This window comes from Phalacrocorax carbo, chromosome Z, assembly GCF_963921805.1.
Source record: "Phalacrocorax carbo chromosome Z, bPhaCar2.1, whole genome shotgun sequence".
NCBI classification, from domain to species: domain Eukaryota; kingdom Metazoa; phylum Chordata; class Aves; order Suliformes; family Phalacrocoracidae; genus Phalacrocorax; species Phalacrocorax carbo.
Window position 1 is genome coordinate 56,587,158 of NC_087548.1, and position 132,274 is coordinate 56,719,431.

At 39.7% G+C, this 132,274-nt stretch overlaps 2 protein-coding genes across 3 annotated transcripts; one reads left to right on the forward strand and one right to left on the reverse strand.

Annotated features, from left to right (window-relative positions):
* Positions 1–17,634: 17,634 nt before the first annotated feature.
* On the forward strand, positions 17,635–79,177 carry LNPEP (leucyl and cystinyl aminopeptidase). 2 transcript variants are annotated; one of them, XM_064437912.1, is made up of 19 exons: positions 17,752–17,987; positions 39,362–39,468; positions 42,290–43,130; positions 46,956–47,094; positions 52,707–52,838; positions 55,103–55,223; positions 55,909–56,063; positions 56,419–56,532; positions 58,589–58,720; positions 59,968–60,099; positions 63,835–63,995; positions 66,991–67,079; positions 68,845–69,025; positions 69,762–69,918; positions 71,296–71,480; positions 72,134–72,295; positions 74,479–74,619; positions 75,603–75,684; positions 76,657–79,177. In XM_064437912.1, exons 3-19 carry the CDS (start codon positions 42,313–42,315, stop codon positions 76,786–76,788), a joined length of 3,033 nt encoding a protein of 1,010 aa, XP_064293982.1. In that variant the 5' UTR covers positions 17,752–17,987; positions 39,362–39,468; positions 42,290–42,312; the 3' UTR covers positions 76,789–79,177. The 2 variants fall into 2 exon arrangements, with proteins under 2 accessions (XP_064293980.1, XP_064293982.1); XM_064437910.1 differs by lacking the exon at positions 39,362–39,468 and having other exon boundaries at positions 17,635–17,987.
* Positions 79,178–113,351: 34,174 nt separating this feature from the next.
* On the reverse strand, positions 113,352–127,044 carry RIOK2 (RIO kinase 2). Its single transcript, XM_064438013.1, has 10 exons — positions 126,849–127,044; positions 125,880–126,018; positions 124,854–124,970; positions 123,737–123,912; positions 122,633–122,721; positions 121,086–121,277; positions 120,582–120,674; positions 119,091–119,627; positions 118,022–118,115; positions 113,352–113,655 (listed from the first exon to the last, which is right to left on the reverse strand). Exons 1-10 carry the CDS (start codon positions 126,912–126,914, stop codon positions 113,494–113,496), a joined length of 1,665 nt encoding a protein of 554 aa, XP_064294083.1. The 5' UTR covers positions 126,915–127,044; the 3' UTR covers positions 113,352–113,493.
* Positions 127,045–132,274: the final 5,230 nt, after the last annotated feature.

Here is a 132,274-nt window from a genome sequence, read left to right on the forward strand (position 1 = left end):
GCAGCTGACCCTAATTTGCGTGATTTCAGTTCAGTCTCGCATTTTTAGGAGAACCAAAGGAATGATTGCACTCTCATATTTGCACAGAGTTGAATCGGGAAAAGTTAAAGCTAATGCAGTGAAATTAAAAAGGACAAGCGCCACTCAACAGGGACTCAACGGACACCAAAGGAGCCAAAGTTGAAGTTTCAAGGTCAACAGTTTTGTGTTGGGCCTCTCACCTGCCCAATGTCTCTTCTGCGTTTGGAATTCAACCTGGAACAACAGCCGTGCACAGACACACACTGACAGAATATAGTCAGCCATTTGATGTAATTGCACAGGGAAGCTCCCTTTAAACAAGCAAGCAAACAGAACCCACCCGCCCACCCAAAACGACTTTCATCACTGTAATTCTTTTTCTCCATCTTGTAAAATTAAACCTGGGAAGAATTATAACAAGAAAAGTAAGACTGCACAGAGTCCCTCTTGAGCAAGACTTTCTCCCTGTCTAGTTCTCCGCCTCCCCAGAATCAGTGGTGTAAATAACCCCCAAAGTTGAACAGATCAAAGACACCAGTTCACTAGAATTGTTCTAGACTAACTGAGGACACACAAAAATATTGTCTCTGTGCTGCCACAAAAATTACGTTAGTTTTCATCAAGCCTTGCCTGCGAACAGGAAGGAAGAACAAGGCAGAGTGGGAGGGATGCTTCTAGCTCCATCTGCATGTTAAAGGTCTATTTCAGTGAAGTGTATTATTCTTTATTGAAATGCGATCACGCATCCAGAAAAAGCACCGCTGCAGGTGACCTCGCTCAGGCCGCAGTTACAGTCCCATAAGTGAGAAGTGAGTTTTTGACGTGGTGAAGTTGACCCGGGTCCAGCTCTAGAATTAGGAGTTACAGCACAGTAGATTCTGTGAGTGCGGATGGGCTCAAACCATGAAACCAGAGGAGGAAAATAGCGGGCAGGAGAAAAAGGAAAATAAAATAGAGAACTGCTGAAGGAGGTAACTGATGATGAGGGCTGCCTGAGGGCTCTCTCTCCTGCTCAGCAGAGCACGCTCACTGCCATCCAATAGCGTGTTGAAACTTGTGGCATATTTTCCTGCCCCCACAGTTGCCTTTTTAGATAAGATTTCCTGTTTTCATGGCTGAAGGCAGCCCTGCTACCCCGCGACAGCAGAGGATTGCAGTGACCAAGATGGAGAACATGCCCAGGCGTGTCATTTCTCTTGCTCTTTCATGCCATTCTTTCTTCCACCTGTGCTACAGCAGCATGTGACGTGTGTCAAGTGTCACTGCTGTGACAAGGAGCAAATTAATAGCAAAACAAGAATATTCTCCTTTTGTGGACACAACAGGCAGAAGGAAAATCTTACATGCAAAACCTTACAGGTAGCAAAAACTATAGTCTCAGAACTTCTGGTTATAAAGTTTGTAAATTGTATCTTGACCAGAAATGTGTTTGGTAAGACACTTAAGTTCAATGTAGTTACAAAGGCGTTCCTTAAGCTTCACACTGGCCACAAGTAGTAGCTAGTGACTGTGGCTGTAGGGCTATGAGGCCTCCTACAGGAAAGACAAGGACTTTCAGATTTTTAACCCCTGTTTTGACAGATTCTGTTTTATGCTCTGACTCCTTTGTTTTGCTACTTTGGTCTATTAAGCTAGAGCTATTGTTTTGGTCTTCTTGCTTTAGTGCACTGCAGAGGAGCGAAAGCATATGTAAGAATCTCATCTAACAGTTGCTCCTCTGTTAAAGTTTGTAATTAGGAGGAAAATATGTTCACCTGGATAAAGCATGAACCTGTAGCTCCTACAGAACATGTCTTTCAGCTTGGCACATTAAAAAGTCTTATAGGCTTGCCTACAGCTCTATAGCCAAGCATGCATAGAGCTATCCCAGTGGAAATATACAAGTGATACGGATGAGGAGGACTGTAATGATGGTATCATGCCCTAAATTCGGAGATCTTTTTAGAAATACCAGAACATGGTAGTGCTACATTATCTTGAGAATATATTATACAGACATTGCTGAGGAAGGGTCCTCATCCTTTTCAGAAAACCTTTGTGTTCTGCTTTAATTTGAGGAGGCATATAACTGTGGTACACAAGATGAAACCAATTCACTTCTCGGTGAAATGGGTTTACATTAATGTTTTTTTTTCTTCAGTGGCTAGTGTAAGAGCAGATAACCACTTTTGGTTTTTTACTGTCCGTATGTTTACTTAAGTATTTCAGGTTTTTTCTTCAGATATTATGGAACTGACTAGAATATTTTAGCAGATAGGAGTGCCCTTTCTGTCTCCACCATCTGTTAGCAGACACTGTCTGTTAAGATAATCTGAAAAGAAACAAAAATTTTGAGTTAAAAAAATGTTTTGTTTTGCATTCTTCTCAGTATCATTATTACCTCAATGAACACTTTTATGTTTCCAAGAAAATGGACACCCGAACTGTCCAGAATGGACTTCCATTGATTATTTTTCAGTAAAATTAGAAGAGAATCAAAATAAGAAAACAATTATTTTTGAAGGGCATTTTACCAGAGTATCCTGGAAGCTGGGCAAATGCAGGGACTTTCTGGTAATGTTCACAAAATGTATTTCAAAAGTTTAAAGCTCATTAAGATTTATTGTTTTGTTCCTGTAAACTTCTTCACTTCCTGTGATATGTTCTTTTGATGTACCACCAGTTTGTTTTATTTTTGTATGTGAGATCTATGTAGAGGGTCAAGGCAGTGCACAAGGGGGATCTGCCTCACCAAGCCTCTGAAGTGTTCTTCCTTCAGACTTGTGAACTCAGGGACTACGGTAGTGGCATGACCCCAGCATGAAGAAAAGGAAGCAGGGGAGGCTTTTCGCAGGGCACATTCTTGAATAAACATAGTTTATTATGATCTTAATGGCAACAATCCACTCCTGTCTGTGCACCATGATATTTTTCACTATGCATAATAAATATTGAGGTGTCATCTTGCCCCTTGTCTTGTAATCTTTGATTAGAATTACATTAACTCTGTAAGAACTTACTAACTACCTAACTAACTAACTTCCTGTTAGTGCAGGGAGGAAAAGCCCTGGATTTAATATGTTATCTCCAGCACGAGAAGAGGAACACAGGCAACGCCTACAAGCTCTGTAAAGCCAGAAATGCCTAGGCTATCTGGAAGTGATCTGTAATGTGACAGAGAGAAGATGTATTTCTCATGTTACAGAAAGCCTCAAAGTTCATATTTAAGCATCAGACATTTAACATTTTATACATGTACTAGCTCATTTGTTTATTTAGTCATTAATGTAGCCTGCATTTGTTTTTACTGATGCTTTGTGGTGACAGCAGATGATCTGCATTTCAGAAAATGTTACTTGTAATAAATACAACAATGTGCTTATGATATATAGAAGGTATAGCAGTACATTTTGCAGTATTTTAAACTAGCGATTGACAAGCAGACCTGGAATGATGAGGGCTCCATTTCCAAATGAATGCTTCATTCTGATCTTCTGGAGCTTGTATGTGACCTTCAGTACCTTCCCTGTATCCAGAAGGCAAGTAAATTTTTCAGCAAGGGAATAGAAAATGGTGCAAAGATAAAGTAAATTATTTATTTGCTTACATTTGCTCACACTTCTTTCTCTCTACCCTGAAATTTGATTTTTAGTATATAGACTTTGGAAGAAAAACTATTTCCTATAAGATATATGGAAAACTTTTCATTACTGGAAATGAAGCAGTATCAGAAAGCTATGTACTCTAGTGTAGATGTATACCCATGTAAAAGTTTGGGAATCTGTGTCACATGAGGCCCAAGCACTAGATGCAAACTCTTTATTTTTAGATCCAGAATGTCTGGCTTTGGTTTTCCATTTCTGACAATCCATGAAGAGATGTTACACTACAGCAGCAAAGTATAAACATGTTCCAGTTGTTTCCTCCTACTGCATTCTTATCATTACCTGAATGCTCATCTTGTTCTTGAACTTGCACACTGTCCTACTTGAAGGATAGAGTGTTACTGACTGAATGATCCTTCGCTGAAATACTGCTTGTCTACAAAGCCCTGTTGCCCTGACAAGAGGCAGTGAGTTTTATCACCATTCCAAGCAATGACATGAAACAATATTTTGTTCACTAATTTCCTATAAAGGTACTTAGTTGTTCATGATAGATGGAACTTTTGCCACCTAAAATGGTGTTTGATATTTTTATTTCCTTCAGTTTTAAGAAGACGTAAACCAATCTTTGAAACAATACTAATTCTGGTATGATTCACTGTGTGAAAGGTTTTCCATACACACAGAAGAAGGTTTACTTGCCTGAGGTAAGTGCAGTGCTGTACTGGGATGGTAGACTCACGTGTCCACACGCGTTCGCTGATTTCAAATGAATGCCGTGGAAGTGGAGCTCTACTTGGACTGCAAGATCAAGGACTTGTTGTTTCTGTGCTTCTTTTTTTCTCTTTTCCCCATTATTTTTCAGTATATGTGATGGATGATTTTAATCTTTTATCTGATCAATGTCTGTCATCTATCAATGGGAAGAGCAAAACTGTTTAATATCCTACCTTGTTCTCTGGGATAGTATGGTTGATATACATCAATGGATGTATTTTGTAATCCTTCCCACATCTGTTGATATCTTATTACTTCTTTATTTGTGTTCCATGTAACGGAAAATATAACTGAGTTCAAAGGTACGTCAGATTGGGCAGAATCATGAATTGGCGCTTGCTGATGGCCACCCACTATATAATGGATGCATATGGAAAACAAGACTGTTTTAAAACAAGAACATCAATGGTATTCAATTTTACAATGCAGGAAATTCTTGTATGTTACAATGCAATAACCACTGCAGAAAGATTCAGTTATTTGTATTTAACATTCTTCCACTGTTGTTCAGCAATCAAAAACACTAGATTGCAACTCCAAATTAAACTTTGTTTCTTTCCTCTTTGTAACACTCCCTTCGATGTCCTTGGAGCTGTGTACTCTGTTGGAGGCAAAACAGCTGCTGGCTGGAGTTTTCTTTGAACAGATATGAGAGTCCAAATCTGTTGCTGAACAGAGAAAGATCTACTAAGCTCTATCAAGAAGAAGAGATGGTAATGAACTAACAAGGTAGGAAATGTTCCCTATGAATTACTATTTAATTCTACCTTTATAATTACCTGACACACTTTTTTTTTTTTTGTGAATACAACCTGACTATTGAGCAGGAAATGAAAAACTCTGACATATTGAATCTTTTTGAAGGATAATGAAAGCCATTCTTCCTCAGGTGAGTTCTTAATTTTCATTTTTTTCTGTAAAATCTAGAAGGGGCAAGGATTTTGTGGAAGAGTTATCCACTCTTTGAATAAATAAAAGTGGTAAAAATAATTTCTTAATTCCAACACATATTTTTGATGGTTTGGTTGGGGTTTTGTGTAGAATTTCATCTTTTTCTCAGTCAATGAGAACACTGAGTACAGATTTTATTTTTAAGAAAAAAAAAATACTGAAATGAAGGAAATGAAGGACTGATCTTAGAACATAATTTCCAGAAGTACAGGAACTGAAACTACAACAGGTAGGGTTTAAAACACAACTTGCCTTACATTCTTTTCAGATGCAGAAACAAAATACTACAGAGTAATAAAACTCAAACAGAGAGCAAGAGTCAGCTCAAAGAGATGCAGCAGCCCCTAAGAACAGGGGAAGTCTTTACTCAGGTTTTCACTTGGAATAGTGTCAGATGAAGTGCTTCTTTCCAGCAAGACAATATGGAGCTAGCCTGCAAAGGGATCATAAATATTAAAACTGATGATGTATGGTACTAGCTTGATGAGAAATAAATCACGTATCCTTGGCAAGTTATCTTTCTTCCACAGCAAATACCTTTCCTTAAAGGTTTTAGTTTCATTTCATTTTAAGAAACCTCAAAATATCTGAAAATATTTTTGTTTGTTCTCTGTTTCCAAGTCAGTCAAAATCACACACAATGACATGTGCCATTTATGTTAAAAACCCTTCTGCATTACATTTTACAAAGCTGTTTCTTGTGGTGCATTTTACCTATAAAAGTACTTAATGTTGATTCATTGGTATATTGATAATGTACAGCTGAGAGTAGATTAACCAGAATTCTGGTCTGAAGGTGGGGATTTGTCATGGAGTAAAATCAAAGGGAGAAAAATAAAGCTTGAGTTTCTTGTACGACCTTCTTTTAGGATGTTGTTCTCATGTAAAGTTAGCACTGTTCTGTTAGAATCGTAGACATGAAGGACAATTCAGGTTGGAAGAAAGCCCAGCAGGTCACTAGTCCTCTTTGAACCCCTGCTTAAAGCAGGATCAGCTGGGAGGTCAAACCAGGCTGCTCTGAATTTTGCTCAGCCTAGTTTTCAAACCCTCCAGTGTTGGAGATTCATTAGAGTGCAATGCTTTCTGACCAGCTTCTTTTAGATTTTCCATGTGTGGAAGGTGTAATGTTTAATATAAAATTTACTTATAGTTGATATTACATGGGATGGTTTTTTATTTAGTAACACAATACAGAATACACTGAAGTCACAATACAAATGTGAGTTACACCACAAAATTTTGCAGCTGCACTACATAGTTCAATCACAATACAAATGTGACTCAGATGATCGGTCTCTCTAATATGCTCACTGCCACAATGCTGGAAATCCACAGTTGTCAGAAAGGCATATGTGGCCTGAAGCCAGCTCAAGTCTCTTGCTCTCTTCAAAGTTCTTTTGTTAGTTGTTCAGTTTTTATACTTTCTGTTGGGCTGAGCCATGTATTCACCCCATGCTGGTCTGGCTTACTCAGGGAGACTTTCACAGAATCACAGAATGGCAGGGGTTGGAAGGGACCTCTGGAGATCATCTTGTCCAACCCCCCTGCCTGAGCAGGGACACTAGAGCAGGGGGCACAGGACCACGTCCAGGTGCGTTTCAAATGTCTCCGGGGAAGGAGACTCCACAGCCTCTCTGGGCAGCCTGTTCCACTGCTCTGGCACCCTCACAGGGAAGAAGTTTTTTCTCATATTGAGGTAGAACTTCCTGTGTTCCAACTTGTGCCCATTGTCACACAGAGCTACTAGTGGCCTATGGTCTGTCATGAGCTATGTTTGGTTTTACAACGTCTGTGCCCAGGTGAAGAGAAAGACCCTGAGGCTATAGGACACTTATCAACTCCTGACTGGCCATGCAAAATTATTGCAGTGTATTTCATTGTGGACTTGCCTGCATTTCAAAGGTGTACAGTGATGTTCACAGTGGTGGACTTGTTTACCAAGGTGGCTATTTTTATTCCACTGAAGAGCCTGCCCACAGCCCCTCAGACAGCATGTTTTATGCTGTAACATGTGTCTCATTGCCGTGGCCTGCAGGACATTTTTGCCTTTTATTGTTTTGGTAACAGAAAAAAAAATGAATGTGATATTGTCTCAACTGGAAGGATGAAGAACACAGAAAATAGCTTCCACAGAGAAGTGACTTGCTACAGAGAAGTAGTCCAGTAGAAAACACATGACCATGGGTCAAAGGATCTTAATTCTACTTTTGGCTCTGTCATTGACCTGCTATACAACTCTAGGTCAAATAATTTCTTCACTGTCTCTCCCCAAGCCCTCCCACCTCCCTTCGTTGAGAAGACTTCACAATGTATTCAAACTTCCTCTTGAAAGCTTTCTCTGCAACAGTGGTCTAAAATGGACTCTCCTTTCAGTGGTAGCCTGAAAAACTCACTAGAATTAATAAAGTTAGAAACCTGGGAGAAGAGTAAACCGGTTTTAGCTCTTTTGCTACACGGCAGGTTCTTAATTCAGCTTTTCCTCTAGCTGAAAGTACAGTGTGTTTCCTCACTTCATTAATCTGGAATTTTCAAAATAGTTAAAACTCTAATAGGTGAGACAAACAGTGTACAATGTCACACCCTGTTTCCCCCTAACCCCATGTCCCCCAGATCCGTAAACCATATGTAATAGCACAAAAAGACAACTGGCTCATTCAAGAACCCATAGCACAGCATTCTAGAGCACTTTCATTGTTATGTTGCCTTAAAGGCATTTAGACAACAGAATACACTATATAAGGCAGTCAATTAGTCAGAAGTTACAAAGCTTTTACTCCTACTTTAAAGATTTCTAGAAATTAGTATATTGAGGCTTTTAACAAAAAGAAATTGCTTTGCTCCTGTGAAACGACACTCTCATGAAGCATACAGCTGCTTCACACAATGGAATGCTAAACATGTGCAGCTAGGTTTTTCAAAAATGGCTAAGGATTTTACATGCTTTATTCTAGTTGCCCAATCTTAAACATCCTTTTGCCCAAGTCACGAGCACTACAGCTCACTCTGGGGTTTCTGGGAGCTGTGAGATGCAGTGTCTCACCTGATCACACTGTTATCTCTAGCTGTTTTTTACATTGTTATGTATGGTTCATCTTTCACAAAAGCTTCGGGTAAATGCTTTCCTTCTTTAAGATCTTGGTTTTGCCACATCCAACACAGAAACAGTGTTCTTTAGAAGTCTTGCAAGTTCATCTGCTTTTAACTTATCTGTGATTTCCAGCATCAGTTAGAAAGCGGTGAGAATCAGCTATCGTTTGGTGGCTGCATGTGATCACAGTCACTCTCCTCTGCTGCAGGAGTGCTGTGCCTCTACAAATAAAGGTAGGTAGCTAGTGCAGAAACTTACAGCCAGTCATTATAGCCAGTACTCATTTGTATGCCCTGGAGAAAGCAAAACGCTAACAAATAAGGACAAGTGAGGAGCTACTTCCTGACAGTATCTGATACCTTGTACTTGCTATGAAGTTCAGAGTCCCAGAGTTTGGGGAAATACTACTATATACAGCAATATTTTTCTTTACATTTAATAAGATGAAAATTTTACAGCCAGTTAAACCTCCTAATAGTCCTCTTCTGAAGGACTAGAAAATATATTACTCTCTGTCTCTACAAATCAGCCTGTTGACAGCTGTTGCTTCTGTTTGGCTGTTGCAAATTTGGTCTGCCAATTCTGAATGAATACTATTGCCCAAGTGCTTAATGCAGCTCAGGTGCCACATAAATGCCACATAAGAGCTGACTGCCTTGAGGAAGCAGTGTGCTCCCACTGCTTCTCAGCCCCAGCCTGACTTGTTTATGATCAGCTCAGATTTCTCTGCATGTAAACGCTTTGCTCTGTGTGGGCATGCCCAGAAGCCTTGGCAATAGAAAGAGCCTGTGTGAGGCAATGCTGTTATTAGATACCAGTGTCCTTTGGGCACACACTCATATCACACAGTTTTTTGTCAGAATATGGAAGCGACACCTTGTCAGCTGCCTACGGACATGTTTTTTTCTTTTAGTAGCCTTCTCATATTAATGCGACTGGTTTTGTTTGTAGTTTGTCTTCTCATTTGGCAGTCTTAAAGCATTACCTATGCTTGAAACATGCTGCTGTGTATCAGTACTAAGTGATCCAAGGCAGTTGTTGAATGTGCAGTTGACTACCCCTGACATTGTTACATAGTGATTATATTACATATTCCTAGTATTATATCACCTCACAGCACACTGATATTTCAAAATAAATACTCTGCATTCCAGCCAGACACCCTACCAACCATTGCTCTGTTCCAATACTGTGTGCATCTGGTGGTAGCCATTAAGTGTTTTGTAAGTTTCCCTCCAGACATGAAAAGTACTCCGAAAGTTTCAGCACAGCATAGTCTTATCAGCCGTCTTTTGGCCTGTAGTTCTGTTTCTTTTAGCCTGAAGTTCTTTTCCTTCAGGAGTGCCATTTTTCAGTGCCCAGACAAGGTAGCACTGGTGAGTGCTGAGGTTCTCATAACAGGGAGAACGAACAGGCTGCTGCACACACAACCAGTGTCACATGAATTCCTCAGGAATAGCATGATGTTATTCACAACCTTGTATTTTATTTTCAATAGATACGTACTTCCTAAGACTGTTGAAGTAATTATAATGTGCCTGGCAACATGCTATTTGGTCATTGTTGTGGCTGATATGTCACTGAAGAAGACTAGAGGTTAGTGTGGAAAGTTCAAAGCTGTATGCTTCAGGTGAGCTGTTTTCCATTCCCCATCTCAGGAGCTTGGTCCAAGGTTTCTGAACTATCCCTTAGGTTGTCTGCCTAGGTTTCCTACACTAATGAAGGTGGTGAGGGTGGAGAGAGTAGGGTAGAAATGATGGCATTTTGATTATGGTGCAGACTGATAAGTGCCAGTCATGCTGTGGGTATTGTGTGAAGCTAGCTAGAATGTTGTAACAGCAGGCTAGTAATTGCATCTGCATACCTGCAGTCAGTTATTCCAGAGAATGAGAGGTTTTTTTCCTTTTTTCCTTTTTTCTTTCTTTCTGGAAACTGAGTTGGAAATATACTGTTGCAGTGGGGTACCCTAGTTCACCAAATCATGACAACTAAAATTCCTGTGAAATGCAGAGCTCTGTTTTGACTCTACCTAGCTGGCAACTGTCATATGTGCTGGAGAGATTTTGTTGCATCATAATGGTGATGATTCTACACTTGGATAGAAATCACCAGTGTGAGAACAGAACATATTCTTGCAATTCGTGTGCAAGTATGTGTGTATCATCTCCATGGTTTCATTTCCAGGGAAGAAAGCAATTATTTTAGTTCTCTATACCAGTCTATGGGAAAACTAGTCTTTGATCTAGAAACTATGGACTTAAATCCTTAGGTTTTGTAACTCATTGTAAAACTATTAAAGTCCAATACAGCTATGTCAGTCTACCCATTCATATCAGCAGTGTGACCAATTAACACAATACATAGGATACAGAGAGTCTTGAAAACTAGGAGCTATTTTAAAAGTTTTCAAAAATTGATGCATTTAAAACATCGCAATAAAGGAATAAAAATAGACAGAACTGGTTTACTCTGAGCCCTTGGGAGGGACAATTTAGGCTATTTGTTTCTCAAATAAGTTATACTTTATTTCTTTCTCTTTGAGTCCTGTGAAAATGTCTTATTTCACTGTATGACTCAGTCTTGAAGGAACTACTACAGTGAAATGGCCCCAGCAAGAGATCTTCAGATAAATCCCCTCAGGGAAGCTGAATCAAAAAAATTACTTGTGTTTTAGTACAAGGGCTTGTCAGTACTTGAAAGCTGTTCCAGATTAAATTTCATTATTCAGTACTAGCTGTTATATACACAAACATTTCTGTGCATTATTGATGCTTTAATAACTGGTAATTGTTCCCTGCCTTTGCAGCCAGAGGTGTGGGGATTATAAATTTCTAATCCATACCAACTTTTCCATCCAACAGTGTTATCCCTCTCATAAGCCATGTTGCTTTTTACCTATTTGGATTGCCTGTTCTCATCTGCACCATCTACTAGGCAAAGCTATCCTGACCAAGTGGCATGCTGATTTTTAAGTAATTTTTCTGTATACCATCCAGAACTATCTTTTACAGTTGCCACCAGCTGCAAAGTTCACATACCTGTGTGTGAACATGTATCTCACCCATCTATTTACTGCACTATTTTGTGACTTAAACTGACTTCCTCTGCAGAAATCTTGTAATTAGACTACTACTTTAATAACAAGAATCACATTAAATCAGTGTTTCTTATAAATGTGGTTGTGGAACAAATGTATGGACAGAGACTTTTCAATGGACAGGATGTAGACTATAATTCTAATACCAGTAATAAATCTATATCTAGTTTCTCACAATACGAGCATAAATAGCGTCAAGCATCAAGCATCAGCATACAAGACCCATTAAGTCTAATCTATTGCTTGGAATCGATAACAGGAATAAAAAGGGGATGAAAACATTAAGTGTTCCTTAAAATAGAGAAAATAAGAGGGGTTATATTAACCTCTGAAATTGTTTTCACTTTTTATTTAAAAACAGAGCAGAGGAATTATAGTGTTTGATTAGAAACAATGATATGTCTCTTCAACATAGTGTTATCATGTTATTTGTTACCTGCCTTTCTTAAAGATTTGTTTTTAAAGGAACACTGCCAATATGTGATGTATGGACTTCCAGTGAAATAAATAGAACACCAGAAAATTCACCACAGGCTAGTGGAACGAACTCTAGATGCTGAATATATACTTAAATCAGAGGTCAAAAACATTGGCAAGACGTTACGCTTTCATGTTGCCTTGCGATACTGTAAATTAGATTACCATGGTTTAAAGGATGCCACTGGCATGTGCATCTTATTTACCATATGCTGTGATCTCTATCCTATCACTATCTGACTGAAGGCTACATTTTCACAGCAAGTAAAAGCTCTACAGCCTTCTACATAATTTAAGACTATGAGAGAGCATTGCTAAAGAACATTATTTCGCTACAGAATTATTATTCCCACTGTTTTCTTATAATCTCCTTTTATAACACTCTTCAGATGATTGCAAGGGGTTCTGCACTCATGAAAGTCTTGTGCAACTGGCATCAAATTAGAGATGTCAACACTGAACATTTCAGAGAAGTATGTGCAATAATACCCATGTGTTCTGTAGCAGTACCCTGACCATTCCACTATGCCTTGTGCTTGCTCCCGCTGTGTGGAAGATGAAGAACACATCAACCAGTATAGCACCCTATAGTATTCTGTGCTCTGTGAACATGCCCATGAGAAGCCAAGTTACCTGCTTTGGATGATTCAGCAGTCTCATAATTCCTAATTCAATACTTCCATGATTCACATCCGTCAACTTTGTGATACTAGCACAAAAATTAATAAGTACATGAGATTAAGAGCCCTGGTGCTAGCTTTGCACTGCTTCTAACAAGTGGCTGATAATTTAAGTTCATAGCTCTTTTGTAGTTTTCCAGTTTTCAAGAGGAGAAAATAATGCTAATCAATTGCCTAATGGGGTACTTCAGAGATGAGCTGTGAGCATGAATGACTTCTTAAATTCCACATGTTATTATGGCTATAAAAAATAGGTTACTTATGCATCCTTTCTATATTAAATAAGCACAGTAGTTGTAGTTGAATTTCTCAAAATGCATTACTTTTGCTGTGGCTTTACTGCTGCTGATGTCATTTAATGTTGACTTCAATATGAAGAAAAGTCCTGTCAACACTAAGTGCTTTTAAAATGCTCAGCATGGATTTATTCTGACCAGATTTTCTATTCTATAAAGCTTCTGCCTTAGTGAATCAGTTTAGTACCATTTTTCCTGATACAAGAACAGTTATTTTCAATCCTATGAAGTCTCAATTAGTGGTAGATAAGAGGAACTGACTGCTTAATGAGCTGAGAATGGAATCACCAGAAAGAGAGGGACAAATCCATATATGTAGAAAGCTGAAGAAAGAAACCCTAAGGGGCAGATTGCCATAGACAGCTCACCACTGGAAACAGAGGAAAATCTTCCTTCTCTTCTTTGCCTCTCACTCTCAGCTGAGGTTGCTTATCTCTGTGTTCATGAGCCCTCCTTTTACTGTTGTTATCCAGATACCCTGCAGATTCTGGTAAAGCTCTGTAACCCAGAATGAAATTATCCACTGTTTTGCTGAATTAGTTTTCTGCCAGATTAGGCAGCTGAAGAGCTGAATCAGCCTGCAGAGGAATATAATAAACATCAGAGCTGGTGCAAGGTAAGTAGTGAAAGCATGAAGCAAGTGTAGGCGGAGAGGAAGAGCTGAGCAGGGAAAAGGACACTGCCATTTTGGCAAGTGGCAAGCTGTTAGATCTGCCTAAATCATGTTGCTTGACTGTATTCTAATTTCACCTGAGGAAAAGTAACTTTTGAATCACGCCCTGTAGCATTCTGACTACAAAAGCTGCAAGTTACTTCTGTGTTACCTGGGGAATATATTAATAGATCATGGTAACTTCTAGCTAGCACATACTTTAAAGAAAAAAAAAAACCAACAAAAAAACCAAACAAAAATTAGATGTGAGTCTTTACAGTCTAGAGGTGAGACAAACATACTAGAAATATTCCAAGGAAAATAGAAAAATACATTTATCTAATTTCAGGACCTGGAAGTCTTTATAGTAGTTTATTTATTTTTATGACTTAAAAATGGCAGAGCAGGAAGAGCGTTTACAGGAAAAGAGTATATACTACAATAAAATTTTCTGATATTCTAACCTTGTCATGACTCTTCCTCCTTAGAAGGCATCTGAGTTTCCTTTTTCATCTGTAATGTAGCATTGTAATCCATCTAGAGGCTCATAGGTCAATATGTTTATTTCTACATAGCTATTTTGACGAGGACTACAACTGGCATCCTGCCAAATCCTTGTTCTAGGCCATAGAAAATAAAAAATTTGCTGGACTCTAAGAAATGACACAGTTAAACAACTAAAGTAAATAATTTTGAGAGCAATGGAGCTAAATGAGGTGTGGTTGTCATTGCATAGCTTAACACATTGCAAATTCTTCATAGAAACTTTTCCTGAATTAGCATCTTAAATGCTCCCTCTCATATTTACCTCTACATGCACAATTATGCTCTTGTTTTAGTTCACGTTGGAAATTTTTTTCTTACTGAGGGACCTACAGAATCATAGAATCATTAAGGTTGGAAAAGACCTCTAGGATCATCAAGTCCAACCGTCAAGCCAACACCACCATGCCTCCTAAACCATATCCTGAAGTCTACATGTTTTGTGAACACCCCCAGGGATGGCGACTCCACCACCGCTCCAGGCAGCCTGTTCCAATGCCTGACCACTCTTTCCGTGTGGAAATTATTCCTAATATCCAACTTAAAACTCCCCTGATGCAGCCTGAGGCCATTTCCTCTCATCCTATCGCTTGGGAGAAGAGACCAGCACCCACCTCGGCACAACCTCCTTTCAGGTAGTTGTAGAGAGTGATATGGTGCCTATCCTCTCAGATCTATTTTCATCTAACTGGTAGAAATTTTATTGCCCTTGAGATGCTTTCCCTAAGACAAATGCAAGTGGTCTTGAAGTCTTCTGACAGAGACACAGAGAGAGGTAATTTAACAGTGTAAACTTAACTACAATCTATTTAAAAAATGAATATAGATCTAGGAAGTATTGCTGAAAGATATGTTGTGTGACAACAGCAAATATATATAAATGACTCTGTGGAGGCAGCTGCTTCTCCTAAGTACGGATACAACTGTAGAAATAGATAAATAGAAACATAGATAGATAGATAGATAGATAGATAGATAGATAGATAGATAGATAGATAGATAGATAGATAGATAAGGATACTTATTTTGTAAACACAGTGCTACAGATTGCTTGTGATGATATTCTGAACAAACAGTGGTTACCAACAGCTGTAGCTCCTGCTGTCAGGGGATGAGGGTGTCAGATTTGTGCAGAGTAGTGTGCACAGCAATGAAACGATTTTAGCTTTAAATACAAAACCTTACATTAAGGAGGAAATTAATATATTAATCAGTAGTATTACCTACCTCTGTCAAGGAATACAGTGAACTTCTCCATTCCTTGTCTCTGCTCAAGCTATAGGCACAAGTATTTGTTGTGGCAATTTTTTATTCTTTTAATGTCATTGGCCACATGGTTCACCAGTCCCACACCTGATTCTCAGCTACCTCTAACATGTTTTAGCAAGGCTGATGAAGTAACTCCCTTGTCTTCAAGCCCCTGGAGTCCTGGCAACTTCTCAATTACAGTGCTCTACATCCTATAGCACTGTAGCTTGTTCTTATGTGCAGACCTGGCTGAAAACAATTGGAGACTTTTCACTGTGCCAAAGGCACCCAAGCGTCTACCTGACAGTTTTAATGTTCATGTGGCCAAATCTCTGTTCCTCTCACCAGAAAAATAAAACAGAACAAAGAAGGTCTGAGTCATGTTCCCTGATATTTTCAAGCTGAAATATCTCTAGCATACTTTAGGAAAAGCAGGTCTTCAAAGATGAGAAAGAGGCAGGCTTGCTAGCAATCATGTTTTACCCCATGGAAATGGTTCATTTAAGATATTGCTGAACAGAGGCTGTCAAACAAAGGTGAAATATAGGTCCTTGCAGATGCTTTAAGGATATATTTAGGGCTTTGGGCAATTAAAGAAATGTTTTATTCTGCACCTTAAAAAAAAAAAAGAAGACATTGTAGTGGTAGTTGACTTAAGGCCTGAAAAAATAACTAATTCAACATTCTTCACTTTTATAAATCACTCATACCACTAAACTATAACTCAAAGCTGTATTTTATAGTGAAAAGGATCTCTAACTTTTGAACACAGATTTTTTTTTAAATCATTTTGTAGAAATTCCAGCTTTTTAAACACTACAGCAAAGCTGGAGCTTCAATTCTGTTCAATTCTGTTCCAAATGATGTTATACAATATTATACTAAAACCCTAATTCTTCTAATGTAAGGCAGATGCAAATAGGTGCTACTGTGAAATGACCTCTGTACCTAACTTAATCTGTATGAATAGTTCCCATTGTATTCTCTTAAAACTTGATTTTAATAGGAAAATCCAGATATGGAAATTTTTGGACATGTAATAGAGCATGATCTTATTTTAGTTCTTCTGCTTCACAGCAATATATCATACTAATTAAGGATTTTGGATTGGTGAAAATGAAGAATGGTGAAAGCAAGTGATGAGGAGCTCAAAAAAAAAGTTATTCAGGCCTCTCTGCATGACACTGTCAGATCCCAACACTGCGGAGTCAGCTATATGGTTATTGATGGGTTTTTAAAAAATATTTTTAAATATAGGCTAGGCAGGTTCAGTGCTTAGAAAAAGAAAGCTTTGAGGACATCTCATGCTATTAAAAGAAACACTTTTCTGATTTAATAATTTAATAACATAAATTTTGCTTTTGAGGGTCGGCTGTTGTCCTACATTGAGGAGTGTCTAAGAATGTGTTGGTGAGTCAATGGGCATTAAAACTCATATAGCTCTGTGCCCAACATTAGGGCTAGCATTAAACTCCAAGTGCTTAGTGTGAAATGTAACTACAACCTAGTTTATGCTACAGAGCTGTCAACGTAACTGTGTGAAACACACTAAGGTGACAAAGTGCACTTCCAGGTTTATTAAAACCGTGAGAACAGGTGCCGGTCTGCGAATAGGGCCTGAGCCCTTGCGCACCTCTGGCCCTGCTTCCTTTCCGTCCCCAAAGAGCAGCTAAACTTTCGTTTCTTTTTTTTTTTTTTTTTTTTGCAAAATGCCTATAGGGCCTTTATATTTTGAGTTCTTCAGGATTAATCAACTCCCATTTTCATCTTTTCCAAAAATCAGCAGTTAAAGATTTCCCACGTCGAAGAAAAAAAAATGGTACCCAAGTCAGTCATGTGATAGCAGAAGGTACTGCTCAGGGAGGAGGGGGCAGGTAAGGCAGTAATAAGGCTAAAAATAAAAATCAAGGGTAAATGGCGACGAACGGAGCGCGGCGGTGAGATGCAGGCCAAGCTGGCCCGGCCCGGCCCGGCCCAGGGTATTGCCACGGCCGCCAGGCACCCCCGGGGCAGCGCCCGGGCCCCACCGCGGCCGATCATTCGTCCGGCATCGGCTGGCGCGCCCGAAGGAGCCCAGGCGACCAGGGGCAGGGGACGGGCACCCCGACACCCGCTACCCCGCGAGTCGGAAAGCCGCGCAGGGGGCCGCTGCTGCCGGTCTGCGCCCGCCTCGGCCCGCCCGGGCGTGAGGCGGGCGGGTCTATGTGAGGAGTAGGCGGTGCAGCGTGGCCCAGGCGGGGGCTGAGGGGGAAGTAGGCGCTGAGGCCCGGGCAGATGTTTGGTGACGGCTCGCTCCTTCCGAAAAGCCGCTGAGCAGGAGCCGCGGGCTGAGCCTGCTGTGACCCCGGCCGCCGGAGGGGCGGTACAGGGCCCGTGGGCAGTGACTGCGGCGAGGGGGGCGCAGCAGCCCGGCGGAGCCCCAGCCAGCGCCCGTCCCGGGAGCATGCGGCGGCAGGAGGGAGAGTGAAGAGTCGTGGTTGTGCCTCCGCGCCGCGTTTCCTCCCCCTCGCCAGGGCTTCGCTCTCTCGGGCCGAGGACGGACTCCGGGAGGAAAATGGAGCCGTTTCCCAGCGGTGAGTACCGCGGCAGCGCCGCGCTGCCAGCGGGCGCGCCCCGAGCCGGCGGCAGCGCCCGGGACGGGGCCCGTGGCCTCCCGCGGCAGGCCTGCCGCCCCCCGGGCAGGGGGCTCCCGGGCGGGCCCCGCGCCGCAGGGCCTGGGCGCAGCTGGGGCTCCCGGCGGGGTCTGCTTGCCTGGAGGAACAGGGGAAGCTTCTCAGTCGTGCGGCCCCCGTGGTCGGCAGCTGGGAAATTCCCTCAGACCTTGTTTTATTTGGGTTAATTAGGCGCACATGCCTTTATCTAGGAAGGTGAGAAGAGACTTCCTTTCTTTTTCGGTACTCTTGCGCTTTTGGTTGCCTGGCCGTGGTCTCACGGTGGCAGATAACGGACGCTACGGAGCCGGGACAACTTGCACTCGCGGGTGTGCTCTCACTATGTATTGCTCCGAGGAAAGAGCCTTATGTGCGCCTGGAGTGCCAAAACCATCACGGCGCTCTGATGGGAAGGAGGAACCAGTCCCTTAGTTTAGCCGTTTTCCTGATCGAGGCACTCTGAACAGTCTCCTCCGACCGAGGGAAAGGAGAAATAAAATATAGGAGGATCTGGGGTGTTTGGAACAATGTTTCAGGGTGTTACGGGAAGCCAGAAAGCTTTCAGAATTGTCCGTGTATTGACAGAAGCGCTTGAAATAACGATGTGGTTGCAGCTTTGAGGTAAGCAAAGAGGAGCGTTTGATGACATCGTGATGCAACATTGTGTGTGCAGCCTGTGCTTGTGACTGACATGAAGCCATGTGCAGTCCATGTTCCTACTGCCTCTGTGTTAGTAACACAGTCTACCCGTCCAGGACAGAGGAAGAAGCTCTCAGATCAAACTGAAACTAAAGTATGTTTGGTTAGACACAAGACCAATGCCAAATATGGAATTAGGGCAAGACACTGGGTAAAACAACAGCCTTCCTGTTGAAAATACAGCACTTCTGTTACAGGTGGGATTTGGTCTGTTAAATGACAAGTATGTTGGGTAGCCATAGCTAAAGCATGAGGTAGTGTTTGCTGCGTTATATTTTAACTCCTCAGTGACCTGACAATTCAGAGTACAAAACTTCTGCCAAATTCAGAAAAATTCCATGCAGCAAAAAGTAAATTTTCTGATCCACCTGAGAATATCTTGTCATTGCTTTATGCTTCCCTCTTCTCAGGTACACTAAAAATTCCCTATCCTTTGTATGCCGCTCTTTTTAGAATCTGAAGGTTATTAGCGCTGGGCATATTTTGTTGGTTTAACTAGCAAGATGGACGTTTTCCTTCCTCTTTTTTTTTTTTTTTTTTTAAATAACTCTTCTATGGAGGTTGTGGGCTTTTTTGTCATGTTAAAATTACAGTGTGTACAAGCAGTTGATGTTTCAGTTTTGTACTTAATCCTGGCATTAATAGAAGATCTTTCAGCTACAGTTTATTACCATCACAGGGTTGTAATCTGCATTCCTGTATGCATGGTAAAAAGACCGTGTCTGTAATAGTAATGCTGCTTTGGGAAGATTTTTTTTAAAAGTCATCTTGCTAAGTCCGTTCCCTTTGAGAGAGACAGCCATCATGTTGCTATCAATTTAAAAGTCTGTTTGACATAATACTGTTACTGCACTGTGCAATAAAATGTAAAAAAAAAATATGTTCTTTATCCATGCAAGTGGAAGAAATGGCAGTGTGTGTCTGAGCACACAGGTTAAAGGTACTTTGTGGTACTGAGCAGTAATATTCATGCACAGAGCTTCCTAATTTTGTTCCCTGAAATGAAAAGCCTGGAGATGATGGTGAGACTGTTTCGAAGAAAATTTGGAGCTGAAGCTGGTCAATGAATTTCCTCTAGAAGGCTGGCTATGCTGGAAGGAGCACTAAAGAGAATGTGTGAATATGAGAGCAGAGATGTTGCTCATTATTTTGATGGTATCGATGCATATTTGGTGCTAATTAGGAGCTGCTAAAATCTGAAGTGAAGAGGGCGCTTTTTTAATAGAGTTTTCATTTCCATGGCTGGTGATCTGGAAGCTTTTGTAGGCATCAAATCTTTCAAATAAACTGGGCTTCAGGTTAACTGAAAGGTTTTTTATTTTGACTTATATAGCTGTAAAGAGTTTTGTTTGTGAGTCTGTATGTTGATTTCCTGTGCAAAGTGCTGTGTAAATTCAGTGGAAAAGATGGCTATCACAGGAACTTACAATATTATATTTGTAGCCCTCTGTGTTCTTTGGGGCTTTTACCCTTATAAAACAGAAGGAACAGACTGAATCTTAGGATTTTCCAAAAGCATTTCATTTGGATTCATAACTCTTATGCCCATTTGTCAAACAGACAAGAAGACAAATTTGTTGTTTTACATTGCTGATACAGAGCTGTTTCAGAAGAGACATGTATCTTGAAATAGTCCTTAAGGCAGCAAATGCATTAAAGTGGATGTGGAAGATCACTGTTTTTCTAATGCAATATTTGGTGGTTTCTCTTTGCTTTAAATTAAAGCAAAAACACAGCCTTAATTGATTTCAAAAGTCAAAGAAACCATCATCCTTTCCTTGAAATGTTAGTGGGTGTACTGAACTCTTTATTGTTTGAATAGAATAGTTTATCCAGTGGAAATACTCAGATAACCTAAATAAAAGTATTTATGAATTCTTTTTTGACTTCACCCTTCCCCCCCCCATCACTGTACTGGAAACTTAGATACAGTCCTCTTTGGAGAGATCTCTGGTATGCCTTCCCTCCTGCCCAGAATTTTAGTTGGAGATAATGTGTGAGGTCTGTAGCTCTGGAAGAACAGTTAATTGCAGATCTATTTTTAGGGCCTGGAATAGCTGAGTTAATCATAGAGTCATAGAATATCTTGAGTTGGAAGAGACCCATAAGGATCATCGAGCCCAGCTTCCTGCTCCTTGCCGGACTACCTGGAACTAAACCATATGAATAAGAGCGTCATCCATACATTCCTTGAACTCTTGACAGGCTTGGTGCAGTGACCACTTCCCTGGGTAGCCTTTTCCAGTGACCAACCACCTTCTCAGTGAAGAACCTTTTCCTTAAGTCCAATCTGAACTTCCCCAGAAATGTGATAAATACTATAAATTAATAAATATTTTAGAAATGGTTACTGGTAAGATTTTATTTTTTTAGACAAATTCCTCTATTTTACCTGACTGTTCTTAATTTGAGACCTTTCCAGAAATAAGAATAATTAAAGCATAGTTAAAAGTGCATGGAAAACTTCCTTGTTGTTGCACATAGTTGGTTGGTTTTTTTTTCCCAAAGTTTTATGATCTAAAATTCCTCTGAACTGGGAACTGCAAATCAGGGAGCAGAACTCATTAATTCTGACTAGTCATTTGTTACCTAAACAGTTTCACTAAAAAAAAAACAAACAACAACAAAACAAACGAAATACTGACTAAAGCGGATATGTTGTAATTTGGGGCATCTCTTTTTTCAAAAATATTACAAACTTTTTTGCAAGCCTTTTGCTTCTATTTTTAGATTTTATGTGTTTCTGAAAGGTCGTTTCACCATTTCCTATTTAATGCATTAAACGTGGAACTTTTCCATTTGAGATGAAAGGGAAAGGTAGCAGTGAGCTATTAGTGTGTTTCTCACTTAAGACAGGTGATGTGCATGAACAAGTAACTGCAGATGGGTTAAATTGTGCTGATCTCCTGAAATGCAAATAACATTAACCTTCACTGACATTCTTGACTCAGTTTTATCCTTTTTTTTTTTTACACAGGAAATGGAAACTTTAAAATTAATTACATAACTAAACAGGTGAACAAAATAAAAAGGGTTTCATTAAAAGAAGGGTTTTTTTGCAGAAGGTAGACATAAACTAAGTTAGGTAATGTCATTTACAAAATGAAAAATGTCATTTGCAAGATATAGCTATTTCAGCTATTTCCTGTCAATTCTGAAATATTTTCTTTCCTTGTGTTAGTTTTGTTCATTATATAAATGTACTGGAGATTGCAGGAGCGTGTTCTGTGTGCATAGCTTACCTCTGTTGGGGGCAACAGGCATACCCTTAACTATCAATATTATATATTGTTGTGTTATGGAGCAGAAGGATTCCTGTTTGTTTTAAACTGTATTATTCAGTCCTAAACAGCAGATGGAGTAATCTGTTCTGGTAAGATGGTAGACAAAAAAAATCTAAGATGTCTGTTGGCAGTGCCTTTTTTCCCTCCCTATCTTTTGCATAATCCCAGCATTTAACTTTAGTCAAATGTTACAGAAAAATGACAGAAAAAATGCTCATGGCATCTGTTTCTAAATGTGAGTTCATGTTGTTCAAGTGTATGTTGCTGGATAATATTTTTCCACAAAGCCATGTTGTAGCATCTGTATCTTGTGTTCCTGTGTCAGCTAAGCTAAACAGGAGCCTGTTTTCTCAATGAGTTGGATATTTATTTGCTTTTACTGCATTTCTGTGAACTCCCTGTCTAGCAATGGATGCTCAGAAATAAACTCAGTAATTTGATGCAGTCTGTGTAGCTGAGAGTGATCATCCCTATCTGGGCTCCATTCATACACATACACAGACTAAGACTTACATGCTTTCTTTTGCTGGCACTTGACAGTGCAAGCTGGGATCTGGGTGTATTAGCAACATATCTGGAGCAGAGTACTCCACCACCTGTTATGAAGTGAAAAGCAATTTAATGATCAGAATAATGAGGGAAGTAGATGAACATACGAAGAGAGAAGAGAGAAGAAACTTAATCTGCTTGAGGTGTTTTCTTTCAGCAAGACCAAACACTGTGAGTTGGAAAGAGACTGAAAATCTCTTTCGCTGTTAAAACAGTGTCTGAAGGTGAGAGTATAGATGTTCACCATGGATTGTTTGTTAGTATTTTTCCACTGAGATAATGGTATTCCACTTGTAGAGTGAATGAAGCCGCTGAGTATCTGTATATCTCATGAGTGAAAAATGTTGAAAGCTTATGTTGACCACAATATCCACACGTAAAAGTATTCCACGACTGTCTTGTCATCTTTTTTGGGAAGATGATGCAAAGTCCAGCAACTGTGTTTTGACATTTGTGAGACTATGTGCACGTGTGCTAGATAAAGCCCCATGATGACTGCCATAGAAAATGCTGAAGACTAATAAAAGCTAGGATAAACCCACTTCTGTTTAACTAATCTAAATATTTTTTTCATATTTGATGGGTATTGGTATAATGACTACCTACGAAGAAGCTGAATTTACCTTTATTTAACGAATGTTTCTGATTTCAGTACTGATGAATTCGGCTGCATTCAGATAATTCAAGTTTTCTTTTTCCTCCTTCACTCAGTGATTTGAGTGAAGGAAGTTCACTGAATTTCCAGCTCTGCTGGACAATTTTTTTTTTTCATTAAGTACAAAAGCAAAGATTTTGTAGAAGAGCAAAAACATTAAGATTTCTTTATGAGTGAGAACAACATTATTCCTTTATCTATCAGAGAATTTTTTATGCATTAGATTGCTTAGGCTTCTGTCCAACACTTCAGATAACATCAAATTAACTTTTAAAATACATCAGCATTTTTTGTGAGCCGGGTTTCAAGTGCCTGTAAGTTTTTTAAAGAGTACATATATATCTTCAAATAGCTGTCTTTTGACTATTTTTGATACCGCTTTAAACAGTGGAAGTATATTAACCTTAAATAGTAAGAATCACAAAAAGATTATGCACCTTGTAGCCAGAAAGAAAGAGGGAGAACAGATGGAGACTCTTGAAGGAAATGGGAAGGAAGAAGGGGAGGGAATAGCTCTGGAAAACTCAACCATTTGGTTAAAGAGACAGGAATTTCAGGGTAATAGGGTGTGTTGGGTTCTGCTCAGTTTGGCTCCCTGGGGCACAGCTGATGTTTTATTCCATCATGAGGGTGGTCTCACAAAATGCAGTCAAAGAAGATCTCAGTGCCCAGTTCCTCTATTGGATGATTCAGGGTGTGTAATAATGTACTGCAGGAGTGGTCATCCTTACTACACCTAGTGAAGACCAGAGAGAGAGGAATCTTGATTCCCCTGAAATGTGAGACACTGCTGGTGTTTCGGTTGTTCCTATGGAAATAAGGTGGTTTTTGATTTTGGGATGTTTTTTCCTACCAAAGCTCCCACGACACTGTTTGGAGGATTCTGTTTCACTGTGCTTTAGTAAGCATAGCTGAGTGCAGAGAGCTTTTCTTGGGTTGTAATCACTCTTTGACATTAAAGGAATGGATTCTGCAAACACTGGAATTCTTGTGTAACAATACTTCCATCACAGTGCTATTGACATTTATGGGGAACCAGCTGTGTTTAAAACTAAGAATGTGCCTAATTTGCCTACTGCTTCAGGGCCTAACTCTGCTTTTTATTTAAGCCTTTCTTTTGTATAAAATCTGACATTTTCTTCTGCAGTAATAATTAATTGTTAACACACTGATAGAGTCACTTTTAACTGTTTTTCATGCATGTGAACGAATTGTTCTGGAAAAAGCCAGGCTTGTATTTGTAGGAGTCCAAAAAGCTTCAGAGTACTTTAGAAGCCTCATTGCTTCTGAGCTGCAAACTGTAGTAAGAGAAGGACAAAGAGCAGGTTTTTCAGAAAATGGAACTGTGAATACAGCATGTATAAACTGTCAGTTTTGTTATCCAAATTTGTGGTTTTTATCACTAATGGGGATAGTAATGAGGCCTCGGCGCCTCTTTTGGCACAACTGAGAATTTCTAAGTGTATGTAAAGTACTATTGTACAAACAACTGGAAAATAATTAAAGGAACCATTACAAAATTTGCACTTCAGCAATTAAAAAGATAAATGAAAAGAAAATAAGAACTAACGATGTTTAAAACCATGCAACCTGTTAAACTTTGAACAAATAAAAAACAAAACCCAAGGAAACAGATTAAATCTTCTTCCATATCTGTCTTCTCTGATTATAATACTGTGAGGCTACTCTGACGGTGGCCGCATTGCAGTGGTAGGAATGCTGTGTTTGTCCTGCATTATGTACACTGATTAGGCTAGCAAGCTCCATCACAGCAACTGGCTTGTTGGCAACTCTCTTGATTGATTTGGCAAAAGTTCAGGCTAGTGCTGTGCTGAGGGATGGTGCCTAGAATAGAAAAGATGACACTAAATGTTAAAATTCAGGAGGGCCTATATCCTTTATACTTAAAAGTTCTTTGTGGTTGTTTTTCTCTCCCTGTCTATGTATACATAAAGCAGTGAAAGCCATTTGTGTGGAGTATGTGGAAGAACAATATGTAGATTCTAAATGTTGTCTTTGTCAAACTTCAGTGCTTTTAACAGAAAGAGTAGGCCATATTGTGGTAACTTTTCACCTGTAAAAGTTATGATTATGGGATTAAGAGCAACGAAGGCAAAAAAACCTCATGTGGAGCAGAATGGAACTGTTATTATGAGGGGTTGTATCATTGGCAGGGCTATGGTCTACAGAAATTCTTCTTTTCTAAATAAAAATTGGTGATTAAAAATACGCTTTGCCTTGAGAGGAACCAAGGTTTTTAATTTTTATTTCTGTTGTATCTGTTCCTCTCATTTTGCTGTTTTCCTTTGTTTTCCTGGTAGCAGCATATGTGTTCTGAAATGTATATATGTTCCAATAACAGTCACATGGCCAAGGATACGAACATTGCTGGGCAAAGCAACCCAGAGTGCGCACAAGATCAAAATAGCTGCCTGTATGCACAGCTTGTTCACTGGAGCTCACTCAGGGTAGGGTCTAGAGTGACCCTGCTGATATTTCTGCAGAAACCTTTCACAAACCCTGTGGGGCATGTTCATCTGCTGCATAGATCCCTCTGATACTCTGTGCAGTCTGCAGCTCTCCCACCTGCTTTTCCTATGGTGAGAATGAGTGAAAGATGATCTCAGGGTACCTTCTGAAAAGTGTCTGGTATCTGAGCTGCCCCCACCCCCATGGTGGTGGCTGTAATGAAGATGATTTCAAAGCTGATATATGATACATGCTAGGGTTTTGGAGCAATTTAGATCTTGGTATTTCTTAAGCTTACGTGCAGACACACTGCCACTTCTTTCTCTATCATAAAGTCCTTTCTCTTGTTATGTTATGAGACTGACAAAAATTTAGGGGGGTGTATTGTTGCCCTATGAAGACCATATAAAATGTACAGTGCTGTGAATCATAGGCAATAACCTTTAGGCATTATTGTTTCTGTGAGCTGAAATATCAGTTCTGAAGCCGTGAACATAAAATACTTGCTTGTGACCTACAAATAGGTTTGCATAGTATTATGACTGGAGCTGTCAAGTGTGTATTAAGTAACAATAGTAATCTGGAAAGCACACTGGGTTTTTTTTTTTTTTTAGACACTTCAAGATGATAGGGTATGGTAGTTTGAATTTATTGCTTTTTTAAAAAAAAAAGACTAAGCAAGCATCAGGTTGTATGCAGTCTGTCATACTGTATGCCTGACAGCCTGTTAGATGTTTTGCAAAGCTCTCTAAAGGTTTTTCCTCAGAACAACTGATACTGGCAGAGAAATCTTTTGTAACTTCAGATGTGATGAGCCTGGTATTTATCAGCCATGAAACTGATGGACAGATATAGTGAAGAAGACAGCAGTCCTGAGTATGGGAGTTCAGTAGCTCAAGAAATCCGAGACACAACTTCCCTCATGTCTCCAAGACTCAGGGCCTTTTCATTAGACCCCTGTGGTTAAACATCTGCTATCATTTTAATTGCAAAACATACCCTTGATCAAACTGGAAACAGGAAATGAAAACACCATGTTTTAAAATTCAAGTTCAGAGCCCTCTCTCCCACCCTGTGTTTTGTTCAACCAGTGGCTGAGGATGGAACACTGGCTAAATGTTGTTGGGACTTGTAGAAGGTTCTCTTTCTCCATAGTCCCCAAAGAGCAAAGTGTGACTTAAAACAATGCCCTTCTCTTCCTGTCCCTCCAACTCGCCCCACCTTTTCACTGTGGAAACCTAACTTGTACCAGATTGAAATTTGAAAACATTTGGTAAGATGTGAACGGTCACGATACTGGATCTGCATTGGATATCAAAATCCAAACTTTTATTGGTTAGCCTTAAATTCTCCAGTTGCCTCCATTGACCTCCAGAAATAGTTGTGAAAAAAAGTATATTTATATTTTTTGCCAGTTGAATAGGTAAAATGTTCTGTAAATGAACCACCCTCTTTTTTCGTCTTCCATGAAGATTTCTTTTTGTTGATGACATGAAAGTAAAGATTTGAAAAGACCTATCGTAATAGTCTGGCTATCTACTTAGAAATGCAGTTGGTAAATGTTGAAATGTAATTGATCCATGTGGTTCTTCAGCCTGAGGTCTTGCCAAAGAAAATGCAATTGTGCTTTCCTTAAAACTCAGGAAGAGACTTTCAGAAAACCTTTTAGGAGCACCCAAGATTAATCAACAGTAGCTTACATGAGATTACACTCTTAGCTCCTGTTTCTTATGGCAACTTAGGATAAGAGTGGGTCTTAAAATACCTAATTATGTATTGTTTTAATTTCCATGATACAGTCCAATTGGCAGAATTTTGCTCCAGTGTATGTGCAGAAGCGCACTATTGCAATATTGCAACTCACATTTATTAAAAAAAAACCCAAACAAGCAGCAAAAGTAGACCTTCCAGTACAGGCTGAAGGAGAGGAAGTAGAGTAGAGAGAGACCCTGCATGGCTTGGAACTTGCATTCCCTTGCTTATTTTGGATTGGAAAGCAGCATTTGTCCTCCTTTGCAATACAAGAAAAACTATTAATTTTCAAGTTAGGATGGTACAATAATTGTGAAAAAAGGGGTTTTTTTCCAAACCGGCATTGTTTTGTGCACTTCTTGTCTGTCTGTTGAGACTTAATTGTGGAAGCCATGATATGTGCTTAACTAGGCAGATTCTTGTAAGCCTCTGTCAGTTCGATTACACTTAGCCTTACAGCCTTATTTGTCTCCTGAAATCAAACCTTTGCAAAGTGGCATTTCTCACAAGGATGTACTTCAAATCATGGACAGACTTCTTTAGTGCCTGCCTTTTGATAAGAGCTTACAATAAAATTGTACAGAGGGTCACCATGTATGTTCGCATGTAAGTATGACACTGCAAACAGCACAGAGCCTGTCTTGGTTTTTACCACACCAAATGGAAGTGCTGTTAATCTGTATCAGTGAAGGATGGTGAGTGACATCTTAGCCAAACAGAAAAACTCCCACTTCAGTTCAGTGAGGTTGTTTTATGTAAGGCTTTTTTGGGGTCTGTTCTGTCTAAGCCAGTGTGTCCCATTCTCTGTTTTTTTTGTTGTGGTTTTTTTGTTTGTTTGTTTTTGTTCTGGTTTTTTTTGGTACTTAAGTAATGTTCAGAGGACTAGAAAATGCTGGTTTAGCATCGTTATCAACAGGAAGCAGAAGTGGCTTTAATGTTTCTGTTTCTTTTTTAAATTATGGCATTCAGCATCTAAAAGTATATATGCATATTTGTCTGTGTTTTTGATCTATTAAAAATGTACATATGTGATCTTGCAGCAGCATGGGAATGAAGGACTTGCTGTTAGGCTATCTATTGCTTCTGTTCTATCTCTAAAAAGCAGGCAAGACACATGGATGATCCACAGATTTTGGTAGCAATACTTCATCTTCCCTAATACTTCTTGGCTGTGCTTTTTTCTATTGGATTACTCTCTTCTGTCTTCTGAATTCAGTAATTTAAGAGAGAAAGTAGTGACATCAATCTTGTAGCAGCCTGACTTGTTTTTGTGCACCCCCCAGCCTGCTTACTGGCAGGACAGTGTGAGAAGCAGAAAAGGCTTGACACTGTGGAAGCACTGCTCATCAAGCGCTAAAAAATGGGTATGTTATCAACACTTTTTTGTTTACAAATCCAAAACATAGCACTGTAGGAGCTACTGTGAAGAAAATTAACTTTATACCAGCCAAAACCAGTACACTACTGAAGGGTGAAACTTACTTCAAAACAGAGCAATAGGAAACAGTGGACTGTAAAAAGAGTTAAATTTTTGCAGTGAACATTAATTGCCTTTCTAGTGTAAACAAGGACTAATTATTGTATAGAGACACCTATGCTTTATAGACCTTAACTGTGATCCATGTACTCCTTGCTGACTTGGGGCTCTGAATTCATGTACTCTATGTAGGTGCGTACTAATATAAGTAAAAGCTTCTTAAGGGGGTAAAATATATTTTGGATATTGATTAAAACCTCCCTCTATGGACATCAAATTCTGATCTGATCTGATTAGAATAGTAAGGTGTTGTGGTCAGCAACCAAGCACCACGCAGCTGCTCGCTCACTCCCCCCTGGTGGGAAGGGGGCGCAGAATCAGAAGAGTAAAAGTGAGGAAACTCCTGGGTTGAGATAAAGACAGTTTAATAGGTAAAGCAAAAGCTGCGCGCAGAAGCAAAGCAAACCAAGGAATTCATTCACTACTTCCCATGGGCAGGCAGGTGTTCAGCCGTCCCCAGGAAAGCAGGGCTGCATCACACATAGTGGTTACTTGGGAAGACAAATGCCATCACTCTGAATGTCCCCCCTTCCTTCTTTTTCCCCCACCTTTATATACTGAGCATGACATCGTATGGTGTGGAATATTCCTTTGGTTAGTTGGGATCAGCTGCCCCAGCTGTGCACGCTCCCAGCTTCTTGTGCACCTGGCAGAGCATGGGAAGCTGAAAAAGGCCTTGACTCTGTGTAAGCACTACTTAGTAACAACTAAAACATCTCCGCATTATCAACATTGTTTTCAGCACAAATCCAAAACATAGCCCCATGCCGGCTACTAAGAAGAAAATTAACCCTATCCCAGCTGAAACCAGGACAGTATCTACCCGTTATTCCATACCACTTATGTCACACTCAGGTCCCACACTATCCAATAGAACCTCATCAACCACCCCCCCCCTTCCCATCCTTTGATATAATACACAGGCATCGTTCCCTTGGTCCATGGACCACCCCTGTAAAATGTCTTTAAAATGTCCACTAATGTCTGCAATATGTCCACTGAGTTCACTTGATCCATACCTTTGGGCTCCATCTGTTCTGGTGGTCACTCAGGACAAGAGAGGTGGTGTGTAACGTGGAGTTACGGGCACCAAAGCCAGCTCAGGTCGGGTCACTGCTGCACTTGCACTGCTGCTTGTAAGGTTTCTCCTCCACTGGTTCGGGTGGTTCCTGCTATAGTAATCCTATAACATGCAGCTGAAATCACAGGTTACAACAATTTAAAGGTAGAACCATTACATAAGGCCATCACTTTTAAGTCTGTCTGTTAGCGTTCACTCTTTTTTTTTGCCTTTTTTTTTTTTAGAAAAAGTATTAAGATGTTTGTGATATTTATATGATGTTCAGCATTAATGCTGAAGTGTTTTATATGTATATTGCTGTTGCATCTGCTTCCATCATCCCTTCATTCCTGTATGGTTTTGTATTGCACTGTATTGTGTTACCATGAAAAAACAGTTACAAGCATGTAAAAAAAATGCAGCACTAGCTTTTCTGTAAGAGCTGTCTCACTTAGTTTGGTTTAATGCAACTGAACTGTTGTCCTTCAGACTGTACTAGCCTGCCCTTTTGCAAATTTCTTAAAATGGCAAAGGGAGTATACGGTCATAATGATGGACAGGTTGCATTAGGTCTGAAACTGTGTAATGCCAGTAAGGAGGGGCAAGGGGAGAGAGGAAGTGTGTTCTCAGCTGTCTCATCTTTCCTGGTTATTTCCATACAGGAAAAAAAAATTTTGCTATTCCCAACTTCTAGCTATAGTGTTTGAGTTTTTCATTGTTTCCTTTGGTGCTAAAAGGATTAATAAAACAAATCTGAGTTTCCCATGTATTATTGCAAGAGTGTCACTGTTAGGCCACTAGAAAACATAGTGAGGAATACGGATAATCCTCAGACGGGAATTTAGCTGCACAACTCTCATTGGTCATCAGGAGAAGTGACCTTAATTACTGCTCCAGCAACATGCAATTTTGCAGCAAGAGTTCTGAAAACATGGAGATTTAATTTTTACTTATACAATATCCACTAATAAAGTGTAGTATCTTTCAAATGTCAGATTTCATAAGTGAGATTTTAGTTTCTTCTTTTTCTGGTAAATGTGTGCACTCAGAGATTTGACCATGTCTTTAATTTAAGAAGTTATGCTTCTCTTAGGACCCATGCCAAGTATCACTGCATGGAGTTTTTCTCTAAGATTCAGGGCCAGAAATCCCTTAAGACGAGTAATTTGCTTTCATGCAGACTCTGAATAAATATAACTTTTCAATTTGAGGTTTCCCTTCCCACTCCCTTTCCTCTTGCTGGGGTGGGGGAAAACCAGAAACATTACAGCTTCCCTGGCCCATCAAAGCATGAGGTTTTGGTTAGGATTTTGCATAGTTTTCCCAAAATATTCAGGGTTTTTGCATGTGATCATCAACAGTCTGTGCCAATGCCCTTCTACTCTTTCTCCAAGTGACTTGCTGTGTCCTGGAGAGCTGTGTCTATGTACTGTGCATGAAAATAGCAACAGAGGTTATTTACTGGCTATGCTGTAAATCAATTGTCCATGGGCAAAATTTAAGAAATCCTATATAACTTAGGTTGAGTGGTAGGTTAGAAGAACAACAAAGCCATTTTTAAAATTGTTTGTTATTTAAGTACTTTTTCTGCACTTGTTTTATATTGCTTCCTCCAAAGTCTGAGACATTTATTTCCAAGCTATGACAAGACAAGACATACTGCGACAGAGAGGGAGAGTTGGCAGTTAGAGAGGGAAGGAATTAGAATTTAAGTGAATCCTATGTCTTTGCTTGGAAACAAAAGTAAGGCAAGAGCTAGTTAAGAGTTTGTGACCATCCCAGGCTCCAAAATAGGGAAGCACAGTTAATTCCTGTGTTAACTGCTCCTGGAAATAGGTGTACAGTCCTTGTGGTGAATCTGTGGACATAGTGCTCAGAGAAGTAGCAGGAGCTCAGTCATGTTTTTAATCATTTCATGTTCTGCTGGGCAGCAGCAGTATGAAGTCCAAGAGCTGCTACTCTGAAAGCAGCAGAGGAACAAAGAGGATGATGGAAAACAGAACTGTCTCTGCATTATCTTGGACGCAGGTGTCTGGGAAAGAATGGTGGGATATGATGAGATGATGATGTATCTTTCTGTTAGAGGTGAAAGTGGTGAGTTGGGCAAGGGAATAGGCACAGTGATGTTCACTGTGTGCTGTTCTACCAGTTTTAGTAACTGGGAATACCATATGCCATCAGAAAATAAATTGAGAAAGTCTAGGCAAATTGATAATTTACTTGATTAGGTCAGATTTATAAGACTTATACCTAATGATAAAAATCCCCATGGTAAGCAATTAATTTATAGAGTCATAAGGTTGGCAAAGTCCAACCATTAACCTAACACTACCAAGTCCACAACTAAACCATGTCCCTAAGTGCCACATCCACATGTCTTTTAAATACCTCCAGGGATGGAGACTCAACCATTGTTCTGGGCAGCCTGTTCCAGTGCTTAACAACCCTTTCGGTGAAGAAATTTTTCATAATACCTGAACTAAACCACCCCTGGCACAACTTGAGGCCAATTCCTCTCATCCTATCACTTGTTACTTGGGAAACGAAATCACTACCCACCTTGCTACAACCTCTTTCAGGTAGGTATAGAGAGTGCTCAGGTCTCCCCTCAGCCTCCATTTCTCAAGATTAAACAACCCCAGTTCCCTCAGCCGCTCCTCATAAGACTGGTTCTCTAGACCCTTTATCAGATTTGTTGCTCTTTGGACACACTCCAGCAATTCAATGTCTTTCATGTAGTGAGGGGCCCAAAACTGAACACAGTATTCAAGGTGCGGCCTCACCAGGGCTGAGTACAGGGGCACGATCACCTCCCTGCTCCTGCTGGCCACACTATTCCTGATACAAGCCAGGATGCTGTTGGCCTTCTTGGCCACCTGGGCACCTTGCTGGCTCATGTTCAGGCAGCTGTTGATCAACATTCCCAGGTCCTATCTGGCTGGCCATCTTTCCAGTTACTCTTCCCCAAGCCTGTAGCGTTGCATGGGGTAGTTTTGACCCAAGTGCAGGACCCAGCACTGAGACTTGTTGAATCTCATGCAATTGGCCTTGGCTGATCAATCCAGCCTGTCTGGATCCCTCTGCAGAGCCTTTCTACCCTCAAGCAGATCAACACTCCTGCCCAGCTTGGTGTCGTCTGCAAACTTAGTGAGCACTCGATTCCCTCATTGAGATCATTTATAAAGATATTAAACAAGACTGGCTCCAACAGTGAGCCCTGGGGAACCCTGCTTAATTTAGCTCCGTTCACCACAACTCTCTGGGCTTGGCCATCCAGCCATTTTTTTACCGAGCAAAGAGTACACCTGTCTAAGCCATGAGCAGCCAGTTTCTCCAGGACAGCTAGCACTGCCCAGAAAAGCTTATCAGCAAACAATGAATGAAGAATTTAAAATAATGTTCTTTGAAATATAAATACCTCTCAGATGGAATCATACAGCACTTGTCTTAACTGTTTGTGAGCACAGGTCTGATCAACTGCTCTTCTTACCATTTTGTGCTAATATATACAACCTGTCTTTTGCCTGATTTCTACTTTTGTTGGTTATTTATAAAACAGCCTGCAGCAACCACGGTGTACTGATTTTGGCTATCCTAATGTATACAATTCATCAAGAAAAGATAAGACACTAGACAACAGCAGTCAACAGTTTGATACAAATGGCAAATCTAATTCCTGAAGGATGGTTACTAGGTAGTAGCAGGAAACCTGCAGTTCTGGGAATAATTCCATGCCATGCATGGAATATTGCTAGCAAATGAACTGCAGAAGCTTTCCAAGAGTGTATTTTGCATTACTGAGTAAGCATTTAATGCCCACTGCACCAATCTTTTTTGTTCTTTTTTTTTGTTTTTGTTATGCTGAAGACTTTTTCCTTGAGGTAGTGAGTAATCAGTGAAATAGACAGAAGGTAGTGCTAAGGTAAGGTAAAAGAGTTGTAAGGCTTGGCTTCAGGTTCATATTTCTGCAGATTGGTTTTTTTTTTTTTTTGAGAATAGGATTGCATGTAAAGTTTGGATTGATCATTAGTTGTTTTGGTTGTCTGTGATAGCAAGAACTGGACTGCGTAGCTCCACTGGCTGCAGTGAGGACTGTATTCCTACTATTTAGTTCTCTGTTTTAGCAAAGGTGGAAGGGAATTGTGCTTCACAAGTAACTTTGGAGGCAGTCTCCTTTTAAGTGCATAAAAAGGTGATGAAGTACACCTCTATGAATTCAGTGTTCAGGTGGATTGAGAGGCTCCATCCCATTCTTCTGGACTGGGTGTAAATTTTAGGATGACAAGCAGTTCTGCAGATGAGTGGGTCCATTTTTCTGTTTGCTCTAGCTAACTGTTTAAAAGCTAGACTGTACTTCATATGTATGCTCCATGCTCAGAAAGCGTGGCTTTCCTTTCATAGCTGCATCAATAGGGAATTACAGTTTAAATCAAAGTAAAGGTTAACTACCGGTACAGTTGCTATTAGCCACTTGATTTAAGTGTCCCTTGTATAATCTTTTGTTTGGATCATGAAGTGAAAATGATTTGCCTAAGCAAGCAACGAGTTGTAAGGCTGGAGATGTGTGGAGACTTAATAGAACTACTGCTGGCTTATCTAATGCATTTTTTGCTACAAGCTACTACACAGTTGAGCATTTGAGGGCACTTCACATACACATATTTGCTGAGCTCAGTAATTTTATCTAAGGGATCATGTTATGGGTTTCTTACAGAAGCGAGGTTGTTTCTGATTTGACCAGCAGGTTTTGAAATGGCAGTAACACAGAAAGCAACTCTGAAGCTGCATCCAAACATTCAGAAAGAGTCAAAAGAAGGCTTTAGATGGGAGGAGCTTTGTTACTCGTAACCATTTGTAGACTGGGCAGTTACTGACTTATTCAGCCAGGAATTAACCAATGGTAATGTTTTGTATTATTTGCTAATTTAGTGGGGAAAAAGTTGGGTGTCACCTGATAGTGAGATAATATAATCTATATGTTCAAATCCTGTGCCAAAAATCTTAAGATATAGCATATAAATAAGACACAATAGATAGGTATGGATTTGAATAATGCCTAAATAAGAAGGGAAGTATGAAAAAAACCCACCATTGCCTCAATATTAATCTCTTTTGAGGATTTTATTCATAAAATATTTATTTATTTTTCCTTAAACTATTTTTATAAAATATTGTACGTTTTCGAAGTTGTAACTTCCATTTCTTGATCTTTTTTGTCTTATTTCTTTTGCTGAATTGGTTGGTTAAGTGAGGTGGAGTGTCACTTCCTTCTCTGCTGGAGTTTTGAAACTCCTTTCTGACTTATTAGGTTATGCAGTTCATAAGTAGTATTAACTAAGGTTTCTAGCCTTATTTTATATTTTAAATCAGAAAAATGTCAAGTTTCTTTCTAGAAAAATGTTAACAATGAAAGTTTTAAGCATGCATTTTCAAAGCCTACCAATTCAGATGTTTAGTTGTCAGTTAAACTTCTACTTCTTTGCAAGCCAAGGCCATTTTGTTCATCATCGGTTGAAAAAAAACATTGGATAACAAGTTGTACTTATCTAGACCGGATATTCTTATTTCTGTTGACTTTAATGCTTATTGGCAGTGATAAAAATTCTAATTAGTGGTGTTCAGAACTAGTGATTTTTAATTGGCATTCTCCACCAAAGGAGTGACTGCAGTTCCTGAAATACTTCTTACCTTTAGGATTTGCAGTGTAGTATTTAAAATCTCAGTTATCTTCAGAGTACCTCTGTATGCCAGTTCAGCACCTGTGAAACTGAATCTGTGTTTTAGAACTTGCCTTTGGGTTGCCCGTTTGCTAAGACTTAAGAATGTAAAACTAATTTTCCAACGCTGAAGGAATAGCAGAGTGTTTTGTCTTTTAAAGTTAGGTTGTGTGGTACAGCATTTGTTCCTGCTGGCATCCTTTCTCAAACTCACTTTACCGTTGTAGTAACAGGTTCATTCATGTATTAGGAACTACATATTCTTGCAAGTGTTTCACCACGGTTTCAAGAACAGGTGGCATTTAGACAGCTACATGACCATAAAATAGACCTTTTAAAGAAAAAAGATGCTTCAAAGTTGCTTTTTGCCCTATTGGATGGTCTTAGCAAATGCAGCCAGCCTAGTAGGAGCAAAATCCATGTGGTTTGACTATGGGTTTTGCTGTTTGTTCAGCAGCTGCTTCTGCTAAGAAAAGGTCAATGCTTTCAAAGTTGGACAGTTAGGTATGTAGAACAGTATTACGGCCCCGAATAGTTAATCCCATTGTTAAACACCTGTAGTTACTCCTGAAATCATTGGACAGAATTATTCCTTGACATATCAGTGAGTTGCTTGGTAGCAAGTCAGGCAGCAAAATAAGTACTTTGTTCATCGTTTTTCTGTGTTTTTTGCTGATACACCGGGTGCAGAACACATCAACACATCAGTAGATGTCTTGTTTTGGGCAGCACACCCTCTTCCCCATTACTTAAATGCAGCTGAAGTAGTTTACATTCTGTTGGAATCAGTTTTTACTGCAGCGAGGTGGGACACTTTTACAGGGCCATTTGGTCTGGCCTTGGGTTTTGCTACATCTGCTGGCCAGTGACAACATGCTGTGCAACAGTTGCTTGGCTTCTAGGTTGTTCCCAGGTAATAGAAAGTTTCCTATGCTTACCTGTGCAGTAGGGGTTTGGTTGCTACAAAATGCCAGGTGTTACTCTAATGCTTTTAACATTTCTTTCAGTAAAAATGCTGTGTGATACCTGCTCATTATTTAAAGATGATAATGTGCTGAACTCCAGTCTCAGAAAGTTGTGAGAGTCTGTCTGATTCTACCAATAGGAATTGTTGGGTTTAAATTGTGCTGGTTTTAGATTTTTAACTTCTATATGGAAAGCAGAAAAGAAGAACAATTATATTCAAGCATTTTCTGCATACATTTTAAAAAGGAATGTACTTGAGGAATGGGTTTCTTAGATCCGTATAAGAATTTTGAATGTTGAGATTTCAGTTCTGAGATAGAATACCCAGACACAAATCCTGACAGCCAAGAGATTACTATTTTTGTTTCGCATGGGAAAAGTACATACTTCTAGCATTATAAAGAGGTATCAACAGCATTATAGGAAGACACCGGCTCTGCAAAACAAAGGAGTAACGACTTTTTCTTTTCTACAGAATATTTGTAATAGATTCCAAAAACCAAAACATCGTAAGATAATTTATTTTTGCACATACTGAGATTCATTACATGATGTTGCCTGAGGCTTTTACACTTCAGGGGAAAGCTTACATTCTCCTTGTTAATGGGAATGAAGCTCTTGAGGCAAAATAAATACTTGGAGCAAATGCTAGACAGTTTTACTGCAGCCCCTGATTGGCCCTGCATGATCATGTTTTATCCTGAGCTTGCCTATTGTAATAAAGTTTTGTAAGTTAAAAGATTAATTTATGAAAGGGTATAGGAATGAAAGATCTATGTCTAGTAGGATCAAGATAAAAGAACTGCTTCTGTTTAGCTTTGTCTGATTAATTACTCACTGTTGTGTCCTCACGTCATACCACCTTTTACCACCTAGATATGACTGTGCAGTTCACATTAGCCAAGGGTGCAGTATGCACAGCAACCTTATTGTACTGTTGGCTTGTCCTGTTGTAAACTGTATTTGAATTTCATGTCTAAGCATTCCGTCCTCTTTACCGAAAACAACAGACTGGGCTTGTTGTGGTCCCCTGAATATTGTAATAAGGAGATATGTTGCAATAGGTTTTTGGGCATCGGTGTTGCAGGAGGCAGCTCTAAAGAAAGTTTTTCAAAACCATTGATTTTGAGAAAAATGTCTGCCTTCAAGCTTGCTGTATGAGGAGGATTGGCTTTCTGGATTAGTCTATTACATTTAGTTTTGAACCTCATCTCTCTTCTCAGGATTGTTTCTAATTCTAATAAATTCATATTATTCTCTGCTAGATGTCATAATAGGTCACGTATTGAGGAAGTTGTTGAAAACCTCTAATCTTCAGGTTTCAAGTTTGTGGAAGAATTGTATAAAATCACTTTTACTTGGGTGTGTGTTTTAAGCTTTTAGCTTCATTTCATTAGTGCTAATTAGGGAGCAACAAGACTCAGCCTCATGACCTTTTTTCACCTTCTTGTTCACTCTCACACTAAGCTTATGTTTAGTGAAGATTTATATTTAAATTGCCATGCCTGATGACAGGTAATTTTTGTAGTGCATTTTAGCAGCTCAGATAAGTACTTCCTTAACTGCGGACTAGTGTCACCACAAATGCCTCTAGTGCACCTGCAGCTCTCACATGGCAGTGGTAGTACACTGGAATCATGGCAGCTTCTTTACAGGTTAAAGTTCCCTAGTCTTGCAGTAACACTAATGTTTCATTTGTTGTATTTGGAATCTTAATTAATCTGCATAAATATCTGAATGAATGTGCTTAGAGTATGTGTTTTACAGTCGGAATGTTTGCCTCTTGGCCATACTTGGCATGAAAGCTGACAGTGAGATGTGATGGTTGCAGTCATGTTCCTCAGGCTGCTGCTTATTCCTTATGTCTTGTTTCAGTTTAAGAATGCCCTTTTTTTTTTTGTCTTTCCTGTGGGCTTTTTAGCTTATATGTAGCAGCTCATTTGTTAAAACTGAAAGGTCATAACAGTTCAATTCCCATGATTGATTAACTCATACTATCATGTTATAAATTCCAGCGAACCGAACAGTCTGGAGTTTATCTGATTGTAAAAGCTTTGAACGTGTTTGCCATGGTTCCTCTCCAAAAAGTAGCCTGACTTCTGTGCTTCTGTGAATGCATGTATCAGCATAAATAACTCCAGTACCTTTTGATACTTTATCTATGTGCTTTCCAGTGGTGAACAGTAGTCTGGTGATGCCCGTGATCTTCAGTAAAGTTCTGATCTTACAGATTTTCAGCCCTACAGAACAACCAAGATTTTGATTTCTTCCAATTTTTGCAAATACTTCTGTGGGAATTGGTTTTAACTGTTGTTTTCCTAGAAATGAATGTCTTGGGTACCGAAACTGTGCATTTCCTTGAAACTGACTTTTGTTGTAGCTTTTCTATCTTAGTTTCAATTTGAGATTTTTGGTATAGTTCTTTTTGACTAAAAGAGTTATTAGTGCCTGCATGCAACTTTGAAAATATTAAGGTAGTTGGCTTTAGAATAAACTTATTAGAGAATAAGCTCTTTAAAATGGAAATTGTTCAATGAGCAGCAGAGCTGATGAAGCCTACTTTCTGCCAGATTTATGCTCTTTATCTTTCTCCTCCTTCCCTCTGCAGTGCCTCCCCTGTCTTCTACCTCTTTTGCTGGCCATGCCGCAGCACATGCCATGGCTGGGGTTGGAGCTGTGTACTGATTGGCTGCTACCTTTTGGAGTGGTTAAGATGTGAGTTTTAATACCTGTCTTTTCTACATAGCAGATATTGATTTGGGTGCCTTCCACCAGCCGTTGGTTGTTTTGGGGTGGGATTGTGTTGGGACTTGAATAAATTTGATCTTGAGTCTGTTTTCAAATTTGGTTGAAGCCAGCCAGCAGATTTGAAAAGCAACCAGCTGAGGGAGTAATCAATAAGAATCTCTGCTAGTAGTTGTTCAGTGAATTCTTGATAAACTATTCTTGGGTAGACAAATTGTCAAAGAGCTTCCGTTGCACAATACTTTGTCTTTCCACCCTTTTTTCTCCACTAGTTTGTCTGTGTGTTTTCTTTTGCAACTTAGCTTTCTGTCCTCTTTACTCTGTGAGGATTCCAATCTGACGTATGAGTGCATGTGCTCCAGTGCAGAGACTGTAGTGCTAGACTACTGAACTACAGCCTGAAGGCTGGAACATGAGCACTGTACGGGGAAATGCCATAAGGATGGAAACTTTTAGAAGCTGCTTTTACCTAGAGATTGGAGTAGATCATCTCCTGAAGTCACTTCCAACCTCAGGTATCCTGTGACCCTGTGAGCCTATTCTTAGTCAGAGCAGCATGTTTATAATGGCACAAAGGGTGAGCAATTAGATCCAAATTCCTGCAAACTCCCTGCTTTTAACCATCCCTATATTGCTTTTTCAGACTGACCAGAGCACCTTCCTCTTAATGAGTTTTGTGGAGTAGGATCTTTTATTTTCTTTTTTTTTTTCTTATTTTAAGGCCTTTATTGAGAAAGGTTGATCTTTTTAAAAATTACTTTAAATAAATAAGCAATTGTTCTTTGTTTGAGATGCAAGATGCTGATTCATGAAGCTGTTAACTGTTTTGAAGGTATCTGAATGGTCTGTCAGTCTAACTCTGAAATAAGTGCCAGGCAAGTATCATTAGAGGTTTAATACACAGGTATCACACCAAGAGAAAGGCATCGTAGAACATGGGCTAGAATAAGGTTTCTTGCTCCATCCTTTTCAGTGTTACAGCTACTGACACTATAGTTTTCTGAGTTTGTGGCCTTGAAAAAGGAGGTCTTGATAAATTTTAGAATAAATGTTGAGGATTTTGGTATATCTGGTTTGAAAAGATTCTTGCTATATTTTCTTTAAGTTGTTTTATTTTCACCTTTGAGAATTTCAGCCATATGAAAAACTGACTTGAAAAAAAAGGGGGATGGGGGGGGGCTACTACCAAACCATAAATCTTTACTCTCCTGATATCTTCCATTAGTCTGCTTCAACATTTTAAGTCCTATCAGGCAGCTATATATAGTTACATTCCTGAAATTATTCATGTAATATATTTCTGTGTAATATTATCCTAAGTTATTGGATGGGAGGCTTAGAAATATGGGTAAAATCAGTAATGTATTGTAGGAACACTGATTTTCTAGGCAATATACGGATTGACAAGATATACACACTTGTCAGAAATTCATAAAAGTCAACCTACTTTCCAGTATATTTAGATCCAAATAAAAATTTGTTTTTCATTCTGAAAACATAGAATGTGGCATATAGATGCATGACGTGATTATTGTTCAGTTAGCAGTAGACCTTCATGTCTGAAAGAGATTAGTTTCATTTCTGAAACCTTGCAATTGGACAGAAGTTTTGTCTAGTCCCTTAGAAGATGTGACAGGGGACTAACTGTAATTTCAAGGGCCTAAAATGTTGGTAATGGGGTTTACTGGGCCTTTTGGGAGAGACGTCTCCATACAGATGGCTTTTCCATTTGAGTAGTTTTGCTCTCTAGACAACTTTGTGGTGTCGTAACAAAAGCCAATTCACATCCTTTCTATGTTGTTTGTAGTGCTACGGATTAAATACAGTACGAATGAAAGTTCCTTGCTCCCAAGTTAGCTACTTTTGGGTGTCCATGTCCCATTCCCTGTGTATACTTCTTTCCGACAGTGTTTTTAATTTTTTCCACTTCCCACTGAGCAGGTTAGCTGAAAGATAACCATTCACATAGTTACAGATATGACCAGAAGTTTAACCAAAATACAACTACATGAATTCTCCTCATAGAATATGAGAATATGCTTTTAAAATTTGATATGAATTTCAATTCTTTTATATTCAGTGAACTATTATCTATTAAGGACAAATTTTATGGGGACAAACAGTCTGGTGTTGATTTAGCTTCTTACATACATGGATTGTTTCAAGGGTTGTACGAGCTAGATTTTAAACAAAGATGTCAATTGGAACTACAGTTTTTATACTGCCATTTTTATGGGAGTTTTCTTTTTCTTTTTTGGGTTGTGTGTGAAAAATGAAGTTTAAAAATGCCAACTGGATATTTTATTTGTGTAGCTGCCAGGCCATTGGCAGATTAGCTCCCCTGTTAAAGAACTCAGTAACTAGCATATTCAGAAACAACTCTAGAACTGTATTGGCTGTCTGTGCTTTACCCTGCACCATAAAGAATATTGCATCTTAACTAATTTAGTTGAATACAGATATAGTTTACTGGGGTAGAGGAAAGGTAGCCAAGACACATCAATAAACTGGGAATGCTATGCTAGGGTATATCTGATTCTCAGTTATGGTGCAAGACGTGATTGAGTGTGCACAATGGAAGCATCCTTTTGAATATACTAAATGAAAAATTAAGGTAGGCAGAAAAGCACAGAAGTATTTTCTGGAAACAAACTAAGGGAGAAAATTGAAAAGCTCTTGATCATATGTGCTGTAAAAGTGTTTCCCCCTTCTGTATTTCAGTAAATTACCTTTAAGGCATTACAGTCATGCCTTTTGTTTGTCATGTAACATATGTTTTTTTCTTTTTCAGATCGAATTCAGTTACCCAGGAATATGATTGAAAACAGTATGTTTGAAGAAGAGCCTGATGTAGTTGACCTGGCAAAAGAGCCTTGTTTACATCCACTGGAGCCTGATGAAGTGGAATATGAACCAAGGAGCTCCCGGCTCTTGGTGCGTGGCCTTGGAGAGCATGAAATGGATGATGATGAAGAGGATTATGAGTCATCAGCAAAATTACTGGGGATGTCCTTCATGAACAGAAGCTCGGGTCTCCGGAATAACATGTCTGTCTATAGACAAAATGCAAATGGGTCATGTTCGGTGCCCTCTATGAGGACCGTGGTGGTTTGCACAGTTGTTCTTGTGATTGCAGTTTCATTAATAATGGTGATTTATCTTCTTCCCAAATGTACCTTTACCAAAGAAGGCTGCCATAAAAAAAATCATACAATGGAACTAATATACCCTTTGGCAACCAATGGAAAACTTTTTCCATGGGCAAAAATTAGACTTCCTTCTGATGTTGTACCACTGCATTATGATCTTGTCTTGCAGCCAAACCTAACTACTCTGAAATTTGCAGGCTCTGTAAAGATAGTGGTTAACATCGTCCAGGTAACTTGGAAGATTGTGCTTCACAGCTCAGGACTTAATATCACCAAGGCAACCATTACTTCAGCAGGAGGGCATCAAGCAAAGCCAGTTGAATTCCTGGAATATCCATTGCATGACCAGATTGCAATTATGGCTCCTGAGGCTCTCCTTGTAGGACAGAATTATACTGTCAACATAGAATATTCATCTAATTTATCAGATACCTATTATGGCTTTTACAAAATTTCGTACAAGGATGAAAATTCTAAGCAAAGGTATGCCCACAAATACAGCTTCTCTCTTCTGTCACTTCTAGATTCTGCTTTGATAATAGAAATAACAAGGGTTGCTTTTTCTATTGGATGTTTTGTACAACTGATTCCTATTGAGCAAAACCAATCTTTAATCTCCTGACTAACCTACCTGAAAAATGTCTTTCATGGATGAGTTCATTAAGTCAGTGCAGTGTCTCCATCAGTTAAATGTAGTGCAGTGTAGTGGTTGTAGATAGATATAGTGTGGCTTTTTGTTTATTTAATTTTTAGTTTCTCTCTTTGGAAATTCTTCCCACATTTCTTGGGTCCTTGAGTCTCAAGGCAGGGACTGGGGGAACAAAGTCCCACCATTATAGGAGAAAATCAGGTTTGAGACCACCTGGGGAACCTGAACTTACACAAGTCCATGGGACCCAATGAGATTCATCCCACAGTCCTAAGGGCACTGGCAGATGTAGTTGCAAAGCTACTTTCAATCATATTTGAAAAGTCATGGCAGTCACGCGAAGTCCCCAGTGACTGGAGGAAAGGGAAACATCACAGTAATTTTTAAAAAGTGTGAATCAGTGCTTTTTAAGGAGAAGATTAATGAAATCACCACCCACCACCACCCATTTCGAATAGACCTACACTGGTCATATAGATAAGAGTGCTCATGCCTTTGTTGGCACCTAATTGTCCATGCAGGTTTTCTACAAAGAGAGCAGTGCAATAAAAGAAAGGTGGAAAGAGCAGTATGGGTCAGTCCGGGACCTGCTGACAGGAAAGTTGTTTTGAAGGGCCCACAAAACATCTGCTAAATAAAGACATAAAACATCTACCAGCTCGTGCTAAGAAATGCTAAGATCTAAACCTTAAAAAAGAACTGAAATGGAATGTAAAAAAACCCCAACAAAACAAGGCAAGAAAAAAACAGTGTTATCAGTGTTACAGATCTTTGCAACAACAGAATTTGTATGGAAATTCCCCAAATATTTATGCGTAGGTTTTGTTTTTGAAAGGGGAAGGCAGAACTTAAAATTAGCACCACCAACCCAGCCTTTTACAAATTGACAATATAGACGTGAAATTATTCTCTGGGGAGAGGATCGTGCTGAGATTGTATTTCTTTTCAGTTACTTAAAACAAGACCCTTCATTGAGCTGTTGCAAACTTTTTCAGTGAGAGTCCTTGAAGAAGAAAATAGAAGTATGGCAAACTTAGAATTTTTCTCTCTCCATATGATATATCATATGATAACTATATGCTGCTAATGTTTGAATTATTAAGTCCCTCAGTGGTATCTTATCTTTAAAAAATTAAACAGAACAAGATACTCAGTGTAAAGATGATTTCATACACTGTTAGGAAGCTGCATAACATAAGAAAGATATATTTCTATTCTATTCTCTAAACAAAAGTCCAGGATATTTTGCTTCAGATTCAGCAGGACTCTCTAAGCATTAACCACAGACATTTAAACCAAAACTCATTTATTTTTCTAAAACTTACTCACAGTTTGCTTTTAAAAATCCCTTTATCTAGCTTCTAGTGTGTCTATGAGATAGTGCTGAATTGTACAAGAAAATAAGTTAGCTGCAACAGTTGATTTCAAGTACATGCAAAACGTGGCACATTCAGATGAACTGTGGAACATCAAGTGGGTTCTTGAACTGGTCAGCAACTGAGATAAGGCAGGAACCCTCTTCCCTTTACTCCCATGTCTTCCTGTTGGCCCTTACATGAGGTAGGCTGAGGGGCTTTCTTTAAGGGATCAAGAATTTTAAGAAATAAATTTGGATTAAAGGCTTGCTGGTCTGTTTCAGTTTGCCTGCATCTCTGACAAAGGTGGGTGTGTTTTACTGAGATGCAAACAGATGACTGTTTGGATCCCACAGGTAAAGTGCTGTTGATAAGCCTCTTATGAAGGGGCTGTTTCTGAGCATATACTACATGCATGATTATTAGAGAGAATCTGTTGCCACTGGGGAAACGGGTGATAGGCTTCAGCATTCTGTCATTATAACAAAAATGCTACAAGTTGTCTATCTGTTGTGGAATGCATTGGATGATGAAGAATCACAAAGGGTGTAGAGTGCATCAGGAGAACACAACCACAAGATGCAATCAAATAGAGCTAAGTAGCTTATCACAAACATTGAAGATATGCATTACCATGAAGTGGGAGTAAAAGTACACTAAATGTAGAAGGCAAAAATCACTTGAATGATTAGCCTCTTTTTGAATTTCCATGTTTTTTCCTATTCTGATGTAGCTGAAGCTTTGTTTTCTCCTTGTGTTTACTGTAGTAGAAAGGTAAAGTGTAAGTGTTCAAAGAGCTGAAAGGTGATCTGTCAGTAAGTTCTTGAGTTTTTGTCCCCCTTCAGTCCAGTGCTACCTGGTTTTGTTCAGGAACAGGATGTAGCACATGCTTTAACTTGTATGCTTTTCAGTAAATCCTTTTCAAACAACTCTTTCGCTGATATAATTTCTATTGCCTTGCCTGCCTCTTCTATTTCTCTCTATGCTTGATGTCAGTGGTTTTACAAATGCAGGCTGATTTGACAACCTCTGTTATTATTGCATTTTCTGTATAAAACTCAAGCTATCAAGCTGCTTTTGCAAGAAAATGTCTTTTCTCCTAGTTTAGTTTTATTTTCTTTTGAAGCTTTTTTTTTAGTATTGCCACAAAACCATTAAAATTATCAAATGGCAAAATAACTCACTCTTGCCAGATGCAAATTTAAAAAAAAAAACTGTTCGGCCTTATTTATATTTTTATGCAGAAAGGTTTTTTTATTGTTTGTTTTTCTTCTGTAAAGTCTTGGGATGAAGGAAAAGAGAAAAAGAAACTTTAACAGCACCAACTTCAAGATTGTGGGTGAGGGGGAAGAGAAGAGTAAGAAGTTGAATGCAGGCATAGAGATCAATCTTATCAATTGCCAGTAATGTGCCACCTCAGAAAAGTTGTAGGTCCAAAAATGTTGGAGTCATGGTGCAGAAGGAAAGACAAACCCCAAAAGCTTGTGGGTAGTTGATAAAAAACTGTGTGGGTGGTTTAAAAAAAAAAAAAAAAAGAAAAAAAAAAGGCAATGTGAACTGCTGTTCTGTCCACTGTTTAGCTCCAGTAAATACAGGAATTAAATTTGCAAATTTCTTGTTCAGCTCCCAGGATTGTCTTGCATGAGTGGAATACAAGTCAAGAGATGCTCTCTAGGAAAAGGCATTATTTCTGCAACAAGCTAGTATCAAAATGCTGGAGAAGGAACGTAGACATCTGAGAAGTTCCCTTGTGGTTTGACTACCTGTTGGATTAGAGGCAGTGCATCAGCTTACACAGAATCCATCTACTAGCCAGCAAAAGGAGCAGGCATACAGTTAGATGAACTGGGAGCATCTGCAGAAGGAGGCATGACAATTAGATGAAAAAGCTTCCTTGTAGTCCCATCTGCTGTTGAGGTTTCAAAACTTTCGTTTAGTGGGCATGCTCACTAGTTTATTTTTCAGTCTCCTTTTTGTTCCCTCTTACTGGAAACCATCTGGCTTATATTTTGGTGATTGTTCTGAAATTGTGTTATTCCAGGTGTATTCTTCTTTGTTAAGAAAGCAAAAAACAGCGAAGCAGGTTATTCTTCAAATAAGTACATTTTTTGTGTTTCTAAAAAAATCTTTTGTTAATGAAACATTTATTTTGACTGGACCAACCCTGTCATCTACCGTTCAGAAAGCTTCTTCTGTAACAAGCTCTTACAAGGTTTGGGGGGAAGATGACTGTTCTGACATAAATAAACTGACATTTATAATTTTCATAATTCTTAATTTGCTCTTCTCTGCTCTTCCCATTAGGTGGTTTGCAGCAACTCAGTTTGAACCTCTGGCAGCAAGGTCTGCTTTTCCGTGCTTTGATGAACCAGCATTTAAAGCTACTTTTTTAATCAAGATCAAAAGAGATGAGAAACTTTCCACTCTGTCAAATATGCCAAAGGTACCTGCTTTTGTAGAGGAATTTTAGTAGAGCTGCTGCATAGGTAATCTGTTTAAGTGCTTTGCATTTTGTTTTTGTTGCATTAATGTCTAGGCGATTGACTTGAGCAGATAAGCTATAAACTGTATGACTTTATTATAAGACAACTGTCTCTTCCCCAAAGACTTGAACTAAGTAACTTTGCAGAGAAAACAACTGGTCCATGCACTGCACAGTGTAGGATGTTATTGTAGGGACAGTTGAATGGCTATGGAAGGGATTCCTGCTGAATTTAAATGAATCATTGTTTTGCAAGAATTCTGTTGCTGGCTACATTGGTCTCAACCACCCTTTAAGATTCTCATTTGAGTTTTCTGTGTTTGCTGATACTGCACATGTGCAGAATGCTGGAATATCTTTATCAATAGTTTGTGTAGCTAGCAACAGTCTCTGTGAAAGACACTCCTGATACTGAAGGATGTGCTTTTGACCCTAATTGAGGGGAAGTAGGGTATGAATAGAGAGTCAGCCCTAGAATTTGAATGAGGGATCTGAAATTCCTTCAGCTAGGTGTTTTCAGGGAAAATCTTGTAAGAGCATATCTGAATTTTATGGTGATGCTTTATGCCATTAAGCCTGTGGAGAAACCTAGTCTGTTTCTGAACTAGGACCTCTCTCATCAAAACATTACCACCATTTATCACCCAAGAGAAACTCATTAATATTGACATTGATCTAACCAGTAATGAAAATATCCCACCCTTGGCGTTGGTGGGACATACATGTACACTGTGCAGTTTAGGTTCCAGAAAGCTGTCAAAAGCTCAGGTGCTGATGTAGCTACCCTGTTTTTGAAAACCAAGCTAACAACTGCAACCTTGTGAAAGAATATATTTTTCAAAGTGCATGAATGTTTATGTTTCTGGATTTGTGGTGATTCTCAACTGTTACTTTAACAGGATTGCAGCAGTTTCATTTGTGTTTAGGCCTAAGAGCACTTCATTTGCCGCTCTTTTCTTCAATGAAAGAAGAAGCAGACTCTGCTGGACAACCCTCCTGTTTTATGTAAACAAGAAAGGGTGCTCACTCGCTTTACTCTGCTAGGAGTTGGACAAGTGGCTAAGGCAAATTTCAACAGCTGCCATAGTTCTTAATGTACAAAAAGTAAACTATGCTTTACCATTGCTGCATGTGTGCAGCAGACATTGCTGAGCTAATTGCACATAGTTGCTAAAAGTCTATCCGATTCTTCAGTCTACCTTCCACAGCTGATGAGTACTCTGAAAGACCAAGAGTATTTTCGTTTTCAGCTCTTCTACTGCACTACGCTACCATAGAATGATTACTGTTACCCTAATCCTGGTATATTCTGTATGTTCTCTTGCTCATCTCTGATGACATTATTGTAAAGAAGATGAGAAAGGATATTCTGTGACAATTTTCATCCCTATTAAATGAGACAGAATTATCTGGTATACCTCTGGCATCTAGCACCTTGGTTGCCAGCTTGACTGATAATGATTAGCAGATGGAGTGGAGGTAAAATAACCATCAACTGTCATTTGTGGTTGGTCGTTGAAGGAAAAAGGTTGGGGACAATTCAAGAGCAAGGCGTGTGTTTCCTGAGGTTGCTAGGTACTATTATTTTGGTAACAATTATCTCCCTGTCCTTTAGTATGTCTGCTAATGTCCATTGTGGTAATAGACTTCTCCAGAAGAAGGAGGTAAGGGCCCTCACAGTAGCAGCAGGCGTATCTACTTCCTTTGTTTTTTTCCCACCATATGTGGTTGTGCAGCACTTCCAAGCTGTGTTCTCCAGTAAATGCTTTGTTGAGTCATTTAGTCTAGCCCTTCCTTCAGCTTCCTTACTTTCTCCCATGATTTCACTCAGATTTCATGTCTTTTGTGCAAGGTGTTTATGCAACTTTGCATCTGGGAAACTGCTGCATGTGTTTATGGCACTGGGCAAGACTGTGAGATTTCAGATTGTGGCTTCCTGCAAATTATGCAAGTGGGTCACTGGATGCAGTGGACAGTGAGTGTCACTAGATACAAGCAGGCTTTTTAGCTTTGCTGAGAACATCTGCAGAGAAGCTACTTGAAGCTCAATCTCTGTGTTGCCAAGAATTGTGACTTGAGTTAACTGGTGCAACAAACTTGCCTGAAAAGGCAACTCTCTATTTCTTGTTTAGTGAGTTCTTACTTGTTCCCAGAGATAGTCTGGAAATAGCTGACTCACACCTCAGGAAAAGATAGATGGTTACTTGCCTTAAACTTGCATCCTCCCATAACTTCTGCCTTGCATTGGTAGTCCTGCAAAGCATGTGCCTGTGGGGTTCTGTTCTTAGGAAACAGCTGTTCCCCATCCCATCTGTCCCTGCTGAACTCCGAGTGCTGTTACAAAGCATCCAGTAGCTCTTTCGGTGTTGCCTGTGCATACTGATATTGTGTACTTGACATGTGTGCATGATGAGGAATCATCCACATGGAGAAAACATACTGATGACCTAACTTTACTGTCAGGTCATTAATGCATCTCTTTCTTCCTCCTTACTTCAGGACCCATTTACATTTAAATTTCTAGCCTTTCTTGCCACACAGTAGCATTGCTAATTTTTCAAGGAGATAGGAAACCATTTTAAAAATTAGAATCTGGGAGGTGTGACCTTGTACACATTCTATTTATAGTGAAAAAATGGGTTGCTATTGCACATTTGTATCATCTTCAACATTGGTGTTATGAATTTTCTCTATTGGTCACATTAGATGGCACTGTTTGTCTGTTTCTGTACCATGTAGAAAAAAATTTCTTTTTCCTACCCATCTCTACATAGAATTGTTCTTCCAATGACTTGTGCAACTCCTGCATCATGAATTCCCTTTTAAATTGAATGATGCCTCTCTTGCATCTCTTTTTGGTGTTCAGTTTCCTGCTACTCTTTGTTGTACCACTTGAATTACCTTCAGATCTGCTGCTTCTTTGTCTGCCTTGAAACTACGTCTTCTGCTTAGCTACCTGTAGATGTCATAGGCAGAAGGTCCTCTGCCTATGAGGCTGAGGCTTCTCCTATGAGGTTTTCCTATGAGGTCCTCTGCCTATGAGGCTGAGAATTCTCCTTCCTTCTCATCTTGTCAGGCTTTTCTATCATCTGATTCTCTACTTTTTAACTCACCTTCTGCACCCATCTTGCTGCATTTGTTCTTGGTATCAGACCCTTTTCACTGAACTCCCTGTTTGCCCACTCTTTTCCTCATTGTAACATTTACTGACCTGGTTATAGTGAGAAAGTTTTTAAGAGCACATTAAAAATTTTGTTTGTATTTTCTTCTGTTGTTTCCGTCTCAGTTTTGAAACTTGGCTGTTACACCACCTGTATGATTGATAAAGATTTGAGAAAGCTTCCAGATGTGGAATAAAGATACTATAAAGAAAAGACAGTAAAAGCAACGAAGTTGTATGTTTAGTGCTAGGGATCAAATGTGAGTTGCTGTGTCAAAAGAACAGGTCAGGTTTAATTACAATTTATCAAGAAGGTGCAAGACCATACAGAGCAAGTGAATTGATAGTTTTGCTAATGGACAGTATCTCCAAGGTAATTACTCAGTTGTGCTTACACAGAAAACAATATTATTTTCTTTTGTTTTTTCCCCCAACTTTATGCCCTGATAATTTGATACTGTGTAATTCCTCTTTTGTTGCTGTATGAGATCCAAACATGCAGTCTGATAATAGGTTCAGAAGTGGTTCTTTCGGGTTTTGTAATTTGGCAAGGCAACTCGTATGTGTCAGTTACAATAAAATCCTTATTTTTGTGACTGTTCAAATAAAGAAATTAGGCGCAAGAGTTTCTGTGAAATAGTATGCTACCTCAACAGTGTTTCTTGTATCAGTGAGTTCTCTTCTAACGGTAACCATTTTTATATGCAAAGCTTCTTTTAAATGCCATGTTTTTATGTTTTATTTAATATTCTTGTCCCTGATCTCTCAAATGCTCTAGCATATGGTGAATTCTACATTTTAGTCTTAATCTGGATTAGGTATTCTGTTAGGTAGTGTGGACTCCCAGTGCAATAAGTACAGACTAGTGAGTTGATTCTTGTACACGTAAATAAAGAAATGTGAAAAGTGAATAAGAGGATCATGTTGTGTATATATTGTGTCGGTGAGATCATTACTAGGATAGACTCGCTTCTGAAAACAGACACTTAAACCCCTGTTAAAAAAAAAAAAGAAAAAAGTGGTTCAGATTCTTCTGTAATAACTGCAGGTCTTGGTAACAAACTGTGCTGGATGGAGCGGCTTTTCAGTTTACGCAAGAGAGGGATAAATGTGAACATCATTTTCTATAAATACCTACAGGAGCAAGAGATCTCAGAAGCAGGCCTTCTCAACTAGCATGTACATCACTAATATGGCAATACATAATATACTGGCTGACACACATTAAGGCTAGAAGGAAATTGTGTGTGTTTTGGGCTTGTGGTGGTTTCTTTTGTGCTGGTTTATTTATTTATTTATTTATCTGTTTTATTATTTTAAATGAGGATATCTGATTTTCGAACCAATTTATCTCAGCCACAGTAGATTTTCTTAAATAGGGTGTCACCTCTTTATTACGGTGAAGCTGTAGTAAAGGCAGAAATTTATAAATTCACTGAAGGAATTCAACAGTGGCATTCTGTTTATATGCAGTGGTCAGACTATATGATTATATTGATTATATCTTCAGGCTTAAAAATCTATTCCTCTTCTAGGCTGCCAGTTAAATTTTCAGTGGCAGTTAAATCATTATTTGGTTTCAACTGATCTTGTCTAAAACTAAGGTTATTGTTTTTTAAATATTTGTTGTTTCTGGACACAAACCTATTTGGTTGTGAAGGACTATACTGAAAAGTACTTTTATGTATATAACATGCCTTTCCAGGGCTAATATTAAAGAAAACTTCTGCACTAAAAATAATTTAAGATACACCATGGTATCTTACTTCAGAAGACTGAGCAGAGAGTTAACTTTTGGCAGTGTGTGTTTAAGGTGGGCATGTTTTTGCTTTGAACTAACTGAAACATTAGGTTTTCTTCACTTTTTAAAACGCAATCTGTTTTGATTTGTAAGGGTGGGTGTGAGGGGTTTTTTTGTTCTGTTTTAAAATAATAAGTGTCTGGTTAGCTAGCTTTGAAGAGGCTTCTGGGAAGAGACAAATGTTTAGCTCATGCAATACCAGTATTTTCAGAAGGCTATGCTGAACTGTATCTCTGATCTAGCCTAAAGCTCTCTTGATTTAATGCTAATCTTTATGTTGACTTTAGATTATACTGGGGGTTTAAGTGTGTCCTAAATTAGATTGATGGTTTCTCCAACAATGCACTCGTCTGGTAATACTGCATAATAAAAGCTTGACAAATAATTTATGGGTATATAGGCTTAAATGTTCCATGTCTCCTTAAGTTTTGTTACACCATGAATTAGTTGTGAGCATCATCCACCCTGCTGAAAGATAACTGAAATGTAAAAGTGTTCTGCAAGTTTGCTTATAAACTAGCTTGAAGTAATTATTTGATTTAACATTGATTCCTTGCATGTCTTAGTGTTCTTTTGTCTGCATTAATAACAATGTTTTCCTTTCACCTGCAGAAAGCCACTACTCCTGTGACAAATGGAATTGTTCAAGATGAGTTTTTTGTGAGTTTGAAGATGAGCACCTACCTAGTAGCCTTTGTTGTTGCAGACTTGAAAAACATCAGTAGGGAAATTAATGGGAGTCTGGTACGTTTGTTCCACTTTCAGTTCTTCCTCACCCTTCCGAAGCGAACAAGCCAACAAAACCAAAACAAAAAAATCCCCAAACCAATGAGAAAACTCTGTCTTTTTAATTTTTTTTAAATTTTCTTGATTTTATTATACTCATCATAAGGAGGATGGGCTGATTTCAGGGTCTATACCAGATGAAGAAGACTTTACAGTAAGGGATTCAGCATCAGGTCTTATTAACAGTGGAAATTTACAGAATGTAAAATTCCTAAGAGCTTTCAGAGCTGGCAGCTTTAAACATCAGTGGGGATGTAATGTCGTGCAAACCAAAAGTTGTTCAGATGATGTACAGAAACATTACAGTTCTCAGGGAAGCCTACATACTATTTCAAGCAATGCTGCTTGAAATGTTCTGTATCTGCAAAGATAACCTACCTAAAAGAAGCCAGACAGTTTCTGCAATGTGTGCAATTAAAGTAACTAAAGAAAAAACATGGTGATATTAGGAGTAGGTCCTTAATCTCAAGAGGTGCAGGAGCTTCATGTGAGCAATGATTTTCATGACTCTGTAGCAGAAATCGCCCCCTTGTGGTGAAATATCGGAAGTGCCAGTACCTACCTAGGAAGAGTCGGAACACTGCCAGTAGCACTGCCGGAGAAAGCAGCCTTCTCTTTAATCCAGTATACAGAAGTAAAGATACTGGTCAAAAGGCTTTGATTCTGACTTGGGCAGTTGTTTCTAATTAGAGCTGAATAGGACAGACTGTTTGGTCTAACCTGAAAAGTTAGACTGCTACTTTTTTTTTGCCTTGTGGCTACTATTCAGGTCTGTATTTGAACTGTATTCCAGGAAAACCATATAACCAGTTCTTCATCAGGCAGAAAATTGGTCACTGTACTAAATGTATCGTGTTTGCAGTGAGCCTGAAATAACTATCCATGTGGTGTGCTTTGCTCAGTTCATAATAGTAAGACTAACTTGCATGGTAATAGTAAAAAGCAGGTGTCCCAGCTGTGCCCCCTCCCAGCTTCTTGTGCACCTGGCAGAGCACAGGAAGCTGAAAAGTCCTTGACCATAGCAAGCATTACTTAGCAACAACTAAAGCATCAGTGTGTATCAACATTATTCTGGCACTAAATCCAAAAGCACTATATCAGCTAGTAGGAAGAAAATTAACTCTAGCCTAGCTGAAACCAGGACATAGGCCAAGGCAGACTGTAAGAAGGAAGCATATAATGATGTTTTCCACTAAATATGTTCTCAAAATCCTTCCAGCAGTTTGTGGCTGGGAGATTCAAAGAATTTGAGCTAAACAGTTCACACAGAATAAAGTTATTGTCATGAATGTTATAAGATAGCTTGGAGGTGAAATGAAATTGCTTTGTGTTCATGATGTAATGATAATTTTCTCAATTCCAGAAGATCCTGAGGGGCTTTTATGTTTTGTTTTTGAGCTTAAAATTTGCAGCTAATAATACTTTTGTACTTCTACAAACACTAGATTAGACCCTTACTGGTATGCATTTCATTCAAACTCAAAAATTAAAAGGCCACCCTATCCATCTATTTGAAATGTCATTTTACTGATTTGTAGCATAGTAAGAGGGAGTTTTTGGTTTTTTTTTTTTTTTTTTTTTTTTGTTGTTGTTGTTTTTTTTAATAGAACAGGAAAATTAGTCCCAACATATTTTGTGTTTGTGTATGAAAGGGTGTCCTAAACCTGGACCAATCTGTAACCTAATTAACGTTATTTTCTTGACTATGAATAGAGGGAGACTGTAGCTTCTCAGTTTTTATGAATGCTTCTTACATCATGTCTAATGTGGCCTTACCTTAGATAGGGGAATGGATGGACTTGGGCCCAATTATTATTTCTTGAGAAAGAATTTCTTGCAGGTGATACTAGTGTTATTGTACTGATGGCCTGAATTTATAGATTAACTGAGGTATGCAGGGAGGGTCGCTTAATAACTCATGAGGGAGTAAAAAGGGAAATGGATCAATTTCTATTCATGTAAACCCTTCTTGAGCACCATCCTTAGAGATGTCATCCTTGAATTGTTCTTGCATACGTGTTGGTCAATTGGATAGTCTGTATTTTGATAGTGAATGAACTCTAGTAAAAAAATTAACTGTTTACTGACAGCTTGTGTTTGTAACTTGTGTGTACTCCCAAAACTGTGTCCTATCTGTTTCAGGAACATCCAGCTCCTCTTTTACTTCTAAAGCTTTTGTAGCTATATATTTCAAAACCTTTCCTCTTCTTTGTTTGGACTAGATATCTGTCTATGCCATACCGCAGCATCTAAACCAAGTTGAGTATGCCCTAAACACAGCAGTGAAGCTTCTGGAATTTTATCAACAATACTTCTTAATAAACTACCCTCTTGAAAAATTAGGTAAGTTCTTTTGATTTTTTTTTAAACAGATGAAGCAGCCCTAATCAATTCTAAGTAATGCAGGGGAACTTTCATTCTGAAAATATCTTCTTAAAAAGAAAAAAAGACAGCGTAAAACATCTGTGAAATAAGGTTCCACCAAAATTAGTAAAACAATCTATTAAATGTTTGACTGAGTATGAGTATTAAGTGATTCCCAAGCGGGAAAATTTTTGTAAGCTTTTGATGCTGGATTGCTTATACTTGAACATAACACCAAAGAAATAATTTGGTGTAAATTTAACGTGATGTGCCTTGGTAGGGAGGTACAGAATTATCAATCTGTGAACAATGTTCAGTAGTGCAAAATCTGCAGCCTGACTTCTTTGCATGTATTAGTTTGACTGGAAAGATAGTGAAATGCAGTCTTCTAAGACAGTACTTTCAGCAGTGGCAGCCCCAATTCCTTGTTCCTTGGGTGCATGCAAGATCTATATAGGTATCATCTGTGTAATGCTTTAAGTTGTTTGTGTAAGAGTTCTGCTAGAGAAACATGGCTATAAATTTATGGGGCTTCTGTGCTTGAGAAGTGAGTGCATGTCTGCACCACAGGCTTTAAATAGCAAGGTGTGAAGGGATTATAGACTTGAAATACAGAATTGCTTTAACTAGCAGTTTTCAAAAGCTTCTTTGAAATCTTTTCCAGATCTGGTAGCAATTCCTGATTTTCAGTCCGGTGCAATGGAAAACTGGGGCTTGATCACCTTCCGAGAAACAGCACTCTTGTTTAACAGTAATACGTCTTCAGCAAGGGATAAGAAGTTAATAACTGCAGTGATAGCACATGAGCTTGCCCATCAGGTACTGGATTTGGGATGTCATTGTTTAAATGTGGTGGGGTTTTTTTGTTTTGTTTTGTTTTGTTCTGTTTTGTTTTGTTTTAAATGCAATTCTGTGCCTAAATTCACCCCTGGCCCTCACTGTGGCTGGGTTGTGCATTGCATCTGTTTAGAATACCTGCAGGTGTATTTTCTCCAGTACAACAGGCAGCATGCAACTCTGTCATGACGTACTGATGGAGTTGTTCATGCAAAAGCATTACTGTGGTTTTGACTTAGCTTGATTTTGCCACAAGATGAAGCTGAGGATGTATGGATTGTTACTGTACTAATTTGATTTTATTTCTGAAAAAGAATGTCATTTTGGTCTTTCGTAGTGGTTTGGCAATCTAGTAACTATGGAATGGTGGAATGAACTCTGGCTGAATGAGGGATTTGCCACTTTCATGGAGTACTTTGCCATGGAGGAGGTTTTTCCAGAATTACATTCAGTAAGTACTTTCTGTAACTACACTTACTGTACCTACGCTAAGATCTGTTTTTTATTAAGATCTGGTATGTATAAACTTATATTGAAATTCACTTTGGGCACCATTAATGTAATACTGTATCTCCTCTGCTTTGACACTTTAATTACATTGGAAGTGGTTTTGAGGGGGGGGTTTGGGGAGGGCATGTTGGGTTTGTGGTTTTTTTATTTTTTGTTTTGGCAGTAGTCTACATGTGGTCCTTGTGTTTTGTGTAGGTTAAAGCACTCTGTGCAAAATAGCAGGTGATCAAAGGTGTAGGTGTCTATATATCAAATTATAACTTAAAATCTTTATACAGCAAGTTCATGCGTGTTGTTGACTAAGTTCGTCTGTCTCTACTTTTCCTAGTAGACTTAGGAAGCCCCAGAGGTTTAGGTTACTAAATATGCCTGGCATAACTCCTGTCTTTCAATCATTTTGGTAGTTGCTTGTGTCTGAAGCAGTCTGGGATTCACAAATCAGGGCAGCTGGTATAAAAGTATCATTTGGTCCTGCCCAATGGATTCTGATAGCATTGAGTTACAAAGTACTGCTCCCACAGGCACTTCTGTTTACACATATGGCTGAAGGATAGAATCTTTTTGATAGAATAACGTAGTGATCATTTGAAAACTCACTTGGGTACTAAGTGACCTGGCTTCTTAGACTCTGGAAAACATGAAGGATTCAAACTTGTTCTTTCCTCTCCAAGGAAGGGATACCAGCTACTGCTGTAAAGAATCCCTGTCGCTGAATGCAGGCAGAGAAACAAAGATTAGTGGAACTAAATTGAGGGGACAGTGGAGAGACTGATTTTGCATCCTAGGTAAAGGTATCTCCTAGGAGATACCTGGTCTCTGGAACCAGCTTCCAAGAGTATTTATGTGATTTGCATCAGACACGGGATTAAAAACCTGACGTGTACTGACTGTTTCCTGCTTGCTGGATCGTGGTGTTCTCAGCATTCTGAGTTTTGAGTTCTTAATTCGCCCTCGTTACTGCATTAAGGAACTTGGGTTACTAACTTGGTTCAGTAGAATTCTTTCTTGGACCTGGCTGTTTAAGTCGTCTTTCATTTGGCTTATCTTGGTTGTTGAGTTTGAGTTTGATGGCCACTAGAAGTATGTTTGTATAGCCATTCTGCCTTTTGGATGCATATGTGGTATGGGGAGGACACAAAACTAGTCTAATGTTTTAACAAGGACACATTAACGCTTGTTGACTTCATTCTGAAATGTGCCTGACAAAGTGCCTTCACCAACATCTCTTTTCATCACTTGGTGGTGCCAAAATATGTTTTGGTAAAAATAAAAAAAATCACTCCAAACTTCTGCATTCAAGAAGAATAGCTTTAAAATGTTAAACTTTAAAACATATCTTTATTGTATCATACACAGGTCTTAACTTTTTTTTTTGGTAACCCTCTAACGTATAGAGGAAACTGTATAGAGAATTGTTTACTCAAGTCTCGATTAAATTAAATGGACGAATACCACTACAGTCAGCTTCTTTTCACATTAAATTCAAATATCTCCATTCTAGAAGAAGGAAGAGGCTTTGGTACTAGGATCACTAGATAAGGTGTGCTTACATTCACACAAACATCACTGTAATGAGTAATTTCCCTATATTTCATGCTTTAAAGTTAAAGCATATTAAAGAGATCATGCTTTTGTATTCCCTGCTCCCTGTAAATGAACTGAAAACATTGGTGAGCCAAATCTAAAACTGGGCACATACTTACTTAGTTAGTAGGTACATTTATTTTCTCTAGTGGCAGTGATGCATTTACCTGAGACAGGAGCTTAAGGGTTGGGATAATGATGTAAACTCAAGAGTGAGATTCCACTGCTAAAATTTGGCAGGAAAAAGTAGATTTTACAAATGCTACCCTGACAAATCTTTTGCTGCCTCCATTGGCAGGAAGGTGAGCAATGGCATGTTAGACCAATGGAAGAGCAAATAGAGAGAACTGTCACTGTTCTGTTTACCATGTGTGTTCTAGCCTCTCAGACGTTTATAAATGTTTCTCTTCTAGGATGAAGATTTCCTTAATTTAATTTTCAAGGCTATGATGAAGGATTCCTTGAATTCTTCACATCCAGTCTCTTCTGCTGTTCAGTCTTCAGAGCAAATTGAAGAAATGTTTGATGCACTTTCTTACATCAAGGTAACTTTAAAAATATTTGGAAACATATTTGGAAACAGACGTGTGATTTTCAGCTTCCCTTAGTTGTGAAATGGATTTGGTTTCTCTCCCTAAGCTGCATATCAAAAAGCATAGCTGTTGTTTCATGCTTCAGAGTTGCTGTGTCAAGTAATTCTCTTTTGGTGAGTTTCTGGAAGCTATGCATCATACACAATCATGTCTGTAGTGGACTAACTTCAGAGATAACAATTAGGTCACTCTTTGCCTGGTTAAAACTACATTAATGGGTATTTCTGCAGTTTTATGAATAATTAGATTAACCAGGCAGCCTTCAGCTTCAGGCAAGGTGTTACTTAACTTCCAAAACTTGAATATGGAATGTGCAAGAACTGTACATGTTCTCATTAAAATCTTCCTTTTAATTTCTTCTTGTTCCTTTCTCTGAAATACTACCAAAAAATATAAAGTGCACCTTTAAACTTCTCATGATTTATGGCCGCTCATCTGCATTCAGTTGTACAGTATGCAAGTCCTCAGGTAATTTGTTTATTAGTGGCTGTGATATAGAAGCATTTATATGGAAAAAAATGGCTTCAGCTATGTTTAAAAAAAGCAAAACCCAACACCTTTCTGCCTACATATTCGTGTCCACTGTCATACTAGAACTACTCAGTTACTGTTTCCTTTTTTTACAAAACATGGCTGTATTTAAACACTGTCAAAATGCACTTGTCCTTCTACAGCCAATTCCAGCCTATTAAGTGTGTCTCATCTTTTTCCTGTAATTTTAGCATTTTGATAGAACTGAAAATCATATGACTATTAAACAGTGTCTCACAAGTGCAGTTCTTTACCATATGGAGGAGTATTGCTTATGAAATATGGCAGCCAGCAGAGAATTATCAGTAAGAAGGCAATATTTTTGAGATTATGTTAATTGGAAAAATCGTCAAGCTCTATTAACCTACTTTGTAACTGTGTTTTGAGCCTTCAAAATATTAAAAAATAGTTTTCCAAAGCAACTGGGAAGAAATATCAAGCTGTATTAGCCTTTGTTGTAACTGTTTGGAGTTTATGAAATACTGAAAAAATATTTTTCCACGGCAACTGAGGGTTAGGGTGGTTATTCAAATGATACCATTTGGGAAAAAATCTGCCAGCTTCTGAGTTATTCTTGTACTGTGAAAGAGTTATAATATGCATATGCTTCAACAAGTTCTACAACTTTAATTTACCAAGTCTTTTTTTTTTTTTTTTTCTCCCTAAAGGGGGCTTCACTTCTTTTGATGCTGAAGCACTATCTCACTAAGGATGTTTTCCAGGCTGGCATTGAGGTATACTTGCATAATCACAAATATGGATCTGCCCAGAGTGATGACTTATGGGACAGCATGAATGAGGTAACTGTCTTTGATACACTGTTCTTGTTTTTTCATTTTCTAAATATGTGGTAATTTTAATTTATTTTCTTGTTTATGTAGGAAATAAGATAATACACTGCTGGTAAGATAAAATAATACACTGCTAAAATTCTTGCTCATCTTAGTCCAAACTTCTGTCATACAGATATGGAGATTCCAGTAGCTTCTAGGACTCCAGGGAGTGCCATCCCCAAAAAGCACTGGAAGTGGGTATGCACTACTATGCAGAGTCATATGTAGACATGTGCTCTCTAGAGTTGCACTGTTAGTGAATTAAGACCAGAATAAACATAGTAATCTTAAATGCAGGGCAAAACTACTTTCAAGGAATGGCTGAATCCAACTGCTGTAGAGGTCTTGGGATGCTTTCTACTAGCGTAACTTTGTTTCAGAGATATCTTCTGTTTCAATAAGCAGTGCTGGAATTGTAGGAAAAGAGATTGTAGGGGATGGTTTAGTTCAGCAGCTCTCAAATGGTAAGGCAGGCATAAAGCTTTGTCTGATTCAAGTTGGTGTGGTGGGAGAGAGTGAGGGTGCAAGAAAGCAAGGGCACAGGCAGGAGAGACCAAGGGAGAGAGACAGCAAGCCTGTGGGAGCTGGGGAGGGCAGGGGCAAGAGAGTGTGATGGGAAGGAGGGGGGCGAGACAGCAGGAGGGAGGTGGTGAAGGAGGGAGAGAGAGCAGGAAAGGGGCAGGGGTGTGAGAGTGCAAGGGAGAGAGAGCACGTAGGAGGGAGAGTGCAAGGGGGAAAGCTTGTGCCGGACAGAGTGAGAGTGGTCCCAACAAAAAAGAGCTGCTGAGTATACCCAGGGTGTGTCAAGGTAGTTGTATAAGGGAAGGGAACAGATTTCCCAGTGGATGTGTGTACTGTATAGTATGTATTAAAGTCTCTGAAATAAGTGTGAGGTTCTCTCAAAGAAGCTGAGTGCTAGGCAGGATACTAACAATGTTTAATTTTGGTTCTTGGCATCTACCTTATAATATTTGAATTTCTGCAGAACTGGCGCCACTGTTAGTCATTGTCAGATGTCACAGGTGGCTGTGAATTTGTGTGTTTAGTCATACACAGTCACTAGTTTGCTAGCTAGTGGTGGATTATTACTGATATCAGACTGTGACTCTCTGTCATAAGAGAACTCTTCTGGTTTGTGTAGTGATTTTTATAGTGCAAAATAGACTTTCCTCTCCTCAGCCCCTGCAAAATGGAGCCTCCTGACCAACCATCTTCAGTCATGCACATGTAGAGAATGTACCACAGGGACATGGTAGTATCCACATAGAGTGGCTAGGGAGACCACACAGATGCCTCACATTTAATTATGTGGGGGCTTAACTGTTACTAGAGCATGGGGAAAGGGCCGTTCTCAAAACTTTAGATTACTTGCTTAGTCTGTCTCCTTGGATCAGAAAAGAACTTTTTAACTGTAACCCTACTGTTTGTCCATGGGGCAAGTTCAGCTTTTCTGCAAACTCAGCAGGCCTCTTTCTCCAGTCTTTTGGAACCTCAGTCGTCGTCCTTTCAGAGTCAAACATAATTGTTAGCAACTCTGGGATTGCTTCGCCCACCTGTATTGGTATTGTTAAGTGAATCGCATCCAACCAACTTATTAACTAACAGTCAGTAACATCAGAACTCGGTGTGTATTTCCTATTTTAATGATAAACATCCTTTGTAGTTGGTATTAATTTAATAGTTACCAAATTCCTGCTGACACCATGTATTTAACAACATTATCTGCCAGAAGCTGCCTTTCTGTGTGGAGGAACCCACCAACTGGTTCTTTAGGTGTTTTCTGATGCTGCTTACAATGTTTGCCTTTTCCTCTGTGTCCATTCCTGGCAGCACCTCATTTTGTGCCTGAATGTTTGATTTGTTTTATGGGTTTTTAGCATGTAAGTGTTAATGCTGTTAATTTTGTTCTTTTTACATAGCTGCACTTTTATATACTTTCATATTCCCTTTTTCAAAAGACTCATGGTTTAGCTGGACTGCTCTGTTATTGCAATGAGTTAGTTTACATTTTGGCTTTTATTATTTTTCTTCCCTGAGAAGACACCAAATCTTCTGCACTACTTTCTTTCCCCTGATTTTCACCTATTGCCTCTCTGAATTTAATGAAATATACTGTCCCTATGTCCATTTTCCTTTGTTTAGGTATTCTTTCTGTCTTTTTCTTTTTGTATCTTGAATTCTTACTTCCTCTTGGTTTCTGATCGTTTTTCACCTTCAGGTTCTCAGCCAGACTCTGTTGGTTAACAGTCAAATCTAGACAGGCTGCATCTCTGATTACTTTCTCTGCCTTTGGTATCAAAAGTTCATCCTTTCTGTGAACCTGATAGAAAGTCTTTGCTCAATAGAATTTCCCCCAGTAGGTGTCTGAATAATTAAAACTATGTGAACTAGATGAATGTAAGTAGCTCTCGCAAAATATTGTGTACCTATCTGATCTTTGATACCGTAGTTAGTGCCCTTGGACTCTAACCAGTGCTCAGATCTGCTAAAACTTTCTTTCAAAGTTTTCTCTTCATAATACAAAAGGCCATATCTCCAAGTCTCCCTTATGACAATTAAATCATTAGTATTGTCATATATTATCATATATTGACATCTTTGCTATGCCTTTTAGTTGTTTCCTGTATTTATGGTAATAGTGAAAAAAATATATGATATTCAGCTAACTGACTGGCTCTTTTTTCTTTTGCTCCCATTAATTATGCCTAGGCTGAATGTGTTCGAATATTGGAGTCCTAAAAGTGGCCTTTTCTTTGATCATATATTTTTGCTGTCTACTCAGCAAAATGCACAATCATTTCTTAAGTCTTAGCCTTCTCTTTGAAAATCAACAGTCATAGCTGGAGTGAAGATGAGAAAATGGCATGTGAATTAAATGAAAAATCTGTAACACAGGAAGCAAACTTTTTGTATACCTTGCCTAGAGAGAAGAAGGATGAAGCAATTTTCATGTGCTGCTTTCATTGGAGTTAGGAGCTGTTGTTCAAAGAAGATATATCAATAAAATCAACTAGTGTCAATAAAATTTTTGATATGGTGAAACTATGAACCTATAATTTCTTATAAATGGGTTTAATTTTAAGTGATTGGCACAGTTCTGTTTTGGAATAGAATTATTTCAGTGGAGCAAATTTACTCATGTCTCTGTAGAGATTAGACACAAATCTTTCTGGCAGTGTGTAGGTGGCTCACAGTGTTAGCACAGAAGACTGAGTTGCAAAACAGGCACATTGGCAAGGTGCAAGGATTAGATTTAATTAGTTTCCTGATCTCTCAAAATTCCTCTTATCTTGGGTTTGGGGTTTTTTGGTGAGTTTGTTTCTGTCTGGCTGGCATTGATCTTACAGATTTCTTGGTGGTTTCAAAGTCTAACAGGAAGGAAAGGAAAAAGATAGGAGAGTGCAAGGGGGAGCTTACCATGTCTTTCTTTTCTGCAACATTCTCTTCTCCATTTTCATGCCATATCAGTTCAACCTATGCGATGCTTCCAATTTGTCTTTCCACTGCTTTACTAGGATTCCCTCAACTTAAGAAAATAAAAACCACTTGCTCCTCTAAATTGTTGCTTATGGAACTTAAAAGCTTGGTGTTTGTTTACAGATGCAGAATCATGCTACTACTTATTTTGAAAGTTAGAAAGAAAGGTTTAAAAATGTTGACCATTTGTCATTTTCTTATTATGCTATGATTGTTTTTTTACAGATTACCAATGGAACACTAGATGTAAAAAAGCTGATGAAAACTTGGATTCTGCATAAAGGATTTCCTTTAGTCACTGTTGTCCGAAAGGGAAAGATTATTTCTGTACAGCAAGAGAAATTTTTGAATCACGTGGAACCAGAAAATTGGACATCAGATGAAAGGTTACTACCTTGTTAATATTTTTTACCCATTAATTAAGATCTGCCCGCAGGTACCTTTCTTGATTTTGTACATCTTTCTCACTTCTATTCAGGGGTTATAGTATTTTCTTTGAAGGCAGGTGTAGTAATAGAGAATTTGGCACAGAAATTCACATGTCTAATATCTGACTGAAGATTCATGTCTATTTCCACCTAAGCAACTGGTAAAAATCTGTGGTGTCTTTTGTAAGCTGAGTTTCCTGTTTGCATCCTTTCCTGAAGCTTTTAAGCTTGAAGTGATGAGTTGTGGTAAATGGTAGAATGAGTTCTTCAGGTTTTTTTAATACCAAAAGGTAGATCTCACAGGTAAAGTTTTTGTGTAATTTCAGAAAGTTTTGTGTGGTTAATGAGAAGCTGTAGAAAGGCAGGTTGCAGAAGTTTGCAGAAGTTACAGATGCGTATATCTTACTTTAGAGCCTCTGCTCCTTCATGCCAAAATTCAATGTACATCTTGGGCTTTCTTAGAGGAAAGAAGAGAAGCTAGAATCAAAGCTTTCTTGGCTTAAAACTTTTAAGATGGCACTAATGCATAATAGCAAATGGCTGAATGTATGAGAGACGATATCCATGTACCAAAAACTAGAAGGAAAGACATATGCAAATGCTGAAGAAGTGAAGATGTGGCAGTTGCTAATTGTAAAAATTAATTTAATGCAAATATGTCTTATATTATGAACCATACTGTATTTTGGAACAAACCAAAATTTGTAGCTTTGAATCCTTTTGAGATTTTGGTGGTTTTATTCAGTTATCTGAAATTTTAACAGGAACTGAGTCCTTTGCATCATCTTGCAGAATCAGGGCTGTGAAAGGAATTTGTCTCTTGAAGTATTGGAAGTTACAGGGCTTTGTTTTATTCATGTTATGTGGAGGAAGGAAAGTGATATGTGGTTGAAAAGTAGGGGAAGAAGGGAAGGTTTCAGTGCAGTCCCCCACAGCTTCCTTCTGTCTATATTGGGGAGATACAGATTTGGTGGGTGGACTGTTCGGTGGATGAGGAATTGGTTGGGTGGTCACATCCAGACGGTAGTGGTGAATGGTTTGATGTCCAGTGACAAGTGATGCCCCTCAGGGATCCAGTACTGGATTTAACATTTTCATCAGTGATATAGGCAGTGGGATCATGTGCACCCTCAGCAAGTTTGCATATGACACCAAGCTGAGCGGTGCAGTTGACACACCAGAAGGATGGGATGTCATCCAGAGTGACATGGACAAGGTGGAGAGGTGGGCCTGTGACAACAACCTCATGACATTCAACTAGGCCAAGTGCAAAGTCCTGCACCTGGGTCAGGGCAACCCCCATTATCAGTACAGGCTGGGGAATGAAGGGATTGAGAGTGTCCCTACGGAGAAGGGCTTGGGGGTACTGGTGGACAAAAAGCTGGACATGAGCCAACAATGTGCACTCACAGCCCAGAAGGCCAGCTGTGTCCTGGGCTGCCTGAAAAGAAGTGTGGCCAGCAGGTTGGGGGAGATGATTCTATCCCTCTGCTCTGGTGAGACCCCACCTGGAGTACTGAGTCCATCTCTGGAGTCCCCACCAGAAGAAGGACATGGAGCTGTTGGAGCGGGTCCAGAGAAGGGCCACAAAAATGATCTGAGGGCTGGAGCACCTCTCCTGTGAGGACAGGCTGAGAGAGTTGGGGTTGTTCGTCCTGGAGAAGAGAAGGCTTTGGGGAGACCTTATAGCAGCCTTTCAGTACTTAAAGGGAGCCTATAGAAAAGATGGCGGCTATCTTTTTATCAAGGCCTGTTGTGACAGGACAAGGGGTAATGGTTTTAAACTAAAGGAGGGTAGATTTATACTGGATATAAGGAAAAAATTTTTACAGTGAGAGTGGTGAAGCACTGGCATAGGTTGCCCAGAGAAGAGTGCAGATGACACCAAGCTGCGTGGTGTGGTTGACATATCAGATGGATGGGATGTCATTCAGAGGGACCTGGACAGGTGGGTCCATGTGAACCTCATGAGGCTGGGGGCAACCCCCACTATTAATATAGTACAGCCTGGGGATGAAGGTATTGACAGCAGCCCTGCAGAGAAGCACTTGGGGATATTGGCAGATGAAAAGTTGGGCATGAGCCAACAGTGTGAGCTTGTAGCCCAGAAAGCCAATTGTATCCTGGGCTGCGTAAAAAGAAGCATGGCCAGCAGGTCAAGGGAGGTGATTCTGATCCTTTAGTCTCTCTAGTGAGACCCCCACCTGGACTACTGTGTCCAGCTCTGAAGTCCTCAGCACAGGAAAGACATGGACCTGGTGAAGTGGATCCAGAGGAGGGACACAAAAATGATTAGAGGGATGGAACATCTCTCCTGTGTGTACAGACTGAGAGAATTGGGATTGTTTAGCCTAGAGAATAGAAGGCTCCAGGGAGACGTTATTCTGGCCATTCAATATTTCAGTGTGAGATGGGGACAGACTTTTTTGTAGGGCCTGTTGTGACAGGACACGGGGTAGTGGTTTTAAACTAAAGGAGGGTAGGTTCAGACTAGATGTAAGGAAGAAATTTTTTACAATGAGGGTGGTGAAACACTGGCACAGGTTGCCCAGAGAGGTAGTGGAGGCCCCATTCCTAGAAACATTCAAGGTCAGCTTAGATGGGCTTTGAGCAACCTGATCTAGTTGAAGATGTCCCTGCCCATGGCAGGGGGGGTTGCTTAGATGACGTTTAAAGGTCGATTCCAACCCAAACTATTCTGTGATTGTACGAAATTTTCCCACTTCTTGACAGGGTGGAAATAAAAAATAATTGCTGTACATGCTGTATGTGTACTCTTTTATCATATCCTGATTATACGAGTGAAATTTATAGTTTATTATTTCACACAGCATGCAGTGGTTCTAATACTACTAATATATTAAAATGCTTAAATTAAAAAAACCAAAACAAACCCCTCGAAGACAAATAGTATGTGTATAATATGTCAGTAAACATTTGCTTTCCTTTGCAGTTATCTGTGGCATATTCCTCTCACCTACATAACTAGTAGCTGCAACTTTACCCATTGTACTAATGCATATTTACTGGACCAAAAGTCAGGTATGTGACTTAAAAATTTGGTGGCAAGTTACTGAAGTGTTGTAGATCTTTCTGAGCACACACTTGCATACGATGTGAGGATGAAGGCATACATAGTACAAGATAATTACAGATAGCTGGAGCCAAGCACTATTGGTGGTGTCTTTGTTAGAGAGTTGATCCCTATAGCATCATATGTACAAGTAAATGGCAGGAACTAGGGGCAGAAGCACAGGTTTGGAATTACTAAAAGCCTGTACTCTTCGTCCCAGGGCATGCACAAAATCTATCAAACTGTGCTCCCCTTTACAGAATGGGTAAGGAGAGAGTTGCCCTGCCAGTGTACTGAAACGTGAGGAAGTGACTTTCCACTGAAATCGTATTTATTTTCTTTAACGGTATAAGAAAATATTGCATCTGGAACAGATTAAGTTTTTAAGAATGCTGTTGTAGAACTTGAAACCCTTACATCTTTTCATATAAACGCTCTGCTTTTGCTGCAGTGGCTAGTTGGAATCCTAAATTGTTAGTCATAGGGAGTTTTTTTATGCAGCCCTGTTTTTTTCCTTACTGAGTAGTTACCATACCCTTTTATGTAGCATTGTGCTAAAATCACTTTGGCTCTCCACTGACATTAGTATGTTTTTGCATTTTATTGAAGTTGGTCTGACTCATCGTCTTATGACTGCTGATGTATTTTCTTCTCCCCATATTGAAGTTACTATTCAGTACATGTAACTGGCAATTATTTTTAATTTATAAACCTGTTGTTCACCACTACTTTTTGAAATAAAACTATACTAATTTAAAATCAAATTCTTAGACCTGATCTTGACAATTTTACTGTTTATGGATTTTTACAAACTGCCAGCCCTCTAAAATTACTTTAGAAGTACTATAATTAAAATAAATAATTTAGGTTTGTGTTGTTCTGACATTGGTTTTACAAAGCCTTCAAGTTATTCCTGGCCTTTTTCATTTGAGATGAAGTTTTAGAAAAAATTATTATGAATTATCAGAATGGAAAAACAAAGCTGTTTAATTGAATGTGTTCTTGATCTTACTTAGAACTAATAATAGGTAAGTAGCTTGATTTAATAATTTTTGTTTCACCTTAAATGGCCCTGTTGGTGGTCTGATGTTCATAGTACTAATTCTTGACTCACTATAGAAACTTAGATGTGAAGGATATGAGAGTGTATGATGTGTTATGAGGTGTACTGAAGAGTTTGGGGTACAATATTTACTAAATTTCGAAGGCATAGTAGGTGCTATGCAAACTGATGTTTTTGGCAGTAATTATAGAATCAACTGAAATTAAAAGTTTTCCCCAAAGCTTCTCTTCTTGTATCTAGTTGACTTTGGAACTGGAGTATGGCCTTTCATCTACCTAATTCAGTCTCCATTTCTCTAATTCTTTATATGATATGTCTAACTGCTTCTTATATATGTGAAAATGGCCAGAGGAGACAAGTTTGAAAGGAGGACTGGACAGAAGGAGAAAAATTATTGGACTAAGTAACTAACTGCATAAATACAACTTGGGGCAGACTGTGATACTGTTCATTCAGTCAGATGTAAGAAGGAGGAGGAAGAAGTACAACCTGGAATTCTGGAGCCTTGTTGTGCAACATTTGTACTGACTATTCCTCCTTCATAGTAGGGGGAACTAGTGGGTGGAAAAGGATTTATTAACTCTCTGGAACCACTCTCCTTTATAGATTTGGATTCAAACAAACTCTGCTAAATGCTTGTTTCTGCCGCTAATTGGTTTTCTGTCCATTAGCTGTCATTGAACTTCCAGAAGAGGTGGAATGGGTAAAATTCAATGTGGATATGAATGGCTACTACATAGTGCACTATGCTGAAGACTGGAAAACGTTGATTGATCTGTTGAAAAAAAACCACACTGCTTTGAGTCCTAAGGACAGAGCCAATTTGATCAACAATATCTTCAACCTTGCAGGGTAAGACTTTTATATTGGAAAACATAGTTAATGTGTTCATAAAGCTTTTTCCAAGTCAGAAAGATCAGACTTAAATTCTAGAGAAGACTCCTTCAGAGAAGTTTGAATTCAGTCTTCAATAGGCTAGTGCCTATTGAAACTGTTCACCACACACTAATATTTTAAGTTATTTCACTGATGCTTCAATATTGGTGTTCTTTATAGCAGCATTCAATTATTTGCGTCACAAATTGCTACATGATAACTTCCATTTCTGGAAGACAATGTGTTCTTTAGTGTCTGATAATCTGCCTAGCAGGCTGTTTTCCTGTACTCTGTCAATGCGTGCTCCACTTTAGAGAAGTTAGTTATTTGCCTCTGAAGTTTTTACTGACTCCCTCTCTTGTCTTTCACCACTGCCATCAGGTGAGGTGAGGCTGACCATTCTGGATGGCCTCTTTGACAGCTGCTTCCGGTGTCTGAATACCCTCATTTATGATAAATATTTTCAGATATCATTGTCACCCTTCCTTACCTATTTTAATTTTTGTTAATTGAAGGCATGTTAGTGGCCATTGTTGCTTTGTTGCTATCTTACTAATGTTATAAAAATCTCTACATCTAAATTGTTTCTTAGCTTCTCCCTCTGTTCACCTACCCTTCTGTTAATGTAATGGAAAGCATCACTGCTGATCTTGTTTCAGGGAGTGCTTTTGTTCTGGAAGCCATTTTAATGTTTGTGTTCATTGACCTGTAGTCTAGGAAAAGAGTCTCTGGGAAAGGCCTTTGAGCTGATTGACTACCTGAACAGAGAGAGCAGCACTGCACCACTCACTCAAGCTTTATTTCAGCTGAGCCTTATATACAGTCTTTTAGAGAAAAAGGGTGAACAACAACTGGCAGCGCGAGTCATGGTATGTCTTAGTTTTCTGTAAATTCTAATTTGAAATAACTGGCTGTAATGTTCTATATAGTTACATTATCTTTTTAATTGTTGTCTGTTGAACATATTCAGTAATCTCACTAAGTTGGATGGGGATTCAAGACAGTTGCCAGTCTTGCCTGCTTTGTAGCATAATAATGACCTCTTACCAAAATGCTAATTTTTTTGGATCGACTTCCACTCCTCCACAATATTTTGTATGGAGTGTAATGCAGTGGGAACACAGTGGTGTCTGGGGATTTGCTGTAAAGGTCAACGCGGTATAGAGATGTAATTAAACAGAGTCCATGACATTTTTCAGGTGCAGAAAAGTAAATTAGAGTGACTGGAGATCATACATCTAATTGCTTTGTAGAGAGGCCATGGAAGGAAACAAAACTGTTTTCTGTAAAAATAGGAAAATGTGAATGGTTGACATTGTCCCATTCCAGCTGTGCAGTAGATTAACACAATACAGTGCTACAGACTTAGCAATGAACTCAACATTGTAGCCTTAGTTACGCTGAGGAAATGTCTTTCATTTCTTGGTTTACCTTCTTATTATGCAACCTCCTCTCTATATTCGTATACAGGTTTAAAATGATCCTTGCTGCTTTACATTGTAGAACATCAGCAAAGGCATTTAGTCTAGAAGGAAAATTATGAAATTATTAGGTAAAATAGGCAGATGTTTTCCTTTATACTAGGTCAGGGTAATTAGTGAGTGCTTAAGGAAACTTATAAGAAGCAAAACCCACTACTATAATAATATTCCTTATTTAGTATTTATTCGAAGGTTTTACACACGCATAGGTTTGTGATAAGCAGCCTGAGCTATGGTTTGCAATGCAGCATCCATAAGGTTATATTTAAGGTCAGGTGTTTCAGCTGAGATGTGGTAGCTGGTCAGGCACCTAGCTGTGGTTTTGGCAAGCTACAGAACTACAAACATGAAGGGTATTTAGCCTATAGATAAAGGTTGGTTTGCTTGCTTATGCTAAACTGATGTGTATTAACTGTCACTTGATGAAGTTAAAAGCAGGTAAACCTGTAGGAGTTTTTGTTAGTTGATATAGTAAGCTGACTAGATACTAGTCTCAGCTGTAGCTCAAAGCGTAGTGTTCAGTTTCTATATGCAATTTAAGATATAAACCTGGCCCATCTTTCAGGTGTATGTTGTATCTGATATTTAATCATACAGATAAGATATGGTATATGTAAATTAGAGTACGTAGATTAAAAACTACTATTTTTAACTTCCACACTTCTAAAACTTAAGGTTTTTTTTTTCTTTTTTTAAAACTAATTTTGTATATAGAAAATCTTCTTGGGAAGAATTAGCTGTTGCTAATATTTTTTGCTTCTTTAGCATAGAGTAGAGCACCTGCTTGGAGATAAAATTGATCAACAGCGTTGGACAGATGATGGAACCTTGTCTGAACGAGAGCTTCGGTCAACACTGCTGACTTTTGCCTGCACCCATGATATCAGAAACTGTAGAACAACTGCCACTGAGATGTTTGAGAAGTGGATGAAGTCTAATGGAACACTGAGGTACCAGAAAAACTGGGCTTCCACTTCTTTTGTCTACCTGTTTTCCTGTTACCTTGCCACCATTGTTTTAGGGGAAAAAAAAAACCAGACAAAACAACCAACAAAAAAAAAAAAAACCACACCACAAATAGCAACTGAATATTGATAAAGCACTTCAGTCTTTTACGGTTCCTCCCGTAGAAGTAATTGCTTGTTTAAGACGAGAGGGAGAACTGTGCTAGAATTTGAGACTTAATCTGCAGTCTCATTAAGTGTGACTGCAATACCAGCCACAGATTTCTTCCATCTGCATTTCCTAAGCTGCATGCTGAAGGAGGATTACTTAGTAGCAATGTCAAAGCATACCTTTTTATCTTGCAGAATTCATTCTGCTCTAGATTCATGTGCATTTTGAGCACAGAAAATTACTCAGATTTTTATACAATTTACTGAACTTTCATGTGACTGATATTATTTGCTTTTTCCAAGTGACTTAAATGATTAGACTGGCATGAATTTAGTCCAGCAAACTTACAATTGCTACAGAATTAAGTTGCTCAAAAGAGAAGCATCTCTTTCAAGCTATTCTTCTCCTTTTGTGACCTTTCTTCCTTTCTTTCTCAGATAAGCATTTTTAAGTCCCCCTTTTTCTGTTGTTTTGTTTTCCCCTCTAGTCTGCCTAGTGATGTTATGAAAGCGATATTTATAGCTGGAGCCAGATCTAATGAAGGCTGGGAATTCCTCCTAATGATGTACTCCTCTTCAGTTTCTGAAGCAGAGAAAAGCAAAATGATTGAAGGCTTGGCCAGCACAGAAGATGTCAGAAAGTTGATCTGGTATGAAGGAGCCAAAAAGTTGTGTGCTGTGTAAATCTTCTTTGAAATAATGTATTGCTTTTTTGTATTGTTTAAAAAATTTTTGATTGCTAAAGAAAATCTATGCACATTTTGCACAGGATTCCACAAACGTGAAGAACCTGGTAATTTTTTACTTAAAAATAATTTATTTAACAGAGTAGCCAAATTCTGTATATGCATAAAGAGAAAAGAATTGAACTTAGAGCTTTACACTATGGGTAACACAAAATTGCAGATTTATTGAAGAAGTAACAAAATTGCAGATTATTCTATGGAGTCTTAAAAGATTGCTATATCTTTATAACCAAGAAAATAATTAGTTGGGGGGTTTTTTTGGGGGGGGGTGGGGGGTGTGCGTGCGTGCGTGCGTGCGTGCTTGCTTGCTTGCTTGCTTGCTTGCTTGCTTGCTTGCTTGCTTGCTTCCTTCCTTCCTTCCTTCCTTCCTTCCTTCCTTCCTTCCTTCCTTCCTTCCTTCCTTCCTTCCTTCCTTCCTTCCTTCCTTCCTTCCTTCCTTCCTTCCTTCCTTCCTTCCTTCCTTCCTTCCTTCCTTCCTTCCTTCCTTCCTTCCTTCCTTCCTTCCTTCCTTCCTTCCTTCCTTCCTTCCTTCCTTCCTTCCTTCCTTCCTTCCTTCCTTCCTTCCTTCCTTCCTTCCTTCCTTCCTTCCTTCCTTCCTTCCTTCCTTCCTTCCTTCCTTCCTTCCTTCCTTCCTTCCTTCCTTCCTTCCTTCCTTCCTTCCTTCCTTCCTTCCTTCCTTCCTTCCTTCCTTCCTTCCTTCCTTCCTCCCTCCCTCCCTCCCTCCCTCCCTCCCTCCCTCCCTCCCTCCCTCCCTCCCTCCCTCCCTCCCTCCCTCCCTCCCTCCCTCCCTCCCTCCCTCCCTCCCTCCCTCCCTCTCCCCCCATTCCCCCCTCCCTCTCCCCCCATTCCCCCCTCCCTCTCCCTTTCCCTTCCCCTTTTCCCTTCCCCTTTTCCCTTCCCCTTTTCCCTTCCCCTTTTCCCTTCCCCTTTTCCCTTCCCCTTTTCCCTTCCCCTTTTCCCTTCCCCTTTTCCCTTCCCCTTTTCCCTTCCCCTTTTCCCTTCCCCTTTTCCCTTCCCCTTTTCCCTTCCCCTTTTCCCTTCCCCTTTTCCCTTCCCCTTTTCCCTTCCCCTTTTCCCTTCCCCTTTTCCCTTCCCCTTTTCCCTTCCCCTTTTCCCTTCCCCTTTTCCCTTCCCCTTTTCCCTTCCCCTTTTCCCTTCCCCTTTTCCCTTCCCCTTTTCCCTTCCCCTCTCTCCCTTCCCCTCTCTCCCTTCCCCTCTCTCCCTTCCCCTCTCTCCCTTCCCCTCTCCCCCTTCCCCTCTCCCCCTTCCCCTCTCTCCCTTCCCCTCTCTCCCTTCCCCTCTCCCCCTTCCCCTCTCCCCCTTCCCCTCTCTCCCTTCCCCTCTCCCCCTTCCCCTCTCCCCCTTCCCCTCTCCCCCTTCCCCTCTCCCCCTTCCCCTCTCCCCCTTCCCCTCTCCCCCTTCCCCTCTCCCCCTTCCCCTCTCCCCCTTCCCCTCTCCCCCTTCCCCTCTCCCCCTTCCCCTCTCCCCCTTCCCCTCTCCCCCTTCCCCTCTCCCCCTTCCCCTCTCCCCCTTCCCCTCTCCCCCTTCCCCTCTCCCCCCTCCCCTCTCCCCCCTCCCCTCTCCCCCCTCCCCTCTCCCCCCTCCCCTCTCCCCCCTCCCCTCTCCCCCCTCCCCTCTCCCCCCTCCCCTCTCCCCCCTCCCCTCTCCCCCCTCCCCTCTCCCCCCTCCCCTCTCCCCCCTCCCCTCTCTCTAGACCAACTCTCACTACTGCATGGAGTACACCACGGCTGTCCTGCTAGGTGATTCTTGTTACACTTTCCTCTCCTAACTTTTCAATGTATTATGTTTCCTTTCACAAGTTGTTAGAATTTACTGAATCTTTTCCAACAACAATGAAAATTCAGGTACTTGATTTAGAGCTAAGGGCACTCTGATACTTGGAAATTAAAGCTAAATAAGTACAGTGGTTGTAAAATGGAGAATCAGTGTGTTCCAGATGCCAGAAGTTGCTTATTGTTTGGTCTACTACATAATCTTCTCCATCTAATTCAGGAGTATCAGGAGAATTACGTGAAGGTGTGAATAGATGTTTCTTTCTGTCCCTTGTCATATACTTTGTCTTTTAGGTTAATGCAGAACAGCCTTGAAGGAGAAGTCATCAGGACACAGGAGCTTTCACGTGTCATAGCAACTGTTAGCCAGAGTTTGCCTGGATATTTGCTGGCCTGGGACTTTGTCAAAGAGAACTGGGAAAAGCTTACACGAAAGTAAGCTTTTGATGTAGCTGAAACTCCACACTCACAGTGGCAAAAGCATCTGTTTGTTTCTTTCAAACACAAGATAATAAATAGTTGGATTTGTATCAGAAGATTTGTATTAAAATTTTAAAGCCTGTTGTAAAATCTGATTTTACAAAATAACTTGGAACACAAAGTTTGAAGTTTAACTAATAGTTGATGGGACTTTGGAGCCTGCTAGAGCCTCATAGTAATTCTAAAAAATCTTGAATTTCTGTTAAAGGATGCTGTCTCTAAGATGATTGCTGTAGATGCAGGATATTTATGTAGATCAAATGCATTCAAAAGCAGACCCAGGGAATTCATTCAGCGTTCATTTTTTCTGTCTCTTTACAGCAATCCCAAAACCTAATAACCAAAAAATCCCACTTGCTTTAGAAATACATGTTGTCCTTAACGGGCCTTGAAGGGTACCCAGCAGGAGAGCTGGCCTGCAAGTCTTCAAAAAGCTAATAGTACATGGAAAACTGTATTTCTAAATCCTGGTTTTATTTGGAACAGTTTCATGTTGCTAAAAAAGGTTCTCCTGAATGAAAATATCTGCTATAGCAAGCTCTTAATAACCAATATTACGAAATTACTTTGCTTGAAATGAAATCTGGTTGCATATTCAATTACCGTAGAATTTTGCAATACGTACTACAAAAACAGGTCTTGGTATTCAGTATGTGGCGTCCTCAGCTCTTCACTATTTGAGCTCTGACAGAAGTTTGAAATTTTTCCATGTCTTTTGCTTTGAAGTTAAATTTTTAGACGGATTAGGGAACTAGAGGCTTGGACTTCTAAGACCTTGTATCTCTTTAGAAAAATGAGATATGTAAACTTGAATTTAAGTGCTTTTAATAATTTCCAACTTGTAAAACAAAAAAGAAGAAATAAGAATGTGTACGTATACTAAACTTGCATCTTAAAGTTGCTTGTGGTTAAAAAGAACTTCTTTGTTTGTATTCCAGGTTTCACTTAGGCTCGTATACGATCCAGAATATCATTAGTTGGTCAACTTCTCAGTTTGCAACAAAGGCACATCTAATTGAGGTTGGTGTCTTAATCAACCAGAAAGGGATATTTTCTGGTGCCAATGCTCTTTTCATTTGATTGAGGGATGTTATTTCTGTCCCTGAGGCCCTTTTGCAAGGATATACAGCTATTGCTTTCCCTATTTCACACACAGGTAGTATATACATGAACATGTTGAAGATAACTCTGCCACAGACTCAGTATGTAGTATATAGAGTTGAACTCAGTTATCTGTTTATACTATTTTGTTTTCTGGTTCACAGGAACACACTGTCTCCCAAAATAGTGATTTGGTCTAGATAGAATTTTGGTCTAGATTTTGTAAACAAGCTATGCTTTCTTCATCTCTGGAATGTGATGGAGCACCTTAAAAATTACTTTATGTTATTTTTGCTGTCAACAATCCCAAGGAGTTATTGTGGAGGTTGAGTATCAATTAAGATCCAGTTAATGACTTTAGAAAGCTCCGTTGTCTTCCCTAACAAGGCCTTGAAGTTAATGTGTCAAGAATAATTTATGGTTTAGTCTAATGTTTTCATTCAGATAAGTTGGTAGAGATAGTTGTTTGTGGTTTGATCTATAGTATTTTAAGTGTTAGTGTTGACAATTATAATGGTGAGTGGGTGTGAGGGTTACTCCAGAGCACTGAAGAGGGTTACTTGCAACAATCAGTTCTTTGTCACAGGACGAGACTCCTTTTCCAGAACTTTTAGTGCTCTGTGATTGCTCTATGGTGAATACAGTAAGTGAATATCTGTTTGTTGGTGAAATAAATTATTGAACCAAATGAGTTATTGCTGCAGTTCTTGTGAAAAATGCTTTCCTTGCATTTTAGGATCTCCTTTGAGAGGTTTGCTTACTGATACAAATAATTCTCAGGAATCGATTTCCTGCACCATATGCGTAGCCTTTTCCTTCTGAACCTATTTGTGTGGCCAGTGTTGACTTTAACTGAAATTTTATTTTTCTTTCTTTCCTCTTGCTGTGCAGGTGAAGTCATTTTTTGAGTCAAAATCAGAGGAGAGCTCTCAACTGCGTTGTGTAAAAGAGGCGATTGACACAATTCAGCTCAATATCCAGTGGATGGAGAGGAACTTAGCAAAGCTACAAGAACTGCTGTAGTGTGCATAATGCTGTGGTGTGTCAGCCGTTTTGAAGCTCTGTGGGCAGTTGCTGTGTTTCTTTTGCAAAAGCCACTGCAACGTTGTTTGCACTATTAAGGAGTCTAGATAGCTCAGGGCATGTCTCAGATAAATTTTTATTTTCCTTGGAGCATTTATGGGCAAGATATAAGTATTTATTCTGAAACTGTTTTCATCTATAGACCAAACATCTGCACAAAATGATTAAATATAATTTTATATTTTAAACAAATGCCCTTTCATTTGGAGTTGTGTTGAAGTTTCTTACCAGTGGGTTAATATTGACAGTGAGGGTCAGAATGAAAGAAAGAGTCACCATGAATTGTTACTTCTTTGCAGGCTGCTCATTGAGCAGTAGATGTTTTAATTTAAAACTGTAGGTGGTTGCCACATTTGTAGATATAGAAGCTGTTGTGAAACAAAATCATTCTTCAGATAGTGGTTCTGATAAAGTACAACAGTTTGAGGCAAAATAATGAAGGTTTCCAATTTGATTTATGTTTGGATTTTTTATTCTCACAGTATTCCTTAGGAATTACACACACACAAAAAGAATATCTCATGCTAATAGTATACACTTTGATGTATAAAGTGACAGGGTAGTAGTATGGAAAATTAAAACCGGATAGCAAAACCAAGTGTTTTAGAGATGGGATTTCCAGAAACATTGATGTAACCTTGGAACTTTTACTCTGAATTTATTAGACATTTTTGAGAATCTCATCATTAATCATTGGACTTTAACTGATTTTGCTGTATTGACCTCTGAGCAGCTGCGCAAAATTGTGTTTTACAGGTTGGTTATTCTGTTAGACTGACTACTGATTTGTGCTCTTTTGACTACTGATTTTTAATTTCACCACTTGTTGCAGAGGGTCTGCAATTAATAGGTATGTCAGCCACTTCATTTGGGTCAACTTCTGTTTTTCTATTGTATTCCTTCAGTATAATTTGTGAACATTGCTCACTCTCTATAACATTAGCTTTAGGAAAGCTTCTCATTTACATTTTAATGAGTCTTCTACTGTTTTGAGAAACCTTGTGAGAAATCTTCAAAGCCTTTTAAAGAAAAGGATCTAAACCCCTAATGTACTACATTAGAAAGGCAAAATATCTACTGTACAATCTGCATTTTTCAAGAGCAGTGAAAAAGGCCATTTTTGATGTATAGCATATATATACAACACATGCAAGAGTGAACATACCTTTTTATCTGGAGCCGTCTTCTAATAATTTCACTACCGATGCACCTTTTGTGGATTCATGCAGCAGATTCAGACCTGTTGTTGTCTTATCATCATCCATTTATGTGATCGGTTATAAAATATGATGAAAGCACCAGCAATTAAGAGTTGTACTATTTTAAATAAGCTGATTTAATTTCAGCCACAGTAAATTCGGAAGAAGATAATAGTCTGAATTAAGAGATAAAATAATGGGCTTAAAAATTTGCCACAGGGTAATTCAAATTGAATGCTTTAATTTATGAAACTGCAGCATTGGCTGTTTATTTGGTTACCACAAATTGTAAGCTATGATTGCTTAAGCCATACTATGCTTTTCGCATCTTTTCAGAATATCTGTCAAAACTCCTGGAAAAGAAATTCCTCATTTTCCAGCTTACATTAGAATTGCATATGTCATTTTTAACCTTGAAATTATCAGAAAAAATGTTAGACCTTAAGAGTGCACAAACGCTTGCCCAAAAGGCCCAGAAATGAATAATTTTTACATGCACTGACGAAGGAACTGGCAGTATGAGCATTGAAAATAATACTTCCTTATAAGCTATGGAATTAGAGTTGTAATTAAGTACGTTCTTGGAATTTTTGTACTGTCATGTGTTTTAACTTCATTTTCTCCTTTATTTTAAGCCTTTGGAATCTCTACAGAAATATTAGTTCCATCTTTGCATATTTATGTGTGTGTATATATATCTGTGTCATCTCTTTTTCTTTCTAGTCACTTCTTCATATTAAATGAGAAGTCAGTAGTAAACTTTCACTTTTCTATCCTTTCTGTCCCCTCACATGTGTTTTACCTGATCCCTGACTGCAGTATTGAGGAGTATAAAATTTAAAATGGACACTGTGGAAGAAGATCCCATCTTTCTTCTAATTTCTGCTGTGGATTTTAAAACACATACTATTTTATTCCAATGCATTCATGACGATTGTGAGGAAATAGCGTGGAACTAAGCAAACTGTACCAAGAAAATCTGGAAAGTTAGGGAGGTTGTGGAGGGATTATTGAATGATTTATCATTTTACTATTTGTTGCATATGCATACTTTTGGTATGTCAGTTGTAAAGGTTTTAAAATTATTTTTCTGTCATGGAATCTCCGACCCTATTAAAAATTGTACTGGAGTCCTTCTGTGAGAAATGCTTAAATATACTCCTCCCTGTTTGAGTATACTGGGAACTGATTCAGATTGGAATGGCTAAGACCTGGTGCAGGACAGACAGCCATTGCTGACAAGGCTCCATTTTGGACATGGGCATAGGCTAGGGTGAGGGTCAGGAAAAGGGTTAGGGTTTGGTTTTAGGGGAGCTATGAAAAAGCTGCCAAGGGAGGGTGAGGGCTGCCAAAGCTTTCAGTCCCTGGGCACTTTTTCTTGGGAGCCATAGCTGGCCATGTTGCTGTTGGACCTGGGGTCTGGCTAGGGTTAGGGTTAGCGTGAGGTTTAGCCATAGGTGGAGGACAAAGAACAGAGCCCCATTGTTTATGGGACTACAAAAGGGCTGCCAAACTTTCAGTCCCTGCCACTTTTTCCTGGGAGCCATTGCTGGCAAGGACGTGGGCTTAGGGTAAGGTGAGGGTCGGGAAAGGGTTAAGTGCAAGACAAAGAGCAGAGCCCCAATGTTGGGGCCAGGGGGGACATGACTGAAAAAGCCTCCATTGTAAGGTGAGGGCACCAAGAGCTTTCAGTCCTGGCCACTTTTGCCTAAAAACCATAGAGTTTGGGGTATCCCATTATACCTCAGTTCTGTTTAGGGTTAGTGCAAGGGTAAAACTTTGCTATAGGTGCAGGACAAAGAACAGAGCCCCAGTGCTTGTGGGGCTGTGAAGGAACAGCCAATAGAGTGTGAGGGCATTCAAAAGCTTTCAGTCTAGGGCATTCTTTCATGGGAGCCATAACTGGTAGCATCCCTTTGGAGCTGGGATCTGTTATGGGTTAGGGCAAGGGTGAGAATTAGCCATAGGTGCAAGAGAGCGAGAAGAACCCCTGTGTTTGTGGGGCTGTACAGGAGCTGCCAAAGGAGGGTGAGGGCTGCCAAAACATTCAGACCTGGCCACTTTTTCTAGGGAGCCATTATTGGTGGAATTTGTGATGGACCTGCACTCTGCCTAGGGTGTTGTGATCGTGGTGTAGGTGATGGTTAACACATGCAAAAGCAAACACAGAGCCCCACTGTTTGTTTGACTGTGAAGAGGCTGCCAAAAGCTTTCAGTCCTGGCCATTTCTATGTGGGACCCCTAGCCTGGTGGGTGTTCTTTTTGAAGCTGAGGTCTGGCTAGGTTTATGGTCGTGGTGTGGAATAGGATGAAGTGCTAGAGCAAGCACAGAGCCTCAGTGTTGGTGGGGCTGTGAACAGGCTGCCAAGGGAAGCTGAAAGCTGCCAAAAGATTTCATTCTTGGCCACTGCTGTAGCCCTACCTAAATCTACCCTAAGCCCATGTCCCAAACAGAGCCTTGGCAGAAATGACTCCCAAGAAAATGTCCCCAGGAATGAAAGCATTTTGGCAGCCGTCACCATCCATTGGCAGCACCTTCAAATAATTTCAAAACATGGAGCTTTAGTATTTGCCTTCCACCTAACCCTAACATGATATCCTCCTGATCCTCGCCCTTGCCAGAGCACAGGCCACACAGCTATCTTACAGCAATGGCTCCCAGGCAAGACTGAGGATTTTTGAATCCATCACCTTCCCATGGCCTTCCCCTCACAGCTCCAAAACATCAGGGCTCTGCCCTGTCTCAAGCACCAGAACCATCACCTACCCCTCACCCTAGCCGGAGCCCAGGTCCAAAACAGACACCCACCAGCTAGGGTTTCCACAGAGAAGTGGCCAGGACTGAAAACTCTTGGCAGCCCTCACCTTATCTTAACAGCCTTTCTGCACTAACACTGGGACTCTGCACTTTGTCTTGCACTTAACCCTAACACTAACCCTTTTCCTCACCCTCTTTAAGCTTACATCCAGAACAGAGCCTTGCTAGCGCTGGCTCACAGGCAGAAAGGGGCAAGGTGGGAAAACGGTTGCAGCCCTCACCTTCCCTTGGAAACGTCTTTGCAGCCCCATAAACAATGGGTCTTTACACCTCTTCTGCAACCAGCCCTTACCTAAGCTGTCAAAACAGGCACACACCGGTTATGACTCCCACACAGAAGTAGTCACGCATGAAAGCTTTTGGTAGTCGTTGCCTCAGACCAGGTCCCAAACGCACACTTCCTCCCAGATTGAGGTTGTCTGCAGCCCTCACCTTCATGTGACAGCCCTTCACAGCCCACAAACACTGCAGCTCTGAACGGGCTCTACCATCCTACCCTCAACCTCTCCTACACCTTCACTCTAGCAAAGAACTGAGGAGAACTGACAGCTGCCAGTGATGTCTCTCCCATACAGAAAATGCCAGACTGAAAACTTCTGGCAGCCCTCACATTCCCCTGGCAGCCCTCTCCCAGCCCCACAACCAGAGCATAGGTTCCAAACACACACTTGCCAGGGATGGATCTGACACGGAAGTGGCGAGGACTGAAGGCTGTTAGCAGCTTTCCTTTGGCAGCCTCTTCTCAGCCCTACAAACACTGTGGTTGTGTGCTCACTCTACCACCTAACCCTCACCTATCCCCTCAGCCTCACCAGAGTCCAGCTCCAAAACAGACACCCACCACCTAAGTTCGCACACAGGTGTGGCCAGGTGTCATGGTTTAACCCTGGCCAGCAACTAAGCACCACACACCTGCTTCCTTGCTTACTCCCCTCACCCCTGGTGGGTGGAGAATAGGAAAGGTAAAAGTGAGAAGCTTATGGGTTGAGATAAAAACAGTTTAATAACTAAAAATAAAAAAATAATTTAAAAAAAGGAATTGTGAGGAGAAAGGGGCAAGAACAGAGAAAGGAAGATTAAAACCCAAGAATGACAAGTGATGCAAATGAAAACAGTTGCTCACTGCCAACCGACTGATGCTCAGCCAGTCCCTAAGCAATGTCCTCCTCCCCACCCACCTCCCCTGCCCAGTTTTATTGCTGAGCATGACGCCATACAGTATGGAATATCCCTTTGGCCAGTTGGGGGTCAGCTGGCCCAACAGTGTGACTTCCCAACTTTTTGTGCACCTTCAACTTGGTGGGGCAGTAGAGTAGAAAAGGCCTTGACACTGTGTAAGCTCTGCTCAGCACTAAACCATGAGAGTTTTATCAACATTATTTCAGCGCAAATCCAAAACATAGCTCCATACAAGCTACTGTGAAGAAATTTAACTATCCCAGACAAAGTCAGTACATTCTCCACCTGTTATTCCCTACCGTTTATGTCATGTTCAGGTCCCACACTATCACAATACATCCTCATTAACCACCCCTTCACCCATAAAGTGTTCGTAAAATGTCCATACATACCTGTAAAATGTTCATTGCGTTGATATGGTCTATCACTTTGGTCTTCATCTGTTATGGTGTTCACTCAGGACAGGAGAGGTGGTGCATGGTGTGGAGTTAGTGGGCACCAAAACCAGCTCAAGTTGGGTCACTGCTGCACTTGCACCTCAAATCATGGGTTACAACAACTTAAAGGTGTATCCATTATAGTCTCCACTCCTGGTGTCTTTGGAGACCAAGGTTTAACATTGCAATGAATTCTGTCTCTTGCCTCTAGCCTGGCTAGCAGCAACAGGGTCCTGCTATAATACCTTTGACATATGTCAGCCACAGCAGTGGTGACAGCATCATGTGACACTGCCATCATACAGCTCAAATAATGGATTATTTTCACCCAGGACTGAATCACCCTGAGGTATATATTGGGCTTCCCCATATTTCCGCATTACCCAACAAATGTGTCCATATCTTTGAACAAAAACAATCCCATGAATAGGTTTCCCCTTTCCTGAGGAAGGAATAACCCAGACTGTTTTTCCCAGCCAGTTCCTTATATGTATGGCAGGGACCATATCTCATTCCACAGTGCCCAGGGGTTTTGATTGGGCAGGGCCAGGCTGGCTGGCAGGTCCTCTAGTGTTAACTAGCCAAGTGGCTTCTCCTAAATTTGTATCCCACTGCTTGAATGTCCCAACACCCATTGCTCTCAGTGTAGTTTTTATCAGTCTGTTGCATCATTCAATTTTCCCAGAGGCTGGTGCGTGATAGGGGATGTGATACACCCACTCAATGCCGTGCTCTTTGGCCCAGGTGTTTATGAGGCTGTTTCAGAAATGAGTCCCATTGTCTGATTCAATTCTTTCAGGGGTGCTGTGTCTCCATAAAACTTGCTTTCCAAGGCTCAAGATAGTATTCCAGGCAGTGTAATTGGTCACAGGGTATGTTTCCAATGATCCAGTAGTCACTTCCACCATTGTTAAGCACATAGCACTTGCTGTGGCGGGTTCATGGTAGTGTGATAAAATCAATCTTCTTGGCTGATATTATTGGTATTTCAGCCATCATCCCCTATACCAAAAAATCTTTAGCCACTTGGCTTTTTTGATTATGGCACACATAATACAGTCATGGATAATATGAGCAATGGCATCAATGGTCAAGTCCATCCCTTGATCAGAAGCCCCTTCGTATGTTGCAGCCCTTCATAGATGTCCTAATGTGTCATGGGCCCATCAAGCTATGACTAGCTCACTTTTATGTTCACAGTCCAGATCCACCTGACCCACTTCAATTCTAGCAGCCTTGTCCAACTGCTTGTTGTTTTGATGTTCTTCAGTGGCTCAACTCTTGGGGATGTGAGCATCCACATGACATACTTTCACAACCAGGTTCTCCACCTAAGCAGCAATATCTTGTGACAATTCAGCAGCCCAGATGGGTTTGCCTCTGCACTGCCAGCTGGTCCACTTCCATTGCTGTAGCCAACCTCACGGGGGATTTGTGACCATCTATGAATCAGTATAAAGTACTGGCCATTTTTCATGTTCAGCAATATGTAAAGCCAGCTGGATGTCTTTCACCTCTGCAAAGTGGCAAATTCACCTTTCCCTTCAGCAGTTTCTGTGACCTGTCTTACAGGACTCCACACAGCAGCTTTCCACCTTTGATGCTTTCGCACAATACAGGGAAAAACATCAATAAACAGGTCACATTGCTTTTCAATTTCTGGTAATTTATTATATAGTGGGACTTCTTCAGCCCAAGTCACCTCTTCTAGTAAGAGGTCAAATATCTGGCCCTTTGGCCTGTCCATGATCACTTACAGGATTCCTGAGCAGTCAGGTTTTCTTACTCAACCCCATTGAATTGTCAGTATGACCCACATTACTCCATGTAGCCTCAGTTGCATGATGTGTAGCGGTGACCCACCATTTGATCATCTAGCCCAGCCCTGGCAATAGAGGTGCCAAAAGAAGCTGTGCTTCAGTACCAACTTCTTCTGAAGCAGCACAAACTACTTCATATGCTGCTAATATTTCTTTTCCAGTTGGAGTGTAACAGGCTTCAGATCCTGGATAATTGTGGCTCCACAACCCTAGAGGTTAACCTTTGGTCTCCCTAGGTGCTTTCTGCCAGAGGCTCCAGGTGGAGTCATTGTCCCTGGCTGAGGTGTAAAGCACATTTTTCACATCTTGTCCTGCCTGCACAGGCCCAAGTGCTACTGCACAAACTATCTCACATTTGATTTGCTTAAAGGCTTGCTGCTGCTCATGGCCCCATGAAAAATTTTTCTTCTTGGTCACTTGGTAGGGCTTATGATCAGACTATAACCTGGAATAGACATTCTCTAGAAACCCAGAACAATTTAGAAAGCTTGTGTTTATTTTTCTTTGTTGGTGGAGACATAGCTGTTATTGTATTGATCACATCCATTGGGATATGGAAGACACCCATCTTGCCATTCTCCTCCTGAAAGCTGGATCTCCTATGCAGGTCACAGAATTACAGAATCGCAGAATGGTAGAGGTTGGAAGGGACCACTGGAGATCATCTTATCCAACCCTACTGCTTGAGCAGGCACACCTAGAGCACAGGAACGCCTGCAGGAGGGTTTTGAATGTCTCCAGGGAAGGAGACGCCACACCTTCCCTGGGCAGCCTCTGCCACTGCTCTGTCACCCTCACAAGAAAGACATTTTTTTCTCATATTGAGGTGGAACTTCCTGTGTTCCAGCTTGTGCCCATTGTCCCTTGTCCTGTCACTGGGCACTATGGAAAAGAGTCCAGTCCCATCCTCCTGACAACTGCGCTTTATTTATAAGTATTAATGCAATCCCCCCTCAGTGTTCTCTTCTCCAGGCTGAACAAACCCAAGTCTCTCAGCCTTTCCTCATAAGGAAGACGCTCCAGTCACCTGATCATCTTGGTAGCTCTCTGCTGGACTTGCTCAAGCAGTTCCCTGTCCTTCTTGAACTGTGGGGCCCAGAACTGAACACAGTACTCCCAATGTGGTCTCACTAGGGTGGAGTAGAGGGGAGGATAACCTCCCTTGACCTGCCGGCCACACTTCTAAAAATGCAGCCCAGGATATTGTTGGCCTTCTTGGCCACAAGGGCACAGTTCTAACTCATGGTCAGCTTGCTGTCCACCAGCACTCCCACGTCCTTCTCAGAAGAGCCATTTTCCAGAAGGTCAATCTTCAACCTGTACCAGTGCATGGTGTTGTTCCTCCCCAGGTGCAAGGTCTTTTTGTTGAGTTTCACAAGGTTCTCCTCAGCCCAGCTCTCCAGCCTGTCCAGGTCTTGCTGAATGGCAGCAAAGCCTTCTGGTGTATCAGCCACTCCTCCCAGCTTGGTAGCATCAGCAAACTTCCTGAGGCTACACTCTGTCCCATCATCCAGGTCATTGATGAATATGTTGAACAGGACTGGACCCAGCACAGACCCCTGGGGATCACCACTAGCGACAGGCCTCCATCCAGACTCTGCTCCATTGATCAAAACTCTCTGGTTCTGTTGTTGAGCCAGTTCTCAATCCACCTCACTGTCCCCTCATCCAACCCACACTTCCTTAGCTTGTCTATGAGGATGCTATGGGAGACAGTGTCAAAATGCCTTGCTGAAGTCAAGATAGAGAATATCCACTGCTCTCCCTTCATTGACCCAGCCAGTCACGCTATTGGGGAATGCTACCAGGTTGGTCAAACACGATCTTCCCTTGGTGAATGCATGTTGACTATTTCTGATAACCTTCTTTTTCCTCTGCATGCCTGGAGATGACCACCTTTGTGGGGATGGAGGTGAGGCTGACTGACCTATAGTTTTCCGCGTCCTCTTTCCTGTTCTTTTTGAAGACTGGAGTGACATTTGCTTTCCTGCAGTCCTCGGGCACCTCTCCTGTCCTCCACGACCTTTCAAAGATGATGGAGAGTGGCTTGGCAAGAACATCCACCAGCTCCCTCAGCACTAGTGAGTGCATCACATTGGGGTCATGGATTTGAGATGATCCAGTTTGCCTAGGTGATCTCTGTCCCCATCCTCCTCCACCAAGGGGAAGTCCTCCTTTCTCCAGATTTTTTATATTTCTTCTGGGGGCTGGGGTGCCTGAGGGCCAGCCTGAGCAGTAAAGACCGAAGCAAAGAAGGCATTCAGTAACTCCGCCTGCTCTGCATCCTGCGTTGCCAGGGCCCGTTCCTTGTTCAGCAGTGGGCCCACTGTGTCCCCAGTCTTCCTTTTACTGTTGATGTATTTAAAGAAGCCCTTCTTGTTATCTTTGACATGCCTTGCCAGATTTCATTCCAAGTAGGCCTTGGCCTTCTTCATCGCAACCCTGCATAGACTGACAACATTCCTTTATTCCTCCCACGTGGCCAGTCCCTTTTCCCACGTACTGTGAACCTCCCTCTTCCATTTGAGTTTCTCTAGAAGCTCATTGCTCATCCATGCAGGTCTCCTGGCTCCTCTGCCTGACTTCTTCCGCCTGGGGATGCGCTGATTCTGAGCTTGGAGGAAGTGGTCCTTGAATCTTGACCAGTTCTCTTGGAACCCCCTGCCTTCCAGAGCCCTAGCCCATGGGATTCATCCCAGCAGGTCTTTGAAGAGGCGAAAGTTGGCCCTCTTGGAGTCCAGGTTCGTAATCCAGCTTGTTGCCTGCTTCTACCTCACAGTATCCTGAACTCGTCCATCTCATGGTCACTGCAGCCAAGGCTACCCCCAACTCTCATATCCTCAACCAGCCCTTCCTTGTTAGTTAGGATACGGTCAAGCAGCACATCTCACCTCATTGGCTCCTTCACCACCTGCATCAGAAAGTTGTCCTCAATGCTCTGCAGGAACCTTCTGGATCATGCATGGCGGGCTGTGTTGCTTTTCCAGCAAATATCAGGGTGGTTGAGGTCCCCCATGGGGACCAGGGCGAGGCTACTTCCATCTGTCTGTAGAAGGCTTTGTCAACTTCCTCTTCTTGACCGTGTGGCCTGTAGCAAACACCCACAACAGTGTCACCCATATTTGGTGTCCCTGAATTTTTACCCACAAGCTACCAACTTGTTCTCCTTCTGCTCCAAGGCAGAGCTCGATGCATTCCAGTTGCTCCCTCACATAAAGAGCAACTCCCCCACCTCGCCTTCCTGGCCTGTCTTTCCTGACAAGCCTGCAGCCATCCATGACCACATTCCAGTCATGTGAGCTATCCCACCATGTCTCTGTGATTGCAATGAGATCATGGCCCTGCGACCGCACACAGGCCTCTAGTTCCTCCTGTTTATTCCCCTTGCTGCGTGCATTGGTGTGCAGGCATTTCAGGAAGGTGCTTGAGCATATGGGTTTCCCTGGAGGGGTGTTCACGGATTCACTATAGACATGCACAAAGGAAGGTCCTTTGACCTTACTTTGATTTATGGCAAAGCCAGCTTTCAAAAGGATTTGGATTATTATTCTCCCTTTCTCAAACCCTTCCTCCACTGTATTGCCCCACACGTCATCAATATACTGCAGGTGTTTGGGAGCTTCGCCTTGTTCCAGTGCAGTCTGTATCAATCCATGACAAATGGCAGGACTGTGTTTCTACCCCTGGGGTGGTCAGTTCCAGGTGTACTGGACACTGCTGTGCATGAAAAGCAAAAGCCACGCACACAAGCAAAGCAAACCAAGGAATTCTTTCACTACCTCCCATGGGCAGGCAGGTGTTCAGCCATCTCCAGGAGAGCAGGGCTCCACCAAGCATAATGGTTTCTTTGGAAGACATCCCCCCCCTACCCCAGCTTTATATACTGAGCATGAAGTCATATGGTATGGAATATCCCTTTGGCCAGTTTGTGTCAGTTCTCTTGGCAGTGCCCCCTCCCCTCCCAGCTTCTTGTGCACCCAGCAGAGCACGGGAAGCTGGAAAAGTCCTTAACTAGTATAAGCACTACTTAGCGACAGCTAAAACATCAGTGTGTTATGAACACTATTCTTACACTAAATCCAAAACACACTATACCAGCTAGAGTGAAGAAATTTAACTTGATCCCAGCCAAAACCAGGACATTTGAAAGTTATATTTGTCTGAAGTCCAAAATAAATTAAAACAAAAGAAGAACAAATTAATTCAGAACTTCAAAGAAAATTCTCTGCATGTTTTAACCTCAGGCAGTTAACCACTCACACACCCAAGTTTTTGATGTGATGCCCTACCTGCAGAGAACACTTTGTTTCACGTAGGGCTTTACGGCTTCCATTCCAATGCAAAAGCTGAAAGACAATCATCAGCTCCTGCAAAATGGGAGCATGCTAATAACCATTGACTTTTCAAAAGCCACACCTTTGCATTTAAGAGAAAAAACGATAGGGGAATAAAATTGATCCTAATCATATTAAGAGGTATAATGAAAGACCTTTGGCCAGCAGCTGGAAGCTACTATTTCCTCATTCAAGGCAAGTAGAAAAAGCATGAGTACTGAAAAATATTCATATTCTAAGCAGTACAGGTTTAATATTGATATCTAAAGGAACTTTTACTTATTTTTATGTAGCAACATTGTCTGTAGTCATAGTCCTGGAGTAATTAGAGCTTTTCGACAACCAGATGCTAACATGAAAATATTGCAAAATCTTGGTCACTGCCCTGAATATAATTTCTGTTTTCTGTATGTTGCTAGGATGGCCGTTTCAATTACTTGTTTTCTAATCTTCATTGTGATATGCTTTGCTACTCATGGCAAAAAATATTTTGAATTTGATCCATTGCCAATGGTGTCTAAAATTGTCCTTAAATCCTTGCCCCAAAGCATTGTTAAATCAGTTTTAATAATTTCTGAACTTTAATTTGAGAAGGACTACTATCACAGAAAGAATGCCATCAACTAGATTAAGTAACTACATTTTTACAAAGGCAAAAAATGCACACAAACAGGGAGTGGCATCTATTGGGAGTGGCATTGGCAGTTTGCGTGGCAGCTCACATAGAAAAGCATGCAGAAAGTGCAGTGCACTCTCCCTGCTCTGTTCACTTGCAGGCTTGGCCTGCAGCCCCATCAGTCACCCCTCACACAGCTGGTGGCTGTGCAAACCTGAAGTCACGAGGGAACTGGAAGAGCCTATTAGGCAGTACTTTGGAGTTATCAGAAGCATGTTGGTAAAGACCAGGCAACCGCTGTGCTCTGCAGCAGCCGGGAACCATCTAGCTAGCCAAGCCAGCCTGAGACAGGTGGAGACAGCCACACAGCGAGAGTTTCCCATCAGGGAACCTGATGTACAGGTGAAGGGCTGCAAAGTCTGTGCCCCGCAATCCTGGGTGGAGGAGGGTGGTAGCTCCGTCTGTACACAGCGTGTTCCGGAAGAATCACTGAGGCAGGGGGTGGAGGAGATGCAGGAGGAAGTTAGCAGGCTATGCTTATTTAGGGATAGTGAACAAGACTTTGCAAGAAGAAATAATGGGGCCCAGTGGCACTGAACTCCAGGGACAACCAGAAAAAGAGCTTCAGCAGCAAAAAGGCAACATGTTGGAGTATGAGGCGCCATGGTCCCTGGTGAATCTGGGAGGAACAGGATATCACTTCACTCACCTTCCTTCCATGTATCAACCAACAACAGATATAAAACCTTGGCAGCGGACGAAAAGACTCACAGGGACAAACTGCACCAGCAGCACACACTAAAAGCTACAAAAGAAAGCATCAGGTGCTAGTAGTGGGTGACTCCCTGCTGAGAGGCACTGAAAGCACCCATCTGGTGGCCTGATAAACAGTCAAAGGAAGTTTGCTGGTTGGTAGAAGCCAAGATACGGAATGCCACAGAGACATTGCCAGAACTGCTCAAAAATAAGGACTACTATCCCCTACTTCTTTTGCATGTGAGCAGCAATGGAAAGGCAAAAACACACCTGGGCAAAATCAAGCAGGACCTGAAGCCTTGGGAGTGCAAGTGGAAGGGACAGGTGCCCAAGTGATCTTCTCCTCTGTCTTGCCAGTCAGAGATAGGGGTGCAGGCAGAAGCCAACACATCATGAAGATCAATACCTGGTTTTGTGGTTGACATTGCCAGGGTTTTGGTTTGTCCAAAACGAAATTTTTTACAGTGAGAACAATCAATCCCTGGAACAACTTCTTCAGCGATGTGGTAGAATGTCCATCACTGGAGGTTTTCAAGGTGAGATTGGAGAGGGTGATAGATAATCTCACCTTGGCTCCCTTTCCCACAAAAGTTTGGACTAGATGATCTTTTGAGATCCCTTCCAACTGCACTGTTCTATGAGTCTATGAAAATGGATAAAATAATGGATGACTGCTGCTGGCTAACAGAACTCTGAAGTACATCCTTTACTGGGTTGTAATTACATCTGGAATACTTTTGAGCAGAGCTGAGATGGAAATGGGTTTCTCATTCTGCAACATTTAAGACTTCTAAAATTTCTTGGCCTAACCCAGAAATGCTTTGAAAATCATCCTGCCTGAATGAAACCAAGATCCCGTGGAGGCTTGGGATGGATGGTAATGGGAGGTGGAGGTAGAAATGGGAAAGAGTCATACATCTTTTAAAATAACATATACCTGTGCTAGTTCAGACTACTGCCTGGACTCAGACACGGTGTAAATTTTCTTGGAAACTCAGTAATTCATGTAAGTCTCTTCAGTCTCTGTTCTGATTTGCTCATATGTGTAAACCTGTTGTATTAGTTCTTACTCACCATTGGATTTTAATATGTTTACTGTAGATATTAGTCTTTTCCCTTAGGAAGGCTTCTCATCCATTTCTGTTGGTGCCACTGTTATGGGGATTCTGGGCCAGTTGTTAAATCTTACTTGTCAAAATGATAAGGAAAGGCCTTTAAGATTTAATTGGGATGTTTTTGGACTTGGATTTACAAACATACTTTCCTTCACAAAACTCACTGCTCATAGGCTAAAGCATCTTACTCCATTAAATGTTTTTGTTTTTCAAGAGTGGTAAAGGCCACATTTTTTGAGTCTTTGGACATGTCTCATATTTCTATTGGTTTTCTTCCCTGGATGAAGTGCATCTTAGGGTCGGGAGAGTGTCATCAGGACTTCAAAAGGGCATAACTTAGGCCACAGCACCTCTCCTGAAAGTTTGCCATCTCCGGTGCAGTATCATTACTTATAATATTGAGTAAATATGGGAACTTTTCTCATGACACCACTTTTCACACTGTGTTAGACATGCCACTGTGAGATGCTACTTGCAACTCAGGCAAAATACATAGGCTTCTGGAAACACACAGTTCAAAATGGGGATGCTCTATGAATACTTAAAATTATTTTCCTGGATTTGATCCCACTTTGCACTCATTTGATATTTATGTGTGGCCACCTCTTGTGTCCTCCAGAAAGAGAAGTAGAATGGTCCCCATAACATAGCACCTACTTCCACTTAACTTGTGTTCATTAACAAAAACCAAAACCCTACACACTAGTGAAGGAAGTTTGAGATTTTGAGTTTTACATCACCCCAATTCACACTTCATCCAATGGAAGAAAAGCGAACTGACTCAGAAATATGTGGATCTAATTTGGTACCCATATGAAAAAACTGTGGGTGAAGGTTTTAAATAAGATGTTGTTATTTAGAAAGCGGTAAACAAACAGCTACCTGGAGATTTCATTAGTGCCTCAATATATAAATTACCTGAAGGGATTTATAAAATTTCTTTCAATCAATTTTGAAAAGCTTGGCTTTGACAGGGGGCCAGAGGTGGTCACCATCCTTCTGAGATGACCAGCAATACAAGAATATTTGCCCTTAAATGTATTACACTAGTCACTGTATGGCAATCCATTCACCCATGTTCAGTGCATTTTATTAGACTTTTCATTGGAACACCGGAGCAGGAAAGTCAGGTGCACTCTCTCTCTCTCTCTCTCGGATGTACCTATTGTAAGATTAGTGTCCAAGGTATTTTCTCCAATACTGTAGCTTTATCTTAGTATTTTATATTAGGAACTAGAATCAAACAGGCCATTTAATCAAATGTTCATTTTAAGTACAGCGCTATGTAGATGATATTTGAATACATGTAATTACTCAGAAGGCAACACTGCTGTTGTAGCGCTGTTGCTGTTGTAGCAGTCACATGATGTTGTCATTTTATTTATTGTAGTGGAGTTTTGAATTTAGGCTTTAATAATTCAGATTTTATCTTAGTCCAGTTTTCTTTCATTCTTCATCATCACAACATCCTCACCATGTCTCAAATGCCCTCAAGTCCATTAGATATTAGTCATGAAAATAAGATGTTTCATTCATGTGAATGAAGCAGAAGCTGCACTGTCATCCTTATACCTGGGATTCCAGCATTGTCTTTCCAATGTTTTATTCTATCATGTAATGATAGGCTCCAATACTAGTGCTTGGGTTGTCAGCATCCTTTAAGTTACCCTTAGGGAAGAAATAAGAGAATGGGATTAGAATGGAAGTGGTTGGTTTATGTTGTGGTGTATATTTTATAGTTATGAACACGTTATAGCACTGCAAACCTGAGTAATTTTTAATGCCCTTCCTTCTGCTTCTTTCGGCAGCAAACAATTTGTGAGTCTGTTTTTATCAAGCACAGTTACTGTGGCAGTTACTCATTTTACCAACATTTTCTGTACTACCTGATTACCGTGAAAGGACTCCGACAATTCATAAATTATGGTTTCTTTCTCCTTAAACATTGATCTATTGAACATTGGAGTTGTTGATGCCTTTGGATGCTTGCCAGTCTTCCTACAGTGACAACAAATTAAAATGGTAAATTGCTTAGCGATTACTGGGAAGGAGAAAAGGAGCTGTGGGATTAACTAGAAATGCTTTAATATTGCTTTTCAGTAAGCATTCAGCACTCTGGATGCTTGCTTACCTAACTGCCCCCACCCAGATCCTGCTGGTCCTTCTTAAACCATTCCCCTCCTGGTACTGTTGAGCTGGTTTTTCTGATATGGATTTCCTCTTGCCTGTGATCTTCATGCTACCTGCTCAGACTTCCTTCTTTTCTATCTGGCTAGGCTATTTGTAGTCTGATTTATTCAATTCCACTAGATAAGTCAGTGAATTGTACAAGGCTTTTCTAACTTGGAGTCTGCTATGGCTCAGATATGCTCTTAAATATCTTGACACTGGCATGCAGTGGAAATAAGACCCTCATCAGTAGCAAAAAGGGAGGAGAAAAACAAGGAAAGTGTTACCCCAGCAATGAATAAAGGGATGGATAATGAAAGATGACAAAGAGAGCAGGAGGAGGCCCCAGGAAAATGATAACGCAGAATTGTAAAATGCCTTGAGGTATTTTCCACCTTTTTCTTTTTTTTTTTTTTTTCCAGAAAACAGGTCTGATGTGACATCTGCAAAGCAGAATGACATGTCTGAATTTCTTGATGATTCTGTCCTTCACTTCTTTTAAACCATCTATACTCTTTCAGGTATTTTGGGGAGGCTCTGACGAATCTAAAGTGACAATTTGAAACAAAATTTTCACCTATCATTGTTCACGCCACCCTTGCTACCTAGCTGGTTGAGTTGCCAGCAGCTAGCTGCGTTCCTTGCATATTTTACAGGGAGCTACTTGCTTGTTTAGTCAAATTGTAGTTCATGTTATATTTCCTTGTTTTTGTAATAGGGCATGAAAATTTCTTAGCTCTTTCCACAAGCAAACAATACACTCATGCACAACATGAGCTCTGTGGGGTGACCCGAACAAAATACGTGCTGCTAATTTTCTGGAGTCTAAGGCCAGAAAATTACCCCACCTCATCTTGCTCAACACCTGGCATTACCTTCATAGTCAGGTCACACCCATGTACCCCACATCAAGCCAAAGGATTTTAATTATATCAAAGCTTTCACAAGGCTAAATTGTGTGCAACAGACAGTGAAAAGTAGAGACCAAAGCACTACCAATGCTTAAATTGCAACTACAAGGAATTAGTTATGTGAATTAAATCCATATGAACCTAGTAGATGAAGCACAGCCCAGGCTTTTAGGTAGGCTTAAAAATGCCTTAAAATATTTATGCCAATCTGACCAAAAAGTGAAACTTCTAAAAACCTCGAATCTGGCAAATAGCATGGGCTTGAACAAGCAAGTAAAACACTTGAGAGAAACAGCAGAGTGCAGATTCTACTTTAGCTCTATCCTAGAGGGAGAATCGGTTCCAGCGATGGCCATTCTCTATGATACAATGAAAAGCAGTCACTCTTAAACTCGGCTTTGTTCTTCCAGATGCTGTCTCCCCACCCCACCAACTGCATGCATAGACAGCAAATTAATGGGAATGGGGTGAGAGAAATATTATATTTTGTGGCAATAACAACAACAATAAATTCCTAGTCTTTCTAAACAACTGACATCTGTTTTCAGTTGCCGTAATGCAAAGATGAAGCAATATGAACATATTAATGCGTCATCATATTCTTTCCATGTGCTATGGTTTTCAACACCAAAGGTATCTTTGCAGAGACATTGATGAATAAATTTTCACTAGACTTGGAGGAAAGCGGTTTTAAAAAAATATCTAATATGTTTTAGATGCCAGGAAACAGTAATTAACACTCTACAATTCTGGTGTTTAGTTTTCTTCATGGCCAGCAAGTTTTGCCATACTTGAAGACTTTACCTTACTTCAACTGATAGATCAGTTTTGTAATTTGTAATGTTTGATATGACACACTTCATATTCTTTTGTGTTCAATTACAGGAGCATCCATAGATTCTTCTACTGTATTTTTTTTTCTTCCAGGCCTTAAGAAATTCAGTGTCTGACACAATTTAACTCTCCTGGATTGTTTCTATTTACTTCAATAGAAGATGTGAGTACATTGTGTTGTGTTATTACTTGGAGACTTCTAATTATGATGACTGTTTTCCATCAAGCAGACCGCTGATTTCAATGCTTAGTTCTCTGAAACAAGTAACAATATTGTTATAAATGTTTATCTTTTTATGGGGTAGAATACTTTTTTTTTTCATTTCAAAGAAGACAGATTTACCCTCCCTTTTAAATAACATTTTTAACAAGTTTGTTCACAAAAAAAAAAGTGATTTCTAAAAGGAAAGTATTCTTATGTTTCTTTCTTTCATTTCCATTTTTCCTATAAAGCCCTCTCAGAAAATGGCATCTCCCTGATTGTGTAAAATATCTAACCACTTTATATCCGTTTCAGGCTGCTCAGTTTAAATGTTTTCTTGCTTTGTATTCTTTTCTCATTTTGTTTAAACTTTCTCTTGCAGGTTGTGTGTGATTCTCAGATTCCAGGAACAAAACCTAGACTTAAGTGTTTTCAGTCATAAATGTTATAATATAAACCAGGCCAAATAATTTGGCTTTAAACTGTCTTTGTGAAGATGAAATCTGGTAAAAAGGTGACAGATAAAACAAAATCATTCATTTTTAAGTAAAACAAGCAAAGCAGTGGATCAAGAAGATTTTTAAGAAAAAGGTAACTCTTGAGAGATTAAGGGATTTGCAAATCTGGAAGAAGAGAAAAATCCTTAACATTTTCTAAATATAACAGTAGATACAAAAACTTAAACAGAAATGGAGATTATAATTGAAAGTCTTGACATGTGACTTTGTGGTTTCTTTTTTTCCTTCAAATTACATCTTTTCTCAGCCCTGAAAGGATGAAACTGATTAAAGCTCGTTTGAGCTGGGGAATTTTAAGGGTAAAATTTTATGTAGTTTTTCAGAGGGCAAAGGTTTTAGCATAGGCTCTTGGGCTCAGGTTTACAAAGAAGTCATGAATTATTCAAAGCTGAAGCCACAGTGAAGAATTCACATTAAGTGTCATAACAGCCACCCATACCAAGGGTAGGCCTTCAGGCTCACTGACAGCCTCCAAAAGGAGTTGGAGGGGTTCTGCTCTGTTGTTGTGCTGTAACACATATTGAAATACCAGTAGTCATCGCTGTTCTTAACATGCTGGTGTTTAAAGATTTCTTTTTTTCTGGGTGAAAAGGGGGAAGGAAGCCTTAGCCTCCATCACCAACAGGGAAGAGGTAATGTTGACCAGGCCAATATGGACAGCTGGTAGCTAGCAAGACTCAGAGAACCAGGTTTGTCCCAGTCCTTCAGACACATATAAAATGGGGAAAGTAGGCCTTAGCTTAAAGATGATCTGTCTTTGTTCTCGGTAGGTGAAAGTATCTAAAACTCACAGTGTCTCCTGATAATCCATTTTTACTTAGATCACTATTTATCTGAAACAGCAAGTTTACCTATCACACTCCCTGGTGTTGTAAATACTAATGCTATGGGCCAGACCCTCAGTGCAGTAAAATGCATTTGTTCTGAGCAAGTTATTTGTGTAATGTAACCAGGTGGTGTCCAGGTTAGTTCTGGCTTTATCTGATCCTGCAGCAGCTCTGCAGGACTGGCTGCTGCTGTGTTACTGCAGTAATGTGGTAAAACCAGCCTGTTACTTTAAGTCACAGCAAGACCTAAAAACACTCAGAAGGATCAAAGTTAAAATGAGGTCCTTCTGGTTGTCTCCTCTGTTTTATGCCTGCAAGGAGACCAAAATCAAAGCATCAATCATGTAACAGGTGAAAAGAGGAAGAGGTTTGTTAAGTGAGTTTAAAAGTCAGTTCTAAGGCTGGCATTGGAAAATGAAGTGTGTAGAGCAGAGAGCTTGGACCAAAACATTGCATAACACCCCAAATCTCCACTGCTCTCAATAAAGCTTTCTACCTCTGCTTTGAGAGTCTTTCTGGTGACTCCATAAGTTTTTAGAGGATGACTGGCCAACTATGTCCCCTTGGATGAGAAATCAGCAAAAGGAGACCCTTTGTCCCAATGAAGTGGTAGTGGCATGAAGGAAGGCTCTACTGTTCCTGCTGCTCGCTTACCTAAGCCTGACATGCAGGACAGTAATTGCTGCAGCTCCCCAGTTTTACTTTAGTGCTCAGGGTTCACTAGTTGATGCAGCTGCGTGACCACACAGGTATTTCCTGGCACTGTTTATAGCCGCAGTGAAGGAAGATTTCAGAGGCCTCTTTGCCTGACCAACAATATGATCCAGCCACTTTAACAACTGATATTTTCCTTGCCTGTTTGTTGCACTGGTGTTCTAGAGTTTAGATTCCAGCCTTGCCTTGATTTATGCTTTGAGTAATTCCTCTGGACAACATATTATAACAAACATCAAATGTATATTGTTGCACAGTTGGTGTACTGAAAATCTTCACAAACACCAGGATACTCAGGGGAAAAGAAGCAGCGGCTTTCTGTGGGTAGTAAAGTTCAGAAGTTTAATAAGTAGTTTCTGGATATTGGGGTGAGATTTCAGAGCCAGAAGCTAGCATTTCATGAATGTATTTCCATTCTGATCAAACTTGCTGCTGCAATTAAAAAAAGGAGGGTTTTCTGTGCTTTGAAAATGATAGTTCAGATGACCTTCTTGACACCCATTTTCCATCCCAACTTGGCAACCACCAGTTCAAGCTTATACTCTCTATTGTGTTGTGAAAAAACTTGTAAATGAGGCTAAATTTGCAACATGACCTACAAAGCCAGTGAATTCAGGTGCTACAGGATCCCTGACAGACAAACAGGGGCAGCCTTAGTTGACTTCAGGAGATGGGTTGAAACATAAAAAAGAAAGTCTGTAATACTAAAAGGACTAAGGCTTAGGGACAGCTGTAGATAAAAAAATCATCACCACTGGCATGAATGTTTAACAAGCACATTCTTTGTCTAAAAGAAAGTTCACTGCAATGATATATTGCTGAGTAAACAACCGGTTCTCCTTCTATATCTGTTATATTTCTGAGAGTTTTAAGTTTGCTGCAACAGGTATTGCTGACTAAGCAATAAGTTGCCTTCTGTTACATTTCTGAGAGCTTTTTCCACTGCTGAGGAGTAGAATGGAATAAATTTGTATCAATTTGGGGTAATGCAAAGGCAAGCCTGGCAGAGTGAATTTTGCAGAAATCCTAAATTAGAATGAAGAAAATGTCTCTGGTTCTGCTGTGTGCATATTTTGACGCTACAGAGTTTCTTCTTACTCCATCTGCACATCTAAACAGCGAAGTAAAAGAAATAATTCTGGTAGCTGTTCCTTCACATTTCTCTCTCTGTTTTTGGCAGCTAGCTTGTATTCAAAGCTAGAATGGTGAAGAAGGCACAGAACAAAATGCAGCATTTAGTACTCCACATATATGTGATGAGGAAGATAATCCACTCTAGGCAGAACAAGAGAAAACTTAAATGGAAAGAAGTCCATCAGTTAAGTTGCTACTCCGAAGCGCTTGACTGAGGCCTCTAAATACCATGGACAATGTTTGTTTGATTTACAAGATTTTCAGAGGAGTTTATTTTTTCCCTGCTGACTGAAGGCAATACTGATAACAAACACTATATTATTTATAGCATCTGTTTCCCCATGGCCAATATTTGCAGTCTTAAATGTATACATGATAAATTCTGGAAACATCTGCCAAATTATTCAAACCTGTAAGACCATGGAAATCTTGAAATGAGAGGGAGACAGTGTTCATTGATTTTAAAAGCTAATTTCTGGACATTTGATATGAAAATGCTTAAGAAGAAATTAACTGAGTGTTTGTCATTGATATCACACAGGTTGCAGGACTAAAGCTATTCCATCTTCTACACCGTGTTCAGTTATGAAGGGTTTTTTCAAACTACAGGGAATTAGGAAGGGCTGAAAGCATAAACTTTATATTTTACCAATGAGCATTCTGGTTATGTGCACTTTGATGCTTGTGTATTTGTACTTTTGACAGTATTAATATTGTTGTGACCATAATAGTCTATGGATGCAACTGAGAGAATATTCACTTGGTAGTGACCTTCTATTTAATCAAACTTTCATTAGACTGGGAAAAACAGATGAGTTTTTAGTTTCATGAATCTGCATGCATTCAAATCCTACAGATTCAAAGAAGTCTAAGGGACTCAAAATCTGGTCCATTTTTTTGCCCCCAGCTATATTATGTAGACTAATAAAAGATATTACCTGTCCTTACAAAGCATACTTTGATTAATAGTAGCTAGGAAATGCCAGCGAGTACATAAGCAAATAATAATTTGATATATAAATCATCAGCCCAGGGAATTTTCAGTGCTTTTTTCCTCATTGAGCTACAAGCCTATTGTTCAAAAAAATTTGTTGATGTAGATCATCTCTCTTGCAAAGATGAAAATCAGGCTTGACTTGTAAATACTTTATGTTGTATTTATGAAGTCAAAGTATTTGGCATATTTCCCTTTGGTATTAAAAACACCTGCTAAAATCATGAGCAGCCTGAAGACCGAGTGCAGCAAGAGGGGAGCCAGAAGCTGATCAGATGGATCTTATATAGGTCCTTCTGACATAAATGAAAATTATTGTACATTTTTTAGTTAGTTGTGGCATGTGATTCTGGGGTTAAGTGTCCAGAACAAAAATGGAAGAGGAGAACATTAAAACATGTAGGCAAACAAATAGAATTTTTGGCTGTGAAATATCATGAAGTATATAATGTAATACATACCTACATACCTCTAGGCAGAATAAGGATTCAGAATAAAGATGTAGAACATTATTATTACAGGATTATTTAAAACAGAACTTGAGTAGGGATGTTTCTAGTTTGTCTGTACTGCATTGCTTACCATTATTTACAGATGTCATAAATCTAATAACTACAGTAGGTTTTAAGCAATCTGGACACTGAAAGCCTTGATATGTATAAATTAAGGTGTTGGCAATTCATTACTAAATTGTTCTAATGCTGTACAGTGCACGCTTCTGATGAGCCATTTTCAATTAGACCCATCTGCAGGCTCCTAATGCTTTTTCCTAAAAGCATGAATAGAACCAATCTGTTAATCTGTCTGCAGCAGGGGGAGAAGACTGCCAAGCTGGCTTTCTTCTCCTTCTGCATCAGTGAGGTGATCCTGAATTATATTCCTGACTGACTGCAGCAATGTAGTTATATAAGAGAAATATGCAATCCAGCACTTTATAATGCACAGGGAAGATGTTCAATTATTTGAAAAGCATTGATGAAAAGAAAAAAAAAAAAGAAAACAAGAGACATCACGAGTGGGTAAAATGTCAGCAAAATATGAAACATCATGTAAAACCAATGTTATGTAAGGCAGCATAAGAATTTAGTGAAGAAAAAAATGTTTAAAAAATTTGCAAATTTTTCCTTCTTGCATCGTATTTTCAAACACCGTAATGTCAAAACTGTCTTGCTTTGGCAACATGACAAGTTTTTGAAACTTTTCAGATCCAGAAATTTCTAGGATGTTTTAAGCAACTCTCTAAACACTCTTCACAACAGTTTAATAATGCAGTCTGACACATCAGGAATAGCAGACCCAGAATGTTCAGGAGACTCTGCGAAGAGCCCCCACAAAAGCTCTGCAAAAATAATCTCATTCTCTAAAATGTTTAGACTAACAAGCACTGTTAGTTTAGCTTCTTCCAAAGTAACTTGTTAATTCCAAAGCAGTTTATTGCCATTTCTGTTTGAAATCAGGTTCTGTATGTGTTGCTGAAAAGTTATTTTTGATCCTGAGCTGAACAGCATGAGAAACATGAACCACTGAAGTCACTGGAAAGCAATGTGCTTTCTTAAACAACTTCAGTCAAGTTCAGTAACCTTTTAGAAGCTTTAGAAGGCTTCTCTGACAAACTGCTGCTGCATAAATCTCCTAAGCTTCTGATAAAAACTCCTGCAGAAATACAGAAAAATGAGAAATCTGAATGCCTGTTTTCTGTCATGAGAGAAAGAAGCCTAATCTGAACACAGCGCAAATCCAGAGACTTCAAGGTCATTTTTAGTTGTTTGGTTTCCTGGGTGATAGGAGATGGGAGAGTTACTATTTTATGCTAAGCTTGCAAATTTCAAGCTAAGAAAAGGAAGATCCTGTACAGTAGAACACTTTTGTCACCCTGCAGCTGAAGCTGAATACAATTCCCCAGCTCTAGTCAAAGCCATTGTAAACCATTATGGCTTGTGCAGTTCCTATCCTAGTTGAGATTATAACTCTCCCATTGTGAACTGAAAAGGCCTATGGCACATGGCTTGTTTCCTTAATGCTCTGAGAAAAAATTCCAGAAAGCACATATGCAAAATTACAGTCTCCAACTTGTTATTCGGGTCTGTTTGACAGAAGGACTGAACTTCAGTAATTGGAAAGACTCATAGATGTTTACCAAATTGGTTAAAATACTTGGAATAACAGCAAATGACTCAGGTTCTAGATCTTAATGGGCTACATATACACATGAGGCTACAATGAACGAGTAGTTGTTGAAACTTAGGTGCATATATAAGAATACTGTTGCAGTGGCCCTTGTAGACATGATGGATTGATGCTGGTCTTCAGCTGAAAATTAGGCGTCTGTGGACAGGTTGGTCATAGAGTAACAACACTGTCTTTGTAGATGAAACAGTTTTTACTGTCATCCTCCATGCCTTTTTTTTAAAAAGGAAGTAAGGTGTCTAGATTTAGAAATATATTCTGGATGAGTTCACCTGCAAACTCCCCTCTTTGTCACAAAGCAAAGGTAAGTATTGGCCTTTGTTATGTTATTTAATATCTGCTATGTATACTCTCTCTGATTTGTTGCAGCACTTTCTGCTTCTTCACCATGCAAACCACTAGACGTTAATTGGATTTACCATTCATCTTTTTCCTCCTAGTATTGCAGTGGGATAGACATGTTCTAGTGGTGTAAATCATGTGCAAGCTCTTGTTAGACTTGGATAGAAAACGACTATGTAGCAGTATTACCCTGCTTAATTGCTGAAATACTGAAATAACACTACTGTCCAGAAAACAAATAGATAAATAAAAAAGAAAATGATTAAGGGTACATATATGCCTGTTAATATCTTGGTTATGACAAGCTTGGAACATGGGAAAAATTCCTTATTCCAGCTAACGTACCACTGATTTGAAGAAGAACTTCAACTGAAGGCCAGCCCTAAATTTCAGACATAACCTGAAACAAATAGATTCATACCTCATTACCTGGCCCCAGATGCCATAAGGTACTGTATAGTATGAATAACTCTATGTAATATTTAATATTTTACTATATATTGGCTAATAATAAAATATTAGAAATTCTAAGGCCAATGTAAAAAATTAGAGTAAGTTACAGTGCACGTGGAACAGGAATGTAGCCTATTTTTCCCATCAAGGTTTTCACCACTTTCTAACAAAATGCATGGGTCTGCCATAACTTTCTTCTCCCAAAAATGACACAAACACAGAAGTAATGATGTTCCTCAGAATTGGCGAGTAACAGGCTATGGAATCTATGTTCCTAAATGTGTTTCTTTTATTCATTTGTTTGTGGTCTGTATTTTGACAGAATGACAACTATATCTTGCTCTGTTTTGACACGGAGAAACAAACTACCTCTTGACTTAAAAAGCAAGTACTTCAGCAACTGGATTTGCTGGTTTATAGATAAACACAAATGAACGTTTAAAAGAAATTGCTGGCTGGGATATTTCTGTTTTTATTAAATACTGTGTTTGTATTCCTGTCTCTCTAATTGTACTGAAACCACCAGTTATTTCACAAAAGCTTACGAAGTCAGCAGCTACCCACCAACAAAAATGACATGGTGTCCCAACTTCTGTTGAAATCCTGAAACATGCTTTTGCCTGTCATTACCTATACAGATAAAGAAATATGTCACCAGGGGACTAATAAGCAGTGAGTAGCTGTTACAGGTTAAACTAATATAACTAACACTTAAACAGTAGCTGAGCAGCAATATGACTGATTAGAATTGTTGTCTGCCAAATGAAGCTCGTATACGTAGCAAGCTATGCACCAATCCAACGCTGCAGCTGGATATCGCTATAGTTAAGAGCCTGGTTTTGTACAGAAGTAGATAAGGAGCAGTCATAAATCTTGGCTTATCTGTGGGGATGGCAGTATCTGTCTGGGAAATACTTGGTGATGTGTATGTGGTGGTAAACATCTCAAATTACCACTGCAGGTTTTTTTCTGTGATTTTTTTCAACTGCTGCCAAAGCTCACACACCAAAATACAGATGTACAGAAAGCTGTATCGGGTCAACTTTACGATGTGGCCACAATATCAGTTTTAGTTATGTCACACAATTTTTTGTGAGACCGCTTTATGATTTGTCACAAGGTTAAAACAGTAGTGCAATTTCAAATAGATAACTAAACCAATTTCAGCTAAACTAGTGGAAATTCTGTGTATATACAAATGCCTCTTCCTAAATTATTCACACATTAAACATCTTACAAGTTTCTAAAAGTTGTCTACTAAAAATATTTTTAATTTTATAACACACTATTCCTGATAACCATCAAGGTGTATATGTTCACTATCTATCACGTAGATTTGTAACAATTTAAGAAGGCATGAAAATTGTATGTACGTGTTCAGGTGTACAATTAAACCTGCTATGATACTGTTCTGAAATGGTACAATGACTACTAATGTTTTATTAAGAATTCCCAATATTAATTTCTCCTGTAACAGTGCGCATTCTTTGGTTTCATTTTTAAACACTCCAGGAAGAATGATTTTTGGTCATATGCTGTGGATCAGTATTTTGTATCCAATTAGTCTAACAATGCAATGTGTTAACCACGATGATTTTCAGAAATTGTAGCAGTACATAGACAAAACCGCAAGATTTGCTTTTACTTGAGAGGTTTACTGAAAGACAACACTACAATTTTTGTCTCATTTTGAAAGACCAATCCTTGTGGTTGTTTTTTGTATTTTGTATGATGCCTACAAAATGAGTTTTAAAAATATTTTTTCCTAAAGCTATTTTAAAATAATGATTATAGTATTCGTATGCATTGAGAACCACAGGATTAAGTTATCTGTGCTTTGTAAATTCTTAATTTGTATGCTGTGGATCACTGAACGGGTTAAGCATGTTGATTTTATTGAAGTCAATGCCAAGTTTTTATCCATTAATCTATGTGTGCTCCCTCTCTGCCTCCTCAGATCTTTCTCAACTGGATGTTTATAGTAGTAGTAGAGTTCAAAGGCAAGAATTTTATATATCCTTTTTCTTTAGTTCTCTCCTATTTGTGAATATTAAGGGTTTCACAACAGTCTGAGTTTGACTCTAATGCCTAGTTATTAGGTGAGAAGTTTATCTTTTCCTGTGCATTCCTGTATCGTGCTTTTTAATCAGCTGAAAAAGCATCTTGTCCAGGAGTTACCTGTTATGCCTCACGAAGCTGTCCTAGGGTATCCTGTTTAAAGTTCTAGACTGCAAGGATTGTTTTTTTTTTTCTGGAGCAGGCTTCTTGGAAGGTCAGAGTTAAAGTATGGAACATATGTTATATCATCGCATTATTTCCCTTTTGATTTCTCACCTTTGAGTAGGAAATGCCTTGCCTATGCTCATGGAGGTCTGTGGGTCACATTAAGTATCATTCTGAGTGGGAAACAGAACTCTTGGATTTGAATTACATCAGTAAGTTTGTACCATTTCTATGCTAGAAAAAAAAGAAAAAAATTCATTCCAAACATCTGTGAATTCTGGGTAGGCACTGACCTCAACCAAGGCAAACAAACAAGACCATGGACAGGAGAATGCTGAACTAAAAAGGTGTTCTTTTGGCTAAGAGTGGAAGGGCTATGTTGTGAAGTAGAATGGAATCATATACTTGGCAATGTTTTGCTGTCGAGAGAGGGGAATATAAAGAACACATACAAGCCAACCACCTATTTCATGATCTTAGAACTTAAACCAGCTATTTCTAAAACTCTTTTTAACTGCCTTTGTAGATTTAATTTAATACTGAATGCAGGGAAAAATAAAAGCTTTTTAAATTAAATATGTAATATTAAATTTATTAAAGAAGATTCTGTAGTGAGGTGCTAGGGAAGTTGTCTTACATGTCTTAAATCAATCTGTGGCACATAATCAGTAAAAATATAACATTCAAACAAAGTTCATACATTCCAAGTGCACCCTTCTGCAGGTGTAGCCTATTATAGATTGTAACTTAAAGCTATTAAATTGGTTTCAGATTAACAAACAGATATTATTTAAATCTGTAGACAAAAGGACAACAACTGAGGTAGGAAACAGCAGGTTTTTTAATGGAAGTTTTCTTCTCTTTCAATTAGATTAACATATTTTAAATTAACTGGGTAGCTTTAGGAAAAAAATTGTTGCAAATACAATTAGGCAATATAAATTAATTTTTACATTATCTTCTTATGTGTTTATAAGGTAATACATATTTGCATGTTAGTAATGCTTTCATTAGGATATACTGGTCCCCATGCTATAATCTCTGTTCTCCCTGTATAATATATACTATCTGATGTATAAATTTTCTGCTAAAACAGAATGAAATGAAGCATTAAGAAAATATTATCATGTAGCAAATACTGGGGCACAAACAATATGCTGCAGGTCCTTCAGGGGCCTATTTCCTTCTGCACAATGGACTGAAATCACTTGGCAAAATGTTCACAAACCAACTAACTACAGTGCAATTCAGATAGGAACCATGAATACAGGTTAGGGGATAAGAAAAGCTTTGTGGGAGTACTTAGCTTTTTTCAAGCTATCTATTAACTTCTACTGGCTACCAGAGCATTTTTAATGTTGAAGCAGGGGCATAGTAAGATACAGGGGTTAAAAACTGTTGTACAACAGATTCAGGTGTGAAACAAGGTGATATACTCCAATGGAGGTAATTAAACCTGGGAATGCTTTACCAAATGTAGGAATTGATTCATGGTTGCTTCAAGTTTTACAGCGAACTGTTTACCTCACATTTGAGACTTAGTTTTCTAATGAATTCTTTAGGCTGTGTAGGGAAAGGGAAGCGGGTTCGCTTTTTCTGATTCTTTTGCTCATGTCCTTCACTGGCCTGCATCAGTCTCAAAAGCGTTGTAAGACTACTGGGAATAGATGAAAACAGGACAGGAGAAAACAACCCCATGCAATGTTACAGGCCTGGGGAAGAGTGATTTGAAAGATGCCCAGCAGAAAAGGACCTGGAAGTGCTGGTAGACAGCCAGCTGAACATGAGCCAGCAGCATGCCCAGGCGGCCAAGAAGGCCAACGGCATCCTGGCTTGTATCAGGAGTAGTGTGACCAGCAGGAGCAGGGAGGTTATCGTGCCCCTGTACTCGGCACTGGTGAGGCCTCACCTTGAGTACTGTGTGCAGTTTTGGGCCCCTCAGTACAAGAAAGACATTGTGGTGCCGGCGCATGTCCAAAGAGCAACAAAGCTGGTGAAGCGTCTAGGGAACAAGTGATGAGGGAGCTGGTGTTGTTTAGTCTGGAGACAAGGAGGCTGAGGGGAGACATCATCGCTCTCTACAACTGAGGTTGTAGCAAGGTGGGTGTGCATTTCTTCTCCCATCTAACAAGTGAGAGGATGAGAGGAATAGCCTCTAGTTGTACCAGGGGTGGTTTAGATCAGATATTAGGAAAAATTTCTTCACCGAAAGGGTTGTCAAGCATTGGAACAGGCTGTCCAAGGAAGTTGTTGAGTCACTGTTGCTGGAGGTATTTAAATGATATGTAGACATGGCACTTAGGGACGTGGTTTAGTGGTGGACTTGGCAGTGTTAGGTTAATGACTGCACTGATGATCTTAAGGGTCTTCTCCACCCTAAATGATTCTATGATTTATATGGATGTAACCTGCTGACAGTCAGTTTAGACTTGGCTCCTGACCCTGCCTTGATGGCCTCCTGCCAGCAGGGAAGCTGAGCTCCTCAGCTCTGTACATAGCCACTACGACACTTCCCATGTGTATTGGGTTTACTTGCAGAGGTTTTAGCAGCAGGAAGCAGGGCTACAGGGATATCTTCTGTGAGAAGAAATCAGAAGCTGCCCCCTTGTTGGACAGAGCCAGTTCCAGCCAGATCCAAGATAGACCCGTTGCTGACTATCAGCAATGTTGCGCCCATCAGCAGCCTGACATGCCACCTCCTTGAGACTAATGGCTGGCCCATGTACTCTGTGTCATGAATACTGCAGTCTTGCCCTCCATGTTCCTGGGTCAGCAGGCGTGGCCAAGCCAGTATCCGAGGGTCACTGCAACTCCAGACACACCCCACAGCAGCCCAGAGGTACTACTCAAGGCCCAGTTCCTCTCAGCACACACACAGGTATTAGGGAAAAGAAAATTCACACCTATAGATTGTCTCCACTGCAAATCGAGAGTTTCCAAAACCAGAATTGTGACTAAGATTTCTAGCTAAATGCAGAACTTGCATCCTTTATACAGAACATACTTATGATGGTAAATACCAAGTCCTTGTCAAAAATTACAGATTACATCTTTTTCAGAGAAAGATTGATCCATAATCCATAATCTGTTAATTCAGACAAAAATTATTTTTTACCTAGTGCTGACTGGAAGTTCTAGTGCAGAGCATAATCAGTTCAAGTATACAGGTTTAGCACAGATAGTAAGAAAAAAAGTTTTAATAAGCAAGGCTACTGCCTCCTCATGTCTCTGTTTTATATATCAAAACTATTTTCACTTGCCAGCTACATCCAGGGAGGCACGAACTTTGGAAACTCCTGCCTCTGCCTGCTGCTGGGGAAAGTGCTCTGTGAGGCATTCCTGACAGACCATGCCTTTGGGTCAGAGTAAGCAGAGGCCCGTTAGTTGCAATGGGAAGAAAAGTTGTATGTGGTGTTGAGTGGCAGCAAGACTCTTCGCTCTGAGATGGTTATTCTTTCCCTTTTAGCAAAATTCAGTCTGATCTATATACTAAGCTGATTCAGCTCACAGTGTCAAAAAGGTAGCTGTTAGTGTAGTAAAGTGGATACAGGATAGCTTTGCATTCTGGTTATTACTCTTAAGGCTTAAACTAGTATGTTTGTAAGAGCTGTGGACACATTCTCTCAAGGAACTACAAGATTATCTTCCTTCCAGACTAGCACCTGCTCACATTGCTTAAATGCCATTAAAAAAAAATAAATAATCAGATGAGACAGACTTTACTGAAATCTTTTGACTTATCTTTTTACTGAAGATAAAAAGAATGTATGTAAATTCTCATCTGACTTTATACACAAAGCACTATGAACATTTTTCACGAGTCAGAATTAGTGGCATGCACTCACAGTGATTTCAAGCCTATGTAAGTTAAACCGGTATTAGAACGTCTGTCTTTAAAATTCTTTTCATACCTCAGAAAATCTAGAGAAAAACAGTACCCCAAGCCATTTATACTTTTGTTTCAATTTAATAATCTTTCCCCTTAGATCTGTGGGTGGTCATAACCGCATTGTCCAAGCAGCTTGTATATACACTTTCAATAAAAAATTTGTCAGTAGATCTGCGGAAACCAGTTACCAGTGATAACTTATAAAAGGGAATGCCCTTCTTCCTCCAGACGAACTTCCCGCTTCCCCCACTCCACCCCTATCAAATTCTTTGGTCCTGTGATGCATGTACATTCACAGACTTTACTGGAAAGTCCCCAGACTGCAGTGGTAATATAAGTTACCCCGCAGCATAAAAAACTCTTGAGGGGTGGCTTGAGAAACAGGTGCTGAACTTTTAAGTTTCAGGATGGATCCTTACACAACAGTCATATGAGAGTAGCATCTTTCTACACGAATATTCCTACTTATTCCAGGGAACTACTTGTGCAGTGAATAACAGTATGGGAATTTAGTGTGTAGAGATGTTTAATGCAGCAGTACAGACTTTCTCCCCAGGTCTATTACTAGCCATTTACTTTATTTCTTCCATAGCGAGTTAGAAGAAAACCATTGATTTAATGAGACTGATTTTATTAACTCTAACATAGCAGTTGACAAATGAATGAAGTGGAAATTGAATAAACACCTCTGTGCTGTGCCTTAGGTCCTACAATAGATTACAATTAGATTTAAATGTTAAGGGTAAAAAGCTCCTGGAAAAAAATCAAACATTATCCCAGCATTGTCTGCACATTACACAGCTAATCGATTTAGCTTGAAATGCAGCCAGAAGGCACCTAATTTAAAAGTTTAAGTAGGACTGGATTTAGGGGCACAAAATTAAGAGATTCCATTCATCTCTGGAGGAAACTGTAAAAACAAAGGAATTAAAATACTTTTTTTGTTGAATTCCTAGGAAAAAAGTTTTGGTTTTGTTTCCTAGCCATGATCATGTGAAATCCATGGAACTGGGGGTAAGTTTTATAAAAATTTACTAATGAAATAGCACTTCATTTCATGTATACCCCTACTTAAAACACAAAGTCAAATTTAAATACACATATTTCCTTGATATGTGGGTCACATTCCACTCCATGTGTTCCAAGGGATGCGTCAAACTGGTTTATTATGAAGCACTTACTGAAAAGCACTTCAGAACTAATGTTCCATAAGGGATAGGTATGTACAGCTTGTAAAAGGAGAAAACTACATATAGAAAATAACCAAGTGAACAGTTTTGGCATGTTTTTTTTTTTTAAAAAGTGCATCTATGCCCAAGTCTGATAGAAAAGAAACACACACCCCCCCCCCCACTGCCCCCCCATTCTGTTACTTGTAGCAAAACCTCTTATGCTTAAGAATCAGCATATTACATTCCATCTCTGTAAACATAAGCATTAAGATTTTGGTACTTTGGAGTTTTACAGAAACACTTGTTAAAAAGTGGATAGGACAAACTATCAGAAAAAGAAAGGGAAGTGACATAAAATTTTCCAAGGCTCTAAAGCAGAAATTTTTACCACAAGATGAATGCCACTAGGAATGTAATTAAGTATCCTAAGAGAAAGTTCTTAATTAGTCTTCTGAAATGCAAACTTAAAAAACCAGCTACACCTTACAGATAGGTGACATAAAGTAGCATAGATTGTGATATGTGTGCAAATACAAGCCAATTAATTACTTCTATGTCTTAATATGTTGCCTGTAGAGGACTCTTGAATCAAACAAAGCAATTGAATTGTTAGGCAAGTCAGATAGCTGTCTTTGATACTTACAGTCTTTAAATACCAGGGCAGCATCTCTATGAGGAAAAGCTCAGGCAATTACAAGACGCAAAGACTCCACGGTTCTGTCCATCTTGGGTCTGCTTTTCCAGAAAGCATCCACAAACTGTCCTCATCCCTAGGTTAGTTGAGTCCTGTACTGCATTTTGCAGTTCGTTGATGCGCTGGTTTCCTAGTCGGAGACTGCCTCTAACTCCAAGATCCTTCAGAGGCTCCACCTCCCTGGATTGCTTGTTTTTGCTGTACACTGAGCCCATTAGCTGTCAAGGCAGACAGACAGGCTCAATCCTATGGCTTCGCTCTGTTACACACGCCCACCTACAGGCTAGGGAGAGAAGGAGTTGTTTCATCAGGATATTGATAATGTGCTGCAGCAAAGATAGTTTTGCTTTCTGCCGAACGAACAGAGATTCCCTTGCTCCCCAAGATTCTCAAATTCTAGGGAGGAACTGAAAACATAAGGTAAAAAGATGTAAAGTTGTTCCAAACTCATTACCACAAAAGCACCATGTGGACTCTAGTTTAAACGGTGAACTACCTAAAAAGTATGCTTTTCTTTCTCTTTCAGTTACGTAACAGGAACACAACTTTTGATATTAAACGGCAAGTGGAAAATGAAAAAGAAAGCAAAATTAAACTTGTGATGTATTAGGTTAACCCAACTTGAATCTATTTACCTGGAATGTAGTTTCCAATTCCATGTACAGTAAGTGTATTAAGATGCCAGTGATTTAAACTATTTACATATAAGGGAACACGACCTGGGGGGTGCTCAGGGGTCTGAAGAGGCACTCTAATCAAAAGACAAAGATGTGCTGGCAAAAGCCTAAAGTAAAAATGCAAATATGCTGCTGTTATACAGCTGTAACTTTTCCCTCAGACAGGAGGGCTTTTTGTAGCAGCCATAAGCTACATCAACTACAGTTACTTTGCTGGTACAGAATACTTTTGTATCAGTTCTAGGAAAGTCTTCCTGACTTGGAGAAAATTCAAAAGTAAGGATGTGTTCTTTAGTTACTGTACAATATTTTTTCAGGTGTTCCCGAACAAAAATTAGGGTTTTAGGATTCAGCAGTGGAAAATTGCTACACAACCTTGTGCCTGTATCACTTAACACATACTGCTGCATTTATTGAGCGTGCGCAGTACAATGTTTGCCTACTCCTTATTAATTTTCAAATTTTGTTTGGTTACAAATTAATGAACTAATATTACTTTATGTGTGCTTACTAAAATAACACATTTTAAATCAATTTTGTTATAACCCACACATTCCTTCCTACTGAATATGTGAATTTAAGATAGTAACACTATTGTCTCAGCCTATGCATTTTTGTAAGCTCATTCTAAATACTTTGTTTTATATGTTGACATTCAAGTGGGACGAGTACTCTGAAGTTCATTTGATGCACAAACTTCCTTGTGACCTCTGATTACTTTAAATATTTCAGGAATTCTGCTGCTTTGGAAAAAATAGGCTTAATAAGGCTATATTAAGCTGTAACTTTGAGGATTAGCTCTTCCCTTGCCAGCTCCAGTCCCAGAGAGTCTTGTTTGGCAGGGTAGATGGTAACTTATGGCCATCCTTTAAGAATACCTTTAAAAGGGTTAATGTACGTTTTAAACAAACATTTTGAAAATAAACAGCAAAAATTTCCATGATCCTTTCTTTTCCCATGGTGTTGAATCCAACGGACAGCCTTTGTATATTTTTGGAACTAACTACCAAGACAGACTTAAGGTCACACACCAGAAAGAACTCACTCACTGTTGGAAGTCCTGAATTAGAAGCCAAAGAGTGCCTACATATCTTTAGCTGAAGAACAGTAACTCAAATCTTGTTAAGCTGCCACTTGAGCCAGTCTCTTAGCAGGTAAGAGCCTAGAAACATAAGAATTTTTTCTCCCTTAATGTTTAAAGTGGCAATGCAATTAAATTCACTTTGTTTGCTTTTCTACTCCTGTTGAAATCAGCCCTCACTGTATCAGAAAACAGGGAACATGTTGATTACAATCACTTATGTGTAAGATTTAATCAGACTTCCTTAATTCTATCAACAGACTTTCATGCAGCTGTGATGCTACAAGGAACACTTACCTACTGCACCTCTTCACTGACCTGCCATGGTTTTATTTAATACCATATACACCTGCTGGCTGAGACTAGCTTTTATGTTGTTCCAGGGGGAAGACAAAAATGTAAAGCTTTGAAAGCAAGAGTGTGCTGCAAGACAGGATAGAGGCTGCAATTCTTCAACAGGCTAAAACCTGAATAGGGTATCAGGCCTATCAGGTACACAGGGAAAAGAATGGATCATTGGACATGCGAGCAGAAAGTCAACACTCAAAGCCAAAGTTCGTAATTTTAATAAGGCAAGTAAACGATATAAGATTCTTCCAAACCACAGATTGATAATTTGAATTCTACCAAGCTGTCCTTCTCAACAAGGGCTCCACCTCACACCCCAAGCACAGATACAGCAGATAGAAGGTTTAAAAAAGAACAAAGAAAAGAGGTAAACTGGTCTCTCTTGCTTCAGTGTTCACAAACACTTCTCTCCTTATTGCACGTTTTTAAATATAACACCATCTAATTTTATTACAACATATCTTGCCTAAAATTTCAAAAAATTTTAAAAAATCAAGATACTTGTTTTTCATCTAGGTCTTCAGGCCCCAAGGATATAGCATAGTAAAAGCCATGGCGGTATTTCTGAAAAAAGAACAAAAGAGGTGCAAAAGAAATCTTAGAGTACTAACTGTTATCGGGTTCATATTTGTGATTTTTAATTAAACCAAACAAATATCTGTTTATAACAGGAAGGCAATGTTTTGAATTTAAATTTCACGTGATTGCAAAAATTTGCAAGGTACAATTGATTTGCAGTCAGAAACTGTTGGAAATTACTGTAGTTAAATGATCTTAGCTGGTACTACTGATTTAATTTAAATTACAGTCAATGGTTTTAAATGGAAACACAAAACAAAATCCCTCAGTCAAAACCACAGGAACCAGAATGAGTTTTATTAACTTCCAGAAAAATATTTGTTTGTAGAGATTGATCCATTATATAAACAGATTATTGGTTATTAGAATAATTCTTTCAAATGCATACATTATGAGTTCTCTCATGTTCTCTGGGAGCTCTAATTATCCCCAGAAACTAGCTGCATCCAAGCTTGACTTAATATTGTGCATATTTTCTCTACGTTGTTTGGTATAAATATTTGCCTCTCCTTTTTGCAGCCGTTGCCTCAGAGCAGACTTTTGGTGTTTGGTCAGTTGTCGTTTTATCTTCTGTTTCACCAGTTCCTACAAATAAACAAACAATCCAATATCAGACTTTTTGAAAAGCATTTAGTACTAAGACATGGCACAATGATAGTGTATTTTCAGTACCAGCTTGAACGTGCACGATCCTAAGCAGAAGACCTCTGTACGTTATGAAGTTAGTGATCTAAAGAACAGTTAACATGAGTAAGCCCAGGTCTGTGCTGTGTTGCACTAAGCTGCATGTACAGGGCTGTCTTCAGGCCTGTGTTGTGCTGCACAGATCTGTTGGCAGTAGTATGAACTAAGCCAGCTCTGGCTCAGCACTGACAATTAGGCCTCCTGTGCGGCCCTGCCCTTATCGAGAAGTGAAGCAAGAAGTTCTCAAGTGAACATCAGTTCATCTTGACTGTAGAAATAATGAACGTATTTGTTTCCTTGAAAGAAAATCATAAAATAGCTTGACTGACTGAAAAGAGAGATTCTCTGCTACCGACAAGGTCTGCATGGTGTGCTGCATGTGTGTTGGAGTCCTGTTCAATGCTATACCCTCAGGGCTCCCAGCATCTAAAGGGGTATGGGATTATCCATGTTATTCTATTCTGATAGTCTTAGTCCTAATAAATAGCACTTTAAATCATATTTTGTGGAGTTTAAGTGTCTTTCTTATGGGGATCATAAAGGACCAGCACCTCTCGGTGCAAAACATGTCCTCTGCAAAAATGTAAAAGCTGATAACATTCTATGCTTGAAGGTTTGACAAATGTCCTTTAAAAACTAACAAAAAAAAAAGCAAAAAAAAAGCCAATAGACATTTCATGTCCTGCAGTAATTATTTGGTTTGTCCCTATTTTTTTTTAGCAGCCTGTTTTTCCTAAAGTTTGGATTACAAAGATCTCAGTATGATTCTAATGGAAAACTGTAACTCTTTACCACAAGAATGGCCAAAAAGAGGTGCAGTCAGGACTGATTTACAATTCCTCCTTTGGTTTTCCCCTGTTGTAAGGCACTCTCCTATTTAGATTTGCGAGGTCAGGACTGTCTCTTGCTGTAGAGGCATAAGCACTGAAACAACACCAGCAACTGTTATTTCCATAAAACTGCAGTAGTTTTATGAAATTTCATCTGTTATTTACACCTATGTTTCCATTCTGAGTTCTGCTCTCCATTATGATGGCAATAGATATCCATAATAAAAATGAAGCCATGATTTAGTATATTGTGGCAGTGATTTTGTAATTTGGAAATGATCCCAGCTCAGTCTGCTGCACTGATATTGAGTGCATACGTGCATATAGTCTTGGAAGAAAAAGAGAAATCACATTATTTTCATCTTCCTAACTATTCAATCGTGACAGAATCATATCTTGTTGGAAATCCCAAAGGAGTGTCTTATTTTTATTCTAATTAATAAAGCATTAAAAAAAATCATATAAAAGAATAAATCTGCCCTCACTAAAAGATCTGCTTCTGTCCAAACAACTGGAAAAGGGAAAATATCCATCTAATTACATTTCCTTTAAATGTAGCCCAATTTTGGTTGCCTTGTTGTGCTTTGTTGATTGTTCTATCAACTCAATTTCACTGTAGCGTATGAATTAGTAAGTTGGTACGGAGTAAATCAGGAATCAGAAAGCATAATTTTGGCAAACTATACTCTTTAGGAATTGCTGCGACTAATACAACTGAAGTAGCAAAATACAAGGTTGTCAATGAATCCACTTACTCAATCCTGATTTCAGCAGGAATCCTGTAATAATTAGGGAACCACTTGAACAGCAATTTCCTAAGTTATGTCGCATGCAGGCTGACTGTCCAAATGTGGATAAAAAAAGCTGTTTTATGTGATACGTTCTTCTTTCCTTAGGTAGTACTCAGTATCTAACCATTTTATTTTTTTTAACCATTTTATTTGGAAATAAAAGTTGTAGGTTGTCTTTAAAAATATTGAAGAAAAAATGATCAGAACTAATTAAAAGTGTTGCACTGATGTTTTTCTTTTGCCTATAAAATACCCGTTGTTCTGTGTTTTCTATAGGCAGAACCCTGAAAGAAGGCTTCTCTACTTCTCCCACTCTGGTCCAGTAGAGATGACTTCCTTCACAGTTTAAACAAAACTTGCTAGAAGAAATTTTTTAAGATGGATACCAGAAGTCTTTGATATGTAATCAGGATGTAAACGCACCCCATTCTATTGCTGAACCTCAGCACATGGTGGAAAGACTCACTAGTCTTTCCATCATCATAACCTAAATGTAAGCAAATATTGAGAAATGCTTCACAGTAAACAGATTCACATTTTATTATTTAAATTTTTGATAATTCACATTGTTTCCTCTAATTAAATTACATCAGTGCATACAAAGATTTGTACAAGCACAGAAAGATACCTTGGCATTGTCTCCAAGTTATGACTGTACATGCTGCTATTACTGCCATTGTTTATATATGCCCATATGAATTCCTTGGTGTGATTAATTTAAAAATATGCTTATTTTTTAATATGTTTTCTCCACTGAACAGAAAGCAAGCTGCATAAGCGACAGATAAATGCTAGCAACAATAACAGGCATCAGCTCTAAGCAGCCCAGTGGATCTTACTGCAGTGTCATTATTTTGCATTTTTAGTTGTGTAATTATTTTCTTATGTTACAAATAGGTCATTATACATACTGCTTCTTTAGCTCTAACACTCAAAAGTTAAAATAAGATTCAGCAATGGGCAGAAATGTTCTTTTACTCACTACAAAAGCTTGCAAGTAAAAGCATTATGTAAGGTAAATTGGTGCAGGAAAAAGTTTTTTATGTGGCTGAATCTCTTGAAAGCTCTTCTGCAAAAGTGCTTTTCTCTTCCTTTTAGAACAGAAAATTAGGTATGTACAGGCCATTTACATACTTTTAACATGTTTTACATGTCCAGCTACAGAATAAACATACGTCCACTAAATATTCAAGAAGGTCTCTATAGCTCCATAATGACCACTGATACCACCAAGTGGTGTATGGGAGTGCAATCTCAAGTAATTTCCTTTATAGGACTTAATAGCAATAATTTTTTGTGTTTTTTAATTCTAATTTAAATTAGCCAACTCAAGCAAGAAGAACAAAAAGAAAGAAAAGATTGCATGGACCAGAAGCTAGTGAGTTCCTGGCAGGTCACCCTGGCTCTTGTCTACTTCATCCCCCAGTTTTAGCCTAATCTTTTGTCTCCTTAAGATACAATGCCATCCCCTAGAATAAGAACTGCGATGATGATCAAAGTTGTTTCTTCCTCCTCTCATGAAGTCCTGAATAAAATGTCTTAGACAAATGCAAACATTTATTTACACATGCACTTTACTGGTTATTGGTGTATTTTAAAATACTTATCTTAAAAATAAAAATCCAAACATGAAAGAGTAAAGCAGTCAACTATTCCATGAATATTATAGCCACCAACAGGCAACTTTTGTAAATCAAGGCCGATTCACAGAATAACACATCACTTAATAGGGCATTAGCAAAGCCTTTTTTTAGAAAAGTACTGAAGGAGTAAGTAGCAGACTGAAAAGACTGTAAATAAGGAAGATCAAGTCTAACTAACAACACCAACAAAAAAATCACTCTTGCAGCACTGGAGGTTTCAGATATAGTACTTCTAGGACTAATACTCTAATTAGGCAATAGAAATGCTTTGAAAAGACACAGATTACAAAAGTACATTTACATTTGGTAAACAGCTGAAACTACACTAACATGTTTCCCAAACTAGATTTTTCAGAGTTTCTGCTCCTAACTGCAAAAGAAAATAAGACGGAACATAGGTACCCATATTTACAATGGCAAGTATGTAGTCTATCCTAAGTGAAAAATTACCTCATGGATCAGCTGTCAGCTGAAAAGTTTCTTCCTGTTTTGTACAAGAATACTTCATAACTAATAAAGAACATTGGACTTTCTTCCCTTTAAAATTCTGTTTCAGAAAAGAGTGTGAAGAAATCTCTAAGACAGGTGAAAAAGGTGAAATTAAATATTAACTCAAGCACCCACTTTTAAAATAAATATTAATTGTGGCTAGTAACAGAAATGCATGTACTGATTATATGTTAGTGCATTAACATACATTAGCATACACTAGCCTGTTACTGGAAAAATGAGAGCTATTAATGCTGGCATAGAGCTTTCATGAAAGAGCAAAGAACAATACACGAAGGGAAGTGCTGGAAATCACTCCCTATAAACAACTGCAGAAGGATCAGTCCTATTTTAATGTGGCATGGAAATGCAAACCAGAGCGGTCCATGGCAACAGTCATCTTAAAGATAATTAACGCTAGGTAACATCTTTAGAAATACGTACCAACAGCTATGTGCAATTTAACACGATCTGAAATTAAAGTAGTTAATAATTTAATAACAATAATATTTACCTGTGGAATGGTTGAACAGCTCCCAACACTTCTCTCTGATGTAGTACTTTTAGTCCTTGTTCTGTGCTCAGCAATATGAACGATATTCTCGTTTCTAAAATACACAAATCAATGTTTTATTCCGCTAGCAAGATGAACATCCTTTGCCTTTATGTGCACCACGCTTTAAGTTTATATCTCAAAAAGACAAACTCCCATGAGAGTATGCAAGTACTACAGAACACTTAGATTTTAAATATTAACACTAGTTGTTCAAAACAGGCATTTTATGAAAGGAAGAATTCTTTGCACAATAGCCACATATATACCAAGCACATGAAAAGAGCTTTCAGAATGCTTAGAAAAAATATTTCAGATTCTGCACAATGTGTTGACAAGTCATTTCACTAAAAAGTAAAAGTGGATGAGGGAAAGTATGAGCTTGGTATATGCATCCCAGTACATGGTTGGCTGGCAAACTCAGAGTTTCACATACAAGGGGCTAGCCTGAAGGTAAGCAGGAATTTCTAAATACCTCAGGAAAGGAATTAAAAGCTAGAACACCACATACTACAATATATTTGAATAATACATTCCAAGGAGCTTGTTACTGCTAACTTCACCTGAGTGAGCGGCAGAATAATTTGGCTTTGAGACAGAGCATTCAGATTATAAACCTATTCATAAAAGTTATTTAGAAGCAGTATTTTAATGTCAAGAACTCTTTCACTACCAATATTAACTGAAATAAAGAAAAAGGGGAAAAAATGGCACCACGGAAAACAGGTTGGTCTATGAATTACACCCAAGACCTGTTCTCTCTATATTATTAAACAGCTGGGTAACTGGTCTGTTATTACATTACATACACATGAAGCATTACATATGTAGTAACAATCAACAGGTTACCTATCATGAGACCAAACAGGAAAGATATTCACTGCAATGGTTTAAAAATAAATTACATTTTTAGTCTCCAATTTAAACAAGGGTAGCTGAACATTAGTCCTTTTTCAGCTACTTGAAAGATTTATATTTATTTGGGGGAAGGGAGGAACCACAGTCCTAGATAATAAATATGAATCTTTACCTGTAAGCCCTGAATTTCTCATTTAAAGTTGATAAGTCCACCAGGTCAGGGCATTTGTCTCCATCCTCCATATCATTACGGCACCCTTCTTGACCTGTCTGATTTTCGACTTCAGCAGCATTTTCAGTTATGCTTTTGCCCTCAAAAAAAGCAACCGGACAACTCTCTGCATCTTCACCAGACTTCCAAAGCGTAGCTTCACCTTCAACTTTTTCTAAGGCTGAACTCAACTTTGACATGTTCAGCCTTTGTGTATTTTCATGACTTTCAGTTGAACCAGTCTCCTCAATGCTATCCATAAAGTCGTTAGAGATTCTGCTTTCAGAGAAATCACCCACTTTATACATGAAGTCTGCATTGTTTTCTTTATCTTTGCTGAAGAAGTTGATCTTATCATCAGCATCTTCTACAAATTCTGATACATCTGTTGTATTATCATCCTCATCAGAACTTGGTGGGTAAAGCAGTTCACCATCTTCCTGCATTTCTTTTGTATAGCCACTGGCAGCAATTTCTCTATCAAGAGAACACTCTCTCCTGTGAAAGCAGTGAAGTATGTTTTGTTTTAATATGCTAGATCATCAAGCTACCAATATGCTACATTTTGGATTAAATATATGAGTTAAGCCAGACTATAATTACCCATACTACTATCAAAGTGGATATACTCTGTTGAAACATACAGACCACCACATGACAGTGCTGAGCTTTAGGTAAAGTATTAACAGAATGTGACCCGAGAGAAGCAAACTTCTACATAAGATGATTCCATCTCCATAACCAGCATTTATTTGTTTATTTACAGGAAATTATTTTACTTTAGCAGGAATACAATTTGGCTTTAAGTTCAAACTATGTTTAAGCAAACAGAAGGATAAAGGGTACGCTGATGCATAGAGACTGATTCAAGCGCGGCACCCCTTTGGTAAAGCACTCAGAATGAAATAAAGCCTTTTTCAATCTGACACCTTCAGTCTTAAAGTAAGTGAAAAATTACTTTTCAGAAGGGGCCAAAGACATTAGGAAGAAAATTTGAACAGAGTAATGTTTGAAGAGGCATTCACCATATCTACTAGCATTTAAAAAATACATTTAAAATTGAAATCCAAATTAATCCTCAATATACTAAACCTGTCAAATAGACTTTGAGAAGTGGGAGAAACTGATTCTGCATCACTGTTAACATCTAGATATTTACCATTTGGTTCAAGCTTTCGGATTGATCTTTCTTACGTAGCTGCAAGAGGAAAGACAAAGGAGGCAGCAGCTGATTTTAAAGCACACTTTAGGTTTTGGAAACCACTTACTTTGGTTGTAACTTTGGTTGATGAAAACACAATGGGAATGACAAAACTAAAATTTAAAATTGCATAGTTGGGCCTAGTTTTTTTTATTTCTCCTACAAGATTCTCTCAGACATTCTCATTTTTCTCACAAAACTGACACAAATACCATACATAGGAGAACTCTAATTTATCTGGAAGTTTGTACCTGATATCTTTGAAAGCTGGGAAGAGCTCACTCTCATAGTTGAAGCGTTTCTTAAAGAACTCCTTAATACAGTTAACGTCTCTGTCAAAATACCTGTAAAAAAGATACAGAATTGTACAAACACAAAATCAAGCTAATGACATCTACTGCAATGACAAACCTTTATCCTATATGTCTTGTCTTTTACTGATTTTATTTGAAAACTATTTCTCTTATTGATCCCAATAAAAATATTAAGGAGACAAACTGCATGCAGTTTACTTCTAAGCATTTCTTAACCTAAGAACACAATTGTCTCTGAGAAGCGATTAATTACATATTTATCCTAGAAACATTCTACTCATTCATAAACCAAACTATGTTTGGAACGTTATTTGTGCTGCGTAACAAGAATGGCAGAAAAAGAATCAGGAACAGGCTTATGGAAACACATCGTAGTTGACTATTTGCTGTCATCAACACTTGCCAGATTTACTTTGAAAACATCTTTAAATTTGAACCTACCATTCAGCATTTGCATGTGAAGTTGATATCATCTGAGGAAAATCAATCATAGTGACACGATCATCATTATCCAATATAAGATTAAATTCATTGAAATCACCATGAATCAAACCATGACTGGCAAGTTTTACAATTAGATCCATTAATTCACTGTAGACAGAGGCAGGATCTTCCATTTGGTGCACCTGGCATCTGAAAAGTTAAATAAAATAAAATATTTGAACATTTAAAGACTTTATTTAGAAACAGACAAAGTACATAAAAAACATATGACAGAACGACAGGGTGATTAAAGTTAAAAGGGCCCTCAGGTCTCTAGTCCAATACCCTCCTCTAAGCTGAGTCAATTCTGAGATCAGACCAGATTGCTCCCAACTTTGTGGAGTTGGGGCTTGAAAAATTCCAGGAATGGAGGGAGACTGTGCAACTTGCCCAAGCACCCCATGCCACCGCCTCACTGTCCTCAATGGGAGAAAATTTCTCCTTACATCCAGGCCTTGCTGCATGGGAGGACAGCAGTGGGTATTACCTCCCAAGACTTCAGTTAAGACTTTGACACTGTCTCCTGTAAGACTCTCATAGAAAAGCTGCTAATGTACAGTTTGGATATGAAGAGAGTGAGGTGGATTGACAAATGACTGAATGTCTGGGCGCAAACTCTAGTTGGAGGTCAGTGACTAGCAGTGTACCCCAGCAGCCAAAAGTGGTTCCAGTTCCATTAAACATCTTCACTAATGAGCTGGATGGTGCAGAGTTTGCAGATGACACCAAACTGGGAGCGGCTGATATGCCAGAGGGTCATGCTGCCATTTGGGGGACCTAAAAGGCTGGAGAAATGGGTCAACATGAACCTCATGAGGTCCAATGAGCCATGCAAAGTCCTGCACCTGGGGAGGAACAACCTCATGTACCAGCACACAATGGGCATTGCCCAGCTGGAAAGCAGCTTGGCAGAAAAGGACCTGGGGGGTCCTTGTAGGCACCAAGTTGTATATAAGCCAGCAATGTGCTGCAAAGACATCTAATGGTAACCTGGGCTGCATCACACAAAGTATTGCCAGTTGTCGAGGGAGGTGACTGGAGGACAGGCAAGTCTCCAGTCATCTGGGACCTCCCCTGTTAACCAGGACTGCTGATAAACTACCTCAATTACCAGAGCAAGGATCATGAACTGGACCTCAGAACACAAAGGATATAATATTCAGTATTGTGTGTATCCAATAACATACAGAATATGCAATTTCTGTGTAGAAAACAGTTACAGTACTAAACCTGTGTCACACTGCTCTTTTGATGTATTCCTTAATTAAAAGTATTCTATTTCACCTGTTTCTTTGGACTAAGAAAAAAACAATTTATCTGAATAAAGAGATAGGGGAACCAAGCGTATAACTAAGTAGAATGCTAGTGAGTGTGGGTTAGAGAACATTATTTAGTATGGTGAATTCAGAATTCACACACATGACAAGGAAAAACCCTAACCCTGTTACCTTAGTGAACATTGTTAGGGTTTCTCTAACATAGAGCATTTAAGCTTCAGTACTTACAAAGGATAGCCATCAATAAGTTCCATAACAACTGCATGCCTGTTGTAGTCTACAGGTTTTGGAACAGGAAATTTTCTGTCATGCAAAGCCTGGAAAGACAACACATTGAAAACTAAAATTAAATAGTTAAGAAAAGATTACATATATTGACAAACTCCAATCTAAGATAAACAGTTACTATTACTGTGGAAGCAGCATACATTACTCAAATGCTCATGGGTAACATCAAATCACATGCTTAAGAAGGAAGACAGCATAACAACTATTTGACCATTTGTTACAAAGACAAATAAAATTCATACGTATAGACACTAAGCACACTGCTATGCTGCCTACAATTTATTTATCATGAGCTGGAAGAAAAACAAAACAGAACAGAAAAACAACAGAATATCTGATCTGTTAGCCCAAGTAATCAACAGCAGATAACTTGGAACAGTGTGTCAGGCATCAGAAAAGAATTCCATACTAAGTCACTGCCAATACAGTTCTGCCTGACTGGTTAATCCACACTCAGTTGCTGTAAGACAAAAGTTCATTCTTAAATATCAATAACCAGCATAACATCACACCAAAGATTAAACAAAGGTAGGTCATAATATTTTGAAGCTTTCCTGTTTGCCTTTTCTAACACAACTTCAGTTATTCACTTGACCCAATCAACTTTTTTATGGGTTCATTCTCTTTTTACTCAGAAATAAATTAATTTTAAGAAATTACAGCTGAACAAAAAAAAAGAATACTTCTGACAAGTAACTGTAAATTTCCTTACTTTTTAAGGGGTTTTTGCAAGCTTATGCAACAAGTTTTAAAGGAAAAACAGCAGAACTGGTCATATATAAATTATCTATCCATAAATAACAATGTTCATCTGAAATTCTCTCTGACACCTGCTTCTGTTCCACATGACTTCGATGGCAAAGCTTCATTTTTATACAAAATATATAGCATTGAAATTATCTGAAACATAAAGTCCATTAGTTAAAAAAAAAAAAGGCATAAATCCTACCATTACTGCAAATAAGAACTGATCAAAAGACAGTCTGGAAAGCATCCTCCAGTCTATTACACCTCGGCTCTGATATTGTGTGGATGGCTACCTACCTTCATATAGGCAAACTCCTTCATTGCGGCTAGCCGGGATAAATACAGCCATGACATTTTATGTCTGTGCTTGTGGTAGTCGCGTTTATTTTTCAGACTGCGAAAGGAAGTTCTTCCAAGCCTATGTAATTTCAATGCAAACTGCTGCTCCTCTTCATTTGCAACAATGTAAATATCTAGAAGACATATAATGGCATAGATCTGAGAAATAAATGGTATCTAACAAGCTAGTATCTGATGAAGAAGTGCAGCGATAAGTTTGTTTACTTCACTTCTCATAATTACTATTTCTGGCACGGCAAGTTCTACTACAGTTAGTAAAGACAGCTAAATTTACATACTGTACATTAGAGATCTGAACAAGAAGAAATTATTGTTAAAGAAATCATGATACTCATTAGAAGAAATATTGATGAGATCTGAAACATCTTTAGAGTAGGAGATCTTAAGGTTCCTCTCCTAAGGTTAACATACCCAGGCTATCTGCACAGCACAGAATAAATATAAGCTATTCTTGAAGGAAATCTAGGGCAAATGCTGGTGTTCTTAACTGCCCTCTGAAAGAGCCACCTTCTTTCTATGCAGTGGACAGACAAGCTGGACCCAGGGGACCAGCCTCTCAATTTAAACAGCGTTAACAAATAGGCTACGTTTCATTGCTACCATCTGTCCCCAATAATCCCCTTCTCATTCTTCACGTTATATGCTGTGACAAATTACTATCTACATGAATGTAAGAGAAACCAAGATAACATTTCAATAGTTTTGAGCTTGTCTTCCTTTACTATCTGAAGTGGGATGAAAAAGCTGAAATTATCTTTTTGCTAAAATGGTTGAAAGCTCTTCGCAAAGCATGACACACAAAAAGGTACTTTGCAGGCAGATGCTAAGTGATGAGTCAATAATCAGACTAAACTGTCAAAATAGAACGCTCTTGTGAACTAATATACAAATGCAGCCAGAAGCCTCACATAGCATTTCAACAAGCGACCCATAAATCTTGGTGGTATTTCAGTTTAACTGATGTGACTATCCAGAGGAAAACTCATCTGTAACGTTACAGCCGTGTTTGCTTAAAGAAATTATTTAAAATGTTTTGGTTTTTTTTTTTAATTACCTGATTCTTTGCCAACACCCATCTGGTTTCCAACAGAATTTATGACTTGTCGGGAAGACAGAGTTTTCAGAGCAAGGTAATCATATCCTGCATTAGTTAACCGATAACCCTGGAAAGCTAGGCGAGAATAAAACACAGAACATATAATTCCTCATTATGCATACATTACATTTGAAATAAGTCTCAATTTAGTGGGTTTTCTTTCAGCTTATAGTATACCACAACCAAGTACCACTTCACCCATTGGCTAATATCAGCCCAATTTGACAGAATGGTAAAGATGTTTAAATTCCTGCAAGTTTTATGAAAATTGACAACTGGGCAAAAGACTGACAGCCTGTTAGCCCCCCTCTAATCAAAGCAACTGACAGCACTTTAAATAGCCTGGGAAAACTCAAAGAGCATTTTGGAAGTCACACATACAGGAGACTCCGCAGGGATCTGGGATTGTTGCGATGACCTAGAGTGACCCTTAATGTTCTGAAAACTGGGACAAAAAGGATAGGAATTTCCTGTAGACTCCTGCAGTATGTTTGCAGAACCAGATGCAACAAAAAGGCTGAAAATGGGAAATGGAGAAAGTCTTGCACAAGTACTGCTTGTCACATGACAGGGAATAAAAACTGCTTTGTAGTTGTCTCTGAAGGGCTGAAATGTACAAAGCTTTTGCAGTCTGCTTCAGTTTATGTACTGTAAGACTGTTACTTGTTTGGGTTGATTCATGTATGCATCTGTGTATTGCCTGAACTGATTTTTCCTGACTTTGGTGACTGGGCAAAAAAAAAATGTAACTGTTTGTCTCTTTTCTGCCTGCCATCTTTATAATTTCTTCATCACCAGCACCTCAGAAGATAGCTACATTTGGTGCTGCACAAATCCATATTCCCAGGGTAGGTCCAAGAGAAGGTAAGGCTAGCAAGTGCTCTGGATACTCATATGTGCCAAGCTGTGGTACTTCTGCAAGTACCACTGTGAGGCACTGGGGACAGAATGCAAGAGGGAGCCCAACACAAAATTCAAACTCACTTTTAGTTCGTTCATAAGCCAGAAGTTTGTGCTTCACCAACTCTCTCAAAATTTTATTACAGCCACCATGTTTAAGGCTGGCAATGGAAGCAATTAAGCTAGCAGGTACTATTTCATGGTTCTTCATGCCCATTTCCACCTAAAAGAGTAAATAAAAATAGATTTGTTAGTCCCTGTGTTCAACAATGAAATAACATGAGATACCGCTTGAGACTAAAATCCGTTCTCAGGGATGCATTTTTTTTTTTTTTTTAATTACAACCAAACATTTAATATGCATCATGGCCCCTTGATATCCTTTGTATAATTCAGCCTTGAAACTTCTACAGTACTGGCCAGAAGATGAATGGCTGATTAGATTTCAGCCTCAGGAATGGACGAAGGAGTTGTTCTACATTGCGGAAACAAGACTCTTTCCTCATACTTACACAGCCACGGCTCAGCTTGCCTTTCCACTAGTACCGCTGCTGTCAGCACAGTCAGACAGGCCAGCTGGTGCAGCCTGTGCTTACCACGCAACCAGCCAAGGCAGCGCGCCGCGCCCTGGCGAGCCTTTGCTCACTCCTCCTAGACAGGTGCCAAAACCAATCAGCACCTGTGGAGAAACTGGTGGCGGTACCTCACCGGGCAGCCACCACCTGGGCAGCCCCAGCGGCCACCCTGCCACTAACGGTCCCCCCGAGGCGACGGGCTGCGGGAGAGAACGGCACGACCTGGCCACCCCCCCCCCCCCCGACCGGGAAGCAAGCACCAACACGGGACCCTAGGCGGGGCAGCAAGGCAGGTTCCACCCCCCGCAGCTGCCGCCTTCCTTCCGCTGCCGTCTGCGACACAACCAGCCCTGTCTCCCACCCGCGCACGGACCCCGCCCGACCCCGCCCGGCTAACCGGCCGTGCGGAAGTCCTCGCGCCGGCCTGCGCCAGGCCGGCCTCCGCTGCTCCCCCAGCCAGGCCCCCCCGCCAGCTCACCGCGGTCAGGACCCTGAAGTGCTCCCTGGAGAGGTACCGGAGCATCACCACGTTCAGCTTCCCCATGACCGCTGCGGCCGGTACGCGCCAGCGGCGCCACGAGCCCGCTCGGCCCGGAGAGAAGAGGCCGGACCGCGCGGACACACGCCGGCGCCACGACAGGGCTCCCGCGCCTGCGCAGGGCTCTGGACACTGCCGCGGCACCCGCCTCCCGCGCCGGGCTTGCGGCGCGTCTGGGTCCTGGCAGCTGCGTACGCACTCATGTCCTCGGCCGGATCTTTGTGCGCTTCACTCGCCACCGAGTCATCACCGACCGAAATTTGAAACAGAACAAGGCGGCGTTCCCAGGTTGGCTCGACCTCCCTCCGTCCCTACTGCGAGTGGGTTAGCTGGGCGGCGTGTGCATCTGCCAAGACCGATTCCCTGGAAGGGACGCCGCTGCCGAAGCCGGCAGGCGGAGCCCCCCAGCCCCGCCCACCGCTGCTCCCCGGACTGGCGAGGCGAGGCGGCGCCAGCTCGGCCTACCGAGCGGTGCCCCAGCACTGCCCCCCGCCCCGCCCCCGGGCGGCCGCAGGCCTCCCCTTCAACTGCGCCTGCGCAGAGGCCGGGAGGGGTCGGGACGTGACGCCGCTGTGAGCCGGGGAGGGCGTCCTTTGTGCGCGTGCTCCGCGCCAGCTGCCTTCCCGCGCGGCGAGCGGCGGGGGGGGGGGGGGGCGGTGGTGGTTTGTCGGGTCGCGTCGGGTCGGGGCGGGTCCGGTCCATGAGTACTGCACCTTCTGTCACTTTTTTAAAATTTTAATGATATGTGACATTAGGGCTAAAACAAGTAAAAATACTGACAGGACAAAAAACCTCAAACCTGTCCACTGGGGAGGGGGTTGGTTCTTACCGCCTCCCCAACTCCTTTGAGGACGAGGCTGTAGTCGGAACTCCCGTTCGCGAACTGTGAAAGGAAGAGCTTTTACTGCTTTGTTAGTAACTGTTCTTCATTGTGCGTTAGACTGCAGTGGTGAGAGGTTGATTTCTGTGGCAGTAATTAAATACTACACCTTTTCCTCAGTTGCTTTGTAGTATAAGTACTCGTGATGAAAATATTTACGATGAACTTTTTGTGTGCTGCATTTTTCAGATTCTCAAGGTCTTTGGTGAGAAGGGTATCTTTCTGTTGGCTTAAACCAGTGAATCCTTGATACTTTTTTTTTTTTAATTTTCAGAACATTGCTATAAAATGTGTCCTGCACCGCTTCTTTCTTTTTTTTTTTCCTAAGCCTTTCTGACATGGCAAGTCAGCAAGATGTTCCTGCTAATCCAGGATCTTTGAGAAAAGTTTTCACAATGATAGCAAGATCTATGTATTTTTGTCTGTTTTTTCTTGTGATAAGTTGCCACCAATACAGGCAGAGACCATGTATAAGGACCTCAAATAATTTATGTATGCAGTGCACTAGCCAGTGATACAGTGGTCTCCGAGTAGTGAGGAAGGTAGAGTATACGGAGGTATAACATATGCTGTGTTGAAATTCTGTACATCAGTAGTGCGTGCATGAGTCTAATAGGTAGATCAACCTCTTACCATGGGTATATGCCTTCTACCAAACTCCTGATCGCTACTATATTTACTTAAATCAGAGCCTCATGATTCTAACTTAGTACTAGAGTACCCTCAACTCTCTAAACTCCATAAACCCCGGTTCCATTTCCACACCCCTACTTATGCTATCTGTACCTTTCAAAGTATTATGTTTTACCATCAGATAAGTTGTCATGTTGATCACTTTATTCATTACACATCTCTTTTCAAAGACTTTTTGCTCCTTCGTATGTCTGCGTTGTTTGTTACTGCCTGTCATTGTGACACCTTGCTTGCAGGGGATGGCCGGCATGCAGGTGGGCATAGCTGTCAGCTACAAGGTGTCTAGTGCCTGACAGTGCTCAGGTGGTCAGGACTGCTTGATAGCATCATATGCTACCTGGATTGGTGGCTCCAGACCACAAACTAGTGCTCCTGGGGTGGTTGGGCTGCCAAAAGGAGGAGACAAAACTGAAATCCTCCTGTGCCTCTGCAAGGTGGTATGGCAGAGACATTCTGTGTGGTCTGTCATGTAGGCTGTTGTGCTGTAAGGAGGCTGTGGAGAAATAAACAGTAGTAGTACAATCTGCATGTGGGACACCTAACCATTCTCAATGTTTTAAGTTAGCACTCAGTGAAGGAGAGAGTGTAATTAGGATATATTTAACTATTTGTTTCCTCAATATTAGCAGTACACTTTCAGGAAAATTTTGAAAAAAGAGCATAAGAGGTTGGTGAAGAGTCTAGAGAACAAGTCCTATGAGGAGCGGCTAGGGGAACTGGGGTTGTTTAGTCTGGAGGAAAGGAGCCTGAGGGGAGACCTTATTACTCTCTACAACTACCTGAAAGGAGGGTATAGCGAGGTGGGTGTCCATCTTGTCTCCAAAGTAGCAAGTGATAGGAAAGAGAGGAAGTGGCATCAAGTAGTGCCAGGGGAGGTTAGATTGGATATTAGAAAAAATTTCTTCCCCGAAAGGGTTGTCAAGAACTGGAACAGGCTGCTCAGGAAAGCATTTGAGTCACTGTCCCTGGAGTTATTTAAAAGATGTGTAGACATGGTGCTTAGGGCCATGGTTTAGTGATGGACTTGGTAGTGTTAGGTTAATGGTTGGACTTGAGGATTTTAAGGGTCTTTTCCAACCTAAATGAGTCTATGATTTGTTGGCCAGTTAAGGAATGTCAGTAATGCACTTGACTTCAATGAGTAAGTTTTAGGGGTTTTTTTGGGGGGAAGGAGTTGTGTGGTTTTGTTTTGGTTTTCTTTTTTGTTAAGTAATATTTTTATTTCGTCCATGTTCTTACATGATGTGATGAAGAATGGCATATACTGATCTGCTGTCTGGCATCTCTTCTGCAAGGTTTGCTGATAAGATTTGGTAGATGAGATAGTTCTATAAAATCTTTATGCTAGAAACACCAGGAACATGTAACTGTAAGGTGAGTTTCCAAATGAGCTGTAAGCTGAGGCGAAAAAAGAGGACATTAAGCCACTGTACAATTAGTTAATTAAGAGAATGTTTGAATATACACCTATAATAATAATACTCCTATCCAGAACTTCATAGTCATGCCCCATAATAAGGAATAGTAACTTTAAAAATTTTCTTCCAGTCTGTCTCTAGTATGAGCCACTGCTACTGTGCTTTAGATTCTAACTGTAGCCGATACTGTTACAGGTTCTTAATATAGGATCACTGCTTTACAGCACAAATACATTCTGGACTTACAAGGAAGCCCCCTGAAAGTTGAACTGGCAAACTGAGATGTTAAATTTCCAGTAAAAACCATTAAAAAAAAGAATTTCTCTTAAAAGTTGCTTCTCAGCTTAAGGTCGTAGCCATGAAAAAAGAATGTTATCTAAAAGTCTGCACTGATGCAGCAAAATTAATGAGGACTGTAAAAATATGGTTATTTTTGACTGGTCAGTATACTTCTAAGGATATGTTGCCTTTATTTTGAAGCATATGCATAGCAAAATTGTATTTTTGGCATTTTTAAACTTTGACTTGTGTGTTAATATGTATATGAATGATCAGTGTGGGGACAGAAAAAATCCCTTTGTATTTGCAAAAACTTTAAAAATGAATAGGAGAGTCTATGCCAGGTGTACAAATGCTGCACATTCTTTTCTGAAGGTAATTTTATAAATCCCCACAAGCTCTAGTTGAATGTAAGGTTTGAACAGTGCACTTCATATAGTAGACTCTTTCAGTGCAGTTTTGGAAAACTACTGTTCTCAAGACAGATATGAATGCTTATGAGTTTATTGCTGCAGGTGTCCCTTTTCAAATGAGAATTAGTAATAACTCTTTTGGGGATAGGCTATGGTAGCATTACAATTTCTAGTTTAGGTAACTGCTAACATGTCTGAATTACTCAAAAGGGAAAAAGTGATTACTGTATGTATAAGGACCCCACAGTGATAGCTGTATTCTACGTACATGTTTATACCTGGAACTTCACAGAGGTGTTTGGCACTTGTTAAGGAAGTGTTGGTCACTTCCTGAACTGTAGTCTGTGGCCAAACAACTTACTTTGCATCAGAGTTGTAGCTCATCCAATATGTGTGAGGTCTGGCTGTGATCCATTCCCTCCTTATGGCTGAGAATAGCCTCCTGAAAGACTGTTAAAGCAGGGTATTATATGTTTTCAGAGGAGATAATACGGGAACTTTTCGATTCTAATTAAATTACATAGAATGTTTAACACACTTAAATCTTTCCCAGGATAACTATTTAGTTAGCTATTTAGACTCTTTATTGTTAAAAATCATAGGGCTCACAAAGCACACTATTATTTTAATACTTAGGGCAAGTAGCATGCGAAGCTTAGTGCTCATGAAGTATATTAGTGAGGCTTTCTTTCCACATGAGTGCAAGCTTCTCTGTTCTGCCTTATTATGGTGATATTGATCTAAGTAGCAGGGATAAGCTTAAAGTCTGAAAGCTTGGCTTATTTTCTGAGCTAGTTCCTAGTGTTTGCTGAGAGACTTCCAACAAGTTTTACATATAACAGTATGTTTACAAGCATTAAAATGCAGTCTTACCCTTGCAGGTAACAGCCCCTTTGTGGAGCTCACTGCAGATTTACCAGTGCTAACTTAGGGTGTGTAGCATTCAGAGCTAGGTACAAGTCAATTCCATCCAATAAAATTGTATATATGTCATTGACTGTTTTCTCAGTAGTTTCTAATGTTTCTGTAAGCAAAATACTGTAATCATCTGATGGTTGTTGTACTTCTTTAGGAGGGTAGTAATTTGTCATTGGAATCACTGCTTAGCTTTTTAAAAAGAAAGAAGCATTTTCTTGATTTGAATGGGTATCCTTTAGTAGGCATGGGTGCAGAGGGAGTTAGTCTGTCAGACTCCCTTGTTGAGAGCTCTGATGTATGAATTAGAGAGGAAAGATTGGAATAAGCCTCAATACTACTCTCCTTGCTTGATCAAGATGAGAGGAGAATTTCAAGATAGTGTGTGTTCAGACTTGAAATAACATCAAGGGGCAAAAAGGGAGTAGAGCTCTCTCCTGAACATGGGAAAGTGGCAGGCTGTGATGGAGTGAGAGCTCTGCAAACCGTATTGTGAAACTTTAAACTAGGTGCTGTCATTCCTTTTTTTTTTGCAGGTTCCCTGCCAGTCCACCAGTCGGGTTGTTAGAGGTTGGATGCAAGGCTTAAAATGAGTTCCTTTCAAGACCCAAAGTCTACCCTAGGTAGATTTCCAGAGAGATAGGATGTAATCTCAAAGGAGCCTGGTAGTGCATTTCTGGAGCAGTAAGGACTTAATTGGTAGGAACTGGTTTCAGTTGTTACTTGAGTTATGTTCTGTTGAGTACATATCCTGGACTCTAAATCTGT

What these genes read in the sequence shown, in the direction of transcription:
- RIOK2 (XM_064438013.1), bottom strand. Translation starts at nt 126,914, where the DNA reads ATGGGGAAGCTGAACGTGGTGATGCTCCGGTACCTCTCCAGGGAGCAC. An exon ending in TCACATGCAAATGCTGAATG is followed by an intron (nt 120,675 to 121,085) that starts GTAGGTTCAAAT and finishes TCTTTTTTACAG; the next exon opens with GTATTTTGACAGAGACGTTA. An exon ending in GAGAAATTCAGGGCTTACAG is followed by an intron (nt 118,116 to 119,090) that starts GTAAAGATTCAT and finishes TGTGTATTTTAG; the next exon opens with AAACGAGAATATCGTTCATA.
- LNPEP (XM_064437910.1), top strand. An exon ending in GATGAAAATTCTAAGCAAAG is followed by an intron (nt 43,131 to 46,955) that starts GTATGCCCACAA and finishes TCTTCCCATTAG; the next exon opens with GTGGTTTGCAGCAACTCAGT. An exon ending in TTTTTCCAGAATTACATTCA is followed by an intron (nt 56,533 to 58,588) that starts GTAAGTACTTTC and finishes TTTCTCTTCTAG; the next exon opens with GATGAAGATTTCCTTAATTT.